We start from the raw sequence: 144,179 nt of genomic DNA on the forward strand, positions 1-144,179 counted from the left end.
GTTCAGTCTACTTAACCACAGCCTTCAGACCTGAATGACTGTACACTGGATCCAGGGCGCCTGCTAAAAGTAACAGCTGTACTTATTTTATTCTGACTTGTTATTCTGCTACTTTTGGCTATTAAATCACATTGTGCTTTGAACAATCGTTATTAGATAGCAACTAGACATGCATAACATTATCTTCTCACACCGGGATGTGCAGAGCCATCAAATACACACATACAACAGACTTTCTGTCTTCACATTTTACACTTTAGCTAAACTTAGCAATGAATTCATTTAATATAACATATTTACACTGCAGTTATGATTTATTCCTTATAAATAACTGTAAATTCTCTATGTTATATATATATATATATATATATATATATATATATATATATATATATATATTATATTGCGACACCATCAGGGGAATAGGTACCATCTCCTGGGGAAGATGGCGACGAACAGCAGCAGTAAACCACACAAGTCCAGAGATTTTAGGTTAAAAGCAACAGCTAGTTTATTCACCAGCTTGCAAACAAAACATAAACAAAATCATAGCCATCTGGCTACTAGCTAATACATTTTAGCGACAACCTCTCTCAAGTGTTGGACCTTGTGTCCAAACACACACTCAACATATCATTGCTCAACCCAGCTGAGTCTCTCAGGAGCCATCTGGCCTTCTTCCCAGGTTGAGAGACTGTTTGCATATTCTAGCTGCATTTTAACAGGCACCTCACAGATGCAACTCCTGATCATTCTGTTTAGAGACTGGCAGGCCAGAAGAACCGGACTGGGCCTTATGTATGGAACCCACCCTTCTCTTTCTCCATGTTACGGCTGACAGAAAATACCATGAACTTGTAGAACAAGCAGAAGAGGTTTTCACCTATAGCAGCCGCCTTTCCCGTAGAGCTGGACGCGCTCACAGGTACTCAGATGTCCCCAGGTCTTTAACTCAGAGTAGTACAAGTTTATGATGTCACTGCAGCGCTGATGAGGGCCAGATAGTAGGTTGTAGCGGAGTCCAGTAAACAGGCCGTGGTCAGAGGGGCAATAGCAGGTAGCAAAATGAAGTCCAGGCAAGTGTCAGGGCCAGCAGAAAGCAACTTATCCAGAAAACAGGCAGAGGTCAGGGTCACAGGCAATCCAACGAAGTCCAGTAAGCAAGCCAGGGGTCATACACAAAGAATCAATCCAAACACCCAAGAGCAGGAACAGGAGAAGGGAGCAGGAAGCCACAGCAACAGGAAGCTATAATTGGCAGTGAGGCTCACTACTCACTGCCTTAAATAGTGAGGAGAACCTATCATCCAGCAGAGTGTCCAGCAGCCCCTTTCCTTAGCAGCCATAGGAGGCTGCGCTCACACACCCCTGTACGCACGCGCCCGGCTGTTAGACAGCAGGACGTGCGCAGTGGCAGGGGGGAACTAAGCATCCCTGTTGCTGCCTAGGCAACTGGTACGTAGAGGGAGAAAGTGACCATGACGACCGGGATGCCAGAGGCACCAAGAAGCAAGCCGCGGTGGCCAGCAGTGGAGCCGCGGCTCGTAACAGTACCCCCCCCCCCCCCCTTGAGGAGGGGTCGAGGAACCCTGACATCCAGGTTTCCCAGGAAACTTTCTAAAGAAGTCTTTAATAAGATTGTCAGCATGAAGATATTTTTGGGGCACCCAAGACCGTTCCTCCGGGCCATAGCACTTCCAGTGAACCAAAAAGTGAACTTGGTTTTGATCCTTTTTGGGGTCAAGGATTCTTTCAACAATGAACTCTTGGTGTACTTTGACTGAGATGGGATGAGGCCTGCGAAGTTGATGTGGCCTGAATTTATGTGACCATGTAACAGTTTTAAGTAAGGAGCAATGGAAAGTATTTGGAATATTGAGTGAAGGAGGAAGATTCAGCCTGAAAGCCACAGGGTTAATCTGTCTAGTTATGACAAAGGGTCCAATGAATCTGGGACCTAACTTCTTGCAGGGCTGCTTGAGTCTGATGTTGCGGGTCGACAGCCAAACTTTGTCACCGACTTTAAAAGGGCATGGTCCGCGGTGCCGATCAGCATAATATTTAGACTTGAATGAAGCCTGTTTGAGGGCAATATGATCCTTTTTCCCTATCCGGAAGAGATGAGCAGTGGAGGAGCGAGACCTCGATCTATTTGAGACTTCCAGAGCAGACCAAGGATGGAACCCAGGGTTACAGAAGAATGGAGACATTAGAGTGGAAGAGTGGCATTAGTTGTTGTAAGCAAATTCTGCCCATGGAAGCAGAGTGGCCCAGTCATTATGGCATTGGTCACATACAGGTGAAGAAATTGCTCAAGGGATTGGTTGACCCTTTCCGTTTATCCGTTGGACTGCGGGTAATATCCTGAATACAAATGAAGTTTGATTCCCAGCTGGATACAGAAAGCCTTCCAGAAGGTGGTGACAAATTGGGAGTCGCGATCCGAAACACTGTTAATGGGAAGTCCATGGAGCCTGAAAACCTGCTTTTTTTTTTTTTTATAATTTTTTATTTTCAGTGGTCAATCAAGAAAATACAGACAGCAAAACGATAACACTGTGTAGCATGCACAGTAAAATCACAACAGTTATTGTGGTGTATCGCATATTAGGAAACCTTTAGACAAAAATGACCGGTTTTTACATTTTTAAAGAGTAATATAAAATGGGTGTAGGAACAAAAGGGATTGTGGGGGAGGGGTGAGGGGGGTAGGACCACAGAGATAAGCACTGTAAGTATTTAGAGGATAACTAGGGTGTGTTGAGCCTATAGCAGAGGGGGAGATATGTGTCGGGAAGAGTTAGGGTCATCGCACATGGGTCAGGTCGGAGGACGTGGAGCGTTGAGGGGGGAAGGTGTGTTCCATGGCTAGCCATGGAGCCCAGACTTGACTGAAGACGTGGCCTCTATCGTGGAGGTAGTACGTAATCTGCTCCATAGCGGCCACGTGCCAAATCTGCTTCTTGAGAGCCAAAAGGGATGGAGGTGAGGTCTTTTTCCAATTAAGGGCTATGAGTGATTTGGCTGCTGTCAGGATGTGGGCAGTTAATTTCTTGGAGAATTTGTCCAGGTCTTGGGGAGTGTAACATAAAAGAAATATCCAGGGATCTTTCGGGATAGGAGCTTCAAAAAGGGTATTTAGGAAACTATGGACTGAGTCCCAGAAGGTGGTGATAATCGGGCAAGACCACCAAATATGAAACATCGTACCCCTTTGGCCACAGTCCCGCCAACAGCAGGGCGAGGAAGAGGGAAACATTCTATGGAGTCTTGTGGGAGTATAATACCAACGGTAATAAATTTTGTAAGAGGTTTCCTTGAGTTTAGTTGATATGGAGCATTTAGCTATCCCCAGTCTCATGTCCTCCCAAGCCTCTTCATCCGGGGGAGGACCAAGGTCCTTTTCCCACTCGTCTTCATGAGGGTTTGGAGAGGGAAGGGCAGAAGTGAGAAGAATGCTATATATTTGAGAAATCATGCCCTTGTCCAAGGGATGTTTTCTACAAAGAGATTCAAATGGAGTAAGGTCCCTAAGAACATAGGTTGGTGGCAGGTATCGCAAGAAATGATTAATTTGGAAGAATTCAAAGGGGCTGAGGATTTGGGACGGGGATTGGGGTTGGAGATCCGCTAGCGAAAGCCAGCGGCCCTGTTTGGAAAAATCTACTGGAAATTTAAGCCCTGCACGAGACCAGTTACGGTGGGTTGTAGAGGCAGATCCAGGAGGGAACACCGGGTTATGCCAGATGGGGGTTAAAGGAGATATTGCAGTTGAAAGTTTTAGTTTGAAGGAGTTGGAGTCCCAGAGCATAGCATCAAATTTGATAGAAGGCAGTGCTCTAACAGCAGGGGGGCGACGGGCGGGAGATACGCCCCAGAGAGAGGAGAGATCGGGCAGGGTTAGATGGGCCGATTCTATATCAAGCCATGCAGTGGAGCCAGAGGGAGCGTAGGAGGCAACGATTTGTGAAAGGTGGGATGCCAAGTAGTATAATTTGATGTCGGGAAGGCCTCTTCCTCCTCCAGGGATTGGTCGTTTTAAGATATTGGATGAGACTCTAGGAGGTCTATGGTTCCAAATAAAGCGGGTGAGGGCCTTCTGGATGTTGGCAAGGAAAGAGGCAGGGACAGCTACCGGAAGGGTTTGGAAGAGGTACAGCCATTTGGGGAGTATGTTCATTTTGACAGCTATGATCCTGCCCAGCCACGAAATAATAAGGCGGTTCCAGGAGGTCAGGTCTGATTGCGTCTTGGAGAAAAGGGGTAGGAAATTCTCACGAAAGAGGAGGTCATAGCGAGAAGTGAGGAAAACCCCCAGGTATTTGATCTTCCTGTTCTGCCATTTGAAATTAAAGTTAGCCCGGAGGAGCTCGGTATCCCGAGGAGAAACGTGAAGCAGCATGGCCTCTGACTTGGTGTAGTTTATCTTATAGCCCGAAACATCGCTGTAGTTCTGAAGGATGGCATATAGGTTGGGCAAGGAGATCCCCGGTTGGGTAAGTGATAGGAGGATATCGTCTGCAAAGAGTGAGATCTTGGAGTTCGTATTACCCACCTTGACCCCCTGTATGCTAGGATTAGACCTAACTTGGGAAGCCAGAGGTTCAATTATCAGAGCAAATATCAGAGGGGAAAGGGGGCAACCCTGTCGTGTTCCATTTCGAATGGAGAATGATTCTGAGGGAGTGCCATTAACCAGGACTTTAGCAGTAGGGGTGGTGTATAATGCTAGGACGCCAGTGAGGAAGTCGCCAGCGAAGCCGAACGACTCAAGAGCCGCTTTCATAAAGTCCCAAGAGATCCTGTCAAATGCTTTTTCAGCATCCAGAGAGAGCATAATAGTTGGGGATCTCCTGGAATTTGTAATATGGATGATGTCAATGGCACGTCTGGTATTGTCCCTCGCCTGGCGTCCCGGGATAAACCCTACTTGGTCATACTGGATCAGAGAAGGGAGGAAGGCATTCAGACGGTTTGCTAGGATTTTGGCATAAATTTTCAAATCGAGATTGAGGAGAGAGATTGGCCTGTAGCTAGCACAGTGGAGCGGGTCTTTACCGTCTTTAGGGATAACTACAATTTTGGCCTCCAGCATCTCTGATGGGAGAGGGTCACCTTGGAGAGTGTTGTTATAAAGGGATTTGAGATGAGGGGCCAACAAATCAGAAAATTTCTTGTAGTATGCGGCCGTGAAGCCGTCAGGGCCTGGGGATTTACCACTTTTTTGTCCCTTGATGGCTTGATGGATCTCGTCTGTCGAGATCTCTTCATTGAGAAGTGAAAGGGCTTGGTGGGATAATTTAGGTAGCTTGGCTTTGGCAAGAAAGTCAGTGATCAGGGCGGAGGGGGTTTTCAGTGTTGGGGTGGAAGCGGGAGCCGGGAGGTTATAAAGAGCAGTGTAAAAATGTTGAAATGCTGACCGGATATCTGCTGGATCGTGAGTTAACTGGTTATGTGAATCACGGATAGCAATAATATTTCTATGAGTTCTAGCTGTACGCAGCCGTGATGCAAGAATTTTGTCAGCTTTGTCTCCTTTTTCATAAAAAGTCTGGCGGAGCCATTTAAGGCGTGTGGCCGCTTGTTTAGAGAGAAGGAGGTTTAGTTTAGCTTTGGTTTCCCGGAGGGCTGTCAGGTTTGCGGGATCAGGGGTTGCTTTGTGCTGGGCTTCCAGGGTTTGAAGTTGGATGGAGAGCTCATTGGTTCGGGTGAGGTATTCTTTTTTGTGTCTGGAGGCCATGCTGATCAAGTGTCCCCTCAAGACCGCTTTGTGCGCAGTCCATAAGGTGGCTTTGGAGACTTCTGGAATATCATTTAGCTCAAAGTAGTCCTCCAGTCTAGTCCTAATCTGAGATACTATATTCGTATTGTGAAGAAGGGAGTCATTAAGACGCCAGGTCATTGGGCGAGGTCGGGGTAGGAGGTCAGAGATGTCAATTGTAAAAGGGGCATGGTCAGACCAAGTCAATGGGTGGATCTGGACTGCCTGGAGGTTTAGGGCCAAATCATGGCTGAGCAGGATCATATCTATACGGGAGTATGAGCCATGGGGTGAAGAATAAAATGTGTAATCGCGTGTAGTCGGCTCCTTCACTCTCCAGGAGTCATATAGAAGCTGGGATTTCATGAGACTGAGGAGGGATTTAGTGGATTGTGGGTCTGCTGAGAGCGGAACAGCGGCCACCGGGGCAGAACGGTCGATGGTGGTGTTCAGAACAGTGTTGAAGTCGCCCGCTACAATAAGATCCCCCTGTCTAAAACGAGTCAATAAGGAATCTAGTTTGGTGAAGAAGCGGTGTTGGTGTTGGTTAGGGGCATAAACGTTTACTAGTGTACAGAGCTTATTGTTTAGCTTACCTATCAGAATGAGATAACGTCCGTCTTTGTCAGCGAGAGAATTGTTAAGCTCAAACGTGAGGTGACGTGCCAGTAAGATCGAGACCCCCCGTTTTTTAGCTGAGTGATCACAGGCATGGTATGAGTCGGGATATAATTTAGAGCGGAGTTCGGGGTGAGAGTCATGTAGAAAGTGAGTCTCCTGTATGAAAATTAGGTCTCCCCTATGATATTTAAGGGTCACGTGAAGTTTACTTCGTTTCTGGGGACTATTTAACCCTTTTACATTAAGGGAAAGGACCCTAAGACCCATGTGCGATGAGAGAGAGGAAGATAAAATGAGAGCAAGAGATCAAAGGGTAAGGTGGGAGATCTGAGTAAACCTGACATGGTATCCGAGTGGTTCTTGGGGCACATATAGTGGAGAATGGAGCAAAAAAGATCCTTAGCTTATTGTGGTCTATTTGAGTAAGGAAGGGGGCGGGGAGAAGGGGACGAAGGGAGGGTGGAGGGAGGTGGTCACACGGCGGAATAGGCCGGGACCTGTGGTGCCGACATTGGGAAGGGAGGCTATGAGCCAATAAGGCACATAGGTCAGCAAGGGAGCCTAAAGCTCCCGGGGGGAGTGGCAGAACATCCAAAGGATGCATCAGGAGGGTCCAAATAGTGGGGGCGAAGTGCGCACCCTCCTAGGGTTTTGAGATGGGGCGCTGGAAATGAAAGAATAATGAAGTGATGTGCGGAGCAGCCGGGTAGTATGGAGAGGGAAGATAGAAGGGGGAACTTATGGTAGGGGGGTAGTAGAAAGGGGGAGTAATGGGAGATAAGAGGGGGAGAGATGGTGAGGAACAAAGGAATGTATGTAGCATAACACAGTAATACAACCAGTTATTTAAACTATACAGAATGGACTTATATTACATTAACTCGTAATGAACTAAACAACATTGTAGCCTCTGGTGCTCTCCTATCACACCTCCCCAGGGGCATCCGGAATAAAATAGAAAGGATGCCAATTGACCATGTGGGCGTCACGGTGGTGGCCCAAACGGCAAGTATAACAGGGAGGCGCAAAGAGAGGACACCGCCAGAGGCACAGGAGAAAATAGGGACTGTTGAGCACTGAGAGTCTGGGAGACCAACCCTTAATAGAAGGGGGAGCCTCAAACAGAATCTAAGGCCAGACAGGTAATAACACACAATCAAAACATTGTAATATAGTGCGAGCATGTAAATCAGGCCTGTCGACAGTGTATTAAACCAAGCAGGTAGGTGGAGGGCTTTCGGAGTCAAAACTGGCAGGGAAGAGCTCTAGGCCTAAAGAGCGGGTGGGGTCCCGTGAAAGGCGGGAACCCTTAGGTGATATGTAGTATGGGATACGAGCCTTCAGTATGGGGGGACAGATAAGCTATAATGGACCCCAACAGATAGAATCTTACAAAAGCTACATAGTAGCATAATAGAAACATCAAAAAGCACGGGTGAGGTCCCGCAAAAGGCGGGAGCCTTTAAAAAGTATGTAGACTTCCTAGGGAAGGGGGAGCTAACAGATGTTGAGGCCCAACATATAGAAACATATAAAACAACATAATAATGGTGAAAACATGTGTAACAGGCATAACAACAGTAAATCAAACCAAACTGATAAATAGGAGGCCTCCTATAGCAAAATAGTCAACATAGGGTTATGAGCTTAAGGCACAAGTGGGATCCCACAGAAGGCGGGGATACCTAAGTGGCGTGTAGACAGTCTTTCTTCCGTGATCAGCCCTGGATCCAAACAGTGAAGAAGGGGAATGAGAGGGAGAAAGAGACAAAAAGATAAAACCTGATAAGCAGAGTCAAGTCCCTGAAGATCCAGTTGGCGATGCCGAGGTCCCAGGAACTGTGGTCCACTCTGAACGGGGGGCTTCACGTGTGGACGGTCTTTGTGATCTCTGGGGAAGAGGAGAGTCCACGGGAAGGTCAGCGTTATCGGTGGTGATGCCAAGTTTGGGAATTAGAGATTGAGCTTCAGGAAGAGTCCTGGCCGTAAGCATTGATCCCTGGTGCCATACTAGAATACGAAAGGGGAACCCCCAGCGGTATTTGATGTTTCGTTTCCGGAGAAGTGTAGTAAAGGGCTTGAGGTCTCTCCGTTTGGCCAGGGTAAGGGGGGATAAATCCTGGAAGATTTGTAAGTTGGAGTTGTCGAAAGTGATCATCTGAAGCCGGCGGACCTCTTTCATGATGGCTTCTTTTGCTGTAAAGTAGTGTAATCTGAGGATAACATCCCTAGGTTGAGATGGATCTTGGGAGCGAGGTCTCAGTGCTCGATGGGCTCGATCGAGAAGAAGTTGATCTTCAGGAGTCGAGGGGGAGAGCTTGGTAAAAAGTTTCTTAAGGTAGAGTTCCAGGTGGGTGGGTTCAACCTGTTTTGGGATCCCCCGAATTCTCAGGTTGTTACGTCGAGCACGGTTGTCCTGATCTTCCTGGCCATCTTGTAGCTGGGTGATGTCATTTCGCATTTCATGGAGATTAGTTTGAAACGACTGTTGGCAGGTCACCACTTCTTCAACCCGATGCTCCAGGTGATTTGTTCTATCCCCAATTTCAACAACGTCGGCTTTCAGGGAATGGAGAGCCTGTACAGATGTTTTGACATCCCTTACCTCTTTGAGGAGGGATAAAAAATCCCGACGGGTGATAGGTGACTGATCGTCATCGTCGGGATCTGAATCAGAGTGTCCAGGAGATGACTCAGGTATGTCATTGCTTTGTTTGGCAGGCGTCTTGTTTCTGGAGAGGTAGGGAAGGAGGTCGCCACCTGGGGGTTTCTTCCCCCCTCTTGGCATCGTAGTAAAGGTGGGGATTAACAGAAAGGGAGAAAAGCGTAGAGGATGGAGGTCGGCTGCTCCGTAGTGTAGATCTCAGTGCTAGGAGGGGTGCATGGGCACACTCTGCATCAAGTCATCCCCAGCCTGAGAGGAGAGGAGGTGGCAGAGGGAGACAAAGAACTCAGGATTTGTGTCCACAGGTACTAACCTCAGTGGCTGGTGCCCAAGCTTGGTGGTATAGTGATGTTGAGCTTGTGGAAGCCTGGTGTACTAAAAACGAAGTGGTCCGGATTGTGATATGAGAGAATCCTTGTAGCAGAAGTATTGGTGTTTGTTCAATTGGAGAACCAATGATAATCTTTATAGACCGTAGTGGAGGTGATCCAGCTTGTGGGGGTACCCCGAAGCAATGCAAGGGGTGCAATGAGGAAGCAGGGGGGTGAACGAGGACAGCTGTGTGTCCACTGCAAGAGAGTCAGAGCTGGCAGAAGTCAATGTGCTGCTAGTTAGACTGGTGTTCTTATCTCAGCAGGGGGGATACCCCACTATCCTCATCTTACATCCAAAAGGTGGGAGGAGATGGAGGGGAGCTGTAGTGCTGGTAGTCTGAAGACTCTGCCCGGATCTCCCACAGGTGGGACAGGAGTGCGGCAGGGGTGACCTCCAGGTACTCCCCTAGTGTTGCCAATAGGGGTGGGGGGAACAGAGGAGGATGTTTGTACCTCTCAGCAGGGTCACTGACTCCTTTCCAGGCAAACCGGAAGTGCCACGGCGAAACCGGAAGTGCCGCGGCAAAACCGGAAGTGCCGCGGCGAAACCGGAAGTGAGGGGTCCGCGGGGAGGCTGAAACTTTAGGCCGGGGCTTCAACCGGAAGTAGGCCGCCGAACTCGTCCCGGATAAATCACGAGGCGTGCAGCCGATGGAGCCAGCGGTGAACCACAGGAGGCTGGGGGGTCTGGATGCAGGGCAGCCAGAGGGGAAGCAACGGATCTGTCTCTCAAGGTGTCCACTGACACAGGATGCCCAGCTAGCCACAGGAGGACTCAGAGCAGGTATCTCAGAGGGTCCAGCGGTAAATCAATTATTGGATGGCTGCTGGAGGACTCCACAAATAGAGGACCGTGTTTATGAAGGTTCTGTGGCAGGGATGTCCCAAAATATAGAGGGATAAGGGTCTCGGGATCAGGGGAGCTCAGGCAGATGCTGCCAATCGAGATGGTGTCTTAGCCACGCCCCGAAAACCTGCTTTTTAAACAAAGAAACCAATGTTTTTCCACATGGAAATCCTGCAAGGGGAACGAAGTGAGCCATCTTACTAAATCGATTTACGATCACCCAAGTCCTTTGAAATGTGTGTCCAAGGTTTTACTGGAACAGACAGAGGCATGAGGCCACCTGCAGGAAGGCTGCGGGAAGACTTGTTCCTGGCACAAGTTTCACAGGGCAGGACGAATTCCCTGGCATCCGCAGACAATGAAGGCTACCAGACAGAACGAGACAGAAGTTTTACCATCTTGGATACTCCAGGGTGCCCCGAGGTTTTATTGTCATGACATTCAGCAAGAACCGTCTTCCTTAGATGATCAGGTACGAACAATTTGCCCACAGGGGGTCGCCGGAGGCGCCAAATATTGGAGGTCATGGAGAATCATGCCAATATCCTGAGTCAGGCCAAGGACTGTGTCGGATGCAGGGATAATAGAGGTGGGTTCCGCAAGGGTAAGATGTGAGGTGATGAAGCTGCGAGACAAGGCATCTGCTTTGGTGTTTTTGGACCCTGGTCGGAACATAATAATAAATTTGAAGCGGGTGAAGAAGAGAACCCACCGGGCTTGTCTAGAATTTAAAGTTTTAGAAAATTGGATATACTGTAAATTCTTGTGGTCTGTGTATACCGTAATTACAGGGTTAGCTCCCTCTAGCCAGTGCCACCATTCTTCAAAAGGCCCACTTGACCGCCAATAACTCTCAATTACCGACATCATAGTGGATTTCTGCAGAAGAGAATTTTGGGAAGAAAAATGCACAGTGGTCGCAGGGATCCTTCTATGAGGGATGGCACCAGCCCCAACATCAGAAGCGACTACTTTGATTATAAATGGTAGATCTGGGTTGGGATGTTTGAGGACGGGCGCAGAGATAAAGGCATTTTTGAGAGCCCTAAAGGATGTCAATGCAGCAGAAAACCAATTAGCAGTATTGGCCCCTTTGCGGGTGTCAGACTTGAGTGCAGAGGGTCACTAACCGGTATTAGCGCTACTGAACTAGCAGGTGCAGAGGCCAACATACCCCTGGTGTTCGCAAGGGACCCCCGCAAGGAGGTTTGGACTTCGCTGCTCAGGGAAGGCAGGTCGGGGTCCTACTAGCTAGTTGCCGGTGTAGTGGTAAGGAAGGTCAGACGGTCCGGGTCAGAAGTCAATCGGGAATGCGAGGAACCAAAAGGGAGATCCAAACGGGTAGTCATACAGGCCAAGATCGCAGGAACAGTATGGGACAGGATGCAGCAGCATGGTCGACAAGCCAGGTCACAATAGGGAAGCACAATCCAGGAGAGTAGTCAGGAGCGCCGGGTCAGAATCCAAATATACACAAGACTGAGAATAATGCTGGAGACAGGAACCTGTTACTCTGGCACCCTAATGGCACCAGAGCCATGTTTAAATAGGGAGAGAAAGCCAGGCATAGGAGGATGCAGGATGCAGGAGACACGCTGACCGCCGAGGAGAAGCATCCCGTCGCCTAGCAACGGGACGAGTCAGAGCGCATGCGCCCAACGGCAGAGAGACGGCCGGAGACGCAGCATGCCTGTTGCTAGGCAACAGGGCGCCCCGGCCGAGACCTATCAGGTGTCCGTCCCTGCACAGCGGAGGAACAGCGGGGACGGCGCCTGACAGCGGGTAAAGGCTGTAATGGGAGCCACTAACACTGAGAATGAACGGATGAATCGCATGTAATAGTTAGTGAATCCTAAAAATCTCTGAATGGCTTTCAGATTACTAGGCCGAATCCAATCAACAACTGCATGACTTTACTGGGATCCATAGAAAAGCCACAAAGAGAGATGACAATTCCTAGGAACGTGACATGGGCGACCTCAAACTCACATTTCTACAGTTTGGCAAAGAGATGGTGTTGACATAGTTTGAGGAGAACCTCATTGACGTGTATACGGTGCTGTACCAGTGATTTGGAATAGATCAATATATCGTTGAGATGGACCACAACGAACTTTCCCAGAAAGTCTTGCAAAACATTGTTAATAAAATCCTGAAATACAGCGGGGGCATTACATAGGCCGAAGGGTATGACCAGGTATTCATAATGGCCCTAGTGTGTGTGGAAAACCGTCTTCCACTCGTCCCCCTCTCTGATCCGAACCAAGTTGTATGCCCCTCTCAAATCAATTTTGGAGAAAACCGTGGCTTGCTGAAGCTGATCGAAAAGAACGGAGATCAGAGGCAAGGGGTAGGTGTTTTTCACTGTGATTCCGTTCAGGCCAGATAGTCAATACATGCTCGAAGGCTTCCGTCCTTCTTAGATGCGAAGAAAAAAACAGCTCCTACATGTGATTTGGATGGTCTGATGAATCCCTTTCATAGGTTCTCCTCCACATATTCATCCATAACCTTGGTCTCAGGAATGGATAGAGCATATAATCTCCCCTTGGGAAGCTTAGAACCGGGAACAATTATAGTCTCGATGAGGAGAGAGAGAATCTGCTTCCTTCTTAGAGAACACATCCTGAACTCCTGGTAGAGTGAAGGAAGAGTTTCGGAACAAGGCAAAACTACCCGGAGAGGTAGGGTCAAGCAGGTCGATGATCAGGCCATGCCCCATTGCAAGATCTCCCCAGTACTCCACTCAATATGAGGGTTGAGGAGTTGGAGCCAAGGATGCCCTAAGATCAAGGGTACGGAGGAACAGGAGATCAGGAAGAACGAAAGAACTTTGGAATGGAGGACTCTCACCGTAAGATGCAGCGGTGGAGTTCCGGAGGAGATCTTACCACCAGTCAAAGGTCTACCATCCAATCCGCAGATAGAAAGTCCAGATTCCTGTTTCACAGAGGGAATGTCAAGTGCTTTGGCAAAAGCCACATCAAGAAAATTACCTGCTGCACCACTATCCAGCAAGGCGGAGACTGAAACGGACTTGTTTCCATAGACAATTCGAGCAGGGATAAGGACAGAATTCTTGAAAGAGACCATTTGGAGACCTAGGCGTACCTCTTCCTTTACACCTAGGCCTGGTCTTTTCCCACCTTGTTGGGGCAGGTACGCAGAAGGTGGCCCTTATTCCCACAGTACAGGCAGAGCCCCAGAGCGTCACCTAGATCTTTCTTCTGAGGATAGATGCTAGGCTCCCAGCTGTATGGGTTCAGATTAGTCCTGAGAAACTGGGTAGAAGACTGGAGAATGGCATGACAGTGAGGAGGAGTCTTTCTCTGTTTTCAGCTCTTTAATTCTGCAATCGATTTTAATAACCATCTGCATTAGTGTCTCCAGGGTAGGTGAGGAGGGATACTGGACCAAAGAATCCTTTATTTGCTCCGAGAGACCCAGGCAGAACTGACTCCGTAGTATGGGGTGGTTTTCCTGGCTATCGATGCACCAACGCCTAAATTCGATATAGTACTCTTCGGCAGTACGCCGTCCTTGTCTCAGCGCCCTTAGGTGTGATTCAGACGAAGCCACCCGGTACGGGTCATCATACAGGAGACCGAGAGCGTTGAAAAAGACATGAAAAAGCAGTCAGTATTTAACTTATGTGCAAAACAGAATACTAATTTGCACCCCTTGCATTGTAACATGGTTTTGTCCAGGAGACTGAAATAAAAAGTTTCTCAAGTTAAGATCCTTAATGAATCAGGCCCTAGGTCCCACTCCCTGCAAACAGCCCTGACATTAAATTAATAGTATTCACATTTACTAAATAAACATATTCTCCCTAAAGACATTAATTAATAGTATATACATTTAATAAATGCACCCCCCAAGCAACCCAGACATTGAATAATTCGTATTTGCATGTAATAAACAAACCTATTACCTTCCCTAAAAAGCTCCAACACTATATAATTAGCATTCTCACTGAATATAAAGCCACTCTTCTCCCACCCCAGCAATAAATAATCCTATAGCCACCACCATCACCACACCAATAAATTAATATGTCCTGCAAACTATTAAATAGCCCACACCCTACCTAAATTACATTGAAATCATCCCCCCTTCTTCCCACACTTACTTGCTTTCATTCCAGCACTGTCTCCTTCTTTTGCATGTAGTACATGCCTCATGTGGGATGAGGTTAGCAGAGGAAGGAAGGAGGGGGGAACAGATCATTAGAATCAGTGGCCACAAGCAATAGGATGACCTCTATACATCAGGGTATTTTTTTCTAAATGGTGTGAACAATAGATGGTTTAAGTTTTAACTTGCGTAATAATGTGCTTTACAGATGCTTTGTAGCTCTTTACTTATCATCTTTTCTCCATAATTTGTTCTTTCCAAAACAGCCTCCCTCAACTTTTTCATAATACCGCTTCATATCCCTGGTTCTCTAATTGAAGCCGCTTCCCCTGTTCTCTTGATCTAGCTATAGAACATACAAAATCTAAAGTAAAATTAAAAAATGGCACTTCTACTTCTTAATGTGTTACCTCCTGTTCATGACACACAACCAAACATTGATAATGTAATATTTTTTATTTCACATTAAAAAATGTATATTAAATGGTTATATTTTTCTTTTTATAATATTGTATACCATCAGATCCAGTAAGTATGGAAAATGCATCATTTCATGATGCAACAGTCAACTTAGATACATAAAACATTTTTAATACTGTACTACACTATACTGCAGATGCTTGTGTTTGGATGCATTCAGCACAAAGATGCATTGTATGTGGTGCATAACATTGTACCAATAGATGCATAAAGCTTGTCTGGCTCCATTCATTTGAATGGTATTTAGCTGTCTGGTCCACTAGATATAGACAATGTGTCATACGCTAGTATAAAAGTGCATCCATGTAGAGAATGTACTGTAATATCACTCCACTCTATTGTAGATGCTGCTATATGTATGCTTCAGGATTTTAGATGCATTATACCTGAAATATAACACTATTCTTAGGCTAGATCCATTCAGTTCAATGTCATTTAGCAATGGAGCCCCATAAGGAGCATTTGCGTTTGTCTCTTAAGGTTTTTAATTTAATTTCCCTTTGGATTATGTTGTGAATAAAGTTTCCCTAAGGACTACTTCAGGAAGATTCCATTTGGATTTAGCTGTGCAATAAAATGGTAAATGAGGTAAATGAGTTGTGATTTTATTTAAAAACCTTAAAAAGTCTGTGTGTGTTTTTGTTTTTCTATTAGATACATTTCTGGAAGTAGCAGTGTCTGGCAACCATGGGCACGCTGGTAATTGTAGCTGTACAAGCACCAGCATGCCCAAGCAGTAAATTGCTGCTAGGCTGGTTGTGAATTATAATTTAGCAAACATTTTTTTATGTTTTACACTGTCAGATCTAAAATCTGATACAAGTTTGCCTGTGGTGTCAAGTATATCTGGAAGCGCTTCAATCAGCTGGAGAGAAAAGGCACAGACCAAATTCTGTATACAAGGAATATTCTGTTTATTGATATCAAGATACAAGTCTTTATAGCCTACTGAATATACAAATCCTACATCATAAGCATACAATAGTCTATGGGATGTGCAGTTGATTAACTATCTCACGTACTCTCCCCCTTCTCAGGACAGATGTGTCAATTGTTCTTATCCCAAGGGGGGCTGGTAGTTTATCTCCTGTTTGCCATATCCAAAGTCATGAGCACAGCTCCCACACTACAAGCTGAAAATTAAACTACCTATTGTTCACAAATCTTGCTACATTCTTACAGGAGTTCTCTATGTCAGCTTAACCTCAAGGTCGTGGGCTTACATCTAGCAAAACTGCATTTCAGCAGAAAAATGAATAACCTCTTTCAGCAAATAATATATCTATGCGAGTTACAAAAATGGCTGAACAAAGGCTTTATGAGGTCTTAACAAAAAATCATGTTTAACAACACCAAATAAAGTATTACACTACCACCCATCACTCAGGTGCAAGGAACTTCAGCATGGGGCTGGTTTGCCTTGGGGACCACACAAATATGTTTTGGGCTTGATTCCTCTACGGAATTGCACACTATGATGACCATGCTGTGGCTGGTATCACATTATGACAGGGAGTCTCACTGTTTTACTGTGAAGAGGCGATCCTAGCATGCCTTGGTACTGATTGCTGGTTTTGCCGGGGGACCCCTCTCTCTTTGTCTCCTTGCATTAGCAGTAACCATATCAGCCTATAGCACTGGTGCTGGTTATTCATTTAGGGAGGGCATACTATTCATATTAGTTATGATTTATAGAATCTTCCCGATCATGATATTTTTCCACATCCCTGACCATGGAAGTGCAAGAGAAATCATAAGTTATCACCCCATTTAAGTTATTGAAGTTGCCATTTGGGATAAATAAAATTCCTTTGCACCTTTTCAATGGATGTTCAACCCCAACTCCTCAGTGCTTTTGGAGTGTCCTCCCTAATTGTGCATTAATATTTCTGGCTGTCAAAAGTCATATCTGTCAGCAGTATCTACTAAATAATTTTTAGCACTCCTCAGTGCTTTTGGGGTGTCCTCCCTAATTGTGCATTAATATTTCTGGCTGTCAAAAGTCATATCTGTCAGCAGTATCTACTAAATAATTTTTAGCACTCCTCAGTGCTTTTGGGGTTTCCTCCCTAATTGTGCATTAATATTTCTGGCTGTCAAAAGTCATATCTGTCAGCAGTATCTACTAAATAATGTTTAGCACTCCTCAGTGCTTTTGGGGTGTCCTCCCTAATTGTGCATTAATATTTCTGGCTGTCAAAAGTCATATCTGTCAGCAGTATCTACTAAATAATTTTTAGCACTCCCCAGTGGTTTGCGCTCAGAATGGATTCAAAGCAGTCCACATATGATCTGAATGAGCAACCAGGTTCTGTCACCAGTCCTGATGTTAGTGTTCCCAGTACGTCATCTGGCCAAGGCGATGTCAAACAACAGAGTGTTTTCAAATTAGTGAAAAAACAAAAACCCCAAAAAAATTTACTGTATTGAAGTGAAAAAGAAGTGTAACTGAGCAAAAGTTAAGTGACGATAAAAAAAAAATTGCAAGCATGCCATTCTACACACGCAGTGGCAAAGAGAGAATGAGGCCTTCACTTTTGGCTATTAGTGGCAGATCCCAAAAATTTACCCAGCCTATAATTGGTGCACAACTACTGTTACGCGTCAAAGCCGAGCTGCAAGATAACAGTGAAGCATTACAGGAGAATATTTGCTCTGATTCACAAATGACAACAATCCCTGTGGAGAGTCCATCCAACAGTGGGATGTCTAATCAGGAGGATTCTGCTGATGTGTGCCTTAATAGCCCGAGTGTAGCCGGTGATACACAAATTGAGGATGCCACTTTGGAATTAGAAGAGGATGAGGGGGAGATTTGTGTAGGCGACGAGGGCGCTAATGAGGATGTTGATGAGGATGAGGTTGTTTGTGTAAGTCCTGCACCAGTGGCAGCAGTTCTGGCACGTGACAAGAAAAAGGCCATTGTCATGCCTGGGCATAAAACAAAAAAATCCACTTCTTATGTGTGGAATTATTTCTACCCAAATCCAGACAACAATTGTATAGCCATTTGTAGTGTATGTCAAGCCACAGTCAGTCGAGGGAGGGACCTTAACCATCTTGGAACCTCGTCTATGTTACGCCATTTAACGAGAGTTCATGGCAAAGTGTTGGGAAAAGCTGAAAGTTCTTCCCAAAAGAATACAAGCACTCCCTCATCAGCTAAGACCCTCCGCTCACCGACATACCGACGGCTACAAAATACACCCACCACACCATCCTCATCAATATCCTCAGTAGCGCTCGGAGTTAGCCCGGCATCCCACTTAAGGCTGGATGACTCCGGCACTATTATTGATTCCTCTGAAGAAAGTGTTAGTCCTGCTGCTGCTGTTGCTGCTGCTGGGGGTGAATCGTCAGCCCAGAGGCAGGTTAATAAAATGAGCAGTCCTACATTTCAGCAATTAACTGTGAAACAATCATTTGCGAGGGGAAGCAAATATGACAGCAGTCACCCAGTCGCCAAGCGAATCACAGATGCCATGGCTGCAATGTTAGTGTTAGATCTGCGTCCAATCTCCACAATAAACGCAGCTGGTTTTTCACAGTTAATTGAGGTTTTGTGTCCGCGTTACAGAATTCCATCGCGACACCATTTCTCCCGTAAAGCTATTCCCCAACTATACCAAAAAGTGTGTAAAAATGTAGAGATTGTGCTGAAAAATGCCATTCTGCCCACTGTTCACTTAACCACAGATATGTGGACAAGTGGGAGTGGCCAAACCAAAGACTGTATGACTGTGACAGCCCACTGGGTTGGTCATTCACCTTCACCAGCAGGAACAGCAGCAGCATGTACATCACTACGTAACATTTGTCACAGGCAGGCCACTCTTTGTATCCCGGCTTCACTAACAGGCATACGGATGACAATTTGTTACGCAAACTGAGAGATGTGATTGATGCATGGCTTATACCACTCGGACTCTCCCCAGGGTATGTCATTTCAGATAACGCCAACAATATAGTGCAAGCATTACAGCTGGGTGATTTCCAACATATTCCCTGTTTTGCTCACACCATCAACTTGGTGGTGCAGAGCTTCCTACAAAATAACCGTGAGGTGCAGGAGATGCTTTCGGTGGCCCGTAAAATTTCAGGCCATTTCAGGCATTCAGCCACAGCATGTAGGAGATTACAGCAGCTCCAAGAGCAGTTTAACTTGCCCTGCCACCAACTTAAGCAATAGGTGGTAACTTGGTGGAATTCCACCCTGTAAATGCTTCATAGGATGGAGGAACAGCGCAAAGCCATCCAAGCATATTGCACAAGCCATGACATTGGGAAAGGAGGGGGGATGTATTTCACTCTTGCACAGTGGGGAATCCTTTCAGTGCTGTGCAAGGTGCTGAAACCATTTGAAGTTGTGACGTGTGAGGTGAGTGCAGACTCTGCTAGCTTGAGCCAAGTCATTCCTTTAATTAGACTATTGGAAAAGCAGCTTGAGAAAATAAGGAGGAGCTGAAAGCAAGCAATTCAGCAAAGTATGTTGGCCTTTTCGATCAAGTACTTAATTCGCTTCACAATGATCCTCGAGTTATTAAGATCTTGAATTCGGATCAGTACGTTTTGGCTACTGTGCTTGATCCAAGGTTTAAAACCTACATTGAGTCTTTACTTGTAAATGAGCGAGATGTGAACTTTTGCAAGGAGCTATTGCTCAGCAAGTTGGCCGCTGAACTGGGCCTCGGCTTGACGATGTGTCCTCCTTCACTTTCTCAAGCTGCTGCTCGTAAAAAATTAAATTTCCAAAAAAGAAGCAGGGAAGACGCAGGGAGCAATCCAGAACAATTTAACATCTGGGCTGGTTTGAAGGATTTTTCAAAAAAATGTGTCACTTTGCCCATAACTCCATCCAATACGAGTATAAACATGCAAAGGGTGGTGGAGGATTACTTTCAAGAGGTAGTTGATATGGAAATGTCAGACAGTCCCTTTCCTTACTGGGAAGAAAAGCAGGCCATTTGGAAACCCATGTACAAACTTGCTTTGCAATACCTAAGCTGCCCACCCTCCAGTGTGTACTCTGAACTAGTGTTCAGCACAGCAGGGAACTTAGTCAGTGATCGCTGTAGAAGGTTACTTCCCAAAAATGTGGAGAAAATTATGTTTATAAAAATGAACTACATCTTCCACGAGGAAGGCCTTCACCATCCAAGACATCCAAGCACTGACTGTTCTCTAATGGCGGATTCGAACGGCGATGATTTGATAGTCTGTGATGATGACATACACACTGATGAGGGTGAGGATTAAGCTGAAGATGATGCCGATAACATCTTTTTAAAACTTTCTATGTAAGTGTAGGGTGCAATCTACCCCCAAAGAGGAAAGGGACTTGTGGCATTTCCATATCACATACCATCTTGAAAGCCTGCTGTTAGGGCAATTTATCCTTAAGGGTAGGGTGTCATAGACAGAGTGACCCTAAACTGGCTTTGTCCATTTTTCATAATATTGTACAGTCTATAATGACTGAATTTTTTGGTATTTTATACAAGTGGAGGGGGGCCTAGAGAGACAGAAACCAAACTGGCTTTCTCCATGTCAATTAATATTGTACAGTCTATAATGGCTGAATTTTTTGGTATGTTATACAAGTGGAGGGGGGCCTAGAGAGACAGAAACCAAACTGGCTTTTTCCATTTCTTTACATATTTAACTATAAGTGTAGGGTGTAATATACATTCAAAGACGATGGCTGCATTGCCAATATGCATAGATGGAGAGGAAGACAATCTGTTTTGTGTGTAGAATAAATGAAGGCCTACCAACGAAGAATTAAACTGTTTTTTTGGATGATTTATTACCTCAACAATTAGATTACTTGTCTCTAAAACAGTTGGAGCACTAAATTGGGTTAATTTAGGCCCAAAAACATGGTTTTTCCCAAAAAATAGCAAAACAAAACCAAACAAAACCAAAACCAAAACCAAAACCAAAACCAAAACACGCAATGGCGGTTTTGCAAAACCAAAACCAAAACCAAAACACGACGGTAATCCAGATCCAAAACCGAATCCAAAACCAAGACACGGGGGTCAGTGACCATCTCTAATTTTTATCAGCTAACATTTATAAAAATAATAATAATAACAATAATAATAATAATAATAATAATAATAATAATAAATGGGATGGTGTTGAGTGAAGTGTCAGTGTCAGGTTTCATTTACAATTAAAAACTGGATTGACACTGACAGGTGAAAACACTATTTCAGTCAGGTAGCAGCATATGGTGTCAGCTCCTGTTTTTAAAACTAATGTGACTCTGAGGTTTTATTATGACATTTGAAGATATTCTAAGTGAACTCTGCAATCCTCACTCACTCCTGGCATCTCCAATGAATGTACAACTGGCAAAAGAACCCATTTTATAACAAAAGAAGTTCAATGATTAGCTAAAATTCAAACAATAATATTTCTATCTGTCAGCATCGATCAGAATCCTCTTTGGTAATTTTGTCAGAGGATTAGAAATAAGGTGATATTAACATAAGGGCAATGCAAATACTTGATAGCTTATTTGTACACTGAAATTTAAAGTTGATATTTGTGTGCTACATGAAGAAACAGTCAGTATTTAACTTATGTGCAAAACAGAAAACTCATTTTCACCCCTTGCATTGTAACATGGTTTTGTCCAGGAGACTTAAATAAGAAACTTCTTAATTTAGGTTCCTTAATGAATCAGGCCCCTTATCTTGTGCAAAAGTTAATATGCTTATTTTAAGAAGAAACGGGGAGATAAGAGTGAAGTTAAGATGGATTTTCATCTTAACTTAAGAAATTCTTCACTTACACAGTGGATTTTGCTTCTTATCGCCCTTTTCTGGGGATGCACAGAGTGGATTCGCTTAAGATAAGCAAAAAAACAGCAGATAAGATCACTAATGAATCATGGCCAAGATCTCTTTCTTGTGCCAACACATCAGTGGCATTAGTGGTGAATCCCCAGATGTAGACATCTCATTGATGTTCCACCCTGCAGAGATCTATTAAATGTTTAACAGTAGTTATGGATTGTTTTTCTCAACTCTATTGCTGGTAATTGCTTTATTGGTTACTGATAATTTCTGTATTTATTAGTTGTAATAATGTGATGCTGATTATTACCGAAAATAAATGTGCTTCCCCTTTATATGCTATTTACTTTTTCCATCCTTTTCCCACAACATCTCAGACATTTATACCTATAATTATCCGAGTACCAGAACCCCTTTTCCCATACTGCTTGGCCACTTCTCCCGACATATGTTTCCTGTTTTATGTGCTTGGCCATTTTTAAACTGATTACTTATGCAAAGAACATCCTACTCTATTGCGATGCACATCCTTACTGATTGGAGTACTGCAATTATAATAAACCCCACTTACCCCGAACACCAGGGGCGGATTGGGAACTTAAAGTGGCCCTGGAAAAATTTTGAAAGTGGCCTCATGTAGGTGGGACCAAATAAATGGTAGGTGGAGTTACCATACCATTAGCCTTAGCCACATTGGCTTTAGGCAAGGCAAATGTAATATGCAATGGTAGGCTGAGTCTGCCTGTCACAGCTGGCGGACCACACAAATAGGCAGAGCATTGCACTGGTAGGAGGAGCAAACATAATTAGGTAGAGTCAGCACCCCAGTGGGTAGAGTACACACATTGGTTTAACCAATGTGAGTGGAGCAGCTTAATCCAGCAGCACGGAGATCCCAGGGTTAGCATTAATGTAATAGTAGTTGGGTCTCCCACTGGCTCAAATGTCTCCCTAACAGTATCTATAAAAATAAAATAAAAAACCAACTTTGCCTCTGCCTACTTGTATGCAAATCTTTAAGATAACAGAGGGCGGGGATTCGCCCGAGGTAACATAAACGCTGAGGGGCAGGTAAAAGAAAAGTAAAAGTATAGCAAGAGTTAACTCCACTGGGGGTCAGGGGTCAGCCAATCAGTGGGGAGGTAGGGGGCCGGATTATAGTGTGTGGGGAGGCCCGCGTGCTCTCTATTCCTTTAAATCCTCTCTTCTTGGGGTGAGGGTGGGATTTGAAAGATAAAAACACATACTTTTAAATAAAACTGTGATTACACAGCATGAACAATGAAAAAATGTTTTTTTTAAATGAAACAAAAATACTGCCATGGATGTGCAATACAAAATGTATTGCAAGGTCTATACTGTTCTGCATGATAATTTGGCAAGTGATACATATACAATACAAAGAATATCCTAGTGACCACCATAGAATATAAAGAGCATCCTACTGATCGCCATACAATACAGAGAGCATCATAGTTATCGCCACACAGTACAGTGCCCAGTGTCTGTATCTGTATGTGTGTGGCCAGTGTCTGTAAGTCAAGCGCTGCCCGCGATCTCCGGGACGGCCGCCTGTATCCGCTGTAGTGCGTTTGGTTGCTAGGCAACCAGACGCCGGCTACTGCTACCACGGAGCATTCCCATTGCTTAGCAACAGGACGCTATGCTAAGCGCGCTAGACGCTAATCATGACAGCGCATAGCACTGAATTCCTATTGGCTCATGGGACTATTTAAACCCTCCTGGTGCTCCCCTCCAGTGCCAGAGTTTCAGGTCTACCCTGTGTCCTCCAGCATTTCCTCAGTGCTCCTGTGTATTGCTTGTCTATTGATTCCTGCCTGCCTGCTTGTGACCCTTGTGACCCGGATTGCCTTGACTACCCCTATTGGATATCCCTGTGTACCACGCTTTCAGAACGCTACCGACCCGGCTTGTCTCATCTACTCTTCGGATTCTCTTAGTGTACCTTCATTGCCTGTTCCGTTACCGACCCGACTTGTCTGACAACTCTTTCTCGTGCTTCGCTATCTGACTCGTGGAAGAACTGCGACCTGCGTGTCTCCTGCAGCTGAGTCCATACCTCCTTGTGGGGGTCCCTGGTGAATACCAGGGGCACGTTAGACTCCACACCTTCCTCCGAGTAGTGTCAACGATAGCAGGTATGCTATACTAAGTTGTGACACTGTACCTGTATGTGCGTCCAGTGTCTATACCTGCATGTGTGCGTCCAGTGTCTGTACCTGTATGTGTGCACCCAGTGTTTGTACCAGTATATGTGTGCCCAGTGTCTGTACCTGCATATGAGTGTCCAGTGTCTGTACCTGCATATGAGTGTCCAGTGTCTTTACTTGTACGTGTGCCCTGTGTCTGTACCAGGGTATGCGTGCCCAGTGTCTGTACCTGCATATGCGTGCCCAGTGTCTGTAACAGTATATGTATGCCCAGTATCTGTACCTGCATATGAGTACCCAGTGTCTGTACCAGTGTATGTAAATAAATAGGTCTCATTGCCCCCAAGTCAGCCACACATTTAATACCCTCTCATATGACCCCATTATTAAATAATAGTCCCCACCAGTAAATAAATAGCCCATTCTGACACCCCAGAAATAAATTAATAGCCCCCACCCTCATCCCACCTTTACATAAATATTTGTGTATATCATTGTGGTCACTTCTGGATAAACATGCAAATCACTACTGGGATGCACTCATACTGATATTATTGGAGAACAGTAGGTACTGCTGGGATACATTATAGGTATGGAGTAAATATTCTGATCATTACTGAAAAACAATGTTCGGGTCATTGAAGGGCTCTACTGGATATATGTGCCTGTTTGTTGTGATATGATGGCAATATCAGCTTCTACACATTTTTAATTATTCCAAGTTCAGTTATTTAAAATGAGGTAGCACTCCCCGATGGATTGATCTGGAGGCCTCCTGCTGCAGTGTATTATGCCTAGGCTCAGCTCTGGGGATTCCAATGGGCGCAAGATCTTTCCGGTTGAAATCTCATCCTATTACTTTCTGCACATGTCAAATTTGGGATTATTGCAAACTTCACTTCAAGCTTACTTCCACTCACTCCCATATAACACCTCTTTGGAAAAATCCCGCTTTTACTCCAGGACAATGTCCTTCCCATTTCAAGGCTTGGCAAGACAGAGATATTAGGATGGTGGGGGACGTTATACAAGCAAACCAATGTATTTCTTTACCTATTACTACATTTATGAATTTTTCACTTTAATTATACTTGCCTTTACCATAAAATATTATATATCTATTGTATGACTTGCAGATACTTGAGGGCTTATGTAAATTCACAGTGATGATGGTCACTAGCACTAACTAGACGCTTTTGCTGTTTGAAGATTAACCTCTAAAGATGATACAGTTTTCTTCTCCTCGTGCCTGTATTATATGGTTTTATGGGTGTATTTTACAATTAATTTCCTACAACTTACTAACATACACAAGAAGAAATATTATATCTGCTGTATTATAATGTATAATAATAATTAATATTAATATTGACTAGTGTATTAATGATAATAATATATAATAATAGTATATTATATGATGGTATGTAGTATGTATATGTATAAAATGTTATATATAATATAATATAATGTTGTATTGTATGTATATGTGTATATATATATATTATATTATATTGTATTTTGTAGTATTATGATATTATATAATAGTATTATATGGTGATATATATGATAATATATGATATAAAAATAATAATAATTATTCTATCTTTTATTCTTATTGATTGTAATTACTTCTTGTGACGAACTTTAATAAATAAAGTCTTAAAAATAAAATGAGGTAGCACATATTTATTACCAGCAATAATATAATATATATAATCCAGACTACCCTATATGAGAGGGCTGTTTTTAGTGATTTTAATGTATTACATATAATTGGTGCAATTCTAATCTAACAGCTTGCAAATCATTTTAGGAGAAGTACAACAGGGGGATTTTACTGATTTTGTGATGGTGTCAAAATACCCAAGTTAAAAAAATGAATAAGTTAAGATAACAAATACAATTACTAGTATAGCCGCTACCACTACCACATTGTAAGAATTTGTGTTTTACATCGCTGCACACATGTTTGACAGAGATGCCTTCCAGTATTGAGCTGCATAAATTATTATACTGTATTTACAGCAGGTGACTAGTGCAGGACTGGAAACAACAGGAAATGCCATTCTGAGCTGAGGCATTCTGCTGAGGAGGGAGGAGGCAGCCATAGAGGAGGGGCAGACTGCAGACCAACCCTGAGCCCTGTATTTGTCTGCTCAGCTCCATGTGACAGGACAAAAGCCATTCACGGAGCTGGTGGACCGGTGTGAGAGAGGCAGCACACAGTAGTATATGGAGACAGGTACAGATACTAAAAGCCTCCATAAGCCAGTGCTGGTCCCATCTCTTCATAACATAAAACAAATCCTGATCCTCATGCCAGCGCCTCCCCCTTACACCAAGTAACCGCAGCCTCCTTCCCACTCAGCAACAACCAGCCTCGTGATTCGCTGCCTGTTGCTATGAACTGATGGGACAACTCCCTGGCAACCTAAATAGGTTACAAGCAACTCCTTTCTTAGGAACACAAACATCCCTCCCCCCTGCGTGCGCCGGGTGTCAAAAAATATAAATACAAATGAAAAAAGAAAAATACACATGAGGCGGCCACATTAGGCCGCCGGCCTACCGGGAAAGTTCCCAGTAAGGCCTATGGCCAGTCCACCCCTGCCGAACACCCAAGCCACATAGGGCCAAAACCCATAAGGTCATCCATATATGTGCTCTGACTTTCTGTATGTGATAACATTCTGCATTTTTTATTTGTAGTGTGCAGGAAAAAATAGATAAAGTGCCTCATGTAAGTTATTTAACATATAACATACGGGAATGGTGAAAGGTAGTTTACATGTTTAAGTATTTATGTTCATTCTGTACTTACTCATTTTTTCTTACTTTTATAGGTGAGGATCATATTTGTAAAAGGTACGTTCTGTTAGGGTGTGTTACACTAGTTTATGTCAGTAACATTACTAATCACATTTATTTTTATACAAATGTTTTCAGTAAACACATTCAAAATTATAAATTTTGTGTTTCAGAGACAAGACCTGAAGACCAGTAATTATGTTATTATATTTTACTACTTGGATACTTCATATATGGGAAAACCACATTAATATTAGCATATTCTTACACTAGATTTTTTTCTGACAAAATAATGGTGTACTCTATTGTTTGTATCTTTTATATTGGTTGACATTTTATAATACTGTCATCATTCAAATTGTCGACCTAATAATACTGTCTACAATTGAATATTCAAACAAATAAATGTCTAGCCATTAACCGAATGTCCTACTCAGAGACAACATTAAGAACTATGTAGTATGTGCGCTCTGCAGTATTTCCCATGCACAGTATGATCAGATAAAAAGATATAAGATAAAAAGGATTGTAGAAATTTATTTCAATTAGTGGCACAGGCGCCAATTTATATAATTGCAGATGTAGTTATTTTTTATATTGTCTTGTATTTCTGTATTTTACATGTATTGGTTTCTAAAGCAGTATGACAGGGGAGGAAATTGGAATTTTGGTAACTTTTCTAATGGAATCCTCATGCTAATTAATTATTTTCAAGTGAAGTGATCAACACTTGGTTAGCCTGTATACATGGCAGGGGGCTGCCACCTTTCTATCCTGTGTGGCTTTCATCCTGCATCTTAGAGCCTGACTGAATAATACAAGCAGCAAGTGATTGAGGATATCACAGATTGATGTGAATTTTGTTAAAAGTTAAAATCGTGTTAACTCCATGTTTGGAGGATATATCACAGCCGTATGGTAAATATCTGATGTAATATATCAGACGTTTTATTGCCTTGTCGGAAAAGGGCACTAGTTTACCTCCTTCCAGGCTGTGTCTAAATCTGTCTAAAAAGAGACCTGTTTGACAATGTACTGTATCATTCCATCTGTACACTTCTGGAAACATCACTTGTACCACCAACTGGCGTGCAACTGTCCTTATTAGGGCTACACGAGCTTGACTGCTTCAAGATCCTGCTTTGATGTCTACTTACCTGCTGTAATTCCTGTGACCTACAGATTAGACCAATCTAATCTGTTATGTGGCTGTTCTGAGGTTGGGACCCAGCATTCCAGTACCAACGCTCTGCCCGCTACCTTGCAACTCTGGCCAGTTTAATAGGCAAGGGGGAACCATCCACAGCAACCATGATCTAAAGGAAGAGGTCATGTGTACCAACCCAGGTGCCCAGCGAGGGGGTACAGTAGCAGCAAAAGTTACCCAGCAGGAAGCGACTCTAGGCGCCGGTGAAGGAGCCTAGTAGTGAAAGCAGCATGCCCCACCTCCTGCAAATAGAGGGGTGCAATTGGGACACAGATAGGTGATGGTGCCAAGGCAAGCCCAGCCGGTTCCCAGTAAACACGGACAGGGAGGCATAGGAGGTCCATCCTGTCCCAAGTACATTTTCTCTTGGACAAACCATGTTACAAAGCAAAGGGTGCAAATTAGTTTATTATTATTATTACCATTTATTTATTTAGCGCCACTAATTCTGCAGCGCTGTACAGAGAACTCGCTCACATCAGTCCCTGCCCTATTGGGCCTTACAGTCTAAATTCCCTAACACCCACACACAGACAGACACACACACACACACATACACACACACAGTCAGACAGACTAGGGTCAATTTGTTAGCACCCAATTAACCTACCAGTATTTTTTGGAGTGTGGAAGGAAACCGGAGCACCTGGAGGAAACCCACGCAAACAGGGGGAGAACATACCAAATCCTCACAGATAAGGCCATGGTCAGGAATTGAACTCATACAATTTTATCATGTGTTATCATTATGTCCAGTGTCATATTAGCTAGGTGCACTATCTGCATACACTGTTTATGTACATATGTTCATCTCAAGATGCGACCAACTCCTAGTAACATTAGCACCAGATGTCAGGCACACAAGTGTCTATACTTATGACCGACATTAGCGTAGAAAAAGCGTAGAGAAGTAGAATAACTGTGTTAGTAGGAAATACAATATCGCATTACCCTATTTCTTCTTGATACTGCAATTCACGTTGTCTGGCCCACAGTTCTGTGACGTCTCACGTCCTTGCATAGCAGGGTGGGGCCTGAATGATGTGAATTGTCCGTATATGTAGCGTATTTTGCGTGAAATTGTACTGCGCATAAACACAAATGGACCCTATGCCAATGAATGCAATGACCCTTTTGACTCATCATGACTACAGAGGTGGAACAGGGGAGGGAAGGTGTAGACAAATGTAGGCCATGCTCAGTTAGGGCTTTACGACGATGATGATGCGACCGATTCAAGCCCTGTGTTTGTAGTAAAGTGCGCTTGTTTTCAGCCGTATCTTTTGCACCCGCTACAGGACAGATGTAACTGCCGACTATGCTGATAGTGATGACTGACACGGCATAGTCTTTGGTTTAGAAATTACAAGTATGGGTGCCACTAGCTACCACAGAACTACTGTATGTAACTAAGATATACTATTAAAACGCATTGTATGCACATTACTCATTGAAACTATATTTATTTATGTCATTAATGTAAAAAAAAACTATTTAAATATTGTATTAAAAACATATATTGATATCTATAATTATACTGTTAGAAGCTGTTATTTTATATTTTGCTAAAGTATAAGTTTTTATTGTTCTTACACATGTGCGTGTACTGCAGTCTGTTCTGTGTGTCTACCTATGACAAGTACTGTTTAGACAGAGCGCGCTTACACCCAGAGTCAGATAGAAACTTGAGATTTGAATTTGAATATAGTCGGAACTACGCACAAGTTCCGTGCACTTATAAACACACAACTTACATGCAAGTTACATCCGAACATGAATCAGACCCACAGTGTTTAGTTTTGTAGCTCTAGGATACAATACTGCTCTGCTTTACTATTTACATTAGATACATTTGTATCCAAAACACAGGGTTTTTTTGTATCCAAGGGAAAAAAAAACAAAGAACTCTGCTGAATGATATAAAGATATGGCTCAAAGGTACAGACTAAAGGCAGAAAAATAAACAATGTATATAGTAAATGTTGCTGAAAATTATGCAAGCAATCTAAAGTAATTAGAAGTTGGAAGCTCCTTTAACATTTTTTTTACATGTTTGAAGATTTTTTAAAAACTTTTTACTTTTGTCTAACAGAGTCGACTTTACTAAATATGACAGAAAATCTGCAGACACGTATGTACCATGAATAGATAGTTTTCTTGGCATTATGACATATTATTCCTTCTTACAGGATGATTAAGATACAGGGTTATTGGATGTGCCATTTCCTAAAGTGATGCTCAGACAAAAGCATAGTTGCCAACTTTCCAGTCTCCCCGTTGGGAGATCCCGGAGGGGATGTCAGGTGACAATTGGGGAGATGACGTAGTGACGCAATCTTGTTACCATGGCCCTGTCATTCAATGCCGCTATTTGCAGCAATTGCTCATCAGGGACGGTGCATAACCACGCTAATAGCGTCAAAAGCCCCACCTCTGCACAGCACCCGGGAGGGAGTGTGCTCTTAGAGAGTCCACGGACTGCCTTAAAATCTAGAACCACCTGAACCTTTCGGGAGAGAAGGCAAGTATGGGCAAAAGTGAGGACCATGGGTGTAAGACAATTGCTGCAAATATTAATTATCAATCTATACCATCTCAGGAGGGGCATTTTGGTGGGCCTACTGTATAGTCTGCAGTATACTATGTGAGTCGTGATTAACATATTTAACACAAGATCTCTTTCTTGTGCCAACACATCAGTGGCAATTAGTGGTGAATACCCAGATGAAGACATCTTATTGATGTTCCACCCTGCACAAAAGTCTATTAAATGTTAAACAGTAGTTATGGATTGTTTTTCTCAACTATAATGCTGGTAATTGCTTTATTGGTTAATGATAATGTCTGTATTATATGGTTTAGTTGTAATAAAGTGATGCTGGTTAATACCTGTTATGGCCACCAGTGCGGCATAAACTCATAGAACAGATAGAAGAGGTCTTCACCTTTAGCAGCCGCCTTTCCCATAGAGACTGGTTATGCTCACAGGTACTCGGATGCCCCCAGGTCTTATGCTCAGAGTAGTATGAGTTTATGCTAACACGGTAGCGCACAGGTACAGGAGGTAGCACACGGAGTAGCGGCAGGCCAGAGATCAGCTGACTGGACAGAGCATCAGAGAGAATGTCAGGTACAGGCAGAAGGGTCAAGGTCACAGGCACAGGTTCAGGATCCAGGGACAAGCGATAGGTCAGGGACACTAGCAGTGGTTCAGAGTTCAGGTACAGGCAATAAGAGCCAATCAGGACAGAGGAGGACAGGGCTGACAATCAGCCTCAGGAGGCAGTTAATTAATTACTAGCTAGACTTAGCATAGGTAATAACATAACAAGGAAGCTTGTATAAAAATATAAATGAACCAGTTTAAATCATATAAGAGCCCCCCCTGGAGTTGGAGGATGTCCCTACACCCTCCTACATCTATGCCACAAGGATAATCCCAAAGAATAATAACAGAGCATAGAACTAGAGCACGTTCCCGGCTGCTAGATCCCACCAGGATGGGGCGTACCGCCACGGCTCGTGACAAAACCGAAAAGAAATTTGCTATTTACCATCTCCATCCTTTTCCCATCTTGTATTGATATGTAACTTGTCCATGAGTAACCTAATTATTCGCCAACTTAATTTTTACCTTCCATTGCCCACATGTTCCTCATAAACCCACAACATCTCAGACATTTATACCTATAACTATCCGAGTACCAGAACCCCTTTTCCCATACTGGTTGGCCACTTCTCCCGACATATGTTTCCTGTTTGATGTGCTTGGCCATTTTTAAACTGATTACTTATGCAAATAACATCCTACTCTATTGCGATGCACATCCTTAAGCTGGGTACACACTACAGAAATTTCGACCAACTTTTTATGCTGAGCGAGTTTACATGCGACCGATGGTCCGATCGCTCGGTCCGTGGACTGCATACACACTAGCCTCGTTTTAGGCGATAAAGGGAAGAGCAGCTGTCCCATTAGCGACTTTTTACAGATATGTTGTCGTAAGCAATGACTGTAATTTCGTACTCACTGTTGTGAATCGGTCGGAAGTTTATACACACTACACAACGGAAACGAGATTGGAACGAAAATATTAAACGGTACGACCAACCAAATGAGGCGACAATCGTCCATTTGGGCAGACTTTCGACGATCATGTCACTGCACACACTGACCCGACTTTTGAACGAGCGGTCGTATGTCGGCTGTTTGAGCCGATTATTGGGCGAAAACAGTGTAGTGTGTACCCAGCTTTACTGATTGGAGTACTGCAATTATAATAAACCCCCCTTACCCCGAACACTCAATGCATCCACATAGGGCAAAACCGCATAAGGTCATCCATATATGTGCTGTGACTTTCTGTATGTGATAACATTCTGCATTTTTTATTTGCAGTGTGCAGGAAAAAATAGATAAAGTGCCTCATATAAGTTATTTAACATATAACATACGGGAATGGTGAAAGGTAGTTTACATGTTTAAGTATTTATGTTCATTCTGTACTTACTAATTTTTCTTACTTTTATAGGTGAGCACCATATTTGTTAATGGTACGTTGTGTTAGGGTGTGTTACACTAGTTTATGTCAGTAACATTACTAAATCACAATGATTTTATACAAATGTTTTCAGTAAATATATTCTAAATTATTAATTTTGTTTTTCAGAGATAAGACCTGAAAACCGGTAATTATGTTATTATATTTTACTACTTGGACATTTCATATATGGGAAAACCACATTAACATTAGCATATTCTTACACTAGTTGATTTTTTTTCTGACAAAATAATGGTGTACTCTATTGTTTGTATCTTTTATTTTGGATGACATTTTATAATGCTATCATCATTCAATTTATCGACCTAATAATACTGTCTACAATTGAATATTCAAACAAATGAATGTTTAGCCATTGACCGAATGTCCTACACAGAGACAACATGAGGAACTATGTAGTATGTGTGCTCTGCAGTATTTCCCCTGCCCAGTATGATCACAATGCAGGGCATTATTAATAAAAGAAAGTAAGACAAAAAAGGAGTACTGTGGCTGGATCAGGTAGGAATACTTACAGTAATTCCTGTGAGCTACAGATTAGACCAATCTAATCCGTTACCGGCTGTTCTGAAGTTGGGACCCAGCTAGAGGCGGGACTAGTGAGCTGTGGGTGCTGCTGCAGGGAAGCGGGGAGGAGGGAATGGGGGCCCACAGCTTACTAGTTCACCATGCAGCGGGCCCTATTATCTCCATGGGCCCGGTGCACCACACCTGTTGCACCAATGGTAGATCCGCCACTGGGCCCAGCATTCCAGTACCAATGCACTGCCCGCTACCTAGCAGCAATGGCCAGTGTGATAGGCCAGGGGGAACCATCCACCCTGAACCCTGATCTAAAGGAAGAGGTAACTGGTACCAGCCTAGGTGCCCAGCGAGGGGGTACAGTAGCAGCAAAAGCTACCCAGAAGGAAGCAACTTTAGGCGCCGGTGTAGGAGCCTAGTGGTGGAAGCAGCATGCCCCACCTACTGCGAATAATTGGGACACAGATAGGAGATGGTGCCAAGGCAAGCCCAGCCAGTCCCCAGTAAACACGGATAGGGAGGCATAGGAGGTCCATCCAGTCACAAGTACAGTTTCTCCTGGACAAACCATGTTACAAAGCAAGGGGTGCAAATTAGTTTATTATTTTGCATATAAGTTAAATACTGGCTGTTTTTTCATATAGCACACAAATACTTGATAGCTTTATTTTTATACCAAAATTTAAAGTTTATCCAGGACATGCCCTACTCCAACTATAAATCTGTCCCCACATTTTAAATTTACCTCCCCTCCAATGCAACATGTTTTTGCCAAGGTGCAAGGTTACTCCTTTTTTGCTTTACTTTCCCTAAGGAATCAGGCCCTTAATGTATAAGAATACAGAGTACAATAGTATAGCTGCCAAAATTCTAGATTTTGTCGATTTATCCCTGAGAGAGTCGCTGGTTTATACTATTGACCAATGATTGTTGTACACCCTGAGTTTATATTCAGGGTACAGTTCTAATGCTGTATACAGTATAAATAAGTATGTATTTAAGGTGGGCATTTAAATGATAATACCATGTTATTATGAGTTATCATTATGTTCAGTGTCAGATATGGCTCAAGGGTACAGACTAAAGGCAGAAAAATAAACAATGTATATAGTAAATGTTGAAAATTATGCAAGCAACTTAAAGTAATTAGAAGTTGGAAAGCTTCTTTAACATTTTTTTACATGTTTGAAGATTTTTTTTAAAACTTTTTTCTTTTGTCTAACAGAGTCGACATTACTAAATATGAGAGAAAATCTGCAGACACATATGTACCATGAATAGATAGTTTTCTTGGCATTATGACATATTATTCATCCTTACAGGATGATTAAGATACAGGGTTATTGGATGTTCCATTTCCTAAAGTGATGCTCAAACAAAAGCATAGTTGCCAACTTTCCAGTCTCCCCGCTTTGATGTCAGGTGACAATTGGGGAGATGGCGTGGTGACACAATCTTGTTACCATGGCCCTGTCCCCTGTCATTCAATGCCGCTATTTGCAGCAATTTCTCATCAGGGGTGGTGCATAATCATGCTAATAGTGTCAAAAGCCCCGCCTCTGCACAGCACCCGGGAGGGAGTGTGCTCTTAGAGAGTCCACTGACTGCCTTAAAATCTGGAACCACCTGGACCTTTCGCGAGAGAAGTCAAGTATGGGCAAAAGTGAGGACCATGGGTGTAAGACAATTGCTGCAAATATTAATTATCAATCTATACCATCTCAGGAGGGGCATTTTGGTGGGCCTACTGTACAGTATGCAGTATACTATGTGAGGCATGATTAACATATTTAACACAAGATCTCTTTCTTGTGCCAACACATCAGTGGCAATTAGTGGTGAATCCCCAGATGTAGACATCTCATTGATGTTCCACCCTACACAGAGGTCTATTAATGTTTAACAGTAGTAATGGTTTGTTTTTCTCTACTATATTGCTAGTAATTGCTTTATTGGTTAATGATAATATCTGTATTATATGGTTTAGTTGTAATAAAGTGATACTGGTTAATACCTGTTATGGCCACCGGTGTGGCATAAACTCATAGAACAGGTAGAAGAGGTCTTCACCTTTAGCAGCCGCCTTTCCCGTAGAGACTGGTCATGCTCACAAGTACTCGGATGCCCCCAGGTCTTATGCTCAGAGTAGTATGAGTTTATGCTAACACGGTAGCGCACAGGTACAGGAGGTAGCACACGGAGTAGCGGCAGGCCAGAGATAAGCGGATTGGACAGAGCACAAGAGAGAATGTCAGGTACAGGCAGAAGGGTCAAGGTCACAGGCACAGGTTCAGGATCCAGGGACAGGCGATAGGTCAGGGTCACTAGCAGAGGTTCAGAATCCGGGTACAGGCAATAGATCAGGGTCAGAAGCATAGGTTCAGAATCCAGGAACAGGCAAAAGTCATACACGGGTAATCAATCACAGGTTTCAACACCAAAGACAGAAACAGGAGCTGGCAGCAGTACTGGAACAGAACGCTATAACCGGCAGTGAGGCTCAGACCTCACTGCCTTAAATAGTATTAAGAGCCAATCAGGACAGAGGAGGACAGGGCTGACAATCAGCCTCAGAAGGCAGTTAATTAATTACTAGCTAGACCTAGCATAGGTAATAACATAACCAGGAAGCATGTATAAAAATATAAATGAACCAGTTTAAATCATATGGGAGCCGCCCTTGGAGTTGGAGGATGTCCCTACACCCTCCTACATCTATGCCAAAAGGATAATCCCAAAGAATAATAACAGAGCATAGAACTAGAGCACGTTCCCGGCTGCTAGATCCCACCAGAATGCGGCGTACCGCCGCGGCTCGTGACAAAACCGAAAAGAAATTTGCTATTTACCATCTCCATCCTTTTCCCATCTTGTATTGATATGTATCTTGTCCGTGAGTAACCTAATTATTAGCCAACTTAATTTTTACCTTCCAATGCCCACATGTTCCTCATAAACCCACAACATCTCAGACATTTATACCTATAACTATCCGAGTACCAGAACCCCTTTTCCCATACTGCTTGGCCACTTCTCCCGACATATGTTTCCTGTTTAATGTGTTTGGTCATTTTTAAACTGATTACTTATGCAAAGAACATCCTACTCTATTGCGATGCACATCCTTACCGATTGGAGTACTGCAATTATAATAAACCCCCCTTACCCCGAACACTCAATGCATCCACATAGGGCAAAACCCCATAAGGTCATCCATATATGTGCTGTGACTTTCTGTATGTGATAACATTCTGCATTTTTTATTTGTAGTGTGCAGGAAAAAATAGATAAAGTGCCTCATGTAAGTTATTTAACATATAACATACGGGAATGGTGAAAGGTAGTTTACATGTTTAAGTATTTATGTTCATTCTGTAGTTACTCATTTTTTCTTACTTTTATATGTGAGCACCATATTTTTTAAAGGTACGTTCTGTTAGGGTGTGTTACACTAGTTTATGTCAAAACAAGGAACCCACTAGGGGTTAATGGCGCACACTAGAGACCACCCGGTGATGACTCCTAATGATAAATTTAGATGTGAAGGGAAAAGGTAGAAAGGAGACACCAATAATAGTTAGACTCCTCAGCTGCTGTAAACCCATGGTGGATTGCTACCAGCCACCAATAGTAATCATACACAAAAAACACAAAATAAGGGTTGCGCTGCTGATAATCTAAAAATGAAAAATAGGCATAAAATATAGTATAATACCTAATGTCATGGGGGTTCTCCTGAGGTATAAAGAGAGGCACTCCACAATAGTGGAAATAGATATTTATGTAAGCTCATCAGCAAAAAAATGACATTTAACACATAACACAACACAGTAAAAAGTGTATAATATAAGATCAATGTTACACGTTTTAGAATACCAGAATAAACATTTATGTCAGTAACATTACTAAATCACATTGATTTTATTCAAATGTTTTCAGTAAATATATTCTAAATTATTCATTTTGTTTTTCAGAGATAAGACCTGAAAAACAGTAATTATGTTATTATATTTTACTACTTGGACATTTCATATATGGGAAAACCACATTAACATTAGCATATTCTTACACTAGTTGATTTTTTTCTGACAAAATAATGGTGTACTCTATTGTTTGTATCTTTTATTTTGGATGACATTTTATAATGCTATCATCATTCAATTTATCGACCTAATAATACTGTCTACAATTGAATATTCTAACAAATGAATGTCTAGCCATTGACCGAATGTCCTACACAGAGACAACATGAGGAACTATGTAGTATGTGTGCTCTGCAGTATTTCCCCTGCCCAGTATGATCACAATGCAGGGCATTATTAATAAAAGAAAGTAAGACAAAAAAGGAGTACTGTGGCTGGATCAGGTAGGAAAAATTACTGTAATTCCTGTGAGCTACAGATTAGAACAATCTAATCCGTTATCCGGCTGTTCTGAAGTTGGGACCCAGCTAGAAGCGGGACTAGTGAGCTGTGGGCCCTGCTGCAGGGAAGCGGGGAGGAGGGAATGGGGGCCCACAGCTTACTAGTTCCCCGTGCAGTGGGCCCTATTTTCTCCATGGGCCCAGTGCACCGCACCTGCTGCACCAATGGTAGATCCGCCACTGGACCCAGCATTCCAGTACCAACACTCTGTCCCTGACGAAGCCAGACCGGCGAAACGCGTAGGAACAGACACTACTGCACGATACACGCTACTATCTGCCCGTTTCCTCTGCAAATACGGAGAACATTTATACCTTGGAACTCCTAACCGCAGAGTGTGCAAGCGTGGGATAGACGACGCGGCCGTGTCTCTACAACAGCATCCAGAACTATACAGCCGGAGAGCCCTGCGGGGATACTACGGATCAGCACTGTGGATAAGATCACATGATCGGGTAAGCGATCCTTTCCCCTTTCAAATTATGAACACTGTATAGAAGTCTCAAGTGCGCTTTAAAGTGATAACTCGGTTTGAGTATACAGAAGCCTTCACTGTGCTATTGGAAAACCCTCTTAATATTGGCATTAAGCTCTGGAACCAGAGATACTGTACACTAGAGGATCTTGGTCCTATATATAGCCAAAGGCAACACTGTCAATACTGGAATATCATCTGCCTCGAGAACTTCAGACATTATTCGTGGATTATCATTGTATACTGAATCAATGGACTTTGTTTACAAATGATTCAATTCACCATGAACTGTAACTTTACGATCTATGTACATACATGCTATTAGCATAATATGTTTACTGTAATCATTTATGACACTATTGGTTGTTGTGTTATCAGTGCACTGATTTGGAATTGTTGTTTAAATATACTATAATTTAAACCAATTAGTGTCTATACACAATCATTTTGGCGCCTTTGGAAAAATCCTTATCTCAGTACCAACACTCTGCCCGCTACCTAGCAGCAATGGCCAGTGGGATAGGCCAGGGGGAACCATCCACCCTGAACCCTGATCTAAAGGAAGAGGTCAGGGGTACCAGCCCAGGTGCCCAGCAAGGGGGTACAGTAGCAGCAAAAGCTACCCAGCAGGAAGCGACTCTAGGCGCCGGTGAAGGAGCCTAGTGGTGGAAGTAGCATGCCCCACCTACTGTGAATAGAGGGGTGCAATTGGGACACAGATAGGAGACGGTGCCAAGGCAAGCCCAGCCAGTGCCCAGTAAACACGGATAGGGAGGCATAGGAGGTCCATCCTGTCACAAGTACAGTTTCTCCTGGACAAACCATGTTACAAAGCAAGGGGTGCAAATTAGTTTATTATTTTGCAAATAAGTTAAATACTGGCTGTTTTTTCATGTAGCACACAAATACTTGATAGCTTTATTTTTATACTGGAATTTAAAGTTTATCCAGGACATGCCCTACCCCAACTATAAATCTGTCCCCACATTTTAAATTTACCTCCCCTCCAATGCAACATGTTTTTGCCAAGGTGCAAGGTTACTCCTTTTTTTGCTTTACTTTCCCTAAGGAATCAGGCCCTTAATGTATAAGAATACAGAGTACAATACGATAGCTGCCAAAATTCTAAATTTTTGTCGATTTATCCCTGAGAGAGTCGCTGGTTTATACTATTGACCAATGATTGTTGTACACCCTGAGTTTATATTCAGGGTTCAGTTCTAATGCCGTATACAGTATAAATAAGTATGTATTTAAGATGGGCATTTAAATGATAATACCATGTTATTATATGTTATCATTTTGTTCAGTGTCATATTGGCTAGGTGCACATTTCTATTTGCATACACTGTTTATGTACATATGTTCATCTCAAGATACGACCAACTCCTAGTAACATTAGCACCAGATGTCAGGCACACAAGTGTCTATACTTATGACCGACATTAGCGTAGAAAAAGCGTAGAGAAGTAGAATGACTGTGTTAGTAGGAAATACAATATCGCATTACTCTATTTCTTCTTGATGCTGCAATTCACGTTCTCAGACCCACTTCTCTTGGACAAACCATGTTACAAAGCAAAGGGTGCAAATTAGTTTATTATTATTATTATTATTACCATTTATTTATTTAGCGCCACTAATTCTGCAGCGCTGTACAGAGAACTCGCTCACATCAGTCCCTGCCCTATTGGGCCTTACAGTCTAAATTCCCTAACACCCACACACAGACAGACACACACACACATACACACACACAGACAGACAGACTAGGGTCAATTTGTTAGCACCCAATTAACCTACCAGTATTTTTTGGAGTGTGGAAGGAAACCGGAGCACCTGGAGGAAACCCACGCAAACAGGGGGAGAACATACAAAATCCTCACAGATAAGGCCATGGTCAGGAATTGAACTCATACAATTTTATCATGTGTTATCATTATGTCCAGTGTCATATTGGCTAGGTGCACACTACTATCTGCATACACTGTTTATGTACATATGTTCATCTCAAGATGCGACCAACTCCTAGTAACATTAGCACCAGATGTCAGGCACACAAGTGTCTATACTTATGACCGACATTAGCGTAGAAAAAGCATAGAGAAGTAGAATAACTGTGTTAGTAGGAAATACAATATCGCATTACCCTATTTCTTCTTGATGCTGCAATTCACGTTGTCTGGCCCACAGTTCTGTGACGTCTCACGTCCTTGCATAGCAGGGTGGGGCCTGAATGATGTGAATTGTCCGTATACGTAGTATATTTTGCATGAAATAGTACTACGCATAAACACAAATGGACATATTACACAACTTGGCTGAGCCATTTCACTGCTTATTGGCAGTTGTCAGGATGGCTTGAACAGTTTCAGCGGTGGTTACAACAGACATTTCCAGTAAAGCATCACAATTCTCCCACAACCCTACGTCTGGCTAAACAGTAGTTCCCTCAGTACTATCCGGCCACTAGCTGGCATTGGTGGGCCTGCCCAGAAATTCAAACAGTGTTTTTATCTTCCATACTAGCACTACAAACGAGTAACAACACAACAAACCAATTAATACACCAATGTGGTACACCTGTGTGTGTGTGTGCTAAACAAGTACCCAGAGGGAATTTAACCCTGTCCTGGAGACTAGCCGGGTTTTCATCTGTTTCCCTATAGGAGAGGTGTGGCAAATAAGCCTCTTTGCCACAGTTTGCATATACATTAATTGTTACTTTCAGTCCACCTTGTTAATGAACTAGATCATTTCTGTTTGACTGGGTAAATAATTAGATTGATTGGAATGACCATTACTACACATGGTGTAGCAATGCCCATCTCTCCTTTCCCATTGATTACAGTGCTGCAGTTGTTACAAACCCAATGCAGCTAAACAGCACTAACAACTATAAGTTACCATATATGTGATGTGACTTCTGTACGTTCTAACATTCTGTACTTTCTGTTTGTAGCGATGTGGAAGAACGTGTAACCTCTGTAAGTTATTTATCAGCAAAACACATGAAAATAGTGAAATGTATTTCATGTCTTTAAATATTTATGTTTGTTCTCTACTTACCCATTTTTCTTTAACTTTCAGAATGATATCAGCATTGAAGTAATAGGCATGTGGTTATGTACTAATGTGGTATGCTGCTGTTACACTAACATTAATAAATCAGTTTTGGTTTATACGTGGCTATTAACTTATTCTAAACATTTTGTTTTTCAGAGGACAGCCAAGAGGCCGGGTAATTACATTATTGCATCTTAAAAATTTAACATTTCATGTCTAGAAAACTTACAACACACTACATGAATTAATTATATTATTTATTTACCATTATCTTTATATAGTGCTTAGATATTATGCAGTGTTTTACAGAGATGATTTAATCATTCAGATCAGTCCCGCCCCAGTGGAGCTTACAATCTATCTATCTAATTTCCTACCACAAATACATACACACACAGAGGTCTTGTGGATGGGGTGCTGGCACCTCAGAGGGGGGAGCGACTTGTCATTGCCGCGCCTCTGACCCCTGTAGCGCTCACACCCCTGCACCCACTATATCTCTTCCACTGTTTTCAAAGTCAGCGTCAACTATGCAACAAAACATAGATCTTTGGAGCTTTCTTATAAATGATATGATGCTCTCATGGCTGGAGTTACCTGTTTGATCTATCCACAAACAATTTTTGACAAGATCTTACCCCCTCCCCCCAATTGTTCTGATTTTATCGGGACAGTCCCAAAATTCTGAAAATCAGGCCTTGGTGAGCGCTCCCTAAATCAGAAGGCACTACTAATAAACTGAAAGTGCTGCAATATTTGCAATCTAATAACCACTTCAATACAATAGAGGTCAGCACAATGCTTAGCACAGGTGTCTCACTGAACTGGGGACAGGAGTTTAATTCTAATCAGAGCACTATATGTGTGGAGTTTGTATGTTCTCCTCATGTTTCCGTGGGAGTCCTTTGTGTGCTCCTCTTTCCTCCCTCAGTCCAAAATATACTGGTAGGTTAATTAGCTTTGGACAAAATGGTGTGTTTATGTGGTAGAAAGTTTACTCTATAAGCTCCACTTGGGAGAGACTAGTGTGAGTGAGGAAACATTCTCGGTAAAGAGCTGTTTAACATGTCCACACATTATTCTGTAGATAAGAAATAATAATAATTACCAGCCAATCATTTAGAGAGTAAAGCTCACTGCAGCTGATTAAATTGCATTAAAACCAACTATCCTGTCTGACATATTAATTATGAAATTATGTAATCAGATAATTAATTCCTAGCAAGCACATAGCAAAATTGCACAAAAAGTTGCACAAAATAATAATTGTCCCTGATAATCAGAATATAAAGTTCCTCTTTCATGTGCTGTACATTATACATCGTGGGAAGAGTATATTCTACAAAGCGCCTATGTGGCCACTATTTCTACTTCATCAACTATTAACATTCAAACACATACACAATACACTTACACACAGAAGCGCCTTTTCTTCTGAGTGAGAATACTGCAGTTCCATAAGAACCTTACAAATTGGTGTAAAAGCAAAACCCTGCCTTCATGTATCAACATATGTGTTTTGTTTGCTTGCAGACGACCAATATTCCGGACCAACAGAATTTTTACTCTCTTGCTAAGAGTGCTGGAGTAAGTAACTCTTACCAGGATAGTCTTTTCTGCCTTAGCATCCATCAAACTATTATATGCTTTCATGTGTAATAATAATAATAAAGGCTTTTCAGTTGTGAAGTCTTCTTTAAACACATCCATAGGCAGCATTGTTATCACTGCAAGTTAACAATGCAACGTTTACTATGCCTTGAAAAATACAGTATAGAAAACATGAGAACGAGCAAAACGTTTCATTTATAAGGCAAAGTATATTGTTTATTCTTACATTTGTTCAGTAAATCAGGTAGTTAACACCCCCCCGAAATAATTTGGTATGTATACTTGAGCTAGAGGCCCCATACATTAGAAAATGTATGTGTGTTACCCTACATGTGAGCACATGGTGAAAGCTACTTTGATATTCCTCTCCATCTTCATGGGGGCGGTTTTTGTCCCCACTTAAATAGTATAAGGTCTATGGTGTTTAATAAATGTGTAATTAGTATATTGTTTGTGTACTTTTGCTAATGTCTGGTACTCATTGAGGTCTGCAGGTTATTATTGAATGCTTGGCCATTAGTGGAAGTAGCTGTTTCTGTAATAAAATGTAGTATTTCAAGGTGAACCTATGAAGCCCATGGCTGATACCCGATGGGGTACTGTTGTCTTTACCAATAGTAGTTCTTGACTTGTAATAGGTCCAAATAACATGTGGGCTTGGACTGGACTACGAGCTGGAAGTTTCAGAGCTGCTAGATAGTTGGTTATGTCTGAGGGTGTTAAGGGGTCGTGGATAGCCATATACAGTAATCTCTTGTTAGGGCTTGCACACTGTCCACCATGGCCTGATTATTCAATAGGCTGATCAGGGGGCGCTGGGACCTGGGGGGGGCGTAAAGCCGGCAGCATGTAAGATCTTTTTTAACTTTTTTTTTTTTCGTTTTTACTATTGATTCCCCCTGCACACAGAGCACCCCTCCCCTCTCCTACACACGGTCCCTCTCTCCCGTCTCCTCCCCTCCCCTCCCCTCCCTCCTCACTGGCAGTTGGGCGTGATGTCATCATCACGTGCCGACTGTGTCAGTGATTAGCTGCAGAACAAAGAGCTGACTGCTGGAGAAAGAGAGGACAGGTAAGTAAATGTCTGTTTATGCAGAAAAGGGAGACAGAGTATGTGTTTATGCAGAAAGGGCGGACAGAGTGTGTGTTTATGCAGAATGGGGGGACAGAGTGTGTGTTTATGCAGAATGGGGGGACAGAGTGTGTGTTTATGCAGAAAGGGGGGACAGAGTGTGTGTTTATGCAGAATGGGGGGACAGAGTGTGTGTTTATGCAGAATGGGGGGACAGAGTGTGTGTTTATGCAGAAAGGGAGGACAGAGTATTTTAAGGGGGACAGAGTGTGTGTTTATGCAGAATGAGGGGACAGATTGTGTGTTTATGCAGGAAGGGGGGACAGAGTGTGTGTTTATGCAGAAAGGGGGGACAGAGTGTGTGTTTATGCAGAAAGGGGGGATAAAGCGTGTGTTTATGCAGAAAGGGGGGCAGAGTGTATTTTGAGGGCTACAGCGTGCAGAAAGGTGGACAGAGTATGTGTTTTGAAGGGGGACAGTGTGCAGGGGAGTCATGAATTGGCTGCTATGCAGTACATTTACACAGAAAAGTGCCTTTTCTGCAGAGTGATAACTGTGCAGTCTATAGAAAAGTTTCTAAATGGTGCAAAACAAAATCGTCCTTCATGTATCAACATATGTGTTTTGTTTACAGATACCTAAGACGACTGTCGCGGTCCATCCGCTGTGAAGTAAGTAATTACTAGGAAATGTTCCTTTCTGCCCTACAACCAATCAATTTAGGATCATCTTTTTTCTATTGTTTTGAGACTTTCAGAGAAACAAAAATAATGTATGCTTTCATGTACAGTAATAATAAATGCTTTTCAGTGGTGGATGTGGAGATAGATGAGAAAAAGGTGGAAGCAATGAATGTTAAGGAGCAGCAGGATGAGGAAGTTCCTCTTGTGGTTCCCTTTTACCATTAGTAAGCTGCAGTTACTGTTTGCTCCTACTGGTGTAACTCAGCCACCAGACACCCACCAACAGCACACTAGTTACAGTAGATTAATCGCTGCCACCACCAGGTTCCATCACCATCACCTGTAACCACTCATATCTGGGGTTGTGTAGAGCTATTGCAGCATCTTCTTGTTGGTGACTGTGGCTGTTTCCTCCTGACCGCTTCCTTTGGATCAGGACTGTAGGATAGCAGGATTAGAGAGTCAGCTCTTATCTGTAGGTCACAGTATTACAGAAGATAATAGGCATTATGCAGGAATTTGTAGGAAGAATAGGTTTTATTGCTCATAGATAGTCCTTACAGGGACTATTACATATCCCAATGTGGTAGGGAATGTCATCCAGATAAGCTACCATGCATTGTCCAAGGAAATCATGTAGAATCTCATTAATAAGATCTTGAAAGACAGCAGGCGCATTACACAGGCATGTCCAAATACTCATAATGGCCAGATTGAGTGTTGAACCCCGTTTTCCACTCATCGCCTTCTCTGATGCGTATGAGGTTGTAAGCGCCCCAAAGGTCAATCTTGGTATAAATAGTAGAGATGCTCACTGACCCCCATGTTTTGGTTTTGGTTTTGGATCTGGATTACCGTTTGGTTTTGCAAAACCGCCATTGCGTGTTTTGGTTTTGGTTTTGTTTTGCTATTTTGTTGGAAAAACAATGTTTTTGGGCGTAAAATAACCAAATTTAGTGCTCCACCTGTTTCTTGGATAAGTAATGTAATTGTAAAGCTAATAAATTATCAAAAAAAAACCAGTTTAATTCCTGGTAGGTAGGCCTTCATTAATTCTACACACAAACCAGATTGTCTTCCTCTCCATCTATGCATATTGGCAATGCAGCCATAGTGTTTGGGTGTATATTACACTCTACACTTATAGTTAAATATCTAAAGAAATGGACCAAGGCAGTTTGGTTTCTGTCTCTATAGCCCCCCCGCCCTCCAATTGTAGTTGAATAGAAAAAAAGCAGCCTGGGTAGACTGAACAATATAAAAAATAAATGGACCAAGGTAGTTTGGTGGCTGTCTATGAAACCCCCCGCCCTCCTCTTGTAGTTGAATAGAAGAAAAGCAGCCTGGATAGACTGAACAATATAAAAAATAAATGGACCAAGGTAGTTTGGGGGCTGTCTATGACCCCCCCCCCCCCCGACCTCCACTTGTAGTTGAATAGAAAAAAGCAGCCTGCATAGACTGTAGAATTAGAATATTAAAAGAAATGGACATAGGCAGTTTGGTATCTGTCTGCACCAGACCCCCCTCCCCATCCACTTGTATTAAAATAGAAAAGAAGCAGCCTGCATAGACTGTAGAATTAGAATATTAAAAGAAATGGACAAAGGCAGTTCGGTATCTGTCTGCATCAGACCCCCCCCCCATCCACTTGTAATAAAATAGAAAAGAAGCAGCTTGCATAGACTGTAGAATTAGAATATTAAAAGAAATGGACAAAGGCAGTTTGGTATCCGTCTGCATCCTAATCATCCACATCATCATTAGCGCCCTCGTCGCCTACACAAATCTCCCCCTCATCCTCTTTTAATTCCAAAGTGGCATCCTCAATTTGTGTATCACCGGCTAAACTCGGGCTGTTCAGGCACAAATCAGCAGAACTGCTGAAAGGGCCCTTCTTTATGGGTACATTATCAGAATGCTCATGATTAGACATCCCACTGTTGGATGGACTCTCCACAGGGATTGGACTTAGTGTTTTCTTGCAGCTCGGCTTTCACACGTAACAGTAGTTGTGCACCACTTTTGGAATTCAAATTACTTGGTCTTGCAAATTCTATAGACAAGCCTGCTTGTCTTCCTCTTCATTAATGACTCTTAGAAATTGGGCACTCGTCTTTGGGTGTATATTACACCCAAACCTTATGAGTGCAAATTAGTAAAAATACAGTTTAATCCCTGATAGGCCCTCCACCATCCTTTGCATGTTAATAGTAGGATTGGTTGGAGGTCACACATTTTTAAAAAAAATCTTTCAAACCAGCCCAGATGTTAAACTGTTGTGCTCTGTCCCCTGCGTCATCCCTGCTTGTGTTTGGAAAGTGCATATTGGTGCCAGAACCCCACCTGCCACTGGAGCCACACTGCTGCAGGACTAACACAATCAACCGCATCCTCATCGTCGGATACCCAAATCTCCCCCACATCCTCTTCTAAAGACAAAGTGTCATCCTCACTTGGTGTATCACCAAGTGAGGATGGACTGGTATGACAATGGCCTTTTTCTTGTCACGTGCCAGAACTGCTGCCACTGGTGCAGGACTGACACAAACAACCTCATCCCCATCAACATCCTCATTAGCGCCCTCGACACCTCCACAAATCTCCCCCTCATCCTCTTCTATTTCCAAAGTGGCATCCTCAATTTGTGTATCACCGGCTACACTCGGGCTGTTCAGGCACAAATCAGCAGAACTGCTGAAAGGGCCCTTCTTTATGGGTACATTATCAGAATGCTCACGATTAGACATCCCACTGTTGGATGGACTCTCCACAGGGATTCTTGTCATTTCTGATTCAGAGCAAACATTATCCTCTAATGCCTTACTATTATCTTGCAGCTTGGCTTTGACGCGTAACAGTAGTTGTGCACCACTTGTAGGCTCGGTAACATTTTTGGATCTGCCACTAATAGAGAAAGGCGAAGGCCTCATTCTCTTTTTGCCACTGTGTGTGTAGAATGGCATGTTGGCCATTTTTTTTTTATCGGCACTTAACTTTTCCTCAGTTACACTTTTTTTTCGCTTCAACACGGTATATTATTTTTTTTGGTGTGAGTTTTTTTTCCTGATTTAAAAAGACGGTGTACTTTGACATCGCCTTTCCCGGATGACGTACTAGGAACACTACCATCAGGACTGTTGACAGAACCTGGTTGCTGATTCTGCTCATATGTGGACTGCTTTGAGTCCATTCTGAGCCCAAAGCACTTGTAGTGCTACAAATTGTTTTAGATACTGCTGCCAAATAGGACTTTTTTGACAGGCAGAAAAATGTATTCAAAAGAATGGGGGACACCCCAAAAGCAATTGGGAGTGCTAAATATATTTTTTTGACACTGCTGCCAAATAGGGCTTTTTTGACAGGCAGAAAAATGTATTCAAACGAATGGGGGACACCCCAAAAGCAATTGGGAGTGCTAAATATATTTTTTTTTACACTGCTGCCAAATAGGACTTTTTTGACAGGCAGAAAAGTGTATTCAAAAGAATGGAGGACACCCCAACAGCACTTGGAGTGGCAGAAACTGAACAAAAAAAAACCTCCTCTCTTCTCCTCTTACTGCTGTAACAACTGGTATTAAGATTACAATGGTATTGAATACAAACAATAATGTGTCCAATTACTGCACTGTCCCTGCGCTGATATAGCCAGTGGGACCTAACCCTGCTTTTTCCCTCTGTCAAATGGCGATGGATTGCTGTGGAGGCTGGTATTTATGCTTTTCAAATCTCGCTCTGAAAAACGAATACTTCACAATGACGTTTTGCCTCGATTTCAAATCCGAACGGGCGGGAGAGTACCGCCCATCTCTAATAAATGGTAGCATCCCTCAGCTGGTCGAACAGGACTGATATGAGTGGAAGCGGGTATGTATTTTTAATGGTGATCTTGTTCAAGTCGCAGAAATCAATGCACGGGCGGAGACTACCATATTTTTTTGACACGAAGAAACACTCTGCTCCCACTGGAGATTTTGAAGGTCTAATAAACCCTTTCAATAAATTTTCCTCCACGTAATCCTGCATTGCCTTAGTCTTAGGGCCAGAAAGGGAGTATAACCTTCCTTTTGGGCAATTTGGGTCCTGGTACTAGATCAATGGCGCAATCAAGGTCACGGTGTGGAGGCAGTAAATCGGCCACTTTCTTGGAAAACACATCTTGGAATTCACAGTAAGCAGGAGGAAGTTGTTCCGATAGAGGCTCCAGAAACCGGAGAGACAAGGTCAGACAATTTTGAAAGCAATGGGTACTCCAGCGAACATTTTCTCCTAGATGTCAATCGATAACTGGGTTATGGAAGTGGAGCCAGGGATGACCCAGGATTAGGGGAACAGAAGGGCAATTAATGAGATAGAGAGACAGGGTTTCGGAATGAAGAGACCACACTGTAAGTTGTAATGACGGGGTCGTGGAGGAAATCCTGCTTCCGGGTAGAGGACCTCCATCCAGACCGCAGACAGTGATTGCCGAGTTGATTTTCATGTGATGGATTCCAAGAGACCTGGCAAAGCCGATATCCAAGAAATTCCCTGCGGCACCACTATCAGCGAAACGCACGTCGGCGTGCGCCTCGCTATGTTAGAATAAGATCTCATGCTATCCTTATAATTTGTTGTGATACAATATAATCCAATTACCAGAGAGGCATGATACCGCTCTATAGTGATGCAGAGGGACACTGATACTGCTCTATAGGGACATATTATATGAAAATCATATTAGCAGGGGGCAGCGGGATTTAGATTACCCGACGTCTGAGCGTTTACTAGCCATGATATTTACATGCCAATTGCTAGCACCGGACAAGTGATAACAAAGGATATCTAACCCTCCTTAAGCTATAATGATAATCGGATCTATAGAGACGTATTGAATTGTAAATCCTATTGGCCAAGGGATAATAAGAAAAAAGAATCTGTTCACCTGATGCTAGAATGTTGATTAAGCTATGGCGTGTACATAATTAAATCTAGCATCGGATTAGTGACACAGGAATTCAATTTCCCTAGGCTACAATAACTTTGAGATTGCTGTATAAATAGTAACAGTCTATATCTAATCAATAACACTAAACCTACACAATTTTTTGAGGATAATCAGTTATTGTATCAATCAATCTGATATAAGTCTTAAATGACTGACTAATATTACCATGATGATAAGAATGGAGAAATAAATTATAATCCTATTACTAGAGGAACATCATTCCTATTGTATAGAGACACTCTGAACTGAAAACCTTATGAATAAAGAGACAACTATAATAGAAACTTATATCACCTAAAACCAGAGAGTTAATTAGGTCTGATATTTATCCAGTGATAATCAGCACTATACAAGTGGTAAAGAGAAACTTAGTTCTCTCTAGACTTAGGGGGGTATTCAATTGTTAGCGTTAACGGGAAAAAACGAGCGCTCAAAAAATATTACCGTTTATACGGTAATATTGCGCTCGAAAAGCGTTAATACGGTAGTTTACTCGCGGAATTTCAGCTCGCTGCTCAGGGGGCTGCGAGCTGAAATTTTGCGAGTAATTACCGTATTAACGCTAAGATTTTTTGAGCGCTCGTTTTTTCCCGTTAACGCTAACAATTGAATACTCCCCTAAATGTCTTGATTGCTAAGTAACAACTCATACTGAATAAACGATATTAACCAACATTATCCTTTAAGGAGAACTTGTTACATAAAAAAATTTAATATAAGTTCCATCAACTGATTCCTCATAATAGGTATACTAGTATGTCATAAGTATTATTGATTATGATAAGAATGGAGAAATAAGTTCCATCAATGATTAACAGCATTAATATTAACCTTGTCATCCAGCAATCTGAATTTATTTACTGATATTCTGGTTAATTTTGGATTTATATTACATGAGTATCAATAATGAATGATATTTAATTTTAATATACAATAATAACATAACATAGCGAGGCTTGGCACCAAATGCCATTTCATTAAGATCTTTATTTTAATCTTTATTTTCATTACTTGTTTTCTTCTTTTCTTCTTTTATTATTTCGCTGCCTACGACATTTAGGTTATGATGGGAATACTATATTTTAAATGAAATCAATAAAAGGTATATTTTAATGAATTATATTATTACTGAGTGCCCTTGTTAAGCATGTTCTTCTTCAATATACGTGTTTCTAAACTTCATATTTTACATGTAGAGGTGCACCAATCCAGCTATATGACACCATTATAATAAGTGATATAAATATCAGTCTGGATAAGTAATGTATAAATAATAATTAGGAAACAATAAAAAAAGAATACTTAGTGTGGTGGTATATAACCTTCTTTATTGAAATATACCCCCTAGTATAGTCATTTTTAATAACTCATTAACCCATCCCAAATCTCCCCTTTTCTTCAAGTTTCCATGTTCTGGCTGAAAAAGCACAACATTCTGTTATTTTCTTATTGGAGTTAGGTTACACAGAGAGGGAGCATGTGTACCAATTGCAGTTTCTGATCTGTGTTTTATTTTCTCTTATAGACCTGACAAGACAAGATTCAGAGAAAAATGGCTGAAGGATATAATTGAAAGCAAGATTATAATGATGGACAGTGTGACATTTTACTTACCTTTGTACCACTCTCAGTAAAGAGGAAATTTAAAATGCCAAAGTATAATTTGTCTTTTTTTTTTTTTTTTTTTTTAAAGAAAGGACATTATAAAATCCTAAAGAAAAGAATGTGATACACTGCAAAACTATGAATAGCCAATATATGATAAATCGATCAATTATTCTTAGGTATTTGCTGAAAGCAGATAATTATCTTTTATCATATTGCGATAATTAAATACAGAAGGATACACCAGACTTTGTGTAACCACACTACTGCGCGGTGCAGAGAGCCCAGACGCGGCTCTCTGCACCTGCGTGGTAGTGTATTTTTTTATTTTCAACAGGTGAGGAAGAGTTCAGGTTCCTTTAATCCAGCCGCGGCCACCCAGAGCAGCATGAAGAAAGGACGCCGGAGCTTTGCACAGGTAAGTAAGTACGCTCCCAAGCCAGCCTGTCATTTATTTTTATTTTTTTACAGATCAATGAGCAGAGAATAATGAGGGACATGAAAGAGGGAAATTGTGACAAGGATGAAAGAGGGATAAGGGGCAAAGGCAGCATGGCAGAGAGTAAAAGGGGGGCCAGGTCAGCATGGCAGAGTGTGAAGGGGGGCCAGGTCAGCATGGCAGAGTGTGAAGGGGGGCCAGGTCAGCATGGCAGAGTGTGAAGGGAGGCCAGGTCAGCATGGCAGAGTGTGAAGGGAAGCCAGGTCAGCATGGCAGAGTGTGAAGGGAAGCCAGGTCAGCATGGCAGAGTGTGAAGGGAAGCCAGGTCAGCATGGCAGAGAGTAAAAGGGGGGCCAGGTCAGCATGGCAGAGTGTGAAGGGGGGCCAGGTCAGCATGGCAGAGTGTGAAGGGGGGCCAGGTCAGCATGGCAGAGTGTGAATGGGGGCCAGGTCAGCATGGCAGAGTGTGAATGGGGGGCCAGGTCAGCATGGCAGAGTGTGAATGGGGGGCCAGGTCAGCATGGCAGAGTGTGAAGGGGGTCAGGTCAGCATGGCAGAGTGTGAAGGGGGGCCAGGTCAGCATGGCAGAGTGTGAAGGGGGGTCCAAGCAGCATGTCACAGGGTGATGTAGAGGGGCCAGGAGAAGGGGGGAACAAAAGCAGCATGGCACAGGGTGATGAAGGGGGAAGAAAAAGCAGCATGGCACAGGGTAATGAAGGGGGGCCAGGAGAAGGGAGGGCCAAAGCAGCATGGCAGAGTGTGAAGGGGGGCCAAAGCAGTATGGCACAGGGTGATGAAGGGGGGCCAGGAGAAGGAGGGAGCAAAAGCAGCATGGTGGGCGCAGTGTGATCATAAGGAGGCACAGCATGGTGATTAAGGGGCACAGTAATGTGTGTGTGATGGCACAGTGGACTTGTGGCAATGTAATGTGTGTGTGGTAGGTGGTGGCTAAATAATGGGTGCAATTTTGTTTGTAGGGTGAAGGTGGGGCAATTTAATTTTATAGTCGGGACTATTAATTTAAGATGGGGTGGTTTGGGGGCTATTAATTGAATGTGGGGCTGAGTTTGAGGAGCAAGAGGTCTATTTATTAAATGTGAATATGAATTATATAATGGTAGTGACGGTTGCAGGAAATAGGTATATTTATTATACGTAAAAGCGATTAATTTATTGCATGGGCTGTCTGGAGGGAGGAAAACAGGTTTATTAAATGGGAATACTATTACTTTAATGTTGGGGCTGGAGGAAGGCCTAAGTATTAATTGTGGGTCCTATTGATTTAACGCCGGGGCTGGTTGGAATTTTCAAAATGTACCCCCAACATTCCAGGATCCAGACAAGCCGCAACTAAAGAAACCAGCAGCTACAGGTGGTAAAAGTGACAAGAAGAGGTAGAACAGTCTGTCAAATGTTCTGCATCTAGTGCAGGCTTGACTAAACTGTGGCACTCCAGGTGTTGTGAAACTACAAGTCCCAGCATACCCTTCCAGCAATAAGCTACTATATATTGGCAAAGCATGCTGGGACTTGTAGTTTCACAACACCTGGAGTGCCTTAGGTTAGCCAATTCTGGACTAGTGGGACAATCCTGATTTTTGGTGACTGTTCTGCCCAATCTAAGGGGCAGGTCAAGACTGTGTACTCTTTATACACACACTGCATTCATTATATACTACACTATGGTGCTAACTGTCCTTCGTGGGCTGACCAATCCCCCCTCTAGTGTCTGGTCTCGCCCCTATGATGGCTGGCCACACCCCCTCTTGTGGGCCCCTAGCGTTGCAGTCCCCCGGTGGGCCCTTCATGCCCCAGTCCGACACTGGTGATATGCATAGACCAATATACTCAACATGTGTTTTGCACAGCTGTAATTTGTCTTTGGATACCTTATGACCATTTTCTGCTAGAAAAATAAGTAGGTCCAACGTGTCATGTTCAGGTACTTCAGCATTTGGGGAACATAAGAACAGATTGTCTACATATTGAATTAGTGTAGAGCCGAACTTAGGGATAAAGTTTTGCAATTGGCGAAGTAGGACTTGACTAAACAGCGACGGACTTTTGCAATAGCCTTGTAGAAAGCGTGTCCATGTGTACTGTTGACCTTTATATGTAAAGGTAAAAAGGTATTGGCTAGCTGGATGTATTGGTATCCTAAAAAATGCAGAACAAAGATAAAATTAATGAAAAATAGCTGACCTGTGGTGGGATTTGAGTCAAAATGGTGGCTGGATTAGAGACTATTGGAACAGATGGTATGACAACATTATTAACTGCTCTTAGATCTTCAACGAAGCGCCAAGCGGTCCTCCCCACCTTCTTTACTGGAAAAATAGGCGTGTTAACAGGGCTGGAGGTGGGAATAATAATCCCTTGTTGTAACAGGTCGACCATAACTGGCTGAATACCCTGCTCTGCATCTGGCCTTAAAGGGTATTGCAATATATGGGGTAGATGCTTTGAAGTGTCAATCTTAATTTCAATGGGGTTGTCGAAGTCAAATAATTGAATGAAGCAAACCAAATTGATTATTATTGTTTTACCATGCAATTGTGATTAATATGCCACGTGTTATGATGCAATTGCACAAATTCATAACACACATTTACATTCGCACTTACACTTGTAAATAATACAAATTTATTAAGGTTACAATCCACATTTATTTATTAGGAAAATGTATTAGATTGCTTATTTATGCATAGATAATACTATAGTAAAGGTATTTATGGTTCAGGTGTTTTAAAAGGTAAAGAGTTTGGTCTCATATTAAAGTATATTTCACCAGCATTAACCCGATTTGAACAGAGTAGTGATTGCATCTAGCGGTCACAAGATATAAGCAATATGAGATTAATACTCAAAAGTACTTTGTGTATGGGTCAGTTTGAACTGGTTATTCTGGGGGAAAACGTAGACAATAGTTGGGGAAAGTTGCCCCTCACCCTTTGAAAGTATCAAATGAACTGACCTATGACCAGCAGGCATCTGGAATATCATTAAGCCTGGACCAATGAAGACCTCACTAAGTGTTATCTGTATACATAGTAACATCAGTGTTTTTTCTATAGGGCAGGTGAGCTTAACCCCAATATAGCTATATTGTGCACAAAATTCTCCTTTATGTTTATGCTGACACAGTGATTTTTAAATTCTGTTTGTTTCTGAGCGCCAGACAACATTTTTCTTTTATTTGCACTTGCACATTGGTCCTATTTGTCCTTAACTGCCGTTTCAAATGATTTTATACACTTGTACACATTTCATTAATTTAAAGAAGCGCCCTTTTTTCCTTTCACTATTTTCTAGTTTTTTGGGAGTTGACCACTCCCTACAAAGGTGCTGCAGGCTTTATAAGCTGGAGGTTCAGGGGAAGGTTTTAAATGGAACACCCTGAATGTAAGTTTGTATCACTAGCTTAGGGACTCACCTACAGGAGATTCCTTGACGTCCGGCAGGTGAGCTTAACCCCAATATAGCTATATTGTGCACAAAATTCTCCTTTATGTTTATGCTGACACAGTGATTTTTAAATTCTGTTTGTTTCTGAGCGCCGGACAACATTTTTCTTTTTTCTATACTGAAGCTACATATAAGCATGCTGGCCATTGTTCTGCCTCTATCTCTGATCCTGACCACACAGACGATATGATGTTATCTTATCCTGGGTGAAGCTCATTAGAAAATGTGTTTTTATACTTTCCTGCATTATTGTAACATCTGTACTGCATAATGATGGCTTGCTGTAAATCTTGCCATATTTTGCAATTAAATATCTTTGTGCATTGGAACTACAACAATCGCATTGGACATTGTTTTATTGGTAAGCGATAAAATGACTTTAATAGGGTTAATGTACAACATTTTACCTACATCATTTAGACCCTGTGACCACAGTGTATCTGGTATATGAGTAAGGAAGTCTGCAATATCAAAATTTGATTGTGGTGGGGCCTCAAGTGGTCCTTGAGTCATGAGAACATAAGCAGTAGCAAGATGTTTCTCTGGAATGTGTAAAAACACACCACCAGGTGAACACTGTATCGTGCATCCAAATTTACATAACAAATCCTTACCCAATAGGTTTGTGGGTGCTGTTGTAGATAGCAGAAATTAGTGTTCTGCTGTTATGGAGCCTATAGTAACCCTAGTAGGTGTAATCTTAGAGAGTGTTAGGGGGGTGTTAGAAACTCCAATAGCTGTTACAGTTTCACCTGAAAGAGAAAAATCAGATTCATTAGGAACATTAAGCACAGATAGGGTGGCCTCAGTATCCATCACACATGGGTAATCTTGTTCATTTATGTTCACATTTAACATAGGTTCTTTGGATGCCAAGGGAATGACTGTCTGAAGGTTGACAACTGGGGACACCCCTGAAATTCATTGCTGCTCTTGCGGAAACCAAGCAGGGGAATTTAAGAATTCCTTCTGGGGTTTCTTTTCTAAGACATCTTTATCATGTCTCTGTCTGCGAGGTCTTCTACACTTATAAGCCATATGCCCCACCAAGTTACAGTTATAGCATTGAATTTGTCTATGTGGCTTTGTATTATCTTCTAAATCGTTTAGCTGTAATGCCATCAACCTATTTATTTGTTTAGTTTCTGTCTCAATGAGTGTGTTTTCATGATGTTTAGCGAGGCGCAACAAGGATGGTAAGTCTTTTGCTGGACAGTAAATTTCTGCAGATTTAAGCATATTTTGTACTTTTGGAAGCAGTCCTGCAACAAAGGTACTTCTCATAACTGGCTGTATTGAGGAATCAGTTAATTTAGTATCTCCTCCATATGTTTTAAAGGCTGTCAGAAGGCTATTGTAGTACTCATCTACGGTTTGCTTCGTTTCTTGTTTTAGGCTAGATATAGCTTGCCAATTAACCATGCTAGGGAAGACTATTTTAACGTTATTACTGATTTGAGTCCATTTTTCTTCAAACGCATTCGTCGTTTCACATTTTGTTAGTGAAGTCCACCCTACTTGTCAATAAAATTCCTCATATTTTGGTTTGCCCAATGTAATGGTTAACAATTGCAGGGTATCTTCCCAACTAGGCTTCTGAACCTGCCTTACAAACTGCAAATATTCTAATAATGCTTGGGGAAATTTGGTAGGGTCTGGACACTGTTCTCGGATTGCCCTGAGATCACTGGCTGTCCATGGTATGTGGTAATCATACTGTATTAAATCAGGCTGCCCTCCTATGCCTGCTTGTGGGTTAGGTCCCATTACGACTCTGACAGGGGTAGTAAGGTCAGGTTGATTGCTAGGGGTACCAAATAATGCCCTTGCAATGGTGTTACTCCCAGTGGTTCCAGTGGTGAAGCCCTGTGCTCCCATAGTGACACCTGTTAAAGGTATTTCTGAAGTGGCTATTTGTGACAAGGGGCTTATTGCAAAAGGATTGTGTGCAGCTGATTGTTGTGGCGACATTCGGTCCCACTGTGAAAGTGCTGCATCTGTCTGTATGCAATAAAGGGGAAATAGCACTTTCTATTAGTCTGAGAGAGGAGTGGAAGTTACATCTCTCCCTGATGCTTCAGCTACTTTATTGGCTTAAGCTGGCACATCTAAGTTGTGAGCATGAACAATGGAAGGATGAAAACCTCTTCTGGTTCTGTTCCCTTCGGTATTACTGGGTATAGTTTGGTGTGTTGCTCGTTTTCATAGGGGGGGGCATCAGTAAAGTTAATTTTCCCCCTCTGGATGGATTCATCCATACAGTGTTCTTAAAATACATAATTGTATAGCATATTTGTTACAACATCCGGTCTTGTTTAGTAATTTTTTCTCTAGTTGTCTTAACACATACATGTCAAATGTCTCTTCTATATGAAATGGGCTTTTTGTCTTGCACATCAAAGAGTTCCATTTATGCACATGCTTACATCCTCTGTGACCATATTTATGAAACATTATCAAGGTAGGTGACCCCGCAGGGAATTCTACCACACTAGTGTTGTTCTGCCCCAAAATTATATTCTACCTTTACATAATATGGCGAGTATAAGAACCCCACAGTTTTCTTATAAAATTATGCAGAACCCCTAGGTCTTGCCAGACTGTAGAATTTACAATGATAAGTGTCACGAGCTGCGACGGCTGTGGGCACTGCTTGCGACTCGCTCTCCTCCGTGGCTCAACATCCCGGCCGTCATCATGACGACCGGGACGTCACTTCCAGATTGTCTCGGCCGTTGCCAAGGCAACGGTCGGGACGCTCTTTCTGTGTAGCGCCGCGTCCCGGCATCCAGGGCAGCCGGGTGCATGCGCAAATTAGGGATTAGCTACGTGGCTAATTACTCTTCCCTGTGCCTCAGTCGTTTCTCATTGGCCAATGCTAGTATATAAGGCAGGAAGGGGCAATCCTCCCTGCCAGTTATAGTCCCTGCTTCCTAGCAAACATTCCTGCTGTGTTGCTGTTCCTGATATTCCCTCTCTTCTGTTGCCGACTTTTGCCTGGATTCTGAAGCTGATTGATTGCCTGTGACCTTGACCCCTGCTTGAATTAGACGCTGCTGATTTGCCTGTGACCTTTTTGACCCCTGGCCTGGACCTAGACGCTACTGTATTGCCGGCGACCCTCAAAACCTTTGCCGGGATCTTCACTCCACCTCTGTGTGAACACCTGCGCTACGTTCTCAGGTTATCAGTTCCTACAACTAGAGTACAAGACCTGGGGGCATCTGAATACCTGTGAGCGCATCTAGCTCTACGGGAAAAGTGGTTCCTATAGGCGAAGACCTCTGAAGCGGTTCTAGGAGTTGATACCTGGGGCGTGAGCCGTAACAATAAGTAACAATTTACACTTCTCATAGGTCACTCAATCACTATATCTAATCCCAGTAGGATTAGTTTATGGTTTACTCTGTATTCTAAGAAATGATACAGTCTTTCACACTAATTTAGACTATGTCTGATCCCGTGCGATCAGCTCATCAATTACCTGACCACTTTCACCAGCGATGCAATCTGAAACTGCAGGTATTCTACTTTACACATTCAGGGCACTGAAATAGGGCTTGGTGGACCCTTATGGATGATCACACACTTAAGGGAATGTTTGTGGGAATCTCATTCAGTGGCATGAGGCACGAGGTACAGTCTGAGATTTGGGTTTATTCAAATCCCAGACATAGTCTCAGCCTTGGGGCTAGATTTACTAAGCTGCGGGTTTGAAAAAGTGGGGATGTTGCCTATAGCAACCAATCAGATTCTAGCTTTCATTTACTTAGTACCTTCTACAAAATGATAGCTAGAATCTGATTGGTTGCTATAGGCAACATCCCCACTTTTTCAAACCAGCAGCTTAGTAAATCTAGCCCTTGGTCACTTACAAACAGACATGAAAATCATGCAAAGTCCTTTCAATTCACTCTTAGATAACTAAATACACTAAACCCACCTATTAACAAGAACAGTATAGTAACAAAAGCAAAATCAACATAAAACTGCAACAGTTACACAACTTATCTAATAACCAGGTTATAAGCAAAAATTTGAGTTCATCACTTACTTCATGCATAACATTTCGTCAAATAAAAAACAATGATGACCCACGGTGCTAAAAAGTGGAAGAGATGTCTAATCCCAATGATATGATTACTAATGAGGTACAACACTATAACAAAAATAAATGAATAAATAAACAAGTCTGAACACTCTATAGAAACCAGGAGGGTTTATTGAAAAACTGGGTAGAAAAAAATGGGGAGTGGTGAACAGATCCCAAATATCCAGCTAAAAACAGTAAAAACATATATAGGGATATAAAGTAAAATATCTCAAAAGTATTCCAGGGAATATGTAGTGAAGAAAAACAGAGAAAAAACTCCAGTAAAATAAACAGAAGGCACCGCAAAAACAAAAATAACAATCCCAACGATGTCAATGCCGTGGGCAATGTAGATAAAATTATATGAAAAATACCTCTAAAAGAATGTCCCAAAGGTTCTTCACAAAGGTGCCAGAGTCTGTTGAGCCCTCCAGGGCTAAAAGCGAGAGCTCCCTCCTTCCGAGGATGGTGCACCACCAACTTCAGCTGGTCCCAGTAAGTTCCCCTGTCACTTCCTATACCGTGGAACGCAAGCCTGCGTTTCAAATGCCGAACTTCCGGTTTCAGACAGCTGGAACGCAAGGCAGCGTTCCTGTATCTGCAGATGAATAAAAGGTATATTCTCTTCTCTTCTTTAATAAGTACATCAAAGATAGTGATAAAAACATGTAACCATTAACATTACATAACATTAAAAACTATGTTTAGTCTCAAATCTGAAGAACTCCTATATGTAAAGATTCCTAGCAACTTACTGTAGGTTTCTGGCATGTCATTATGTGAGCAAAAGTTGAAAACCCATCAAGGAAAGATATTAAGTTATTTCAGCGTCTTGTTTCATAACATTGTAATAAAATAAACGTGTTTGCACAGGCAAAACTACAAATAATTCAGTGTGATGCATAATCCTACACTGCTGCCTGCACAAACTGAAAGCAGCCGTATTTTGGGCTGAACCACTGTACACGAGAAAGCAGACACTATGAACCAGTGACATCACTGAGACACAAAGGGCACTTGATGAAAAGTAACATTTACCACTGCTTTCAGACTCCCAGCTGCTCTCACTGTCTGTAGAGTCTTTTTTGTCATGATTTTTTCTTGATGACTTTTTCTCATTTCTTCTGCAAAATCATACACAAAGAAAAAAATACTCCAAAATATACAAAGAAAGCTAAATGAATCCAGAATAATATAGTGTGTAAAGGAAAAGATGAGGTTTACATGAACCTACCTTCAGAAGAAGAGTCAGAGCTGCTGGATTTTTTACATTTCTCCTCCTCTTCTACAGGCGTGTGCTCATCTGAGCTGTAGAAACACACAGGGATGAGCATAAAACAGAAGGAGTTTCTAACAATGACTTACAACAAACAAAATGGTGTAAAAGGACTTACTCAGGTTCAGGATCTTTTGGTGAAAGACCCCAAACTTCTGGGGCTCCCAACTCCACTATCCTCTCCCTTTCTTTTAGACGTCTGGAAAAAAACAATCAAAAAAACACCAATGACATACAACATGGACGATAGTAAAATACAGAATTACTTCCGTATATGGGAGTTGTGCGCTCCATTCTGCCAGTTATAGGACACTTTGCTTTATGTCTTTTTTAAAGGTACATCTGCTCTTATGGGTTTGTTTTGTTTATGGTTGATGGCATATGAAGACGAAATTTTGGGGGGAGGGAGGTTGTATCTGCGTATGTGGGGTGGGGTTAAAGCTAGGGATGTGCACCGGCGACTTTTGGTGTCTAGTGTTTTGTGTTTTGGATTCCGATTTGCTTGAGGTTTTGGGTTCGGATTTGTTTCGCAAAACACCTGCCGAAAGGTTTTGGTTCGGATTTAAGGTTTTGGATTCGGATTTTTTTTGAAAAAAGCATAAAAAGTTCAAAAATCAAGTTTTTGGGCTTATTTTCACTCCTACGCTATTATTAACCTCAATAACATTCAATAACAATCATTCCCACTAATTTACAGTGTATTCTGAACACCTCACACCTCACAATATTGTTATTAGTCCAAAACGTTGGAACGAGGTATCTTTCTGGACTGCGTAGTGGAGTGGTCCCCACAATATAATAAGAAAACCATCAACTGGTCATAATTACACCAAAAATTGTACCTGGACTGCGTATAGGAGTGGTCACCACAATATAATTTAAAAACCCTCAAATGGTCTGAATCCCACCAAAAATTGTACCTGGACTGCGTAGAGGAGTGGTCCCCACAATATAATAAGAAAACCATCAACTGGTCTTAATTACACCAAAAATTGTACCTGGACTGCGTAGAGGAGTGGTCACCACGATATAATTTAAAAACCCTCAAATGGTCTTAATTACACCAAAAATTGTACCTGGACTGCGTAGAGGAGTGGTCACCACAATATAATAAGAAAACCATCAACTGGGCTTAATTACACCAAAAATTGTATCTGGACTGCGTAGAGGAGTGGTCCCCACAATATAATAAGAAAACCGGCATCAACTGGTCTTAATTACACCAAAAATTGTATCTGGACTGCGTAGAGGAGTGGTCCCTACAATATAATAAGAAAACCATCAACTGGTCTTAATTACACCAAAAATTGTACCTGGACTGCGTAGAGGAGTGGTCACCACAATATAATTAAAAAACCCTCCACGGGTCTGAATTCCCAAAAAAAAAGTTTCTAGACTGCGTAGTGGGGTGGCCCCGGTACACAATTTTTTACCGGGGCCACAATATAATTAAAAAACCCTCCACGGGTCGGAATTCCACCCAAAAAGTTTATGGACTGCGTAGTGTAGTGTTCCCCACAATATTAGTTAAAAATTTTGCAGCAACAGTCAACGTTGTTTAATATCTGATACACCTCTATCTGGACTGCATAGTGGAGTGGCCCCGGTACTAAAGTTGGTACCGGGGCCACAATACCTCCTCCAACTTCCAAGTGTAGTGTTTATAACATATAAACACTACAGTAGTTCTAGCACGTCAATACCTCTTGTTTTAAATTATGACAGGGCATTTAACTTTTGGTTTAATTTTTTGAATTTGTTGACTATTTGTTTTACTTTTTGAACATGGCAAACGACTGTTGAATAGTCACATAATGGCAAAAAAAGAGTTGCAAGATGGAATTGTCCTTGGGCCCTCCCACCCACCCTTATGTTGTTGAAATAGGACATGCACACTTTAACAAACCTATTATTTCAGCGACAGGGCCTACCAAACAACTGTGGCTGAAATGATTGGGCCCCCACACCAAAAAAACAATTCATCTCTCCCTGTACAAACTAAACAGGCTCTACTGAGGAAAGATATCGTCCTCATCCTCAACCTCTGATTCCTCTCCCCCTACAGTGTGTACTTCCTCCTCCTCACACATTATCAATTCGTCCCCGCTGGACTCCACAACCACAGGTCCCTCTGTACTATCTTGAGTGCAGTGCTGTACTTCATTGAGGAATTGATTATTCATTTTTATAAACATCATTTTTTCAACGTTGTGAGGAAGCAACCTCCTTCGCCGCTCACTGACCAGGTTCCCCGCTGCACTAAAAACTCTTTCCGAGTACACACTGGAGGGGGGACAACTCAGGTAAAATAGAGCCAGTTTGTACAGGGGCTTCCAAACTGCCTTTTTTTCCTGCCAGTAACAATATGGACTGTCTGACATGTCTATTTGGATGGTGTCAGCAAAATAATCCTCCACCATTTTTTCAATTGTGACAGCATCCAATGCATGACAGTAGACATGTCTGCAATGGTTGGCAGGTCCTTCAGTCCGGACCAGATGTTATCAGCATCCCCACCAGCGGGTCTTTTAGGAAAACTGAGCTTTTTCCTCGCAGCCATAGATGTGAAAGAAAATGAGGGTGGAGCTGTTGTCATGTCACGGTCCTCTTCAGAGGACAATCTCCTGACCAGCAGGTCTTTGCACCGCTGTAGACTTGTGTCCGCCGGAAACAGAGACACAACATACGCTTTAAACAGAGGATCGAGCACGGTGGCCAGAATGTATTCCTCTGACTTTAAAAGAGTGACCAAACTCGGATCCTGGCAAAGCATACGAAGGGCTACATCCACAAGAGCTACATGCTTAGTGGAATCGCAATGGTTTACCAGCTCCTCCCTCACTTTCTCCAGCTGCTTCTGCAACAGCCTGATCAGGGGAATGACCTGACTCAAGCTGGCAGTGTCGGAACTAACTTCTCGTGTGGCAAGTTCAAACGGCTGGAGAACCTTGCACAACACGGAAATCAGTCTCCACTGCGCTTGACTCAGGCGCATCCCCACTCCTTTGCCTATGTCGTAGTTCCAGCGCATCACAACCTCTTGTTTGAGGTGATGGCATAGCAGGTTAATGGTTTTTTGATATGCCTCTAGTCTGCGGTAGGCACTGGCTGAATGCCGAAAGTGTCCAGCAATTTTGCGCGCCACCGCAAGCATCTCCTGCACACCCCTGTCACTCTTGAGGTAATGCTGCACCACCAAATTGACAGTGTGGGCAAAACATGGGACGTGCTGGAAATTGCCCATATTTAATGCCCGCACAATGTTACTGGCATTGTCTGACACCACAAATCCCCATGAGAGTCTAAGTGGGGTAAGCCACTGGGAGATAATTTCCCTCAGTTTCTCTAATATGTTGTCAGCGTTGTGCCTCTTATTAAAGCCTGTAATACACAATGTTGCCTGCCTTTGCACGAGCAGCCGTTTTGTAGATGCTGCTACTGATGCAGCTGTTGCTGTTGCTGTGGAAGGGGATGCATCTACCCAGTGGGCTGTCACAGTCATATAGTTCTTCGTTTGCCCAGAACCACTTGTCCACATGTCCGTGGTTAAGTGGACAGTGGGTAAAACCGCATTTTTTAGAGCACTGAGGACACTTGATCGTAACACGGGCCAGGGGCTAATCCGTTCCTTGCCACTGCGTGTCTTAAATGGCATATTGGCAACTTTACGTTTCTCCGCAGATGATTTTAAGTTTCTCTTTTTGCTACTTTTACTTAACTTGGGCTTTTTGGGTTTTACATGCCCTGTACTAGGAGATCAGGCACCGGGCTTGGAAGACGACGTTGATGGCATTTCATTGTCTATGTCATGACTAGTGGCAGCAGCTTCAGCATTAGGAGGAAGTGGGTCTTGATCTTTCCCTACTTTATCCTCCAAATTTTTGGTCTCCATTATATGTAGCACAAGATACTGCAGAATGTGTGAACTTGGTAATATTGCAGTACCAATGGACTTATACTGCTGGATTGGTTTTGCAAATTCTGTTATAATTACTTTTTTTTATAATTTTTTTTTTCATATTTTTTTTAAAAGTTTTTTTTTATTTTTTAAAAACTTGGGAATAATGGGGAAATAACTATGCCCTTAGAAGCACAGAGCACAGGACACAGCACCACTGGACTGAACAGGACACAGCACAGGACCCAGCAGCACCACTGAACTCAGAAGGACAGAGCACAGGACACAGCACCACTGGACTGATACTGCAGAATGTGTGAACTTTGTAATATTGCAGTACCACTGGACTTTTACTGCTGAATGTGTGAACTTGGTAATATTGCAGTACCAATGGACTTATACTGCAGGATTGGTTTTGCAAATTTTGTTGTAATTATTATTTTTTAAAATTATTTTTTTGTATTTTTTTTATAACTTTTTTTAATTTTTTTTGAAAATGGGGAATAATGGGGAAATAACTATGCCCTTAGAAGAACAGAGCACAGGACACAGCACCACTGGACTGAACAGGACACAGCACAGGACCCAGCAGCACCACTGAACTCAAAATTGACAGAGCACAGCACACAGCACCACTGGACTGATACTGCAGAACACAGCACAGCACAGCACAGCACAGCACAGCACAGAACTAAACAGCACAGCACGAGATCTACCAGGACAGAGGACCACCTAACACACCCTCCCTCTACCCAGGGGCAGATCTAGAATTTTTTTTTAGCCTGGGCGATTTAGGTGGGGGAAGGGGATTTAGGCCCCGCCCCCTTTCTGCCATCTAAGGCTGCCGGCGGCTGGCAACTATGTGCAGGGCCGTTCGGCAGTGACAATGTGCTGCCTGGCTGCTGCGATTGTGTTTAAAACACAATCAGAGCAGCCGGGCAGCACATTGTCACTGCCGAGCGGACCTGCACACAATGTGCAGTCGCCGGCAGCAAGCCCCTGCTAGGGGGGGCGACTGCCCCGATCGCCCCCCCCCTGGATCCGCCACTGCCTCTACCCTGATCAATGCCCGAGTGAAGATGACGGCGACTAGCGGGGAATTTATAGGATCCGAGTATCGCGAGATCCGACAGCGGGATTATGACTCCGAGCCTCGGTTTCAGGTTTTCATTTGGCGCCAATACCCGGATCTGTCTCGGATCCAGCTCGGATCGGAAACGTTTGGGTGGACTCGGATTCACGAAATCCGAGTGCGCTCATCTCTAGTTAAAGCTCGATGATTCCATAAAACGATCAACTGGTGATGCTGCAGATATTTTATATCATTAAAAAAAGAAAATAGGAAATTACAGACACTGTGAAATTTGTACTTAATTGTCCTAATGATTCTCTTCATCCAATTTCACTGTATTATGTGATTTCCCCTGGTTTGTTTAACTATAGATTGCCTCCCCTGTTCCCTAAACGTTCTATATTCCCTCCCCTCCCATTCCGCTACTACAAAACTAATTTTATTACATTATACAAGGAAGTATAACCTACCAATACACGAAAACAAATGGAAATAGGAGAGAGCATAGCGGTGTGAATAAAATGTATTCTACTATTTACAGTTAACAGGGCTATTTTTGCTTACTACATTGAGGACATGTTTTTTTTCTCACGAGTAACTGTAGTTAGCATATAGTATAGAAATGGAAAAACAGGGTATGATTAGGCAAGCTATGCCTTTACAACTGTTTTGGAACTACAAGTCTCAGCATGCCTTCATGTCAGTGTGGTGAAATTTGAGAAATATCCTTTAAACCACTGTCCCTGGAAAATAGTTACCAACTATGATTACATATAAGAGGGGTATGATTCTTAATTGTGACCAAATCCTTTAATTTGGGTACAGTGCAAATGTTTTGTACATATAACCCCTGCTAATTTTCTATGTAAGGGACATAAACAGCATAGCAATAGTGTACACATATTACATACAAACCTGTGACTGCAGTTGTTCCAAGACAGAAGAAAAGGGGGCTTTAAATGAATTAAAGGGCCAGGTATGTCGTCCTAAGGGGAGGTTTATAATCATAGAGTATAGTAAACTGCCTTCTGCCCCAAGCTTCATAATGAGTCAACCTGATATTACTAATGTAGATTAGTGTGCATTTATTATAGCATATGTTTAGCAAGCTAGTTATTTTGACTATTACAGTGTGACTGCATTGACTGGTGCGCTATGCACAGGATTACACACACTGCCTACCTGGCTATAATAGCTTCTTGTCTCTGTCTCAACATCTCCTCCTTCCCCTTCTCGTAGTAGTTGCCCCATTGTTTGCTGTGATGTGGCCTGCTGGAGGGGGTTCAGTCCCTGGAGCGACTGCAGCCATTGGTGACGGTCCGCTCTCGGTTTCCTATCCTGGGACCTGTCGCTGCTGTCATGGCGCCTCTTGCAGGGAGAGTTACGGCAGAGGTGCCACGATTTTTGGGCAATTCTTGTGCTGACTCATCTGCATCACCACTGGGTCTCTTGGGAAAGCTAAGATTTTCCTAGCAGCAGTTGCCTGAGAAACTGAAGGAGGAGACATTGTTGTGTCATGTACCACTGATCTGTAAACTTGCTGACAGGAGCTCATTGCAACTCTTGATATCTGGGTCAGTTTGAAAGAAAGAGAACACATAGCTCTTAATCCTAGTTTGAAGCACAGTCGCCAAAATGTAGTTATCCGATTTCAAGATGTTGCTAACTCTTGGATCCTTGCAAAGCGAATAAAGTACTTTATCTACAAGTCCGACATACTTAACGTAATTCCTGTTTTTCATCTCCTCCTTCAATTTCTCTTGCTGTTTTTCCAAAAGTCTAATTAGGGAAATCACTTGACTCAAGCTAGCAATGTCTGAACTCACTTCACACGTGACTGCTTCCAGTGTTTTCATCACCTTGCACAACACAGATAGTATTCTCCACTGTGCAGGACTAAAATTCTTTCGCCCTCAAATTCTATTCTTCTTGCAGCTGCTGCTATCTCCCATATGCTGTTGCAGAATGCCTAAAATGACCCAAAATTTTTTGGGACACAGACCTCATCTCCAGCATGTCACTGTCACTTTTTGAAAAGCTCTGTACCACCAAGTTGATTGTGTGAGCAAAACAGGGAATGTGATGGAATTCTCCCCGCTATAATGCTCTAACAATATTGGTGGCATTATCAGAAATGACATATCCTTAGGAGAGCTCAAGCGGGATAAGCCATGTTGCAATGACATCCCTTAGTTTTTCAAACAGGTTGTCAATGGTATGCCTCTTAGTTAAGCAGGTGATACACAGAGTAGCCTGACTCTGAAAGATCTGGGGGTAAATGTATTAACCTCCGGTTTCTTCAACTCCCGCGAGTTCGGCGTCTCCAACGCTTAAATTTAAAGCGGCGCTGCCTTGTAAAGGGAAGTTTGCCGCTTTAAATTTAAGCTGCGAAGACGACGAACTCGCGGGAGTTGACAAAACCGGGGATTAATACATTTACCCCCTGGTGTTGTTTGTTAGATGCTTCTGCTGTTCCTGCTGCTGGAGACGATTCACCAACCCAGTGGGTTATCACAGTCATATAATCTTTATTTTTCCCAGTTCAGCTTGTCTACATATCTGTGGTTAAGTGTACAGTTGGTAGAATGGCATTTTGTAGCCCAATACTTTTCTTTTTTGTAACCTCCTGGTACAGGTGAGGAATTGCTTGTCTAGTAAAATGGTGTAGAGATGGAATTTGGTAACAGGGACACAGGACCTCAATTAACTTGTCACCATTCAGACCCGCTGATCAGATGTGCGGTTACTTACCTTCTCTCCCCGACTGTTCCCCTCCGGACGAACGCCACGGTCTCTAATGCGGCCGCCATCTTCCCGGGTTCTGCGCATGCGTGGACCCGGCATTTTCATTCATTCAGGTTTTGGACATCAATCTACTGCAGATCCACTATAAAAGGCACCTCCTGCATTGGATGAGTGCCCGATCTTCAGGTCTCTTCTCCTGGTTAGACGTATCCAAGTCCTGGCTCCTGTTTCCCTTGTCATCCTGTTGTTCTGTCTCCGGTGCTTTATTGCTTGTCTAGCAGCTAGCTCCAACAGGACCTCTTCGGCACCAGCCGCTGCGGAACCACTTCTCCGATGTGTTCCTCTTTCATTGGTGCATCCCAGCTCCACAGGACCTCTTCGTCAGCCACCGCTGCAAAACCTCTTCTCCGCTGTGTTCCTGATTCATTGGCGCTTTCCAGCTCCACAGGACTTCTTCGCAGCTGCTGCTGCAGTACATCTCCTCCCACTGTCATCCGGGTCCCAAGAGTTTCCTATCTCCTGAAACCACTTGCTCCTCAGTTCCTCCATATACTATGCTCTCCTTAGGTTTCACCCGTTACTCTCTGAGAGGACCGCAACCTGCGGTTAGGAAGCCGCCAAATCCATGCTCCCTTGTGGGAGTCCTTGGTGAAAACCTACCTCTCCGTTAGACTCCGCACCTCAAGGAGGGTGGTGTTAAAACCGGGAAAGCACTGTGGGCACTCCTAGACCTCAGAATTGTGACATAACTGTCTAAAACCTGCGCATTAATGGTGGATATTGGATGCAGATCTAAATCTAGCATAATCGCCATGGCGCCTGTGATCCGCTGTGCGACTGGGTGACAGCTGTCATACTTGATTCCTCTTACAAAGCATTGTTTAACAGTCAATTATTGTAAAATACTAGTAGTCTTTTTTTTGGTCTGCTTCTGGGATGAAGATCCACCCAAAGCAGGAGGAGCAGCAACAGCAGGCCTAACGCTCAAAGATTCTTCTGAGGGATCCTGGGTAGGGGAGGAGTCATCTAGCCTTAGCAACTTGGATGCAGGACTAACTCAGATCACTGGGGATATTGATGATGAAGGTGATGGGGGTGTAGATTGCATGTGCTGGGATCTAGCTGAGAGAAGGGAACTAGCTCATGCTGGACTGCTTGTTGTTATTTTCCCAACAGCTTGTCATGAAGTCGTTTCAAATTGCGTAACATGGATGAGGTTCCTAGATGGTTAAGGCCCCTACCTCTACTGACTGTGGCTTTACAAATGTTACAAACAACTAGACAACTGTGATCAGGATTTGAGTAAATATAATTCCACACATAAGAGGTGGATTTTTTGGTCTTATGCGGAGGCATGACAATGGCCTTCTTCTTATCACTGGCAAGAACTACTTCAACTGGTGCAGGACTTGCCACTGTAGAGTTCATTAACAGCACTGTTAGCTTAGCTGCCTTAAGCCCATTGGTAGCTTGTTTTGTGGGGGCCCAAACAAACCAAGCACTTCAGACACAAAACTGGCACTCCTTGTCACTGAAGTGCTTGGTTTGTTAAAGTGTGCATGTCCTTTTCAAGATCCAACATAAGCGTGGGTGTGAGGGCCCAAGGACAATTCCAACTCTTTTCTGCCACTACAATGTTTCCTAGATGTGCTATAAACTGCCGTGTGTTTGAGTCATTGGTCTGTTGCTTAGCATCCAGCCAGCTTGCTGCACTCTGTGCCGAAAGTGCATGAAAATAATATTGTGACCTGTGAGGTGGTCAAAATTGACTGGAAATGACTGTTATTAAAGTTAATTATAATGTAGGAACAAAAAAAGAGCAAATGTATGTGATTTTAGCATATTTAACCAATTTTTCTAAAAAATACAGATCCAAAACCAAAACCAAAACACACGAGGGTGCTTTTGCCAAAACAAAAACCAAGACCAAAACAAGAACTTAATACAGATCCAAAACTAAAACTAAAACCAAAACACAGTGGTCAGGGAATATCTCTAATTATCATACACCTGTTGAATTTGGCTTGGGGTGAATAAGGGCATGAGAATCACCACTAAACCATGGACAGTAAGACAGAGCCAACTAGAATTAAAGAACAGACATAATTTATTAATAAGCTCCTGTGATGGAGAGACATGCATCTCTTGACTCATTGGTGAGACAGGCCTCTAAACTGGAGGAGTTCCCAGCAGTAGGGAGCAGTGTAACACAGCCTCCAATGCTTAAACATACAATTCCCAACAACCTGAAGCTGTAAGGAGAGAGGAAATGACATCAGTGTCTGAAAAAAAATCAGGAATTTGTTGCCAAAATAACAGTAAGAAAAGGAGTCAGAGAGGAGAGTGACAAAGGAGGGATGAGGTGCAGCCATAGTCTAGTCTGCTGCCATACCCAGAGATGCCACCTGGAACCAGAAATAAATATCTGCAAGTCTGTTGAGCCTGCAAGAAGAAGAGAAACACAGCAAGAGAACTTGCTGTCTGTTTAGAAGGAATGGAGCCAGCCATCGAAGCACAGAGACTGCACAGTACTTGGTCACTGAAGCTTCTGGTGAAGACAGAGGGCCCAATTTATCAAGCAACGCAAACGCATACGTATCTGCGTTGCATACTTGGATTAAGAGGGGAGGGGAGGGGGGGTTGTAGGGGACAGCCTCCTTGGAGTTAAATGCAACATTGCCTGCAAACTGACTTTCACCTGGATCCACGGCATACAGGTTAGGTGATGTGCTCTGCTTTATCCAAGCAGAACGCTCACCACACTCCAGTACCATGGAGCTTTGTAACGCTTGCACTTCTGCCTTACACCACTGACGCCACTTCTGGGTACAGTTTCCATGTTCTCCAATGAGTGATTGGCTTAGCTCTGATACTTGAACTTAACATTGGACTATCACTACAATGACACATGATTTGGGGAAATTGTAAAGTAGCTAGGGCATTTCACCTTTGGCAATTTATCTTGCACACAGCGCCTACAGATGCCATACTTCTTACAGGGGTGGCTTGTTGGTGGAGGGCACATGTTCCTTTTGGATGACATGCAAACAGCAAATCACAACCTCTTTTCTGCTAGAGAAATGATGATGGAGTTCTAAACAAACCATCTTATTTAAATGTTACTCTTTTTGTATTATTATATACAATCTCTTTTGTCCTTACACCCACATGTTGGATAATTAGATGAATAAAGACACACACACCAAGTTTGTTTTTTGTAAAACTTATATAAATTGAAAAATAATCCCAAATATAAACACATGTACATTATTCTGTCAAACTATTTACATGAAAAAAAACAAAAAACTAGGCATATAATGTAGACCAGTAGTCCATTTTGGCCTCCAGCTCTGCAAAACATTGTTCTTTCTCTTTTTGCAGGTCTTTTAGTTTTTTCCAATAAGCAGAAATTTCTGCCCTGATCTCAGACAATGTTGGTGGGGGGAAGTGGGCAACTGTCAGCTTCCTCCATGTGTGCTGAAAGAGTCCAGAAAAAAAACATTAAATACATCATACTTGCCAACTTTAAGAGGCAGCTATCCGAGAGGGGGTCCGTCGAGGGGGCGTGGCCTCGCGTGGTGCGTCGTTAGGCCCCGCCCCTGTCAATCTTATAAATTTAGCCAATCGAAGCAGGGGGCGGGGCCACAATGCCATGTTTAGCCCCGCCCCCCGCCATTTTCAACAGCGGCAACTTCGGGATCCGGGATTTTTGCCTGCTCTCTCGGGAGTCCGGGAGAACTCCCAAAAATTCGGGAGTCTCCCGGACATACCGGGAGAGTAGGCAACTATGAAATACATGTAAGCCTATTTTGCCAAACAAACAGGAATTAGAGATGTGTACTGTTAGATTCATTTAAATTGTTAGACCTCTAGCTACAAAACCATTTGCACGCACATTACACGTTGATAAGGCTTTGGTGTCACATTTTTAGAGATGTACTACATTCTGGTGTGCCCCGGGAGAGGGCCGTGGACAGGGTGGTCTTAACAGCATTATAGGCCCCAGGCAAAAACACTACACTGATGCCCTACCTACACAATAACTCACAGCAAACAGTTAAAAATGTGTCTGAAAATTTAGATCATACTTATTGCAAACTCCCACAAATTCAGTGTTTGCCAAATAAAACGTCTGCTGAAGAGCAGACATTAATGTATAAACGTTTTGAAAATCTAACATGTCCCTTTATTTTGCTAAGCAAATATGTTCAAATCTAATTGCAAAATCATTTGTTTAATCATACAGACAGGGGTGGTACAGTACTAAGTAATTTATAAAATTTAAGGAATAATCAAGTGTTCAACCCAAACGTTAACTCGCTTTATTGCAAGAGATTTGTTTGTTAATTTCATGGAAAATCTATAACACTATATACTGAGAAGTTGACAAGTCAATTGGGACCGTCTGTATGTGTTGCCCCTGCCCTGTGTGACCATGTGTTAAGATGGCTATGGCTGTTCTTTTCTTATTTACACAAACTCACATTTGGATGTCAATTATCATTGCAACCTGTGTCATACATGTCACTTTTTAATCAACATGTGTTCCAGCAGGGATTAGTCACAATTTTTGCAAATGTGCAGTGGTCTCATAATCCAAAAAGCTTGTCTTGAAAAGACTTACTAGCTCCTAATGCCTCATCCGCTTGAGGCACCAGCAGCTGCCATTCGGCCTCCTGGTCCTGGTGGACCTCTGGGTTTGGGTCTGGCTCCTTAGAAGACCACTCAGCCGCCCCAGAGGAGGAGGGGGAGGATTGGGCGGCAGGCTGGGAGTCCTCCTCCGCTTCATTCTGGCCTTTGTCCTGCTCCTCCCCCACTGTCTCTGGGGAGGCTTCGGCCTCGTCCTCCGCCTGGACTGCCACCTGCTGCAGCTGGTCCTCCTCCGCCTCCCTCACCGCCCGACGGCGTTGCCGCCGTTCCCAACGTGCCCGGACTGTTGGAAACAAGACAAAAATAAAAGGCAATTGTTAGCACAATCACCAGCTTAATAAACCAATAGTATTATGACAATCAGCTGATCATACATGTTTAATAAACTTAGCATTGGCAGCAGAAACTAATATTAGCTACTACCAAAGCAAGGAGCTAAACATGATGAACACAAAGCATTTCACATGACCTGTCACAAATTTTTGTTTTTGGTATAGGGATGTGGAATATCTCAGTGGCCTAGTGGTTAGCACTTTACTCTCATAGCACTGGGGTCAGGAGTTTGAGACTAACAAACTAGTTTTCTGTTTTGCTCATCAGTTAAATGCTGACTGTTTTTTCATGTAGCACACAAATATCAACTTTAAATTTCAGTGTACAAATAAGCTATCAAGTATTTGTGTGCTACGTGAAAAAACAGTCCGCATTTAACTTATGTGCAAAACAGAAAACTAGTTTGCACCCCTTCCATTGTAACATGGTTTTGTCCTGGAGAATGAAATAAGATACCTCTTCATTTAAGATCCTTAATGAGTCAGCCCCCTTATTCTAGCTTCATCTGTGTGGAGTTTGCATGTTTGCTCCATACTTGCATGTGTTCACTTCCACACTCCCCAAACATACTACTAGGTGGCTAATTTGGATTGTAAACAAATTACCAGTAGTCTGTGTTGAAATGTTAGGGAATTTAAGTCAGAAAACTGCCATGGGATTGGTAATGATGTGAATTAGTTCTCTCTGTACATGGCCACTGAATTAGTGGAGGGATATCAAATACTTTGGATGATGAGTATATTTTTGGCATCAGCCTTTGTTGGGACTACCTCTCATTGTAAATAGCCAGTTAATTAAGGATTGATTAGCTATATATAGTACATTAGGTAATCTGTTTCCACCTTATGGGACCTACAAATATTTCCTATAAACGCTAAGGAGTTTGGGTTTTAAAATATGCCATTCAAATGTTTGGAATTATTAACAAAACATCTGCCACTCCAATCTGTTCTGAAGGTTAGGTCAGCAAGTTACAGCACTGGGGTCAAGAGAATTGGAAAGGCTGATTCTAAAAACCTCCCTTAATGTTCAGGAGTTTATCCCCAAAACATTTAGGGAAGTTAATGGTCAGCAGACAAATGTAGGAGACAGGAGCCAAAGCAAGTTGGGTGCATTGGAAGGGGAATGACCTTTATAGTGTGCTGGCACATTGATATGTAGTGGTAGTGCATGTCAAGTGATTTAGGGTGAACATATTTTCAAATAAATAACAAAGATATATATGTACACGTGTTTTGGGCGATTAATAGAGAACTCACTTCTAATTATCTCCTGGTGTAGCTCCTGAAGCAGCTGTGGCTGACGCCGGCGGAGGTCGGTCCAGCGCCTTTGGAGTTGGACTATGCTCCTGTTTTTATTAAACCGCAGCCAGAGGTATCTGCGGACCCTCTGTTATGCCCGCAGCTTGATTTCATTGGAGACATATCTCCCCGAGGGCACGTTATCTATGCCCTCGGTGAGCACTCGCAGCTCGCGTCTAGAAAATATAGCTGCCCTCATTTTCTTTCTTGCAAGCTATCAAAATGGAAGTATACTGCGCTGTGATTGGTTCTCTCAGCACGTATGGGCGCGCTAACATCACACGCGGATCTTTCTGACACCTGTGTGTGTAATCGTTGCCTCTTCCACCAAAAACATGGGGCCCGTCGCGGATGAGACGAGTACTCTGTGCTCTGCACTTAGGAAGAGAGTGTACACCTGGTTTATTAATCAACTCATGCTTTTAAACCCACCTGGACTTGGCTTTCATTCCTGTTCATGTGACTCACATAATGGATGCAGCTTGAATAATAAAATATGTGTGCCTTTGCTACATAGACAAACTTTAAATCCAAACCCCTTCGCCTCAAAATGTACATGCAAACTATACAATTTAATGCTACACTCTGCTAATGACCTTCTCAATAACAAACACACTAATAAGGTGAATCTAGCATTGATGGTCACATGACTCCAAATGTATCTAGGCACCTGTTTAATTTTATGCAACAAATTATATATCTGTAGTCCACACTATTAATCCTGGTGGAGCCTGTATTTGGCAATCACCTTACATTACGAATCACATTTTTGGGTTTCCACTCTGAAATGTAGAATGTGATAGTAATGACTTTACTGGGTTGACAACGTGATAAACAATGTTTGACAATTTAAAGTGGAGAGTGGTAGTATTAGCATCATGTTTAAGTAGTTAATGTAGGCCAATGATGTAAAAAGACAGTGGCCTAAGTCACTGATGGTGATATATTGAACCAACAATAATTATTAGATTAAGGGGCATGTGCTTGATACATAGGTAGAAGTGTGCTAAATGCTACCTTAAAGGGGGTGGATGGGCTTACAATCTTTAATTGCACCTGACTGTTTGCATTGCCAATAAATACACTCCTTTTCTTTTCAATAGCAATATGTCTGATGCAGGCCCCAGTGGCGAACAGGCCCCAGGGCTTCCAAGTCGCCGCAAAAACAACTTCACCAAACAGGAGCTGGAAGTACTAGTGGGTCAAGTGCACCAGAAATTTCATTACGAAGAGCGCCAGATAACTGGTCATGAGCGCCAACGCCACTGGCACGAAATAACCGCCGCTATAAATGAAATATCGCCCTACGTGCGTCGAATGCGGGAAGTCCAGAAACGGTACTAAGCAAATGTTTGTCCTAAAGCCCTATTTAAGTTGTATGACTGTGTATAGTAGTTTTTTAATATATATATATATATATATATATATATATATATATATATATATATAGATAGATAGATATAGATATGTATATGTATGTAGACTGTGACATAGTAGTAGTTAGTCAACTGTGAGCTTCGACCACCTTGTGTCTATAAAGCATTTATCTATCAGGCCCTTAGTTTGTTAAAAATGTCATCATGCCACTTTTTCACATTCACATGTACAGTTTTCAACATTATCCACGCTGGAAACGGACCACACATTTACAGTGTATTTGTTTTTAAATTTGGTGTGAATAGCAAAAGTACACAGTGATGTTTATTTTTAGGTTATTAAGCAGCTATTTGAGGCCATAATCTTTGTCTTTTACACAGATGGGCAGACTATGAAGGGCGTCTGAAAGGCAAGCTTGTGCAGGCGCACAAGCATGCCCAAGGGACTGGTGGGGGTCCTCCAATGGATATTGTGTTAACACCCCTTGAGGAGCATGCAAGGGCAGCAATTGCTATGGTGGACATCTTTGGGGTGGGTGACATAGACACTAGCTATAGCCCATCCCGAACAGGAGAGGATGCTCCACTAGGTACATGATGAGTTTCCTTATTTAATGTCTGTTAATGTTTGTGTCTGTATGTGCAAATGTGTCAACTCTCCGGATGTGTCTGATGTCAAACTTTAATTGCACAATGACTTTGCCTATCACATTGTAGGAAATGAAATGTACACACTGAAGACAAAATGTCTCTATATGTTGTTCGTTTACAAAAAACTTGCACCATAAGTGACAATGTCTGCTTTTGTGGACTGTCAAGGGCTGTTAGCACATTCAATGTAAGCTTACACTTTTCCAATGCTACATCACGCGTGGCTAAATATTAGTACAAATATAATATTTTACCTTACTGTTTGAATATAATATCTTATTGTTTCTTTTTCTCTGTCTACAGATTCTGAACAGCAGCCGGCTCCACAGGTGCAGGAGGAAGTTGCCCGTGGTGTGGAGGAGCCTCAGCTGGATCCGGCTGAACGTTTAAGGGTGCAGACACTCTCACTCGCATCCCAAAGATTTGAAGACACCCCTGTATCACAGAACATTCACCTGGCACAAATAGCGAGCACTGTACACCGCACGGACCAACAACTCTCTACTCTCAATACTACACTCTCCACTTTCATGAGCACACACAACAGCAAAATGGATACTCTAAACACCACAATGTCTACCATAGCAACACTCCTGGGTGAGCTCGTGCATGCCCACTCCCAACGCACCTCCGGCACATTCCCTTCACCCAGTTCAAATTATTCTTTCACCAGCCCACAACCCGAGTTGTTTGTTCCTTCCTCCCTGCCTGGTGTGTCTGTTGACTCCTCCCTCGCTGGTGTGTCTTTTGACTCCTCTCTCCCTGGTCTGTTTGTTGTCTCCTCCCTCCCTGGTCTGTCTGTTGTCTCCTCTCTCCCTGGACCGTCTGTTGACACCTCCCTCCCTGGTCCGTCTGTTGACTCCTCCCTCGCTAGTGTGTCTTTTGACTCCTCTCTCCCTGGTCTGTTTGTTGTCTCCTCCCTCCCTGGTCTGTCTGTTGTCTCCTCTCTCTCTGGACCGTCTGTTGACACCTCCCTCCCTGGTCCGTCTGTTGTCTCCTCCCTCCCTGGTCTGTCTGTTGTCTCCTCTCTCCCTGGACCGTCTGTTGACACCTCCCTCCCTGGTCCGTCTGTTGTCTCCTCCCTCCCTGGTCCGTCTGTTGTCACCTCCCTCCCTGGTCCGTCTGTTGTCTCCTCCCTCCCTGGTCCGTCTGTTGACTCCTCCCTCCCTGGTCCGTCTGTTGACTCCTCCCTCCCTGGTCCGTCTGTTGACTCCCCCCTCCTTAATCCGAGCCTAGCCCATCTTTATTGTGTTTCGTTTGCCCGTGCCTTTGGCACCCCCTTTGCCCTGCCACCCCCCTTGCCCTGCCACCCCCCTTGTCCTGCCCCCTCTCACCCCCCTTGTCCTGGACCCTCCAACCCCCCTAATGAACAGTGTCTGGCACACTGCCAGGGCTTCAGCAAAACACTTAGATCAATGTTCATTTGTGCCTTATTGCAAAAGGCACATTTTTTGGAGAACAAGCTAAGGCTGTCGTGTTGTGTGAGCTGTTTGCTGTGTGTCTGTATAATAATGTTTTGAATTATAAGACACAGGGTGGATTGGGAATTATTACATCAGCAAAAGAAACACACCCTGGTATCCGAGTAAGTAAACAACACATTATCTACATCGACTAGTGTTGGATGTCCAAGAGCTCTTTTGTCTCAACAACTGCACTATCCTACTATCCAGTAGTGCTTTTATCACTCACTATGATCTGAGCTGGCCAAACCAGGCCAAATATATACAATATGTCAGCCTGTATGGCTTTTTGACCGATTCTGAGCACTAATAAAATAATTACAGCCTAATAGCCAGCAGGCTATTAGGTCCTTCTGCGCACGCGCCCGGCTGTCCCCTGTTGCCGGGACGCGGCGCTACACTGCTGGGCATCCAGCCGTTGCCTCGGCAACGGTCGGGAGTTGGAGGGAAGTGACGTCCTGGTCGTCATGGTGATGGCTGGGACGCTGGGGCAGGCAGGAAGCAAGCCGCGGCGGCTGTGAGTACCGCCGCGGCCCGTGACACATCTATGCCCCTTTTTATGCATGCCAATACTTTGTTTGCCCTTTCAGCTGCTGCTTGACATTGAGCACTATTGCTAAGTCTACTGTCTACGAGCACTCCCGAATCCTTTTCCATTATAGATTCTCCTAAATTAATTCCATTTCATTTATGGATTGCGTTCTTGTTTTTGATCCCTAAATGCATAACCTTACATTTATCTATGTTAAACCTCATATTCCATTTGGCCGCCCAAGCCTCCAGTTTATTTAAGTCGCTCTGTAGAAAAGCTACATCTTGCTCTGATTTTATGATCTTACAGAGTTTAGTGTCATCTGCTAAAATAGAAACTTTACTCTCTAAACCATCACCATGGTCGTTAATAAATGAATTAAAAAGTTGTGGCCCCAGCACGGAACCTTGAGGTACTCCACTTAAGACTTTTGACTAATTAGAAAATGTTCCATTTATCACAACTCTGTTCCCTATTCTCTAACTAGTTTTTGATCCAAGTACAAATGTTGATTCCTAGACCCAGTTCCCTTATTTTTTAAAACCTGTATCAAAGGCCTTTGCAAAATCTAAGTAGACTACATCTACTATGCTGCCCTGGTCTAAGTTCCCACTAACTTCCTCATAGAAACTAATTAGATTAGTTTGACATGACCTTTCCCTCACAAATCCATGTTGATTCCCACTAATAATTTTATTGCCCACCAAGTAATCCTGAATACTATCCCTTAAGATACCTTCCAGTAGTTTCCCCACTATTGATGTCAGGCTTACAGGTTTATAATTCCCTGGTTCTAATCTCGTCCCCTTTTTAAACAATGGCACCACATCTGCTATTCGCCAATCCCTTGGTACTGAGCCTGATGAGATTGAATCTCTGAAAATTAAGAATAGCGGTTTAGCTATTTTCGAGTTTAACTCCATAAGGACCCTTGGGTGTATGTCATCTGGACCTGGAGCTTTATTTATCTTAATATTCTTCAGTCGCCTTTGAACTTCTTCCTCTGACAACCAAGTATTTATTAATGGTATGGTTTCATTTCCATTTTTATGTATTACTCCTACCATTTGTTCCTCTCTAGTAAATACTGAAGAAAAGAAAGTGCTTTTTCCTTAGTATCATTCATCAATTCACCCATCTCACTTCTTAGGGGTCCTATATTATCTTTTTTAATCCTTTTACCATTTATATACTTAAAAAAACTTTTTGGGGTCTGTCTTACTTTCTTTTGCAACTTGCCTTTCAATTTCTAATTTGGCCAATCTAATTTCCTTTTTGCATGTTTTATTACATTCCTTGTACCTACGGAAGGACTCCTCTGACCCTTTAGACTTAAACAATTTAAATGCACGCTTCTTCCTTTGCATTTCTTCCCTTACCTTTTTATTTAGCCTCATTGGTTTAGACTTACTTCTTTTACATATTAAAATTTGCCTTTCTAAAGTTTAAAGTCTTAGTTGATCCCTTATACGGTTGCTCCTGGAAACTAATTTCAAATGAGACCATATTATGATCACTGTTTCCCAAGTGCTCCCTTACTTGAATATTTGATATTACATCTACATTGTTTGTTATTACTAAGTCCAGTATAGTCCAGTTCCTAGTTGGTTCCTCTACTAATTGGGACATGTAATGGTCTTTTAGCGTGCTCAGAAACCTATTTCCCCTAGCTGTACCGCAGGTCTCAGTACTCCAATCAATGTCCGGATAATTAAAATCCCCCATAATTAAAATTTGACCTAGTTGTGTAGCCTTTTCAATTTGCTGTAGAAGTTGGGCTTCCTCAATCTTACTAATATCGGGCGGTTTGTAGCATATACCTATCAGCAACTTCTCTGACCTTTTTCCTCCGCTGGATATTTCCACCCACAATGCCTCTATATTATCACCAATATTTTCGTATATAACTTCCTGAATACTTGGTTTTAATTCTGGCTTAATATAAAGACATATCCCTCCTGAAGAGATTATAGCCTTCCAAGTTGACTGCCCAGTCATGTGTATCATCCCACCAGGTCTCTGTAATTCCTATAATATCATACTGCTCATTCATTGCTACTAGTTCTAACTCCCCCATTTTACCTGTCAGGCTTCTTGCATTAGCAAGCATACACTTAAGTCTATTGCCTCCCTTAGGTATTTCTTTTTGCTTTAAAAAGGGCCTATCCTTATCGGCTATGCTTCCCTTTCCCCCCTCTCCACCCCCTTGACTCTTGTTAAATTCCTCCTTACTACTCTCAATGTCTATCCCATAAATACTTGCTTGCACCTCTCCCCCCCCCCCCCCCCCCGGAACCTAGTTTACAATCTCCTCCAACCTTCTAACCATCCTCTCCCCTAGCACTGCAGCCCCCTTCTCATTCAGGTGCAATCCATCTCGACAATAAAGATGGCAACTGACCGAGAAATCAGCCCAGTGCTTTAGGAATCCAAAACCCTCCTTCCTACACCAATCTTTTAGCCACGCATTAACCTCCCCTAACCTCCCGCTACCTCCCTGGACTAACGCATGGCACAGGTAGTATTTCCGAAAATTCTACCTTGGATGTCCTTGCCTTAAGTTTGCGACCTATGTCCCTGAAATAATCCTTTAGGACACCCCTTCTTCCTCTAACTCGGTCATTGGTGCCAACATGCACCAAAACCACTGGGTCATTCCCAGCCCCTCCCAACAATCTGTCCACCCGATCCGCAATATGCCGAGCCCGAGCACCCGGGAGACAACACACTGTTCAGCATGCACGGTCCCGGTAACAAATTGCCCTATCTACCTTCCTAATAATTGAATCCCCTACCACCACAATCTGCCTGGGTCCCTGAGTAACTTTGGTCCCCTCTATGCTGGAGAGACCGTTCCCCTGGTTGCTAGAGGAAGCAGTCTCATCCAACTGTACCAATTCTAAACTGCCTTCCACAGTATCTTCATCCAATAAGGCAAATCTACTGGGATTGCTTAGCTCAGAACTGGCCTGCCTCTTTCTCCCTCTGCTACCCCTAGTAACTGTTACCCAGCAGCCTACCTGTGCATCCTCCTCTGCCTCTGCTCCACCCTGCTCAGCTAATGCATCAACGGTGAGCTGTAAACTCTGCTCCAGGTTGGCAATCTCTCTCAATGTTGCAATGGTCTGCTTTAGATCAGTTACCTGGGCTTCCAAAGAGACCAATTGCTCACATTTCTCACAGAGGTATAAACCTTGGAACACTTGCTCCAAGTGTGCAAACATATGACAATATATGCATTGAGTGAGATAATCCAGCCTGCTACCACTCATCTTATTATGGCTAACCTAACTTCTTATAGCCTACAGTGAACTCGAGAGTACTAACCATTGCTAGCCACTTACCAGATTAAACCCCTTCCTGGATTCAACTCCTTACTGGATCTAACTCCACACTTGAAATCAAACACTAGTGGAAATCACAAGCTCAATGAAATCGCTTACCACCACCTGTTAAATAGAGCTTGCACTAACCAACTGTATCAACTTATGCAATTAAACCACACCCACTAGCTCTAACAGAAAGAAGAAAAAAAAAGAAAAAAGTGAAAAAAAAGAAAAAGAAAAAAGGGACACTTAATAAACACACAGAAAAACGAATCCCCTTCAATAAACACACAGAATAATTCCCCAAACTATATCACTCAACACAGCACAGCAATCCTTACTGGATCTAACTCCACACTTTAAACAAACAGCACTTGAAATCAAACAGCAGTGGAAATCACAAGCTCGTTTCTTTTAAATTAAAGCTTCCACCATGTTTCCGTATTTCCAACACCTTTCATGTTTCGCTTTTGAAACCTCTGGTCATCAATTGTTTCTCTCATCCATCATCTCCTCCCGCGCTGGTTGAATGTCAACAAGAACAAGAATTTTAAATCAGCCAAATCCTTGACTCCAAAACTTCCTGCGGGAGGATTAAAAATTTAGTGGATTGGAAAGGCTCCAGTCCTGAAGAGCGCTCCTTAGTAATTTCCTCAGACATCTACACTCCCTCTTTACTTAAGAGATTCCACGCCAAGTTCCCCAGGAATGCCAGTCCTTAGTGTTCAGTGCCCACCTTTAAAGGGGGAGGTACTGTCACACGTCAGACCCGTGGACCTAACGCCCAGGTTCCAGCGCACTCACCTGCCCGCATTCCTTGAGCATCCTGCCCGCTCCATGGCACGGCTGCTTCCCCTGGCACCACCAGTCTGCTTTCCTGGACTGCGCATATGCAAACCCAGCTTTTTTCACCTTCTCCTTTTACCACTTATTTGGAGACTAATTATCCCTGAGATTATTTAAGTCAATTATTCCACAGGTAAGGTGCCTGTTCTTTGAGTCAGATCTCTCTAGTACTCAGAAGTGGCTCCGTTTGCTCTCCTGCTCCACACCTGCCATAGACCATCGCTCCTTGTTTCCAGCAAACATGCAACTAATATCATCATCAACATTTATTCATGTAGCGACAGCAAATTACATAGCGCTTTACAATTGGGAATCAACCTTAATAAAACAATACTGGGTAAGACATACAGACAGAGAGGTAAGAGGGCCCTGCTCGCAAGCTTACAATCTATGCGATTGTTGCAGGCACAGTTTGCACTTTATTTTAAAATTAACCTTATTGCCTTCAACATTAACAAACATAGACTTATTTTGTTTGAATTGATATGTTTTTTCCACTGGTTTCTAACTCTCTTGTGCGGATGACTTGTCAGTTAATTTCTTTACTCCATTTACACTAGCAGTGTAGCCAACATGGGTTCTTGTTTGAAAATCATGTTTGGGATGTTGAGTTGTCTTATTGATGGCACAATAGTTAGGTTTATCACAGGGTTATTAGGGAAGGGAGCTGCTATAAGTCGATGTTCTAACATGTAAACAACAAATGGGGGTCGCGCTGTTAAGAATCAGATGATGTAAAAAACATAATAAATCGGAGGATCTCCTATTGAGTGAAGTAGGACAGACCACAATATAAAAATTAACACTGTATTTAATACAATTGACAGTGATCGATATAGGAAGTATACGCTGGAGTAACAATTTCTAGAATATAAAGTGCACCCTGTAGAGTGAAAAAAGGTTAGAATACCAACACTAAATTGAAAACCAAAGCTAAAACAAAAACAAACATAAACAACCGCGGCTGTAGAAAAAAGGATGGTGTACACATTAAAAAATCGTCCAGGTACAGAATAATCTCTGATCACAAATCATCTCCTGCATCGACTATTGCAATTCCCTCCTTACTGGTCTTCCCAAAGTCAGACTTGAACCCCTACAATCTATTCTGCACGCAGTGGCTAGATTGATTTTCCTTGCAAACCGTTATTCCTCTGCTGAGACACTCTGTCAGTCTCTACATTGGTTGCCTGTATTTCAACGAATCCAATATAAAATTCTTCTACTAGCATACAAGGCCATCAACAAAATTGCACCGGCATATATTTACTCACTTGTCTCAAAATATCTCCTAACTTGACACCTCCGTTCTGCACAAGATCTGCTTCTCTCTTCCACTCACATCACATCCTCCCATTCTCTGTTACAGGACTTTCTTCAGGCTGCACCCACTTTGTGGAATTCCCTCCCTCGCACAGTAAGACTTTCCTCTAGTCTTCAAACCTTCAAGCGTTCTCTGAAAACCCACCTCTTCAGGCAAGCTTATGATATTCCTCAACCACCATCGTAATCTCCCTAGGTTACCCTATTTCCACCCTCTACACAGCTAACACAAGACAACAACCCTCTGACCAACATTGCTGTGTGATTGATCACACAGCCTACTCAATACTTTTACCTTTGCATTCTAGCTGGTCCAGTGTGCATTATGATGTAGCACGTGCCCTTGTGTTTCACACTTCCATTGTCCCAAAGATTGTAAGCTTGCGAGCAGGGTTCTCTTACCTCTCTGTTTGTATGTATTACCCAGTATTGTTTTATTAATGTTTGTTCCCAATTGTAAAGCGCTACGGAATTTGCTGGCGCTATTTAAATGAATGTTGATGATGATGATGATGATTAATCACTTAAATAAAAGCTTTTAAATATTTATGTATTTGAGGGAGGGGGTCAATAAATGGTGCTCTGGCAATATGTTTACACACAATAACTGCAGGGTTGTTTGGAATTCACACAAGAACTCCAGCATGATGTACAAATGCCAAATTATTTGGCTAGAAATGGAAAACTTCATAGATGCAGCTTTTCCCATTCATCTTATCGGCCTCAATATTTTAACAGGGTTAAAAGATTGTGTGTGGAAACAACATTGAAATGCATGGTCTCATTGAACATGCATACAAATTTAGCTCATTGGTTTGACCTAATCTAGAGTGTCTGAAATCACTAAAAACATTTTTTACTATTTCCAAGATGCATTAACTAAATTGATCTTTCATAGATTCACCTGAGAAATGGGTGATTTCAGTGTTTTTGCAATGTCTGGCAATTTGTTTTCAGGGTTTGGAAAATTGGTGATTTATAGGTTGCATTCCCTTTAATAGATTCTACAATCAGGAAATCAACCTTCCAATCACTGAAAATTAGTGATTTATATCAGTTTTTCTACAAAGTGACTTTTAGTAAATCCCCCTTAATGTTTTGCCCTCCTCACAATTTGCCCCCCCTCCCGTTACAGAAAATAAGCATTATTTTAATAAACTCATGAGCCTCTGTAGCAGATGATGATTGATGTTTTTGATACACAATGATGTCACACTCATTCACTTTACCTGAACATTATGACATCACATGTCTAAGCATGTGACACACTGGGCCTTGGAATTTTCACTTCTCTACTGCGAGTTGATCTGTAAGTATGTTTTGTGCGAAGCTCAAATCCTGTCCCTAATTATTTTCTATTATTTCCAAACCTCATCTTCATTTCCTTCTATATTTTCTCTACTTTCTGTTACTTGAAGACATTATCTGTGCTCAACCTTCTCGGCTATCATTTTCCAAAAACATTAGCAAAACCATAGCTTAGGAAATCAAATGGCTTTCTGTTACTTATCCCAGGTGGCTTAAATAGGAAAAACCTTAAATGATGACTTGCTGGAGGAAGTAGTATGGAAAATGTTCTGTTATCTGGCATTACTGTCAGAAGACTTTTATGTTCTTATGTATTATTATTTTTTACAAAACAAACCATTTCATTGGCTTAGGTGTAAATATATATATAAAGAGTTTGACAATCATGACTGATATTCTCATTAGTGGCCGGGACATAGTAATGTTTCTAAAAGTCATATTTACACTATTTTCAAGTCCTATTTGTAAATACCCGATTTATACTTAGGAATACTGGTAAGAAGTTATTATAATACACCTGGCATGTCTAGGGAAATCCAGATTTAATTCACTTACTGGATCTAGGGAAAGTCATTATATCTGGATTATTAAGTTTTGGTAGGTAATTAGTCAATTACTATATCTGTATTAGACCTGGTAAAAGCTACAGTTTTGTAAAAATATACCCTTGCCAGAAATTCTTTTTTTCTCCTTATTTGTTACAATGTAAAGGAAGAGGCCTCATTAAAAATAACCATTTATTTAATATAGTTAAGGTAATGTACATTATTGTATTGAATTTTTTAATATCTGTGTCTACAGAGTGCAGTATTTTCACTTATCCATTTACCCTCCAACCAATACGTTACTTTTCTGTATATTTACAGAACAACACTATGATAGTTGTTCTGATAGGTATAAACAAAATCACTGAAATAGGGGTGGCTGCCTTATGCAGAACTGCTGACTTCAAAATTGTTCAAACAAATACAAACAATATCTATATAATTTATCTCCTGCAAAATAAAGTGCAATATGCAAATATAAAGGCACTTTCAGCTGTCAAATAAAAGTGTTGTTATCTGAAACCACGCAGAACAAGGTGAAAGCATGTACCGCACCATGTATTACTGCTAGCAGGGCATTTATTTACTCATACAAATCAATGACTTGGCACATGGGACAGGGTCATAACATTTATTGACCAGTTAATACTTTTAAAGGGAAAATAAATAAAATCCCGTAGCATTGTGGTTCTATATCCCACTAAGCAAAATACAGCAAGTTCTGCGGTGTAGTAAGAATATGTGGGTTTAGTTAACAAACAGAATCTTGTACAATTACTTACAGATAATCTTTCGTTTTACTATCTAAATTAATTTCAAAATTAATATGCAATTTAAGTTGGAGACATCATTTATAAGTATAAACTCAGCAATATATATGTAATGAATAGAAGTATGAAATAATAGCAGAAATGACCACGGTCTTACTTGATTGGGGGCACTAGGAGTCTCTGCCCAGGATATCACCAGATGTAGTCTTACCAGAGTAGTGTATGCACACAGTGGTCTTCTGGTAGCAGGGTGACTAGCGGAACAGGAGAATCAGCAGATGGTGAGAGGATGCTAGAGGAAAGTCTATGACTAGTAGCAACAGGTTATGGGTTAAACAATATGAACACGAGGATCTTGATGGACGTGAAGACGTGAGGAAAGTCAGTGGTCTGCGTACAGCAAGTTGTACCACTGCTATAGTGAGAGGAATGTCCAGGAGTCGATAGGAGGTAGTGAAGTCAGTGGTCTGCGTACAGCAAGTTGTACCACTGCTTGTAGTGATGGGACTGGTTCCAGGTGCAAGTAGGTAACGGGGAAGTCAGTGGTCTGCGTATAGCAAGTTGTACCACTGCTTATAGTGAGGAAACTTGTAACTGGTGCCAATAGGAAACAGGGAGTCAGTGGTCTGCGTTCAGCAAGTTGTATCACTGCTATATAGGTGAGGATAGGCACTAGGGTAGATGAGTGGAACATCAAAGGTAACACGGAGAGCACAAGGAACTTGATTCCAAATGGTATATATAATACAATAGCAAATGACTAGCGCTGCTTGAGAGATACAAAGTCACTACTGAGATCCAGGTCATATGAGACAAAGTCAATAGCATCTATAACTTCGAGAGATAAAGGACTCCGTAGATGAGCTGAACACAGTCCAAGCGGATATGCAATAAACTGGTAAAGTCAATAGAAGGTAAGCATACCGCGATTCAGTTTAGCAGGCTGTCACGAGAGAAACACAGGGATAGCTGAGCGGCTGAACGCCGAGACAAGTAGAGGCCACAGGAGAGTGGTAGCGGTAATCCGTGTCTGTGTAGCACACAGGCAGAGAACTTGACACGAGTGGAGCAGTGATGATTCTTGTGGAGGTCAGCAGGAATAGAAGACACGATGAAACACAGGAGAGTTGAAGCGGTCTGGAGACCGGCAATGCAGCAGTCAGGAATCAGCTGGGACTGAAGACACGATGAAACACAGGAGAGTTGAAGCGGTCTGGAGACCGGCAATGCAGAAGTCAGGAATCAGCTGGGACTGAAGAGACGATGAAACAGAGAAGAGTTGAAGCGGTCTGGAAACCGGCAATGCAGCAGTCAGGAATCAGCTGGGACTGAAGACACGATGAAACACAGGAGAGTTAAAGCGGTCTGGAGACCGGCAATGCAGAAGTCAGGAATCAGCTGGGACTGAAGACACGATGAAACACAGAAGAGTTGAAGCGGTCTGGAAACCGGCAATGCAGCAGTCAGGAATCAGCTGGGACTGAAGACACGATGAAACACAGGAGAGTTGAAGCGGTCTGGAAACTGGCAATGCAGCAGTCAGGAATCAGCTGGGACTGAAGACACGATGAAACACAGGAGAGTTGAAGTGGTCTGGAAACCGGCAATGCAGCAGTCAGGAATCAGCTGGGACTGAAGACACGATGAAACACAGGAGAGTTGAAGCGGTCTGGAAACCGGCAATGTAATAGCAAGGAATCAGCTGGAGCTGAAGACACGAGGAGAAACACAGCAACACCTTCAGAGACTCACAGGGAATGAGACTCCAAGAACAGACAACGAGGTAATGACCACAGGTGCTTTAAATAGGGAGTGTTGCCTGATCAGCCAATTAACTAAAAGCAACAGGTCTGAAGGGTTCATGGAGGCTGCGCATGCGCAGACCATCAGGATGGCGGGCGGCCACGGTTCCTAATAACCGGAGAAGAGGCACTCACGGTCCGGTGAGTGACAGCAAGACTCAACTGTAATACTCACCTCTCATCGATCCTCCTGCTGCTGGCCGCCTCTTGCTTCCGGGATGCGGCAGCACAGATCATGTGACCCTCGGCGGGGAATTCAATCTCCGCCTCTATTCCTATATATATATCGCGTTCTGACACAAGCCCTGTGTCAGAGCAACAAGTTAAGTTCCTGACTCCTGCTCCCTATCTTCTAGCTCCCTGAGTCTCTCTGTGTTCTCCTGCATCTCCTGAATTTTCCCAGTGTACCAGACCCAACTCGACCCTCACTACTCTTTTTGGATTCTCCTTTGGCGTGACTGACATCTGCTAACGTGTACCAGACCTGGCTCGGACCTCACTACTCTGTTTGGATTTCCTTTTGGCGTGACGGACATCTGCTAACGTGTACCAGACCCACCCAGCTCGGCCCTCACTACTCTGTTTGGATTCTCCTTTGGCGTGACGGACATCTGCTAACGTGTACCAGACCTAGCTCGGCCCTCACTACTCTGTTTGGATTTCCCTTTGGCGTGACGGACATCTGCTAACGTGTACCAGACCCACCCAGCTCGGCCCTCACTACTCTGTTTGGATTTCCCATTGGCGTGACTGACATCTGCTAACGTGTACCAGACCCACCCAGCTCGGTCCTCACTACTCTGTTTGGATTCTCCTTTGGCGTGACGGACATCTGCTAACGTGTACCAGACCCACCCAGCTCGGCCCTCACTACTCTGTTTGGATTCTCCTTTGGCGTGACGGACATCTGCTAACGTGTACCAGACCCACCCAGCTCGGCCCTCACTACTCTGTTTGGATTCTCCTTTGGCGTGACGGACATCTGCTAATGTGTACCAGACCTGGATCGGCCCTCACTACTCTGTTTGGATTTCCCTTTGGCGTGATTGACATCTGCTAACGTGTACCAGACCCACCCAGCTCGGCCCTCACTACTCTCTTTGGATTCTCCTTTGGCGTGACGGACATCTGCTAATGTGTACCAGACCTGGATCGGCCCTCACTACTCTGTTTGGATTTCCCTTTGGCGTGATTGACATCTGCTAACGTGTACCAGACCCACCCAGCTCGGCCCTCACTACTCTGGATTCTCCTTTTTCGTGACGGACATCTGCTAACGTGTACAAGACCCGGCTCGGCCCTCACCAACCTCTGGAAGGATCCCCGCTGCACATTGGACCCTGCCTTAGGTACCGTTTTCGTATTACCTTTCTGCTAGTCTATCCACTACTCACGTCTGTAAACTCAGTAGGGGCCGCGACCTGCAGTTTCTCAGCAGCCAAGCCCTTCCTGCCTTACGGAAGTTCTTGGTAAAGACCCGAGAGGCTGTTAGATTCCGTGCCCTACTGAGCTGGTGCCAATACTGACTGAGGGACTCCCCTGGGCATAACATCAACTCAGCAAATGCAGGTGGCCCAGTGACCCAGCCCAAGGTAGCCACTATGGTACTGCCCCCCTTCCCTCCAGCCTAGCCTGCCCCTGGGACTTCTGGGAGAGAGAGCCATTCTCCTGCATCCCGCGGGCTGGGGACCTTGAAGCAAATCGCTGCCATTTCTTTGGGGGGGCGGGGGCAGGCAAAATGACATGAATCATGGTGCTCCGCCCCCTCTGCTCTTGTATTGCACCTCCTTGGATTTCAGTGGCATCAGGCCAAAAATACTACAGACATAAGAATTATCAATACTGTATTGTTCTAGCTCTTCCAGATAGGATATGTTTCATTTTACTGAAGATGATTTTCAACTTTTTTTCTATCAATCTTTAGAAATTACCTTTTGAGCAGATAAAAAAAAATTAAAGCAAGAAAAAGCCAAGATCGTGAGTGATACATTTTTAACATTTTAATCATTTTGTTATTGAGAATGTGAGAGTTTATTATAACATTGACCTGGGAATCAAGAGTCAATTATTACATCCTTATCATATGTCAGATCTAGGCTGGCCAGTTCTCAACAGCAATGACAATTTATTATGTTTTCTATATTTTCAAAATAATATGAGAAACAAAACCAATGGCTCCCACTATAAATACCTAGATACATAAAGGCCTACACGTACCATATATAAAATGCCATCTTCCAGTCATTAACTGTAATCTAAGTCATAGCACAATAATAACTACAAAAAGTCCCCTTGGACCACAGGACTTGTACAGCCACAACTACTAAAGAGCCACAGGTTGCATAAACCTACTGCAACATTGTAACATATTGTGAATATCTCATTAAACATAAAGGGGCATATTGAATTGTTGGCGGAAACGCCGAAAATCTCGTGCTCCGTGCACTATTACCGTAATAACCGTTATTACGGTAGTTTTCTCGCTGGATTTCAGGGAGCCGCAAACTGAAATCCAGCTGACTATTACGGTAATAGTTTTAACGCCGCAGGGATATTCAACAATTGAATATGCCCCAAAGACCATTACTATGTCTACACACAAACAAATGCATATTTGTACACATTCATACAACATAATTGTATGATTATTATTTTTATCAGCTAACATTTATAAAAAAAAAAAATAATAATAATAATAATAATTTTGTCAGAGGATTAGAAATAAGGTGATATTAACATAAGGGCAATGCTATTACTACTAATAGTTTTCCAAGATTTACTTTCTTATGAATATAACAAACTTTGTCATAATCTCATTTAAAGTCCTCCCGTTTTATACCACACCCTTTATAACACCACCTTCCCTTACCACCAGGTGTATTCTCTGCATAGAAGTAAATAAAAAATATTTATTACATATTATGTCACCTTATTTATAATTCCACCCTCAATATAATGCTAGTTTTATAAGCTGGATGTATAAAGGGGATTTTATAAATGATCTTTGTTTATCTTATTGTTGTCCAGATATGGGCATCCCTAACAGGTTCCCATCAGCAGAAACAGTTATGTCCCTCAAAAGGGCTTTAGTTACCATATGTATCAAATAAATACTTTGTTTAAAATTGGTTTCTTTTTGGTACTTGGTGTTTACTAGATCAGGACAGGCTTGTACCATGCTCGGAGACAGGATATGACTCTGATGCCTGCTGCTGCTTACCAGTCAAGTCACTAACTGCAATGTGCTGCAGAGTTCAGTGACACTGAAAAATGCTGTTAGTTAGGGTCGCCTACGGTGCATCATAAATGATGGATAAATGAAGAATTTGATTGAATGCCAGACTTTCCTTAGAATGCTGCAATTATAATAAACCCCCCTTACCCCGAACACCAAATTCATCCACATAGGGCAAAAACCCATAAGGTCATCCATATATGTGATGTGACTTTCTGTATGTGATAACATTCTGCATTTTTTATTTGCAGTGTGAAGTAAAAAATGGATAAAGCGCCTCATGTAAGTTACTTAACATATGGGAATGGTGAAAGGCAGTTTACATGTTTAAGTATTTATGTTCATTCTGTACTTACTCATTTTTTCTTACTTTTATAGGTGAGGACAATATTTGTAAAAGGTACGTTCTGTTAGGGTGTGTTACACTAGTTTATGTCAGTAACATTACTAAATCACATTGATTTTTGTCAGGAGCCACGGGCACCGCCGCGACTCTCCTCCTCTCTGTTTCGACATCCGCGCCGTCGCCATGATGACCAGGGCGTCACTTCTGGTTTTGCGGCCCGACTGTTGCCAAGGCAACGGTCAGACGTCGAAAATTCTAAAACCCCGGCATTACAGAGCAGCCGGGCGCATGTGCTGCAACAAATACAGCCTGTGGGCTGATTAAACTAATTAATTAAGGGCCTTACCTACTCCTGTGGTCTGTTACAGGGCAAAGCCCTGATTGGCCAATGGCCTTATTTAAGGCAGGGAGGGCTTAACCTCCTTGTCGGTTATAGCTTCTTAGTTTTGTACTTGTGCTGACCTGCTCTGGATACTCTGCTGGATTTCTGTTCTGACCTTCTGCCTGTTTTCTGGACCTTTCCTTATTGCCTGTGACCCTGACCTTTTGACCTGTCTTGGATTTTGCTGTTCTGCTTGTGACCTTGACCCTTGGCATGTTTTCTGACCATTTTCTACCCTGCAAGTGACCCCTGACCTTGGCTTTCGTCTGACCATCCTTTACCATCTGTACTGTCTCCGGGACTGCGCTGCGGTTAGTATAAAGAACCTACACTACATTGGAGTTAAGTCCTGGGGGCATCCGAGTACCTGTGAGCGCGTCTAGCTCTACGGGAAAGGCGGCTGCTATAGGTGAAGACCTCCGTCTATTAGTTCTGCAGGTTCGTTATCTGACCACTAGCAGCCTAACAATTTTATACAAATGTTTTCAGTAAACATATTCTAAATTATTAATTTTGTTTTTCAGAGGCAAGACCTGAAAACCGGTAATTATGTTATTATATTTTACTACTTGGACATTTCATATATGGGAAAACCAGATTAACATTAGCATATTCTTACACTAGTTGATTTTTTTCTGACAAAATAATGGTGTACTCTATTGTTTGTATCTTTTATTTTGGGTGACACTTTATAATACTGTCATCAGTCAAATTGTCGACCTAATAATATTGTCTACAATTGAATATTCAAACAAATGAATGTCTAGCCATTGACCGAATGTCCTACTCAGAGACAACATGAGGAACTATGTAGTATGTGTGCTCTGCAGTATTTCCCCTGCACAGTATGATGACAACGTAGGGCCTGATTAATTAAGGAGAGTAAGACAAAAAAGGAGATCTGTGGCTGGATCAGGTAGGAATACTTACTGTAATTCCTGTGAGCTACAGATTAGACCAATCTAATCCGTTATCCGGCTGTTCTGAAGTTGGGACCCAGCTAGAGGCGGGACTAGTGAGTTGTGGGCCCTGCTGCAGGGAAGCGGGGAGGAAGTAATGGGGGCCCACAGCTTACTAGTTCCCCATGCAGCGGGCCCTATTATCTCCATGGGCCCGGTGCACCACACCTGCTGCACCAATGGTAGATCCACCACTGGACCCAGCATTCCAGTACCAACGCTCTGCCCGCTACCTAGCAGCAATGGCCAGTTTGATAGCCAGGGGGAACCATCCAACCTGAACCCTGATCTAAAGGAAGAGGTCAGGGGTACCAGGTGCGCAGCGAGGGGGTAGAGTAGCAGCAAAAGCTACCCAGAAGGAAGCGACTCTAGGCATCGGTGAAGGAGCCTAGTGGTAGAAGCAGCATGCCCCACCTACTGCAAATTGAGGGGTGCAATTGGCACACAGATAGGAGACGGTGCCAAGGCAAGCCCAGCCAGTCCCCAGTAAACACGGACAGGGAGGCATAGGAGGTCCATCCAGTCACAAGTACGGTTTCTCCTGGACAAACCATGTTACAAAGCAGGGGGTGCAAATTAGTTTAATATTTTGCATATAAATTAAATACTGGCTGTTTTTTCATATTGCACACAAATACTTGATAGCTTTATTTTTATACTGAAATTTAAAGTTTATCCAGGACATGCCCTACCCCAACTATAAATCTGTCCCCACATTTTAAATTTACCTCCCCTCCAATGCAACATGTTTTTGCCAAGGTGCAAGGTTACTCCTTTTTTTGCTTTACTTTCCCTAAAAGGAATCAGAGTACAATACTATAGCTGCCAAAATTCTAGGTTTTTGTCGATTTATCCCCTAGAGAGTCGCTGGTTTATACTATTGACCAATGACTGTTGTACACCCTGAGTTTATATTCAGGGTACAGTTCTAATGCCGTATACAGTATAAAAAAGTATGTATTTAAGGTGGGCATGTATTTAAGGATACCATGTTATCATGTGTTATCAATATGTTCAGTGTCATATTGGCTAGGTGCACACTACTATTTGCATACACTGTTTACGTACATATGTTCATCTCAAGATGCGACCAACTCCTAGTAACATTAGCACCAGATGTCAGGCACACAAGTGTCTATACTTATGACCGACATTAGCGTAGACAAAGCGTAGAGAAGTAGACTGACTGTGTTAGTAGGAAATACAATATCGCATTACCCTATCCCTTCTTGATGCTGCAATTCACATTGTCAGGCCCACAGTTCTGTGACGTCTCACGTCCTTGCATAGCAGGGTGGGGCCTGAATGATGTGAATTGTCCATATACGTAGCGTATTTTGCGTGAAATTGTACTGCGCATAAACACAAATGGACATTATGCCAATGAATGCAATGACCCTTTTGACTCATCATGACTACAGAGGTGGAACAGGGGAGGGAAGGTGTAGACTAATGTAGGCCATGCTCAGTTAGGGCTTTACGACGATGATGCAACCGATTCAAGCCCTGTGTTTGTAGGAAGTGCGCTTGTTTTCAGCCGTATCTTTTGCACCCACTACAGGACAGATGTAACTGCCGACTATGCTGACAGTGATGACTGACACGGCATAGTCTTTGGTTTAGAAATTACAAGTATGGGTGCCACTAGCTACCACAGAACTACTGTATGTAACTAAGATATACTATTAAAACGCATTGTAAGCACAGTACTCATTGAAACTATATTTATTATGTAATTAATGTAAAAAAAACTATTTTAAATATTATATTAATAACATATATTTATATATATAATTATACTGTTAAAAGTTGTTATTTTATATTTTGCTAAAGTATAAGTTTTTATTGTACTTACACATGTACGTGTACTGCAGTCTGTTCTGTGTGTCTACCTATGACAAGTACTGTTTAGACAGAGCGCGCTTACACCCAGAGTCAGATGGAAACTTGAGATTTGGATTTGAATATAGTCGGAACTACGCACAAGTTCCGTGCACTTAAAAACACACAACTTACATGCACGTTATGTCCGAGTATGAATCAGGCCCACAGTGTTTAGTTTTGTAGCTCTAGGACACAATACTGCTCTGCTTTACTATTTACATTAGATACAGTTGTATCCAAAACACAGTTTTTATTGTATCCAAGGGAAATAAAAACAAAGAACTCTGCTAAATGATATAAAGATATGGCTCAAGGGTACAGACTAAAGGCAGAAAAATAAGCAATGTATATAGTAAATGTTGCTGAAAATTATGTAAGCAACCTAAAGTAAATAGAAGTTGGAAAGCTGCTTTAACATTTGTTTTACATGTTTGAAGATTTTTAAAAACTTTTTACTTTTGTCTAACAGAGTCGACTTTACGAAAATTGACAAAAAATCTGCAGACACGTATGTACCATGAATAGATAGTTTTCTTGGCATTATAACTTATTATTCCTCCTTACAGGATGATTAATTATAGTTATTGGATGAGCCATTTCCTAAAGTGATGCTCAGACAAAAGCATAGTTGCCAACTTTCCAGTCTCCCCTCTGGGAGATCCAGGAGGGGTTGTCATGTGACAATTGGGGAGATGGCGTAGTGACGCAATCTTGTTACCATGACCCCATCCCCTGTCATACAATGCCGCTATTTGCAGCAATTGCTCGTCAGGGGCGGTGCATAATGATGCTAATAGCGTCAAAAGCCTGGTCTCTGCACAGCACCCGGGAAGGAGTGTGCTCTTAGAGAGTCCACGGACTGCCTTAAAATCTGGAACCACCTGGACCTTTCGGGAGAGAAGGGAAGTATGGGCAAAAGTGAGGACCATGGGTGTAAGACAACTGCTGCAAATATTAATTATCAATCTATACCATCTCAGGAGGGGCATTTTGGTGGGCCTACTGTACAGTTTGCAGTATTCTATGTGAGTCGTGATTAACATATTTAACGCAAGATCTCTTTCTTGTGCCAACACATCAGTGGCAATTAGTGGTGAATCCCCAGATGAAGACATCTCATTGATGTTCCACCCTGCACAAAAGTCTATTAAATGTTTAACAGTAGTTATGGATTGTTTTTCTCAACTATATTGCTGGTAATTGCTTTATTGGTTAATGATAATGTCTCTTTTATATGGTTTAGTTGTAATAAAGTGATACTGGTTAATACCTGTTATGGCCACCGGTGCAGCATAAACTCATAGAACAGGTAGAAGAGGTCTTCACCTTTAGCAGCCGCCTTTCCTGTAGAGACTGATTATGCTCACAGGTACTCGGATGTCCCCAGGTCTTATGCTCAGAGTAGTATGAGTTTATGCTAACACGGTAGCGCACAGGTACAGGAGGTAGCACACGGAGTAGCGGCAGGCCAGAGATCAGCGGATTGGACAGAGCACCAGAGAGAATGTCAGGTACAGGCAGAAGGGTCAGGGTCACTAGCAGAGGTTCAGGATCCAGGAACAGGCGATAGGTCAGGGTCACTAGCAGATGTTCAGAATCCGGGTACAGGCAATAGATCAGGGTCAGAAGCATAGGTTTATAATCCAGGAACAGGCAAAGGTCATACACGGGTAATCAATCACAGGTTTCAACACCAAAGACAGGAACAGGAGCTGGCAGCAGTAGTGGAACAGAACGCTATAACTGGCAGTGAGGCTCAGACCTCACTGCCTTAAATAGTACTAAGAGCCAATCAGGACAGAGGAGGACAGGGCTGACAATCAGCCTCAGGAGGCAGTTAATTAATTACTAGCTAGACCTAGCATAGGTAATAACATAACCAGGAAGCATGTATAAAAATATAAATTAACCAGTTTAAATCATATGAGAGCCCCCCTTGGAGTTGGAGGATGTCCCTACACCTTCCTACATCTATGCCAAAAGGATAATCCCAAAGAATAATAACAGAGCATAGAACTAGACCACGTTCCCGGCTGCTAGATCCCACCAGGATGGGGCGTACCGCCGCGGCTCGTGATAGTACCGAAAATAAATTTGCTATTTATCATCTCTATCCTTTTATCATCTTGTATTGATATGTATCTTGTCCGTGAGTAACCTAATTATTCGCCAACTTAATTTTTACCTTCCAATGCCCACATGTTCCTCATAAACCCACAACATCTGAGACATTTATACCTATAACTATCCGAGTACCAGAACCCCTTTTCCCATACTGATTGGCCACTTCTCCCGACATATGTTTCCTGTTTGATGTGTTTGGCCATTTTTAAACTGATTACTTATGCAAAGAACATCCTACTCTAATGCTATGCACATCCTTACCGATTGGAGTACTGCAATTATAATAAACCCCCCTTACCCCGAACACTCAATGCATCCACATAGGGCAAAAACCCATAAGGTCATCCATATATGTGCTGTGACTTTCTGTGATAACATTCTGCATTTTTTATTTGCAGTGTGCAGGAACAAATACACAAAGTGCCTCATGTAAGTTATTTAACATATAACATACGGGAATGGTGAAAGGTAGTTTACATGTTTACATATTTATGTTCATTCTGTACTTATTCATTTTTTTCTTACTTTTAAAGGTGAGGCTCATATTTGTAAAAGGTACGTTCTGTTAGGGTGTGTTACACTAGTTTATGTCAGTAACATTACTAATCACATTGATTTTATACAAATGTTTTCAGTAAACATATTCTAAATTATTCATTTTGTTTTTTAGAGGCAAGACCTGAAGATCGGTAATTATGTTATTATATTTTACTACTTGGACATTTCAAATATGGGAAAACCACATTAACATTAGCATATTCTTACACTAGTTAATTTTTTTCTGACAAAATAATGGTGTACTCTATTGTTTGTATCTTTTATATTGGATGACAGTTTATAAGACTATCATCATTCAAATATCGACCTAATAATACTGTCTACAACTGAATATTCAAACAAATTAATGTCTAGCCATTGCCCGAATGTCCTACACAGAGACAACATGAGAAACTATGTAGTATGTGTGCTCTGCAGTATTTCCCCTGCACAGTATGATCACAATGTAGGGCAGTTTTTTTTAATTGTATCCAAGGGAAATAAAAACAAAGAACTCTGCTGAATGATATAAAGATATGGCTCAAGGGTACAGACTAAAGGCAAAAAAATAAACAATGTATATAGTAAATGTTGCTGAAAGTTATGTAAGCAACCTAAAGTAATTAGAATAATTAAAGGAAAGCTCCTTTAACATTTTTTTTACGTTTGAAGATTTTTTTAAAACTTTTTATTTTTGTCTAACAGAGTCGACTTTACGAAGTACGATAAAAAATCTGCAGACACGTATGTACCATGAATAGATAGTTTTCTTGGCATTATAACATATTATTCCTCCTTACAGGATGATTAAGATACAGGGTTATTGGATGTGGCATTTCCTAAACTGATGCTCAGAGAAAAGCATAGTTGCCTACGTTTCCGGTCTCCCTTCAGGGAGATCTCGGAGGGGATGTCAGGTGACAATTGGGGAGATGGCGTGGTGATGCAGTCATGTTACCATGATTTCTGTAAATAGTTGCTGAATATTTTCTAAAGTCTAAATGAACTTTTAGTTGTACTGTCTATTGCAGATTTTCCTGTTATGTGTATTGTTTTTACAACAACTGTACATCCCCTACAGGATCCTTTCTAAACTCCTCACCACCACTTACAAAGCTCTCTTCCAGTCTACTGCCCCTTATATCTCTAACCTCCCCACCATTCACATTCCGGCCCGCTACCTGCGCTCGGCCAATAACGTCACCTCTCCTCCACTCTGATCACCTCTTCCCACTCTAGAATCCAAGACTTCCCCCATGCTGCCCCCCTGCACTGGAACAACCTCCCACGCTCCATCCGTCACTCCCCCAACCTGTGCTTCTTCAAATAGGCACTTAAAACCCACCTGTTCCTTAAAGTCTACCAACCATCCACCTAACCCCTCATCAACTCTTCTCGTTCTCCCTCTCTGCCCTGGCCCGTCTCTTCTCTCCCCCTTGCTTCACTGGCTCCCTTTCGTGCCTGTTTTTGTTTCACCATCCCTTAGGATGTAAACTTTTATGAGCAGGACCCCCCTCCCCTTCTGTCTCCATTCTGGTTCTTCTGCTCTGTCTTTACTCCAAATGTCTCCCTGGGGTTTCTGAAGCATTGGTACTTTGTGTTTATTGTTCTGTACTTTGTACTACTGTTTGTACTGTATACGGCGCTGTGGAAACCTTGTGGCGCCCAACAAATAAATGATAATAATAATAATAATAATAATAATAAAGCACAGCAGTCACTGGAGTATCACACAACTTGGCTGAGCCATTTCACTGCTTATTGGCAGTTGTCAGGATGGCTTGAACAGTTTCAGCGGTGGTTACAACAGACATTTCCAGTAAAGCATCTCAATTCTCCAACAACCCTACATCTAGCTAAACAGTAGTTCCCTCACTACTGTCCGGCCACTAATTGGAATCGGTGGACCCAACCAGAAATTCAAACACTGTTTTTTATCATCCATACTAGCACTACAAACGAGTAACAACACAACAAACCAATTAATACACCCATGTGGTACACCTGTGTGTGTGTGTGTGTGGTAGAACAAGTACCTAGACGGAATTTAACCCTGTCTGAAGCCTGCTCCTGCAGACTAGCTGGGTTTTCATCGGTTTCCCTATATTAGAGGTGTGGCAAATAAGTCTCTTTGCCACAGTTTGCATATACATTAATTGTTATTTGCAGTCCACCTTGTTAATTAACTAGATCATTTTTGTTTGACTGGATAAATAATTAGATTGATTGGAATGACCATTACTACAAATGGTGCAGCAATGCCAATCTCTCCTTACTCATTGATTACAGAGCTGCAGTTGTTACAAACCGAATGCAGCCAAACAGCACTAACAACTATAAGTTACCATATATGTGATGTGACTTCTGTACGTTCTAACATTCTGTATTTTCTGTTTGTAGTGATGTGGAGGAACGTGTAACCTCTGTAAGTAATTTAACAACAAAACACATGAAAATAGTGAAATGTATTCCATGGGCCTGATTCATTAAGGATCTTAACTTAAGAAACTTCTTATTTCAGTCTCCTGGACAAAACCATGTTACAATGCAAGGGGTGCAAATTAGTATTCTGTTTTGCACATAAGTTAAATACTGACTGTTTTTTCATGTAGCACACAAATACTTGATAGCTTATTTGTACACTGAAATTTAAAGTTGAGATTTGTGTGCTACATGAATAAACAGTCAGTATTTAACTTATGTGCAAAACAGAATACTAATTTGCACCCCTTGCATTGTAACATTGTTTTGTCCAGGAGACTGAAATAAGAAGTTTCTTAAGTTAAAATCCTTAATGAATCAGCCCCCATGTGTTTAAATGTTTATGTTTGTTCTCTACTTACCCAATTTTCTTTTACTTTCAGAGCGATATCAGTATTGAAGTCAAAGGTACGTGGTTATGTGCTAATGTGGTTTGCTGCTGTTACACTAACATTACTAAATCAGTTTTGGTTTATTCATGGCTATTAACTTATTCTAAATATTTTGTTTTTCAGAGGACAGCCCAGAGGACAGGTAATTACATTATTGCATCTTAATAATTTAACATTTCATGTACAGTACAACAAACTACATGAATTAATTGATTTATTATTTATTTACCATTATCTATATGGTGCTTAGATATTATCCAGCGTTTTACAGAGAAGATTTAATCATTCAGATCAGTCCCGCCCCAGTGGAGCTTACAATCAATATTTCCTAACACAAAAACATACACACACAGGGGTCTTGTGGATTGGGGTGCTGGCACCTCAGAGGGGGGAGCGACTTGCCATTGCCACGCCTCTGACCCCTGTAGCGCCCACACCCCTGCACCCACTATAGCTCTACAACACTGCTCTGCTTTGCTCTTTACATTAGATACAGTTGTATCCAAAACCCAGTTTTTTATTGTATCCCAGGGCAACAAAAACAAACAACTCTGTTGAATGATATAAAAATATGAATCAAAAATACAGACTAAAGACAGAAAAATAAACAATGTATATAGTAAATGTTACTGAAGGTTATAAAAAGAAAACTTAATTATTTAAAAGTTGGAAAGACCATTTAACATTTTTTTATACATGTTTTTAAGATTTTTTAATTTTATTTTTACTGTTGTCTAACAGAGTCGACTTAACAAGTGATAAAAGCAAAACTGCAGACACGTATGTACCATGAATAGATAATTTTCTTGGCATTATAACATATTATTCCTCCTTAGAGGATGATTAAGCTACTGGGTTATTGGATGTGCCATGTCCTAATGTGATGCTTAGACAAAAGCATAGTTTCCAACTTTTACAATCTCCCCTCTGGGAGATCCCGGGTAGTATGTCAGGTGACAATTGGGGAGGTGGCGTGGTGACGCAGTCTTGTTACCATGGCCCCGTCCCCTGTAAACATTTGCTGAATTTTTTCTAAAGTCTAAGGGGGGTATTTAATTGTTCCTCCGGGCGCCGCCGGAACGAGCGCGTTAAAACTATTAACGTTTATACGGTAATTACGCGCTCAATTTCAGCTCGCAGCTCCCTGAGCAGTGAGCTGAAATTGAGCGAGTAAATTACTGTATGAACGGTAATTACGCGCAATATTACCGTATAAACGGTAATAGTTTTAACGCGCTCGTTCTGGCGGCGCCCGGAGGAACAATTGAATACCCCCATAATGTACTTTTAGTTATATTGTCTATTGCAGATTTATCTGTTCTGTATATTGTTTTTGCAACAACTGTACATTGGTTTTGTGTTAAAGCACAGCAGTCACTAGAGTATCACACAACTTGGTTGAATCATTTACTGCTTATTGGCAGTTGTCAGGATGGCTTGAACAGTTTAATCGGTGGTTACAACAGACATTTCCAGAAAAGCATCACAGTTCTCCCACAACCCTACATCTGGCTAAACAGTAGTTCCCTCACTACTATCCGGCCACTAGCTGGCATTGGTGGGCCCGCCCAGAAATTCAAAAAGTGTTTTTATCTTCCATACTAGCACTACAAACAAGTAACAACACAACAAACCAATTAATACACCAATGTGGTACACCTGTGTGTGTGGTAGAACAAGTACCCAGAGGGAATTTAACCCTGTCTGAAGCCTGCTCCTGCAGACTAGCAGGGTCAAGGTCACAGGCACAGGTTCAGGATCCAGGAACAGGCGATAGGTCAGGGTCACTAGCAGATGTTCAGAATCCGGGTACAGGCAATAGATCAGGGTCAGAAGCATAGGTTTATAATCCAGGAACAGGCAAAGGTCATACATGGGTAATCAATCACAGGTTTCAACACCAAAGACAGGAACAGGAGCTGGCAGCAGTAGTGGAACAGAACGCTATAACTGGCAGTGAGGCTCAGACCTCACTGCCTTAAATAGTACTAAGAGCCAATCAGGACAGAGGAGGACAGGACTGACAATCAGCCTCAGGAGGCAGTTAATTAATTACTAGTTAGACCTAGCATAGGTAATAACATAACCAGGAAGCATGTATAAAAATATAAATTAACCAGTTTAAATCATATGAGAGCCCCCCTTGGAGTTGGAGGATGTCCCTACACCCTCCTACATCTATGCCACAAGGATAATCCCAAAGAATAATAACAGAGCATAGAACTAGAGCATGTTCCTAGCTGCTAGATCCCACCAGGATGCGGCGTACAGCCGCGGCTCGTGATAGTACCGAAAATAAATTTGCTATTTACCATCTCCATCCTTTTCCCATCTTGTATTGATATGTATCTTGTCCGTGAGTAACCTAATTATTCGCCAACTTAATTTTTACCTTCCAATGCCCACATGTTCCTCATAAACCCACAACATCTCAGACATTTATACCTATAACTATCCGAGTACCAGAACCCCTTTTCCCATACTGGTTGGCCACTTCTCCCGACATATGTTTCCTGTTTGATGTGCTTGGTCATTTTTAAACTGATTACTTATGCAAAGAACATCCTACTCTAATGCTATGCACATCCTTACCGATTGGAGTACTGCAATTATAATAAACCCCCCTTACCCCGAACACTCAATGCATCCACATAGGGCAAAAACCCATAAGGTCATCCATATATGTGCTGTGACTTTCTGTGATAACATTCTGCATTTTTTATTTGCAGTGTGCAGGAACAAATACACAAAGTGCCTCATGTAAGTTATTTAACATATAACATACGGGAATGGTGAAAGGTAGTTTACATGTTTACATATTTATGTTCATTCTGTACTTATTCATTTTTTTCTTACTTTTAAAGGTGAGGCTCATATTTGTAAAAGGTACGTTCTGTTAGGGTGTGTTACACTAGTTTATGTCAGTAACATTACTAATCACATTGATTTTATACAAATGTTTTCAGTAAACATATTCTAAATTATTCATTTTGTTTTTTAGAGGCAAGACCTGAAGATCGGTAATTATGTTATTATATTTTACTACTTGGACATTTCAAATATGGGAAAACCACATTAACATTAGCATATTCTTACACTAGTTAATTTTTTTCTGACAAAATAATGGTGTACTCTATTGTTTGTATCTTTTATATTGGATGACAGTTTATAAGACTATCATCATTCAAATATCGACCTAATAATACTGTCTACAACTGAGTATTCAAACAAATTAATGTCTAGCCATTGCCCGAATGTCCTACACAGAGACAACATGAGAAACTATGTAGTATGTGTGCTCTGCAGTATTTCCCCTGCACAGTATGATCACAATGTAGGGCAGTTTTTTTTAATTGTATCCAAGGGAAATAAAAACAAAGAACTCTGCTGAATGATATAAAGATATGGCTCAAGGGTACAGACTAAAGGCAAAAAAATAAACAATGTATATAGTAAATGTTGCTGAAAGTTATGTAAGCAACCTAAAGTAATTAGAATAATTAAAGGAAAGCTCCTTTAACATTTTTTTTACGTTTGAAGATTTTTTTAAAACTTTTTATTTTTGTCTAACAGAGTCGACTTTACGAAGTACGATAAAAAATCTGCAGACACGTATGTACCATGAATAGATAGTTTTCTTGGCATTATAACATATTATTCCTCCTTACAGGATGATTAAGATACAGGGTTATTGGATGTGGCATTTCCTAAACTGATGCTCAGAGAAAAGCATAGTTGCCTACGTTTCCGGTCTCCCTTCAGGGAGATCTCGGAGGGGATGTCAGGTGACAATTGGGGAGATGGCGTGGTGATGCAGTCATGTTACCATGATTTCTGTAAATAGTTGCTGAATATTTTCTAAAGTCTAAATGAACTTTTAGTTGTACTGTCTATTGCAGATTTTCCTGTTATGTGTATTGTTTTTACAACAACTGTACATCCCCTACAGGATCCTTTCTAAACTCCTCACCACCACTTACAAAGCTCTCTTCCAGTCTACTGCCCCTTATATCTCTAACCTCCCCACCATTCACATTCCGGCCCGCTACCTGCGCTCGGCCAATAACGTCACCTCTCCTCCACTCTGATCACCTCTTCCCACTCTAGAATCCAAGACTTCCCCCATGCTGCCCCCCTGCACTGGAACAACCTCCCACGCTCCATCCGTCACTCCCCCAACCTGTGCTTCTTCAAATAGGCACTTAAAACCCACCTGTTCCTTAAAGTCTACCAACCATCCACCTAACCCCTCATCAACTCTTCTCGTTCTCCCTCTCTGCCCTGGCCCGTCTCTTCTCTCCCCCTTGCTTCACTGGCTCCCTTTCGTGCCTGTTTTTGTTTCACCATCCCTTAGGATGTAAACTCTTATGAGCAGGGCCCCCCTCCCCTTCTGTCTCCATTCTGGTTCTTCTGCTCTGTCTTTACTCCAAATGTCTCCCTGGGGTTTCTGAAGCATTGGTACTTTGTGTTTGTTGTTCTGTACTTTGTACTACTGTTTGTACTGTGTACGGCGCTGTGGAAACCTTGTGGCGCCCAACAAATAAATGATAATAATAATAATAATAATAATAATAAAGCACAGCAGTCACTGGAGTATCACACAACTTGGCTGAGCCATTTCACTGCTTATTGGCAGTTGTCAGGATGGCTTGAACAGTTTCAGCGGTGGTTACAACAGACATTTCCAGTAAAGCATCTCAATTCTCCAACAACCCTACATCTGGCTAAACAGTAGTTCCCTCACTACTGTCCGGCCACTAATTGGAATCGGTGGACCCAACCAGAAATTCAAACACTGTTTTTTATCATCCATACTAGCACTACAAACGAGTAACAACACAACAAACCAATTAATACACCCATGTGGTACACCTGTGTGTGTGTGTGTGTGTGTGTGGTAGAACAAGTACCTAGACGGAATTTAACCCTGTCTGAAGCCTGCTCCTGCAGACTAGCTGGGTTTTCATCTGTTTCCCTATATTAGAGGTGTGGCAAATAAGTCTCTTTGCCACAGTTTGCATATACATTAATTGTTTCTTGCAGTCCACCTTGTTAATTAACTAGATCATTTTTGTTTGACTGGATAAATAATTAGATTGATTGGAATGACCATTACTACAAATGGTACAGCAATGCCCATCTCTCCTTACTCATTGATTACAGAGCTGCAGTTGTTACAAAACCAATGCAGCCAAACAGCACTAACAACTATAAGTTACCATATATGTGATGTGACTTCTGTACGTTCTAACATTCTGTATTTTCTGTTTGTAGTGATGTGGAAGAACGTGTAACCTCTGTAAGTAATTTAACAACAAAACACATGAAAATAGTGAAATGTATTTCATGGGCCTGATTCATTAAGGATCTTAACTTAAGAAACTTCTTATTTCAGTCTCCTGGACAAAACCATGTTACAATGCAAGGGGTGCAAATTAGTATTCTGTTTTGCACATAAGTTAAATACTGACTGTTTTTTCATGTAGCACACAAATACTTGATAGCTTATTTGTACACTGAAATTTAAAGTTGAGATTTGTGTGCTACATGAATAAACAGTCAGTATTTAACTTATGTGCAAAACAGAATACTAATTTGCACCCCTTGCATTGTAACATTGTTTTGTCCAGGAGACTGAAATAAGAAGTTTCTTAAGTTAAAATCCTTAATGAATCAGCCCCCATGTGTTTAAATGTTTATGTTTGTTCTCTACTTACCCAATTTTCTTTTACTTTCAGAGCGATATCAGTATTGAAGTCAAAGGTACGTGGTTATGTGCTAATGTGGTTTGCTGCTGTTACACTAACATTACTAAATCAGTTTTGGTTTATACATGGCTATTAACTTATTCTAAACATTTTGTTTTTCAGAGGACAGCCCAGAGGACAGGTAATTACATTATTGCATCTTAATAATTTAACATTTCATGTACAGTACAACAAACTACATGAATTAATTGATTTATTATTTATTTACCATTATCTATATGGTGCTTAGATATTATCCAGCGTTTTACAGAGAAGATTTAATCATTCAGATCAGTCCCGCCCCAGTGGAGCTTACAATCAATATTTCCTAACACAAAAACATACACACACAGGGGTCTTGTGGATTGGGGTGCTGGCACCTCAGAGGGGGGAGCGACTTGCCATTGCCACGCCTCTGACCCCTGTAGCGCCCACACCCCTGCACCCACTATAGCTCTACAACACTGCTCTGCTTTGCTCTTTACATTAGATACAGTTGTATCCAAAACCCAGTTTTTTATTGTATCCCAGGGCAACAAAAACAAACAACTCTGTTGAATGATATAAAAATATGAATCAAAAATACAGACTAAAGACAGAAAAATAAACAATGTATATAGTAAATGTTACTGAAGGTTATAAAAAGAAAACTTAATTATTTAAAAGTTGGAAAGACCATTTAACATTTTTTTATACATGTTTTTAAGATTTTTTAATTTTATTTTTACTGTTGTCTAACAGAGTCGACTTAACAAGTGATAAAAGCAAAACTGCAGACACGTATGTACCATGAATAGATAATTTTCTTGGCATTATAACATATTATTCCTCCTTAGAGGATGATTAAGCTACTGGGTTATTGGATGTGCCATGTCCTAATGTGATGCTTAGACAAAAGCATAGTTTCCAACTTTTACAATCTCCCCTCTGGGAGATCCCGGGGGGTGATGTCAGGTGACAATTGGGGAGGTGGCGTGGTGACGCAGTCTTGTTACCATGGCCCCGTCCCCTGTAAACATTTGCTGAATTTTTTCTAAAGTCTAAGGGGGGTATTTAATTGTTCCTCCGGGCGCCGCCGGAACGAGCGCGTTAAAACTATTAACGTTTATACGGTAATTACTCGCTCAATTTCAGCTCGCAGCTCCCTGAGCAGTGAGCTGAAATTGAGCGAGTAAATTACTGTATGAACGGTAATTACGCGCAATATTACCGTATAAACGGTAATAGTTTTAACGCGCTCGTTCTGGCGGCGCCCGGAGGAACAATTGAATACCCCCATAATGTACTTTTAGTTATATTGTCTATTGCAGATTTATCTGTTCTGTATATTGTTTTTGCAACAACTGTACATTGGTTTTGTGTTAAAGCACAGCAGTCACTAGAGTATCACACAACTTGGTTGAATCATTTCCTGCTTATTGGCAGTTGTCAGGATGGCTTGAACAGTTTAATCGGTGGTTACAACAGACATTTCCAGAAAAGCATCACAGTTTTCCCACAACCCTACATCTGGCTAATTAGTAGTTCCCTCACTACTATCCGTCCACTAGCTGGCATTGGTGGGCCCGCCCAGAAATTAAAAAAGTGTTTTTATCTTCCATACTAGCACTACAAACGAGTAACAACACAACAAACCAATTAATACACCAATGTGGTACACCTGTGTGTGTGTGTGTGGTAGAACAAGTACCCAGAGGGAATTTAACCCTGTCTGAAGCCTGCTCCTGCAGACTAGCTGGGTTTTTATATGTTTCCCTATAGGAGAGGTGTGGCAAATAAGCCTCTTTGCCACAGTTTGCATATACATTAATTGTTACTTGCAGTCCACCTTGTTAATTAACTAGATCATTTTTGTTTGACTGGATACATAATTAGATTGATTGGAATGACCATTACTACAAATGGTGCAGCAATGCCCATCTCTTCTTTCCCATTGATTACAGAGCTGCAGTTGTTACAAACCCAATGCAGCCAAACAGCACTAACAACTATAAGTTACCATATATGTGATGTGACTTCTGTTTGTTCTAACATTCTGTATTTTCTGTTTCTAGTGATGTGGAAGAACGTGTAACCGCTGTAAGTCATTTATCAGCAAAACACATGAAAATAGTGAAGTGTATTTCATGTGTTTAAGGGTTTATGTTTGTTCTCTACTTACCCAATTTTCTTTTACTTTCAGAGCGATATCAGTATTAAAATAATAGGTACGTGGTTATGTACTAATGTGGTTTGCTGCTGTTACTCTAACATTACTAAATCAGTTTTGGTTTATACATGGCTATTAACTTATTCTAAACATTTTGTTTTTCAGAGGACAGCCAAGAGGCCGGGTAATTACATTATTGCATCTTAATAATTTAACATTTCATGTCGAGTAAACATACAACAGACTACATGAATTAATTGATTTATTATATATTTACCATTATCTATATATAGTGCTTAGTAATTCTGCAGTGTTTTACAGAGAAGATTTAATCATTCAGATCAGTCCTGCCCCAGTGGTGATTACAATCTATATTTCCTACCACAAATACATACACACACAGAGGTCTTGTGGAATGGGGTGCTGGCACCTCAGAGGGGAGGGCGACTTTCCATTGCCGCGCCTCTGACCCCTGTAGCGCCCGCACCCCTGCACCCCCTATATATCTTCCACTGTTTTTAAAGTCAGCATCAACTATGCAAGAAAAGATAAATCTTTGGGGCTTTCTTATAAATGATATGATGCTCTCATGGCTGGAGATACCTGTTTCATCTATCCACTACCAATTTTTGACAAGACCCCCTCCCCCCAATTGTTCTGATTTTATCGGGACAGTCCCAAAATTCTGAAAATCAGGCCTTGGTGAGCGCTCCCTAAATCAGAAGGCACTACTAGTAAACTGAAAGTGCTGCAATATTTGCAATCTAATAACCACTTCAATACAATAGAGGTCAGCACAAAGCTTAGCACAGGTGTCTCACTGAACGGGGGACAGGAGTTTAATTCTAATCAGAGCACTATCTGTGTGGAGTTTGTATGTTCTCCTCATGTTTCCGTGGGAGTCCTTTGTGTGCTCCTCTTTCCTCCCTCAGTCCAAAATATACTGGTAGGTTAATTAGCTTTGGACAAGATGGTGTATTTATGTGGTAGAAAGTTTACTCTATAAGCTCCACTTGGGAGAGGCTAGTGTGAGTGAGGAAACATTCTCTGTAAAGAGCTGTGTAACATGTCCACACATTATTCTGTAGATAAGAAATAATAATAATTACCAGCCAATCATTTAGAGAGTTAAGCTCACTGCAGCTGATTAAATTGCATTAAAACCAACTATCCTGTCTGACATATTAATTATGAAATTATGTAATCAGATAATTAATTCCTAGCAAGCACATAGCAAAATTGCACAAGAAGTTGCACAAAATAATAATTGTCCCTGATAATCAGAATATAAAGTTCCTCTTTCATGTGCTGTACATTATACATCGTGGGAAGAGTATATTCTACAAAGCACCTATGTGGCCACTGTTTCAACTTCATCAACTATTAACATTCAAACACATACACAATACACTTACACACAGAAGCGCCTTTTCTTCTGAGTGAGAATACTGCAGTTCCATAAGAACCTTACAAATTGGTGTAAAAGCAAAACCCTGCCTTCATGTATCAACATATGTGTTTTGTTTGCTTGCAGACGACCAATATTCCGGCCCAACAGAATTTTTACTCTCTTGCTAAGAGTGCTGGAGTAAGTAACTCATTACCAGGATAGTCTTTTCTGCCTTAGCATCCATCAAACTATTACATGCTTTCATGTGTAATAATAATAATAAAGGCTTTTCAGTTGTGAAGTCTTCTTTAAACACATCCATAGGCAGCAGTGTTATCACTGCAAGTGAACAATGCAACGTTTACTGTGCCTTGAAAAATACAGTATAGAAAACATGAGAAAGAGCAAAAGGTTTCATTTATAAGGCAAAGTATATTGTTTATTCTTACATTTGTTCAGTAAATCAGGTAGTTAACACCCCCCTGAAATAATTTGGTATGTATACTTGAAATAGGGGACCCATACATTAGAAAATGTATGTGTGTTACCCTACATGTGAGCACCTCCACTATCATGGGGAAAACTACTTTGATATTCCCCTCCATCTTCATGGGGGTGGTTGTTGTCCCCACTTAAATAGTATAAGGTCTATGGTGTTTAATAAATATGTAATTAGTATATTGTTTGTGTATTTTTGCTAATGTCTGGTACTCCTTGAGGTCGGCAGGTTATTATTGAATGCTTGGCCATTAGTGGAATTAGTTGTATCTGTAATAAAATGTAGTATTTCAAGGTGAACCTATCAATGCCATGACTGAAACCCGATGGGGTACTGTTGTCTTTACCAATAGTATTTCTTCACTTTTATTAGGTCCAAGTAACATGTGGGCTTGGACTGGACTAAGAGCTGGAAGTTTCAGAGCTGCTAGATAGTTGGTTATGTCTGAGGGTGTTGAGGGGTTGTGGATAGCCATATACAGTAATCTCTTGCTGTGGTTTGGATACTGTCCACTAATGTCATGTATAATTGTGGACGGACACACCTTCCACCCTCAGAATCATTCTTCCCTCACCTTCTACATCTTACTTCATAAACAGCCAATAAGTACAGGATGGGATGTCCCTGGTATTAGACACCTTCATGACATCATGACCGCTGGCATCACTAATTTGCAGTGAGCAAAGAGCTCTGGTGACATCATCACTGCGCTGTTCACATTCATAACCTATCAATGACCTGGAGAAGTATCATGGTGTGAATCAATTATATGGCAGGAACGAGAATAGATTACAGGGGGAGAGGGAAAATTAATTACAAGGGAGAGAGAATGAATTGGGGGAGGAATATGAATTACCAGGGAGATGGTCAAAGAATTACATAGGAGGGGGACAGAGAAATAATTAAATATGAAGAGATCAGCAGAGAATTCAATTAAAAGTTAGGGGGTGATGGTGGTTGTAAATTAATAACAGAGGCGGCTACAGGTGCTGGTGGGAAATATATTATAGGGGTAGAGTGGTTGGGGACAATGAGTTAGAGTATTTGTGTATATGTTACATGAAATGTTTAAAGTTTTAATTATCAAACTAATATAATGTTCCTCCTTCGGGTTCTCTACATTGTAAATCAGAGCTGTGGGCAGAGTAAATTCTGCAAGCCACACATGTGACATCTTTTTCTACTACATTAACTATTTATAAATCACATGCACATGCAGTACATTTACACAGAAAAGTGCCTTTTCCGCAGAGTGATAACTGTGCAGTCTAAATGGTGCAAAACAAAGTCGTGCCTTCATGTATCAACAAATGTGTTTTGTTTACAGATACCGAAGACAAATGCGTTTGTCACATTCCATCCACTATGAAGTAAGTAATTACTAGGAAATGTTCCCTTCTGCCCTACAACCAATCAATTTAGGATCATCTTTTTTCTATTGCTTTCAGAGAAACAAAAATAATGTATGCTTTCATGTTGTCACGGTTTGGTATTCTGGACTCTGGATCCGTTCAATAGATGTTATAGGAATGGGTCCTCGGGGAGTGATAGTAGTACCCGGAGGGTAAATAGATAACAGATGCAGGATACAAGTACAAACAGTGATTTAATGATGACTGGATGATGACTGGTGTAACTCGGCCACCAGACACCCACCAACTGCACACTAGTTACAGTAGATTAATCGCTGCCACCACCAGGCTCCTTCACGATCACCTGTAACCACTCATATCTGGGGTTGTGTAGAGCTATTGTAGCATCTTCTTGTTGGTGACTGTGGCTGTTTCCTCCTGACCGCTTCCTTTGGATCAGGACTGTAGGATAGCAGGTTAGAGAGTCAACTCTTATCTGTAGGTCACAGTATTACAGAAGATAATAGGCGCTATGCAGGAATTTGTAGGAAGAATAGGTTTTATGGCTCATAGATAGTCCTTACAAGGACTGTTACATATCCCGATGTGGTAGGGATGATCACCCAGATATGATACAAGAATGTACATACACATGCAGCAACATGTGTTCTTTACATAGAGCAAAAACCAGTCTCCACTCATGAATTCAAATAAGTACATAAAATACTGCGCCAATCTTAGTGGATAGGTAAGCAGGGTGGTCAATCTGGGAGAGAGGTAGACTGCACTGAGCCAACCAATTAGGACTAGATAGGCAGGGGAAAACAGACAGGGGCTTTGTGTTCACAAGCAGCTCTTTTCATTCCTGATCAGTTAAAAGGGCAGATCTCCCTCTTGCAAATAGTATATCTTACAACACAGCAATATTACTTATTAATATTTACCACAGTATCATGTAATTCCCCAATCTACGTTTCATCATTGGAACGTTTTCCCTGTTATCTCTAATCAAGACACAGGGAGACCACCTGGTGTGCACTCAAACTAATGAATGTGGTGGTCAAACTAACACAATCCCCCACTGGGCCTCAGACCAGATGCAAATTAACATGTGATTTTCTGTCTCGGTTTTACACCATGCAGTTGGCTTACTACCTTAGAATTCAATACACTTTTAGCAGTTGCAATAATATTCAGCAGGTGTGCCGTGCCAATAAAAGATGAACACTTCTACAATAGGTTATTTCTTCTCAGTTTCGTGTGGGGGGACGTGGATCCAGTCATAAACCCCAACAATTTAAATATTCTACATTACATGACTTAAATCTCACAAGTTGCATGTAATACTGTATGCATTTCAAGCCAAAATGTTGCATGATCTAAAGGAGTGTGCAGGTGCAACTTCAGATATTGTCTGGTATTTTACATTCTCTCCACCAGAAGTGCAGAATGATTTGTCCATGTGGAAATATTTAACCCATTTGCTGACGTTGTTCCAAAGCAAAATGTTGTCTAATATTTCAAGCTTCAAAAGGAAAATTATCTTAATCCACGGTACAATAGGTAGCTGCAGACTGTGAGGGATGTGTGAATCAATACATTAGGCAAGTGTGAAAACAAATACATGCGTATTACTATAAAAAATTTCCAAAAATAATTAGGGCAAATGTGAAAAAGCGATGTTATCCTGAGAACCTTCAGTGCTATAGTCCCTCAAGGGCAGACTTGTTGTGTTTTCTGAATATGTTCAAATTGTGCCATTTTGGATAAGCATATTATTATTCTTATAAACATTTTCTTTTCAGACAATTCTGGAAAAACATAGGAGTTACAGGATGTCATGTTAAATTAAGAAATATATGCTTTTCTATCACATATATTGTTAAACTAAATACATTGCTTCTTCTCATAAACAGGTCCAAGATCAGAGAAGACGCCGATGTCCTCAGTGGCTTCGAAGAACCTTAAAATGTTTTGTACCCTGCATGTGATTTATGGTCTAATATAATTAAAAAGTTTACAGTGAAAATGTTTACAACAAAATGTCTACAATCATAGGATCAACACAGTTATACGATTGAAACCCATGTTTTCTATATGTTCAGAAGGTCACAGTTAAAATATTAACATGTAAAATGTATACAGGTGTCAGGAACACGCTCCCAGCTGCCGTGACTTTGGGGTGATTGCTGTATGAGGTCACACGATTCCAGTCCGCAGTCCCTCTTTACCTATCACACAGGTTATAGACCTACTGAAATCGCCCCCAAACAGCACTCACACCTCACACACTTCAGGTTTGCCACCACCTATTGAATACATGCAATAGGACCCCAATATAATGTCCGACACTGGCACACAAAGCTTCTAGCTGCTCACAGCTAGCAAGACCCACACCAGCAAGCAAAGGATTAACTCTTCACACCTCCAGACTGTTAAGCAAATGTAAATACAAGCACGCACAGCTTGTTAATCAAATGTATCAACAAATCACACACTGGCATTCAAAGGATTACCTTGGTCGAGCTATATTCTACTTAACAGGCTTATGGATTTGTTAGAATATCAAGGACGCAACATATGAAATTATAGATTTAATATACAAAAGTACAGGGCATACAGATATAAAAAAAATAATTAAGAAACAATTAATAGATTGAGATAACATACACAAGCAAAACAGTTTAAAATAAAAGGTGTTACATTCAGAGTAACACTTACATGAATTGCCTTTTCTGGCCAAGGGAATTTGGCTTGGAAGATGGACTGCTTATCGATGTGAATTGATTTCCCAACAAGTCTGACAATTTGTTGTAATTGGTCTGTTTTTTAAAGACACTTCCACACCTGTCCCCGCCACCAGGGGTTGTGTCTGTGATACTTTTTTCAATCACCATTTGCATGTTGCCCGATTTACTAACCAATTCTACTATGTGACCTAAATTTTCTGTGGAGCCTTCACACAGACCCAATTTTATTATTAATAAATCCCTTATGACTTTTAAAGATATGTGATTTTAGCTGTTCGCGAATACCACACATACCTATCATTCACAACCCTGATGTGATTTCTGCTCCTCAGTATGGAGTGGCACTCGGATTTCCCAAAATATGAATTATGAAGACATTTTTCTTTGAAGCTCATATTTCTATATACATGTATAGGCCTTCAAAATGCTCCCTTGGGCTGCAAGGATGTCCAGCTGTGACCAGCTCCACAAAGTCTATTCAGGTGTCTAAAAACTAACTTGTGTTAGGATATATCTCACAGCAAGAGCCCTTTGAGGCTGCTACAGGTGACATGGTTATCTTCTCACACTGGGATGTGCAGAACCATCAAATACACATACAACAGACTCTCTGTCTTCACATTTTACACTTTAGCTAAACTTATCAATGGATTAATTTGATATAACATATTTACACTGCAGTTATGATTTATCCCTTATTAATAAGTGTAAGTTCTCTACGTCCCCTTTTTAAGAGATGGCATGGGGATTGACTGACAGGTCATTGACCAGGTAAACTCCAACAGATTCCCCCTGGTTCATCTGGAATAGCTGTTAGCTGGGTCTCAATAGGTTCTCTGGTGAGTAGGGTTAAGAAGGGGTTAAATACCTCATTCAGTTGGGACTTCTGGTCCTTCAATAGCTGTGGGTTAACCTCTGCATCCTTACCTAAACTCTCTGTACCTTTCACAGGCTGTGTCTCTTTGTGGGTGCTGCCTGAGAGAACGCCTCCCTCCAATGAATGAAAACTATTGTAAGTGGGAACCCCTTAATTCTGGCACACCAGAATACCTACTTCAACTCTGCCCTGCTTCCCAGTTACAAAATTCCCTGTCAGTGGGACACACTAGTTAATTCTTATTCGGGAAGCTACTGGACAGGACATTACCTCCCCCTTGGACTCATCTATATTGGGGTGTAGTACAACAGGGAGTGTGGGCCCCTCATCTACCTTCTCTAAGCCGTTAGATGACTGACTAAGTGAGTGTGGGCTAGCACCTGAACCCCCTGTCTCTATAGAAAACTCAGGTGAATGGTCAGAACTCCGATGTAGATCTGAGTGGTAAACATTCAAACTACAGGTCCCAGGAGCAATGTAATGATTGCTGTCACTCACTATGTCCTGTTGGTCAGGACTATGTGTCTCCCCCACGTTCTCAACACCCCTGGGTACGGCTGTTTCAGGCACAGAACACACAGTTTCATTCTGCCCTCCCTCCCATTTAACCTGTACCCTATCTTCTGAGCATATTACCTGGGTAGAAACATTGTCTTTCTCTAACACAACAGAATTAATCACATTGTCATCTGTCCCATTTTTAGCAAGCATAATATCTACACCAGAATCAATGCCAATATTTGCAGTAACACTGTCATTTTCCCCTACCTCATGACAAGAGGTCAGTGGAAGAACATGTGTAGATTCTAATGAAATACTACTTTTGGCATTATCATCCTTACTCACTTCAGGTACAATAGAAGATACCCTTTCCCTGTCACCTCCTGGTACCTGGAAAAAAACGTTGGTATTCTCAACTGATTGTAAAATAGTGACAGGTGTGGCACTAACATCATCATTAGAGACAGTAACACATTTGTAGGCATATTATCATATTATCTGATACCCCTACATCTTCCAGCACCCCAGTCAAACCTTGGCCACAGGCACAGTACGGTGAATTCCACCCACAGAAATACACTTTTCCGGAATGAAGTCCTCTAACCCTACCAGTTCTGAACGCACTACTGTAACATCCGCACCAGTGTCTCTTAACCCCACAGTTACTTTGTCACCCACAGTGACTGTTTGCAGGGTGTCCTTCCGGCCCCCTTGTGGTCCAGCAACACACAGGCCAGCTGGAGAAGATTGTAGGGAAGGTACCCCATCCAGAGGAGGGTGAAGTGTTCTTCTTTTCTAGACAGGTGGTACTGATGTGCCCGCTCTGGTTGCACACAAAACATCGGCGGGTGTCTCCCAAAACAGGCTTTACCCCAACCCTCCCAAAAGATGAAAAAACAGTGTGTGATGATGTTGTGGCGTTGATCCTCCTAGCCGTCCCCCTTTCCTGGCAGACTGCCCTGGCACAAAAGTCCCCCTTTTAGCTGCAGGTACCTGAGTGACAGTATATTTGTCAGTCAGTCTAGCTGCTTCCACAGATGATTCAGGGTCCCGATCCACTACCCATTCCTTTACATCAGCTGGGCACAAACTGAGAAACTGCACCTGGATCATTAAATCTTTCAGAGCATCAAAGGTAATGATCTTTAACCCTCCAATCCACTGTTTTAAAGAAGCAGACAGTTGGGCCACAAGTCCTGAATAAGTGTCAGAGCGTTTTAAATCTCCGATTTTCTGCCTATGCGCCTCCGTCGTATTATTAAAATGCTGCAACGGGGCACTTTTGATTGAATCATAATCTCCGTCCATCTCAGGTGGAAGATCTGCAAAGGCCTCTCATGCTTTCCCTCAGAAACCAGGGGTTAAATTCTTCACCCACTGATCTTTGTGCAGTCCATACTGTCGGCATGTCTTTTCAAATCCTTGCAAAAAAGCATCCACAGAGCCATCTGTTTCCAATACAGGGAAATTCTCAGGAAGGGGTCTGCTGATACCAGCCTCTCTGGCTTCTGGCTGGCGTTGGAGCTTGGCAAGCTCCAGCTGCTATCTCCTCTCTGCCTCTTGCTCTGCAGCTTCTCTTTCTGCATGGCACTATACCTTGCGCTCTGCTGCCTCCATAGCAGCGTGCCTCTCCTGACGGTCAGCAGCTTCCTTCTGCTGGTACTTCTATATAAGCTGCATTTTGGTGGTAGTGTCCAATGGGCCCAAAAACTTTAGGGCAGTTTGAAAATAAACGTCCATAGCAGTGTCCACACATAAACTATTAGAGTCATCCGAAATTAACAGTCCACTGTTTTGAGCAAGTCAGGTCCGCTTCTGATTCCTGGCTGTGCCCTTCCTGGGACACATCTACGATTTGGTGCTAATCTCTCTGCACGAGAGCTTCAATCAATTGCTCCTTGCTTTTGCCACTAGTGGGAATTCCTCCATCCTCACATTATAAAATCAGCGCTTCCTTTGTCATACGTTTATATGCTGCAGCCATCTCCTCAGTTACATTGCACAATAAAAGATAGAAAAGAAAAACCAGAGAGAAGGTAAGGGAACTGCTTTGCACGTATGTCTTCAAAAATAATAATAAACCCTGAGTTTTGACTTTGTAAAACTATTGTATTCCTCGCAAGGTTACAATCAGTTTATAAGTGCAAGGGTTAATTGCTTAAACCATGCACTTAATACTCTAAGAAATTAAATAATCTCACCGCTATGCCACCAATTTGTCACGAACATGCTCCCAGTTGCCGTGACTTTAAGGTGATTTGCTGTATGAGGTCACGTGTTTCCATCCCGCAGTTTCTCTTTACCTATCACACAGATTATAGACCTACTGAATCACCCCCAAACAGCACTCACACCTCACACACTTCAGGCTTGCCACCACCTATTGAATACAGGCAATAGGACACCAATATACAAGGCTTCTAGCTTTCCACAGACTAGCAATACCCACACCAGCAAGCAAAGGGTTAACTCTTCACACCTCCAGACTGTTACACAGCTTGTTAATGAAATGTATTAAAAAAATCACACACTGGCATTCAAAGGGTTAACTTGGTCGAGCTATATTCTTCTTAACAGGCTAATGGATTTGTTAGAGTATCAAGGACGCTACATATTAAATTATAGATTTAATATGCAAAAGTACAGGGCATACATATATAAAACATAATAATGAATAAATAATTAATAGATTGACATACGGTCAGGTGCCATCTCCGCGCTCTCCACAGGCGCCGGAGATGGGCACCTTCTCTCCGCAATCCACGTCCTGTTGCCTAGCAGCAGAACTCTATCTCTACTCACCTGTCTGCAGCCAGCATGTCTAAACCGCCTAAATCTCCCTAACCCAATCAGGAGGCACCTTAGAGTATTTAAAGCAGCCTCTGACACATGTCTAGTGCCAGAGTATTGGTTCTACCCTGCTCCAGCATTTAGTTTGCATTCCTGTTCTTGAACTCCTGTGTATAGACTCCTTGGCTTGTTTGACCTCTCTTCCGGATCTCCCTTGTACTTCGCTGCCCGCACTGGTATTGACCTTTGGACCGTCCCTGACTACTCTTGCCTACTCTCTGTGGTACCTCGCTTCCTTGGTTTCGACTCGGCCTATCTGACTACCCTATTCGCTGCCCTGGTGACTTCCTGGGAGAACCGCGACCTGCACATCGCACACAGCCAAGCCCAAACCTCCTTGCGGGGGTCCCGAGTGAACACCGGTGGTGTGTTAGACTCCGCGCCTCTCAAGTTAGTAGCGCTAATACCAGTCGGTGATATTCTCTGTGGAAAAGTATAACACATACAAGCAAAATAGTTGAAAATAAAAGGGGTTACATTCAGAATAGCACTTACTTGAGTTGCATAATCTGTGCCACGGGAAATTGGCTAGGAAGATGGACAGCTTATCAATGTGAATTGATTTCCCAAAAAAGTCTGATGATTTGCTAAAACTGGTCTCAGTTTTTTTAAAGACACTTCCACACCTCTTTCTATCCCCAGGGGGTTGTGGCTTTTGACACTTTTTTCAATCACCATTTGCATGTTGCCTGATTTACTAACCAATTCTACTAGGTGACCTAACTTTTCTGTGGAGCCTTCACACAGACCCAATTTTATTATTAATAAATCCCCTATGACTCTGTCCATCTTTTGATACCAAACATGATGAAATTCTGACGATGTGACATACCTTTTCCAAAGATATGTGATTTTAGCTGTTTCCGGATACCACCCGTACCTGTCATTCACAACCCTGGTGTGATTTCTGCTCCTCAGTATGGAGTGGCACCTGGATTTCCCAAAATATGAACTATGAAGACATTTTCCTTTGATAGGCCTTCAAAATGCTGTCTTGGGCTTCAAGGATGTCCAGCTGTGACCGACCCCACAAAGTCTATTCAGAAGTCCAAAAACTAACTTTTGTCAGGATGTATCTCACAGCAAGAGCCATTTGAAGCAGCAACAGGTGACATGGTTATTGTCGAAGTCAGATAATTGGATATGGTCTTTTAAATTAATATCTAACAACTTGATTGCCTTTGTCTGAAATTATGCGTATGGCATGCTACGACGTGGAAGAGAATACTCCACCGCAACACGTGGCAGACACTTTTACACACATTTACACAAACACACACACTTGTAATTAGCTCATATTAAAAATAGTTGCAACACATAGTTATTTGTGCTGAAATGTAGCAGAGTTTGTGGTAAAATATTATGTTATATGCACATTAGTGAGATTAAAGGTTCAGGTCACAGGAAAGATGTCATGTTTGGTATCATTCTAATCCCCTATTTATCCACAGATGTCCGGTTCATTCGCCGAAAGATTCGCACATTGCGTATGCTAGCTTTGGATGATAGGGAATAAATGATGAGAATGATATTGTCTGTGTAATGCTAATAGACCAGTTTGAACCAGTTATTGGAGAGAAAATTAAGTATGCATCTTCTGGAGAAGCTAAGCCCACCCCTGGATGGCATTGTTTTAACTGGCCAATGACCTGCATTATACTGGACCTTCCTGAAGCCTGAACCTATGGAAGCAAGCCACATCATCTGTATTGTTTTCACTGTATCCCTAACTGTATATAAGTGGGGGCTCTAGGACCAGTGTTCAGTCTACTTAACCACAGCCTTCAGACCTGAATGACTGTACACTGGATCCAGGGCGCCTGCTAAAAGTAACAGCTGTACTTATTTTATTCTGACTTGTTATTCTGCTTCTTTTGGCTATTAAATCACATTGTGCTTTGAACAATCGTTATTAGATAGCAACTAGACATGCATAACATTATCTTCTCACACCGGGATGTGCAGAGCCATCAAATACACACATACAACAGACTTTCTGTCTTCACATTTTACACTTTAGCTAAACTTAGCAATGAATTCATTTAATATAACATATTTACACTGCAGTTATGATTTATTCCTTATAAATAACTGTAAATTCTCTATGTTATATATATATATATATATATATATATATATATTATATTGCGACACCATCAGGGGAATAGGTACCATCTCCTGGGGAAGATGGCGACGAACAGCAGCAGTAAACCACACAAGTCCAGAGATTTTAGGTTAAAAGCAACAGCTAGTTTATTCACCAGCTTGCAAACAAAACATAAACAAAATCATAGCCATCTGGCTACTAGCTAATACATTTTAGCGACAACCTCTCTCAAGTGTTGGACCTTGTGTCCAAACACACACTCAACATATCATTGCTCAACCCAGCTGAGTCTCTCAGGAGCCATCTGGCCTTCTTCCCAGGTTGAGAGACTGTTTGCATATTCTAGCTGCATTTTAACAGGCACCTCACAGATGCAACTCCTGATCATTCTGTTTAGAGACTGGCAGGCCAGAAGAACCGGACTAGGCCTTATGTATGGAACCCACCCTTCTCTTTCTCCATGTTACGGCTGACAGAAAATACCATGAACTTGTAGAACAAGCAGAAGAGGTTTTCACCTATAGCAGCCGCCTTTCCCGTAGAGCTGGACGCGCTCACAGGTACTCAGATGTCCCCAGGTCTTTAACTCAGAGTAGTACAAGTTTATGATGTCACTGCAGCGCTGATGAGGGCCAGATAGTAGGTTGTAGCGGAGTCCAGTAAACAGGCCGTGGTCAGAGGGGCAATAGCAGGTAGCAAAATGAAGTCCAGGCAAGTGTCAGGGCCAGCAGAAAGCAACTTATCCAGAAAACAGGCAGAGGTCAGGGTCACAGGCAATCCAACGAAGTCCAGTAAGCAAGCCAGGGGTCATACACAAAGAATCAATCCAAACACCCAAGAGCAGGAGCAGGAGAAGGGAGCAGGAAGCCACAGCAACAGGAAGCTATAATTGGCAGTGAGGCTCACTACTCACTGCCTTAAATAGTGAGGAGAACCTATCATCCAGCAGAGTGTCCAGCAGCCCCTTTCCTTAGCAGCCATAGGAGGCTGCGCTCACACACCCCTGTACGCACGCGCCCGGCTGTTAGACAGCAGGACGTGCGCAGTGGCAGGGGGGAACTAAGCATCCCTGTTGCTGCCTAGGCAACTGGTACGTAGAGGGAGAAAGTGACCATGACGACCGGGATGCCAGAGGCACCAAGAAGCAAGCCGCGGTGGCCAGCAGTGGAGCCGCGGCTCGTAACAGTACCCCCCCCCCCCCCTTGAGGAGGGGTCGAGGAACCCTGACATCCAGGTTTCCCAGGAAACTTTCTAAAGAAGTCTTTAATAAGATTGTCAGCATGAAGATATTTTTGGGGCACCCAAGACCGTTCCTCCGGGCCATAGCACTTCCAGTGAACCAAAAAGTGAACTTGGTTTTGATCCTTTTTGGGGTCAAGGATTCTTTCAACAATGAACTCTTGGTGTACTTTGACTGAGATGGGATGAGGCCTGCGAAGTTGATGTGGCCTGAATTTATGTGACCATGTAACAGTTTTAAGTAAGGAGCAATGGAAAGTATTTGGAATATTGAGTGAAGGAGGAAGATTCAGCCTGAAAGCCACAGGGTTAATCTGTCTAGTTATGACAAAGGGTCCAATGAATCTGGGACCTAACTTCTTGCAGGGCTGCTTGAGTCTGATGTTGCGGGTCGACAGCCAAACTTTGTCACCGACTTTAAAAGGGCATGGTCCGCGGTGCCGATCAGCATAATATTTAGACTTGAATGAAGCCTGTTTGAGGGCAATATGATCCTTTTTCCCTATCCGGAAGAGATGAGCAGTGGAGGAGCGAGACCTCGATCTATTTGAGACTTCCAGAGCAGACCAAGGATGGAACCCAAGGTTACAGAAGAATGGAGACATTAGAGTGGAAGAGTGGCATTAGTTGTTGTAAGCAAATTCTGCCCATGGAAGCAGAGTGGCCCAGTCATTATGGCATTGGTCACATACAGGTGAAGAAATTGCTCAAGGGATTGGTTGACCCTTTCCGTTTATCCGTTGGACTGCGGGTAATATCCTGAATACAAATGAAGTTTGATTCCCAGCTGGATACAGAAAGCCTTCCAGAAGGTGGTGACAAATTGGGAGTCGCGATCCGAAACACTGTTAATGGGAAGTCCATGGAGCCTGAAAACCTGCTTTTTAAACAAAGAAACCAATGTTTTTCCACATGGAAATCCTGCAAGGGGAACGAAGTGAGCCATCTTACTAAATCGATTTACGATCACCCAAGTCCTTTGAAATGTGTGTCCAAGGTTTTACTGGAACAGACAGAGGCATGAGGCCACCTGCAGGAAGGCTGCGGGAAGACTTGTTCCTGGCACAAGTTTCACAGGGCAGGACGAATTCCCTGGCATCCGCAGACAATGAAGGCTACCAGACAGAACGAGACAGAAGTTTTACCATCTTGGATACTCCAGGGTGCCCCGAGGTTTTATTGTCATGACATTCAGCAAGAACCGTCTTCCTTAGATGATCAGGTACGAACAATTTGCCCACAGGGGGTCGCCGGAGGCGCCAAATATTGGAGGTCATGGAGAATCATGCCAATATCCTGAGTCAGGCCAAGGACTGTGTCGGATGCAGGGATAATAGAGGTGGGTTCCGCAAGGGTAAGATGTGAGGTGATGAAGCTGCGAGACAAGGCATCTGCTTTGGTGTTTTTGGACCCTGGTCGGAACATAATAATAAATTTGAAGCGGGTGAAGAAGAGAACCCACCGGGCTTGTCTAGAATTTAAAGTTTTAGAAAATTGGATATACTGTAAATTCTTGTGGTCTGTGTATACCGTAATTACAGGGTTAGCTCCCTCTAGCCAGTGCCACCATTCTTCAAAAGGCCCACTTGACCGCCAATAACTCTCGATTACCGACATCATAGTGGATTTCTGCAGAAGAGAATTTTGGGAAGAAAAATGCACAGTGGTCGCAGGGATCCTTCTATGAGGGATGGCACCAGCCCCAACATCAGAAGCGACTACTTTGATTATAAATGGTAGATCTGGGTTGGGATGTTTGAGGACGGGCGCAGAGATAAAGGCATTTTTGAGAGCCCTAAAGGATGTCAATGCAGCAGAAAACCAATTAGCAGTATTGGCCCCTTTGCGGGTGTCAGACTTGAGTGCAGAGGGTCACTAACCGGTATTAGCGCTACTGAACTAGCAGGTGCAGAGGCCAACATACCCCTGGTGTTCGCAAGGGACCCCCGCAAGGAGGTTTGGACTTCGCTGCTCAGGGAAGGCAGGTCGGGGTCCTACTAGCTAGTTGCCGGTGTAGTGGTAAGGAAGGTCAGACGGTCCGGGTCAGAAGTCAATCGGGAATGCGAGGAACCAAAAGGGAGATCCAAACGGGTAGTCATACAGGCCAAGATCGCAGGAACAGTATGGGACAGGATGCAGCAGCATGGTCGACAAGCCAGGTCACAATAGGGAAGCACAATCCAGGAGAGTAGTCAGGAGCGCCGGGTCAGAATCCAAATATACACAAGACTGAGAATAATGCTGGAGACAGGAACCTGTTACTCTGGCACCCTAATGGCACCAGAGCCATGTTTAAATAGGGAGAGAAAGCCAGGCATAGGAGGATGCAGGATGCAGGAGACACGCTGACCGCCGAGGAGAAGCATCCCGTCGCCTAGCAACGGGACGAGTCAGAGCGCATGCGCCCAACGGCAGAGAGACGGCCGGAGACGCAGCATGCCTGTTGCTAGGCAACAGGGCGCCCCGGCCAAGACCTATCAGGTGTCCGTCCCTGCACAGCGGAGGAACAGCGGGGACGGCGCCTGACAGCGGGTAAAGGCTGTAATGGGAGCCACTAACACTGAGAATGAACGGATGAATCGCATGTAATAGTTAGCGAATCCTAAAAATCTCTGAATGGCTTTCAGATTACTAGGCCAAATCCAATCAACAACTGCATGACTTTACTGGGATCCATAGAAAAGCCACAAAGAGAGATGACAATTCCTAGGAACGTGACATGGGCGACCTCAAACTCACATTTCTACAGTTTGGCAAAGAGATGGTGTTGACATAGTTTGAGGAGAACCTCATTGACGTGTATACGGTGCTGTACCAGTGATTTGGAATAGATCAATATATCGTTGAGATGGACCACAACGAACTTTCCCAGAAAGTCTTGCAAAACATTGTTAATAAAATCCTGAAACACAGCGGGGGCATTACATAGGCCGAAGGGTATGACCAGGTATTCATAATGGCCCTAGTGTGTGTGGAAAACCGTCTTCCACTCGTCCCCCTCTCTGATCCGAACCAAGTTGTATGCCCCTCTCAAATCAATTTTGGAGAAAACCGTGGCTTGCTGAAGCTGATCGAAAAGAACGGAGATCAGAGGCAAGGGGTAGGTGTTTTTCACTGTGATTCCGTTCAGGCCAGATAGTCAATACATGCTCGAAGGCTTCCGTCCTTCTTAGATGCGAAGAAAAAAACAGCTCCTACATGTGATTTGGATGGTCTGATGAATCCCTTTCATAGGTTCTCCTCCACATATTCATCCATAACCTTGGTCTCAGGAATGGATAGAGCATATAATCTCCCCTTGGGAAGCTTAGAACCGGGAACAATTATAGTCTCGATGAGGAGAGAGAGAATCTGCTTCCTTCTTAGAGAACACATCCTGAACTCCTGGTAGAGTGAAGGAAGAGTTTCGGAACAAGGCAAAACTACCCGGAGAGGTAGGGTCAAGCAGGTCGATGATCAGGCCATGCCCCATTGCAAGATCTCCCCAGTACTCCACTCAATATGAGGGTTGAGGAGTTGGAGCCAAGGATGCCCTAAGATCAAGGGTACGGAGGAACAGGAGATCAGGAAGAACGAAAGAACTTTGGAATGGAGGACTCTCACCGTAAGATGCAGCGGTGGAGTTCCGGAGGAGATCTTACCACCAGTCAAAGGTCTACCATCCAATCCGCAGATAGAAAGTCCAGATTCCTGTTTCACAGAGGGAATGTCAAGTGCTTTGGCAAAAGCCACATCAAGAAAATTACCTGCTGCACCACTATCCAGCAAGGCGGAGACTGAAACGGACTTGTTTCCATAGACAATTCGAGCAGGGATAAGGACAGAATTCTTGAAAGAGACCATTTGGAGACCTAGGCGTACCTCTTCCTTTACACCTAGGCCTGGTCTTTTCCCACCTTGTTGGGGCAGGTACGCAGAAGGTGGCCCTTATTCCCACAGTACAGGCAGAGCCCCAGAGCGTCACCTAGATCTTTCTTCTGAGGATAGGTGCTAGGCTCCCAGCTGTATGGGTTCAGATTAGTCCTGAGAAACTGGGTAGAAGACTGGAGAATGGCATGACAGTGAGGAGGAGTCTTTCTCTGTTTTCAGCTCTTTAATTCTGCAATCGATTTTAATAACCATCTGCATTAGTGTCTCCAGGGTAGGTGAGGAGGGATACTGGACCAAAGAATCCTTTATTTGCTCCGAGAGACCCAGGCAGAACTGACTCCGTAGTATGGGAGGCTTCCTGGCTATCGATGCACCAACGCCTAAATTCGATATAGTACTCTTCGGCAGTACGCCGTCCTTGTCTCAGCGCCCTTAGGTGTGATTCAGACGAAGCCACCCGGTACGGGTCATCATACAGGAGACCGAGAGCGTTGAAAAAGGCATCGACGGACTGCAGAACTGGACTAGCAGGGGCAAGACTGAATGCCCAGGACTGTGGATCACCATGGAGCAGGGAGATGATTATACCAACCCTCTGCTGTTCCAAAACCGAGGAACGGGGTCTGAGATGTAAGTATAGCTTTCAACTTTCTTTGAAGTTCCGGAACAGAGTCCTATACCTGGAGAACCGATCCGGAAGGTTCAATTTGGGCTCAAGGGCCGGTACCAGGGTTGCTTGTGAGGCCTTGCGGCTTCTTCTTGAGTAGACAATCTGAGTGAGAGGTCCTGAACCACTTGTGAAATGGTCTGGATCTGTCCTGCTAGGACTTGAGCAGGACTAGGATCCATCAGAGGCTATTTAAAGTGTTTTGGCCAGTTATAATGTTACGGATGACAGAAAATACCATGAACTTGTAGAACAGACAGAAGAGGTCTTTGCGTATAGCAGCCGCCTTTCCCATAGAGCTGGACGCGCTCACAGGTACTCAGATGCCCCCAGGTCTTTAACTCAAAGTAGTACAAGTTTATGATGTCACTGCAGCGCTGCGAGGGCCAGATAATAGGTAGTAGTGGAGTCCAGTAAACAGGCCGAGGTCAGAGGGGCAATAGCAAGCAGCAGAGTGAAGTCCAGGCAAGAGTCAGGGCCAGCAGAAATCAATGTATCCAGAAAACAGGCAGAGGTAAAGGGTCACAGGCAGTCCAACAAAGTCCAGTAAGCAAGCCAGGGGTCATATACGAAGAATCAATCAGAATACACAACAGCAGGAGCAGGAGAAGGGAGCAGAAAGCCACAGCAACAGGAAGATATAACTGCCAGTAAGGCTCAGTCCTCACTGCTTTAAATAGTGAGGAGAACCTATCATCCAGCAGAGTGCCCAGCGAGTCCCTTCCCCTATCAGTAATAGGAGGCTGCGCTCACACACCCCTGCACGCACGCGCCCGGCTGTTAGACAGCTGGCTGGGCGTGGCGGCAGGGGGAACTAAGTGTCCCGGTTGTTGCCCAGGCAACCGGGACATAGAGGGAGGAAGTGAAGTCCCGGTCGTCATGGTGACGGCCGGGATGCCAGAGGCACCAAGAAGCACCTCGTAACACTGCATACATAACACCAGGGACCCTTACTATGTTTTGTTAGCGCAGGGAAATACCCTGTGTGAAGCTTTACCCACACATCTAGGTTTCAAACATGATGGGCCTAATAAATTTTTAGGGAAAATCAACTCCCCGCCTCTGGCCACCCCACAAATATATATACAGTGTCTGACTGGGGCATGAAGGGCTGTAAAGGTAGGGTCCCACTAGAGGGGGATGTGGCCAGCCACCATAGAGGCGAGACCAGACCATGAAGGACATGGCTAGCAGCATAGTTGTCACGGGCACTAGGAGTCTTTACCCAGGGATCACCAGGTGATAGGCTTACCAGAGCAGTATAGGTGGTAATATGGTACTCTGGTAGCAGGGTGATCACGGAACAGGAAATAGCAGATGATGAGATGCTCAGGAAAGTCTATGACTAGCAGCACTGGCAATATGGAGGTAGTAATACACGAGGAACTGTATGGACAAAGGACACGTGAAGGTAGTCAGTGGTCTGCGGTAGCAAGTTGTACCACTGCTATAGTGAGGAGGAATGTCCAACAGAAACGAGGAGGTGATGAGAGTCAGCGGTCTGCGGATAGCAAGTTGTACCGCTGTCTGAGTGAAGGAATGGAATCCAAGTGGAGGTATCCGGGAAGTCAGTGGTCTGCGTTAGCAAGTTGTACCACTGCTATGTGAGAGGATACTGGAACAGGTGAAACTGTAAACAGGGGTCAGTGGTCTGCCACTAGCAAGTTGTACCACTGAATATATATGTGAGGAGGTGCACGGGGAGAGACTGCAACACAATATATACACGGGCACCTTGACTTTGAACCACAGTGATATGCACAATATAAATGTATAGATGACTGAACAATACTGCCAATATAGAAAGTCTCTTGAAGTAGTCCAGCATAAGATAACACAGTCAATGATGGCAATAGACTCAGCGGATAGCACACTCCAGAGGAGAACCAACACAGTCCAGCAAGGTATGCAATACACAGCACAGTCAATGAGAAGTATGCATACCGTGGTTCAGGAGGCAGTCAGACAGGAGTGCAGAGATACCTGAACGGCAGGAGGCCGGCAGGATGCGAAGTCCCTGGATGGGTGAAGCGGTGGTCTAGTAGGTGCAGCGCACGGGTAGGTAGACCAGCAGGGAACACAGGAAAGCGTGGAGAGCGGATCAGCAGTAGATGGATGAGTAGTGCTGAGGAGTAGCAGCAGCGGGTCTCTGCGGGAACACGGAGGTAGCCAATAGCAACCAGCAGGTGCAGTAACGATGGGACACGGGAGAGCAGAGTTGAACAGGCACTGTTGATCACGGAGAATAGCGGGTAGCAATAGTGGAGGCAGACTCAAGGAAACACGGGAGCGTAGACAAGGACTGAAGACTGAAGCGCACAGAGGCAGCGGATAGGAATCAGCCAAACAGTCACGATGAAACACAGACGGGTTGCAGGTTGAAGACTGTAGTGCACGGAGGCAGCGGATAGGAATCAGCTAGCAGTCACGATGATGAAACACAGACGAGTTGCAGGTTGAAGACTGTAGTGCACGGAGGCAGCGGATAGGAATCAGCTAAACAGTCACGATGAAACACAGACGGGTTGCAGGTTGAAGACTGTAGTGCACGGAGGCAGCGGATAGGAATCAGCTGGCAGTCACAATCATGAACAGGTGAGTGGATGTGAATGAAAGACTGTAGTGCACGGAGGCAGCGGATAGGCATCAGCTAACAGTCCCAATGATACATGGTAGAGTTGAAGTGGTTAGAAGACTGTAGTGCACGGAGGCAGCGGATAGGAATCAGCTCACAGTCACGATGATACAGTAGATGGTAGAAGTGGTATGGGAACCACAGTAGCAGAAGTGGTTTGGAAACCACAGAGGTAGAAGTGGTTTGGAAACCACAGGAATCAGCAGGGCTGAATAAACAAGGAAACACAGGAACACCTTCAGAGACTCATGGGGAATGAGACTCCAAGATCAGGCAACGTGGTGTTGACCACAGGTGCTTAATATAGGGAGGTTGCCTGATCTGCCAATTAAGTTAAAGGAACATACACTGAAGGTTTGGAAAGGGCTGCGCATGCGCAGTCCCTCAGGATAGAGGACGTCCACGGTTCCTAATAGTCCGGGAAGAAGCACTCACAGTCCGGTGAGTGACAGTACCCCCCCTTTTAAAGGTGGGCACAGAACGCCTGGAACCGGGCTTGTCCGGATTTTTGGAATAAAACTTCTTCAGAAGGGCAGGAGCATTAAGATCTTCAGCTTTGATCCATGAACGCTCTTCAGGACCAAAGCCCTTCCAATGAACGAGGAAACGGAGGACTCCTCGCGAAATTTTTGCATCCAATACCTCAGTAATCTCGAAATCCTCCTCCTGATGAACTTGAACTGGCTGCGGTGCTGAGGAAGGAGTCGAGAAACGGTTGATGATGAGAGGTTTGAGCAAGGACACATGGAAGGCATTGGAGATCCGAAGATTCTTAGGAAGAAGAAGTTTAACACATACTGGATTGATAACTTGAATGATCCTATATGGACCAATAAAACGAGGGGCGAATTTCATAGATGGAACCTTCAAACGAATATTTTTGGTAGATAACCAGACACGATCTCCAATTTTTAGTGGTGGAATAGCCCGCCTCTTCTTATCTGCGAAAGACTTATATTTGTTAGATGTCTTCTTTAAACAGGTTTTGACCTGAGACCAGATATTTTTGAAGGTCTGACAAGCAGTCTCCACAGCAGGAACTTGGGTGGGCGGGAGGGCAGGAAATTCCGGAAAAGACGGATGGTGACCGTAGACCACAAAGAATGGAGTTTTGGATGATGACTCATGGTACATGTTGTTATGGGCGAATTCAGCCCAAGGGAGCAATTCTACCCAGTTGTCTTGGTTGGCTGAAGAGAACATCCTAATAAAAGTCTCAAGATCTTGATTGACTCGTTCCGTTTGTCCGTTAGATTGCGGATGGTAAGACGATGAGAGTGCTAATCGTATGCCCAAGGTTTTACAAAGGGCCCGCCAGAATCTGGAAACGAATTGTACTCCTCTATCTGACACAATCTCAGACGGACATCCATGGATGCGGAAGATTTCTTTAATGAAATGTTCAGCCAGAGTAGACGAGGAAGGTAAACCGGACAGAGGGACGAAATGAGCCATCTTCGAAAATCTGTCTACCACTACCCAAATAGTATTGTGATTCTTACTTGGTGGCAAATCAGTAACGAAATCCATACTAATATGGGTCCAAGGCTTGGACAGAATGGGTAGTGGTCGCAGCAACCCTGCTGGAGTTCTGCGGGAGGATTTGAACTGAGAACATAAATCACAGGAAGCAATAAACTCTTTGACGTCTCTCCTCATTGAAGGCCACCAGTAACTACGAGAGAGAATCTCAAAGGTCTTATGTTCACCGGCGTGTCCAGAAAAACGAGAGGCATGGAACCACGAAAGGATTTTCCTCCTCAGAGTAGGAGGCACGAGGGTCTTCCCAAATGGTAGCATTTTGGTGGATGAAGCAGCCAGAGAAATACATTTGGGGTCTAGAATAGCATGGTTGGGAACCTCTTCTACATCAGAGGACGTCACAAAAGCTCGAGATAGAGCGTCAGCTTTCTTGTTCTTAGCAGCTGGTTTGAAGGTTATAATTAATTCAAAACGGGAAAAGAAAAGAGACCATCTTGCTTGACGAGGGTTCAAGCATTGAGCAGATTGCAAATATGACAAGTTCTTATGATCCGTGAAGATCGTCACCGGATGGCGAGCTCCTTCCAACAAGTATCTCCATTCCTCTAATGCAGCTTTGATGGCCAGCAACTCCTTGTCCCCGATAGTATAGTTTTTCTCTGCGGGCAGAAGACCCCGAGAGTAGAAGGCACAAGGATGTAATTTTTGTTGCTCCGAGCGTTGGGAGAGAATAGCTCCTAAGCCCACATTAGAGGCATCTACTTCTAGGAAGAAGGGGAGTGTCACATCAGGTTGTCGCAGAATGGGAGCAGACGAGAAGGACTCTTTGAGGATTTGAAAGGCTTGAAGAGCCTCAGATGACCATTGCTTAGTATTAGCCCCTTTCCGAGTTAAGGCCACAATGGGAGATGCAATGGATGAGAAGTCTTGAATGAAGCGTCTATAGTAATTGGCAAAACCTAAAAAACGCTGGATGGCACGAAGAGTAGTTGGCTGAGGCCAATGTAGTACAGCATTTACTTTGTCTGGATCCATCTTCAGGCCAACTCCGGAAACTATATACCCCAAGAATGGAATCTGGGGTAACTCGAATGAACATTTTTCCAATTTACAGAACAATGAGTTTTTCCGTAGTCTGGAGAGGACCTCTGCCACATGTTGGTGATGAGAAGGCAGGTCCTGTGAGAAGATCAATATGTCGTCCAGGTAGACAACGACACATACATATAATAAGTCCCGAAAGATCTCATTGATGAAACCCTGGAAAACCGCGGGGGCATTACACAGCCCGAAGGGCATTACTAAATATTCGTAATGCCCATCTCTGGTGTTAAACGCGGTCTTCCATTCGTCACCGGAACGGATTCTAATTAAATTGTAGGCACCACGAAGATCCAACTTAGTAAATATCCGAGCTCCCTTGATGCGATCAAATAGCTCAGTGATCAGCGGAATGGGATACCGATTCTTGATAGTAATGGCGTTGAGTCCACGAAAATCTATACAAGGGCGTAATGATCCATCCTTCTTTTTGACGAAGAAGAACCCAGCTCCAGCGGGAGAGGTGGAAGGTCGAATGAACCCACGCTGGAGATTCTCCCGTATGTACTCAGATGTGGCTTGAGTTTCAGGTAACGAGAGAGGATAGACCCGACCCCTGGGAGGAGTCTTGCCAGGTAGAAGGTCGATCGGACAATCCCAAGAACGATGAGGAGGAAGACGTTCAGACTGAGCTTTATCAAACACATCGGCAAATGAAGCATACTGAGGAGGGAGTCCCGGGGAGGAAGATGAGATGGAAGATTGCTGTACTTTAAGAGGAATAACTTGAGAGAGACAACGATGGTGACATTCAGGCCCCCAAGACGTAACTTGAGGGGTGCGCCAGTCAATCTGGGGAGAGTGACATTGAAGCCATGGAAGGCCTAAGACAATCGGACTTGTCGTAACAGGAAGAATTAAAAACGAAATTTCTTCATGGTGTAGTACACCAATCTGAAGGGTTACTGGAGACGTACTCTGGGTGATGAGACCATTGATGAGACGTGATCCATCTATAGCCGTCACAGTAATGGGTGTTTTTAAAGTGATCACTGGTAGGGACCATTGATTCACTAGTGATTTAGAAATTAAATTTCCTGCTGCTCCGGAATCAATCAATGCCTGTGACTCAAAGGATTTAGTAGCAAAGGAAATCGTAACATCGAAAGCGCAGACTTTAGATTTCATAGACAATGGAGAGGACTCCAGGGACCCTAACTTCACCTCTCCAGAACTAGTTAGGGCCTGGCATTTCCCGATTTCTTAGGGCAAGAACTGAGCATATGTGTGGAATCAGCACAATAGATACAGAGTCTATTCTTTACTCTTCGTTTCCTCTCTTCTAAAGATAATTTGGAACGTCCTATCTCCATGGGAATCACAGAGGATGGAGCTGGACGAAATTGAGGGTTTAAACGAAGAGGTGCTTTGACAGCTGTTGTTTTCTCAGACTCTCTTTCACGAAATCTCATATCTACACGATGGCAAAGAGAGATCAAATCTTCTAGTGACGAAGGAAGCTCTTGGGTAGTCAGTGCATCTTTAATTTTATCGGAGAGCCCCTGCCAGAAGGCGGCAACTAATGCTTCAGTGTTCCACTGAAGTTCAGAGGCTAAGATCCTAAATTGAATGACATACTGTCCTACTGTATGGGAGCCTTGTCGCAAACGAAGAATGCTGGAAGCAGCGGAGGTCACACGACCTGGTTCATCGAACACACTTCGGAACGTGGAAATGAATTTGGCACTATCTTGTAGAATTGGATCGTTTCTTTCCCACAGGGGGGAGGCCCAAGCCAGGGCTTGTCCCGAAAACAATGAGATAAGATAGGCCACTCTGGAACGATGGGTAGAAAAATTTTGAGGTTGGAGTTCAAAATGGACTGAACATTGGTTAAGGAAACCTCTACAAGTTTTGGGGTCCCCGTCATATTTTGACGGAGTAGGCAGGTGAAGCGTAGGAGCTGTAGACACCTGGGATGGCACTGGGGAAACGGAGGAAAGCACAGGAGCTTCAATATTAGCTGTAACAGTCTGTCCAGATGTTCCTTGGGAGGTTAATGATTGGTAACATTGAAGTAACAGCTGTTGGCGAGCATCCTGTTGCTCCACACGGCTGACCAGATGCTGCAGCATCTCCTTAGCGGTAGGTTCCGTATCTGGGTCTGTCATGGCCTGATCTTACTGTCACGGGCACTAGGAGTCTTTACCCAGGGATCACCAGGTGATAGGCTTACCAGAGCAGTATAGGTGGTAATATGGTACTCTGGTAGCAGGGTGATCACGGAACAGGAAATAGCAGATGATGAGATGCTCAGGAAAGTCTATGACTAGCAGCACTGGCAATATGGAGGTAGTAATACACGAGGAACTGTATGGACAAAGGACACGTGAAGGTAGTCAGTGGTCTGCGGTAGCAAGTTGTACCACTGCTATAGTGAGGAGGAATGTCCAACAGAAACGAGGAGGTGATGAGAGTCAGCGGTCTGCGGATAGCAAGTTGTACCGCTGTCTGAGTGAAGGAATGGAATCCAAGTGGAGGTATCCGGGAAGTCAGTGGTCTGCGTTAGCAAGTTGTACCACTGCTATGTGAGAGGATACTGGAACAGGTGAAACTGTAAACAGGGGTCAGTGGTCTGCCACTAGCAAGTTGTACCACTGAATATATATGTGAGGAGGTGCACGGGGAGAGACTGCAACACAATATATACACGGGCACCTTGACTTTGAACCACAGTGATATGCACAATATAAATGTATAGATGACTGAACAATACTGCCAATATAGAAAGTCTCTTGAAGTAGTCCAGCATAAGATAACACAGTCAATGATGGCAATAGACTCAGCGGATAGCACACTCCAGAGGAGAACCAACACAGTCCAGCAAGGTATGCAATACACAGCACAGTCAATGAGAAGTATGCATACCGTGGTTCAGGAGGCAGTCAGACAGGAGTGCAGAGATACCTGAACGGCAGGAGGCCGGCAGGATGCGAAGTCCCTGGATGGGTGAAGCGGTGGTCTAGTAGGTGCAGCGCACGGGTAGGTAGACCAGCAGGGAACACAGGAAAGCGTGGAGAGCGGATCAGCAGTAGATGGATGAGTAGTGCTGAGGAGTAGCAGCAGCGGGTCTCTGCGGGAACACGGAGGTAGCCAATAGCAACCAGCAGGTGCAGTAACGATGGGACACGGGAGAGCAGAGTTGAACAGGCACTGTTGATCACGGAGAATAGCGGGTAGCAATAGTGGAGGCAGACTCAAGGAAACACGGGAGCGTAGACAAGGACTGAAGACTGAAGCGCACAGAGGCAGCGGATAGGAATCAGCCAAACAGTCACGATGAAACACAGACGGGTTGCAGGTTGAAGACTGTAGTGCACGGAGGCAGCGGATAGGAATCAGCTAGCAGTCACGATGATGAAACACAGACGAGTTGCAGGTTGAAGACTGTAGTGCACGGAGGCAGCGGATAGGAATCAGCTAAACAGTCACGATGAAACACAGACGGGTTGCAGGTTGAAGACTGTAGTGCACGGAGGCAGCGGATAGGAATCAGCTGGCAGTCACAATCATGAACAGGTGAGTGGATGTGAATGAAAGACTGTAGTGCACGGAGGCAGCGGATAGGCATCAGCTAACAGTCCCAATGATACATGGTAGAGTTGAAGTGGTTAGAAGACTGTAGTGCACGGAGGCAGCGGATAGGAATCAGCTCACAGTCACGATGATACAGTAGATGGTAGAAGTGGTATGGGAACCACAGTAGCAGAAGTGGTTTGGAAACCACAGAGGTAGAAGTGGTTTGGAAACCACAGGAATCAGCAGGGCTGAATAAACAAGGAAACACAGGAACACCTTCAGAGACTCATGGGGAATGAGACTCCAAGATCAGGCAACGTGGTGTTGACCACAGGTGCTTAATATAGGGAGGTTGCCTGATCTGCCAATTAAGTTAAAGGAACATACACTGAAGGTTTGGAAAGGGCTGCGCATGCGCAGTCCCTCAGGATAGAGGACGTCCACGGTTCCTAATAGTCCGGGAAGAAGCACTCACAGTCCGGTGAGTGACAATAGTGTAGTATAAGGAGAAATGCAGCGTATAAAAAGAGTGCATAGTCTGGGCCCCACCCCTAAGATTGGGACAAAGTCTTGCCCCACTAGAATCTGAACAGTTGGCAGACTGTCCTGCTCTCTTCTACCTGTTCTTGCAGCGTTCACTACCTGCTGCTGCTGATGTCTTAAGCTCAGAAGCTATCTGGACCCTGGAATGTTGGGGTCCTGTCTGGAAAAGGGGATAGGTACATTAAATATGGTAAGCCTAATAATGAGGGCACACTCTAGCCCCCTTCCCCAACCAGCCACAATGTCAAATCAATAGCTCTCACATTTAATAACTAGAGGCCTGATTCATTAAGGATCTTAACTTGAGAAACTTCTTATTTCAGCCTCCTGGACAAAATCATGTTACAATGCAAGGGGTGCAAATTAGCATTCTGTTTTGCACATAAGTTAAATACTGACTGTTTTTTCATGTAGCACACAAATACTTGAGAGCTTATTTGTACACTGAAATTTAAAGTTGATATTTGTGTGCTACATGAAAAAGCAGTCAGTATTTAACTTATGTGCAAAACAGAATACTAATTTGCACCCCTTGCATTGTAACATGGTTTTGTCCAGGAGACTGAAATAAAAAGTTTCTCAAGTTAAGATCCTTAATGAATCAGGCCCTAGGTCCCACTCCCTGCAAACAGCCCTGACATTAAATTAATAGTATTCACATTTACTAAATAAACATATTCTCCCTAAAGACATTAATTAATAGTATATACATTTAATAAATGCACCCCCCAAGCAACCCAGACATTGAATAATTCGTATTTGCATGTAATAAACAAACCTATTACCTTCCCTAAAAAGCTCCAACACTATATAATTAGCATTCTCACTGAATATAAAGCCACTCTTCTCCCACCCCAGCAATAAATAATCCTATAGCCACCACCATCACCACACCAATAAATTAATATGTCCTGCAAACTATTAAATAGCCCACACCCTACCTAAATTACATTGAAATCATCCCCCCTTCTTCCCACACTTACTTGCTTTCATTCCAGCACTGTCTCCTTCTTTTGCATGTAGTACATGCCTCATGTGGGATGAGGTTAGCAGAGGAAGGAAGGAGGGGGGAACAGATCATTAGAATCAGTGGCCACAAGCAATAGGATGACCTCTATACATCAGGGTATTTTTTTCTAAATGGTGTGAACAATAGATGGTTTAAGTTTTAACTTGCGTAATAATGTGCTTTACAGATGCTTTGTAGCTCTTTACTTATCATCTTTTCTCCATAATTTGTTCTTTCCAAAACAGCCTCCCTCAACTTTTTCATAATACCGCTTCATATCCCTGGTTCTCTAATTGAAGCCGCTTCCCCTGTTCTCTTGATCTAGCTATAGAACATACAAAATCTAAAGTAAAATTAAAAAATGGCACTTCTACTTCTTAATGTGTTACCTCCTGTTCATGACACACAACCAAACATTGATAATGTAATATTTTTTATTTCACATTAAAAAATGTATATTAAATGGTTATATTTTTCTTTTTATAATATTGTATACCATCAGATCCAGTAAGTATGGAAAATGCATCATTTCATGATGCAACAGTCAACTTAGATACATAAAACATTTTTAATACTGTACTACACTATACTGCAGATGCTTGTGTTTGGATGCATTCAGCACAAAGATGCATTGTATGTGGTGCATAACATTGTACCAATAGATGCATAAAGCTTGTCTGGCTCCATTCATTTGAATGGTATTTAGCTGTCTGGTCCACTAGATATAGACAATGTGTCATACGCTAGTATAAAAGTGCATCCATGTAGAGAATGTACTGTAATATCACTCCACTCTATTGTAGATGCTGCTATATGTATGCTTCAGGATTTTAGATGCATTATACCTGAAATATAACACTATTCTTAGGCTAGATCCATTCAGTTCAATGTCATTTAGCAATGGAGCCCCATAAGGAGCATTTGCGTTTGTCTCTTAAGGTTTTTAATTTAATTTCCCTTTGGATTATGTTGTGAATAAAGTTTCCCTAAGGACTACTTCAGGAAGATTCCATTTGGATTTAGCTGTGCAATAAAATGGTAAATGAGGTAAATGAGTTGTGATTTTATTTAAAAACCTTAAAAAGTCTGTGTGTGTTTTTGTTTTTCTATTAGATACATTTCTGGAAGTAGCAGTGTCTGGCAACCATGGGCACGCTGGTAATTGTAGCTGTACAAGCACCAGCATGCCCAAGCAGTAAATTGCTGCTAGGCTGGTTGTGAATTATAATTTAGCAAACATTTTTTTATGTTTTACACTGTCAGATCTAAAATCTGATCCAAGTTTGCCTGTGGTGTCAAGTATATCTGGAAGCGTTTCAATCAGCTGGAGAGAAAAGGCACAGACCAAATTCTGTATACAAGGAATATTCTGTTTATTGATATCAAGATACAAGTCTTTATAGCCTACTGAATATACAAATCCTACATCATAAGCATACAATAGTCTATGGGATGTGCAGCTGATTAACTATCTCACGTACTCTCCCCCTTCTCAGGACAGATGTGTCAATTGTTCTTATCCCAAGGGGGGCTGGTAGTTTATCTCCTGTCTGCCATATCCAAAGTCATATCATGAGCACAGCTCCCACACTACAAGCTGAAAATTAAACTACCTATTGTTCACAAATCTTGCTACATTCTTACAGGAGTTCTCTATGTCAGCTTAACCTCAAGGTCGTGGGCTTACATCTAGCAAAACTGCATTTCAGCAGAAAAATGAATAACCTCTTTCAGCAAATAATATATCTATGCGAGTTACAAAAATGGCTGAACAAAGGCTTTATGAGGTCTTAACAAAAAATCATGTTTAACAACACCAAATAAAGTATTACACTACCACCCATCACTCAGGTGCAAGGAACTTCAGCATGGGGCTGGTTTGCCTTGGGGACCACACAAATATGTTTTGGGCTTGATTCCTCTACGGAATTGCACACTATGATGACCATGCTGTGGCTGGTATCACATTATGACAGGGAGTCTCACTGTTTTACTGTGAAGAGGCGATCCTAGCATGCCTTGGTACTGATTGCTGGTTTTGCCGGGGGACCCCTCTCTCTTTGTCTCCTTGCATTAGCAGTAACCATATCAGCCTATAGCACTGGTGCTGGTTATTCATTTAGGGAGGGCATACTATTCATATTAGTTATGATTTATAGAATCTTCCCGATCATGATATTTTTCCACATCCCTGACCATGGAAGTGCAAGAGAAATCATAAGTTATCACCCCATTTAAGTTATTGAAGTTGCCATTTGGGATAAATAAAATTCCTTTGCACCTTTTCAATGGATGTTCAACCCCAACTCCTCAGTGCTTTTGGGGTGTCCTCCCTAATTGTGCATTAATATTTCTGGCTGTCAAAAGTCATATCTGTCAGCAGTATCTACTAAATAATTTTTAGCACTCCTCAGTGCTTTTGGGGTGTCCTCCCTAATTGTGCATTAATATTTCTGGCTGTCAAAAGTCATATCTGTCAGCAGTATCTACTAAATAATTTTTAGCACTCCTCAGTGCTTTTGGGGTTTCCTCCCTAATTGTGCATTAATATTTCTGGCTGTCAAAAGTCATATCTGTCAGCAGTATCTACTAAATAATTTTTAGCACTCCTCAGTGCTTTTGGGGTGTCCTCCCTAATTGTGCATTAATATTTCTGGCTGTCAAAAGTCATATCTGTCAGCAGTATCTACTAAATAATTTTTAGCACTCCCCAGTGGTTTGCGCTCAGAATGGATTCAAAGCAGTCCACATATGATCTGAATGAGCAACCAGGTTCTGTCACCAGTCCTGATGTTAGTGTTCCCAGTACGTCATCTGGCCAAGGCGATGTCAAACAACAGAGTGTTTTCAAATTAGTGAAAAAAACAAAAACCCCAAAAAAATTTACTGTATTGAAGTGAAAAAGAAGTGTAACTGAGCAAAAGTTAAGTGACGATAAAAAAAAATTGCAAGCATGCCATTCTACACACGCAGTGGCAAAGAGAGAATGAGGCCTTCACTTTTGGCTATTAGTGGCAGATCCCAAAAATTTACCCAGCCTACAATTTGTGCACAACTACTGTTACGCGTCAAAGCCGAGCTGCAAGATAACAGTGAAGCATTACAGGAGAATATTTGCTCTGATTCACAAATGACAACAATCCCTGTGGAGAGTCCATCCAACAGTGGGATGTCTAATCAGGAGCATTCTGCTGATGTGTGCCTTAATAGCCCGAGTGTAGCCGGTGATACACAAATTGAGGATGCCACTTTGGAATTAGAAGAGGATGAGGGGGAGATTTGTGTAGGCGACGAGGGCGCTAATGAGGATGTTGATGAGGATGAGGTTGTTTGTGTAAGTCCTGCACCAGTGGCAGCAGTTCTGGCACGTGACAAGAAAAAGGCCATTGTCATGCCTGGGCATAAAACAAAAAAATCCACTTCTTATGTGTGGAATTATTTCTACCCAAATCCAGACAACAATTGTATAGCCATTTGTAGTGTATGTCAAGCCACAGTCAGTCGAGGGAGGGACCTTAACCATCTTGGAACCTCGTCTATGTTACGCCATTTAACGAGAGTTCATGGCAAAGTGTTGGGAAAAGCTGAAAGTTCTTCCCAAAAGAATACAAGCACTCCCTCATCAGCTAAGACCCTCCGCTCACCGACATACCGACGGCTACAAAATACACCCACCACACCATCCTCATCAATATCCTCAGTAGCGCTCGGAGTTAGCCCGGCATCCCACTTAAGGCTGGATGACTCCGGCACTATTATTGATTCCTCTGAAGAAAGCGTTAGTCCTGCTGCTGCTGTTGCTGCTGCTGGGGGTGAATCGTCAGCCCAGAGGCAGGTTAATAAAATGAGCAGTCCTACATTTCAGCAATTAACTGTGAAACAATCATTTGCGAGGGGAAGCAAATATGACAGCAGTCACCCAGTCGCCAAGCGAATCACAGACGCCATGGCTGCAATGTTAGTGTTAGATCTGCGTCCAATCTCCACAATAAACGCAGCTGGTTTTTCACAGTTAATTGAGGTTTTGTGTCCGCGTTACAGAATTCCATCGCGACACCATTTCTCCCGTAAAGCTATTCCCCAACTATACCAAAAAGTGTGTAAAAATGTAGAGATTGTGCTGAAAAATGCCATTCTGCCCACTGTTCACTTAACCACAGATATGTGGACAAGTGGAAGTGGCCAAACCAAAGACTATATGACTGTGACAGCCCACTGGGTTGGTCATTCACCTTCACCAGCAGGAACAGCAGCAGCATGTACATCACTACGTAACATTTGTCACAGGCAGGCCACTCTTTGTATCCCGGCTTCACTAACAGGCATACGGATGACAATTTGTTACGCAAACTGAGAGATGTGATTGATGCATGGCTTATACCACTCGGACTCTCCCCAGGGTATGTCATTTCAGATAACGCCAACAATATAGTGCGAGCATTACAGCTGGGTGATTTCCAACATATTCCCTGTTTTGCTCACACCATCAACTTGGTGGTGCAGAGCTTCCTACAAAATAACCGTGAGGTGCAGGAGATGCTTTCGGTGGCCCGTAAAATTTCAGGCCATTTCAGGCATTCAGCCACAGCATGTAGGAGATTACAGCAGCTCCAAGTGCAGTTTAACTTGCCCTGCCACCAACTTAAGCAATGGGTGGTAACTCGGTGGAATTCCACCCTGTAAATGCTTCATAGGATGGAGGAACAGCGCAAAGCCATCCAAGCATATTGCACAAGCCATGACATTGGGAAAGGAGGGGGGATGTATTTCACTCTTGCACAGTGGGGAATCCTTTCAGTGCTGTGCAAGGTGCTGAAACCATTTGAAGTTGTGACGTGTGAGGTGAGTGCAGACTCTGCTAGCTTGAGCCAAGTCATTCCTTTAATTAGACTATTGGAAAAGCAGCTTGAGAAAATGAAGGAGGAGCTGAAAGCAAGCAATTCAGCAAAGTATGTTGGCCTTTTCGATCAAGTACTTAATTCGCTTCACAATGATCCTCGAGTTATTAAGATCTTGAACTCGGATCAGTACGTTTTGGCTACTGTGCTTGATCCAAGGTTTAAAACCTACATTGAGTCTTTACTTGTAAATGAGCGAGATGTGAACTTTTGCAAGGAGCTATTGCTCAGCAAGTTGGCCGCTGAACTGGGCCTTGGCTTGACGACGTGTCCTCCTTCACTTTCTCAAGCTGCTGCTCGTAAAAAATTAAATTTCCAAAAAAGAAGCAGGGAAGACGCAGGGAGCAATCCAGAACAATTTAACATCTGGTTGGTTTGAAGGATTTTTCAAAAAAATGTGTCACTTTGCCCATAACTCCATCCAATACGAGTATAAACATGCAAAGGGTGGTGGAGGATTACTTTCAAGAGGTAGTTGATATGGAAATGTCAGACAGTCCCTTTCCTTACTGGGAAGAAAAGCAGGCCATTTGGAAACCCATGTACAAACTTGCTTTGCAATACCTAAGCTGCCCACCCTCCAGTGTGTACTCTGAACTAGTGTTCAGCACAGCAGGGAACTTAGTCAGTGATCGCTGTAGAAGGTTACTTCCCAAAAATGTGGAGAAAATTATGTTTATAAAAATGAACTACATCTTCCACGAGGAAGGCCTTCACCATCCAAGACATCCAAGCACTGACTGTTCTCTAATGGCGGATTCGAACGGCGATGATTTGATAGTCTGTGATGATGACATACACACTGATGAGGGTGAGGATTAAGCTGAAGATGATGCCGATAACATCTTTTTAAAACTTTCTATGTAAGTGTAGGGTGCAATCTACCCCCAAAGAGGAAAGGGACTTGTGGCATTTCCATATCACATACCATCTTGAAAGCCTGCTGTTAGGGCAATTTATCCTTAAGGGTAGGGTGTCATAGACAGAGTGACCCTAAACTGGCTTTGTCCATTTTTCATAATATTGTACAGTCTATATTGACTGAATTTTTTGGTATTTTATACAAGTGGAGGGGGGCCTAGAGAGACAGAAACCAAACTGGCTTTCTCCATGTCAATTAATATTGTACAGTCTATAATGGCTGAATTTTTTGGTATTTTATACAAGTGGAGGGGGGCCTAGAGAGACAGAAACCAAACTGGCTTTCTCCATGTCAATTAATATTGTACAGTCTATAATGGCTGAATTTTTTGGTATTTTATACAAGTGGAGGGGGGCCTAGAGAGACAGAAACCAAACTGGCTTTCTCCATGTCAATTAATATTGTACAGTCTATAATGGCTGAATTTTTTGGTATGTTATACAAGTGGAGGGGGGCCTAGAGAGACAGAAACCAAACTGGCTTTTTCCATTTCTTTACATATTTAACTATAAGTGTAGGGTGTAATATACATTCAAAGACGATGGCTGCATTGCCAATATGCATAGATGGAGAGGAAGACAATCTGTTTTGTGTGTAGAATAAATGAAGGCCTACCAACGAAGAATTAAACTGTTTTTTTGGATGATTTATTACCTCAACAATTAGATTACTTGTCTCTAAAACAGTTGGAGCACTAAATTGGGTTAATTTAGGCCCAAAAACATGGTTTTTCCAAAAAAATAGCAAAACAAAACCAAACAAAACCAAAACCAAAACCAAAACACGCAATGGCGGTTTTGCAAAACCAAAACCAAAACCAAAACACGACGGTAATCCAGATCCAAAACCGAATCCAAAACCAAAACACGGGGGTCAGTGACCATCTCTAATTTTTATCAGCTAACATTTATAAAAATAATAATAATAACAATAATAATAATAATAATAATAATAATAATAATAATAAATGGGATGGTGTTGAGTGAAGTGTCAGTGTCAGGTTTCATTTACAATTAAAAACTGGATCGACACTGACAGGTGAAAACACTATTTCAGTCAGGTAGCAGCATATGGTGTCAGCTCCTGTTTTTAAAACTAATGTGACTCTGAGGTTTTATTATGACATTTGAAGATATTCTAAGTGAACTCTGCAATCCTCACTCACTCCTGGCATCTCCATTGAATGTACAACTGGCAAAAGAACCCATTTTATAACAAAAGAAGTTCAATGATTGGCTAAAATTCAAACAATAATATTTCTATCTGTCAGCATCGATCAGAATCCTCTTTGGTAATTTTGTCAGAGGATTAGAAATAAGGTGATATTAACATAAGGGCAATGCAAATACTTGATAGCTTATTTGTACACTGAAATTTAAAGTTGATATTTGTGTGCTACATGAAGAAACAGTCAGTATTTAACTTATGTGCAAAACAGAAAACTCATTTTCACCCCTTGCATTGTAACATGGTTTTGTCCAGGAGACTTAAATAAGAAACTTCTTAATTTAGGTTCCTTAATGAATCAGGCCCCTTATCTTGTGCAAAAGTTAATATGCTTATTTTAAGAAGAAACGGGGAGATAAGAGTGAAGTTAAGATGGATTTTCATCTTAACTTAAGAAATTCTTCA

General features: G+C 42.6%; 4 long non-coding RNA genes across 4 annotated transcripts; 3 read left to right on the forward strand and 1 right to left on the reverse strand.

Annotated features, from left to right (window-relative positions):
* The first annotated feature begins 26,528 nt into the window (after positions 1 to 26,528).
* LOC142101586 (uncharacterized) lies at positions 26,529 to 32,298 on the forward strand. The gene is made up of 4 exons (XR_012679057.1): positions 26,529 to 26,602; positions 26,706 to 26,727; positions 29,970 to 30,008; positions 32,277 to 32,298. It is a non-coding gene; the product is annotated as an uncharacterized LOC142101586 (long non-coding RNA).
* Positions 32,299 to 32,409: 111 nt separating this feature from the next.
* On the forward strand, positions 32,410 to 95,420 carry LOC142101589 (uncharacterized). The gene is made up of 3 exons (XR_012679060.1): positions 32,410 to 32,431; positions 32,548 to 32,566; positions 95,376 to 95,420. It is a non-coding gene; the product is annotated as an uncharacterized LOC142101589 (long non-coding RNA).
* LOC142101588 (uncharacterized) lies at positions 43,533 to 50,937 on the forward strand. Its single transcript, XR_012679059.1, has 3 exons — positions 43,533 to 43,609; positions 44,244 to 44,280; positions 50,807 to 50,937. It is a non-coding gene; the product is annotated as an uncharacterized LOC142101588 (long non-coding RNA).
* On the reverse strand, positions 60,118 to 60,331 carry LOC142101587 (uncharacterized). The gene is made up of 2 exons (XR_012679058.1): positions 60,278 to 60,331; positions 60,118 to 60,191 (listed from the first exon to the last, which is right to left on the reverse strand). It is a non-coding gene; the product is annotated as an uncharacterized LOC142101587 (long non-coding RNA).
* Positions 95,421 to 144,179: the final 48,759 nt, after the last annotated feature.

Source organism: Mixophyes fleayi, chromosome 9 (assembly GCF_038048845.1).
Source record: "Mixophyes fleayi isolate aMixFle1 chromosome 9, aMixFle1.hap1, whole genome shotgun sequence".
In the NCBI taxonomy this organism is placed as follows: domain Eukaryota; kingdom Metazoa; phylum Chordata; class Amphibia; order Anura; family Limnodynastidae; genus Mixophyes; species Mixophyes fleayi.